We start from the raw sequence: 116,294 nt of genomic DNA on the forward strand, positions 1-116,294 counted from the left end.
TCACATCAGCAGGTCCATTGGGAGAGCTGCCATTTATGACTGCCCGAGTTAGCAGACCGACAGCCCCCAGTCTCTGGAAGCACTGTAGTGTCTCCCACTAGCCCTACCCCTCCTCTCTCCTATGCCTCCACCCCACTGGCCCTAGAGCCCACCAGCCAACATATGCTTCCAATGGCCCAGTTGGTTGGGGTAGTGTTTTGTGCACAAATCAGATTCGATTCCTGCATGAGCCACACATACAGAATAAATAGGTTGAAAGCATCATCGGAACGACCATTTTATATAAGGCATGAGTTCGAACACTCCAGTAAGAATCCAAGTTGGTTACCCTTAGGACTCTCAATGACTGGTCAAATTCTCAAATGGCCTAACCACATTCATTGGCTTCTTCACAGCCATAAAGACACGCCTAATTAGGGTTGTATCAGATTGCTTTCACCTATAAATACCTTTCTGATCACAGTCAGAGGTGAGCTGGCATGCAGTCAAGGTAGACATCGCAGCAGGGGCCTCTCTTCTTCCCTCCTGTAGGGTAGGTTGATGGTGTGATTGCTCTAGTGTTCGGCCAAATTATTATGCTTATTGCGCAATGAAATATTTCTAAAATGTGATTAATTGTAGTGGATTTTATTGAATTGTTAGTAGATATCACATTTGGCAAAAATATGTCCATCTGCACTTAAAAAGCCTTTATTTTCCTATTCTGGGGGTAATAACTTCACCACCATGAATCAACCAAGGTCATTTAACACTCAAAATAGACATGTACATTTAACATCCAATTAAAAAAAAAAAAAAACTAAAAAAAAAAAAAAAAAACTGGTCAACAAGCACTCCGGGTTTGGTTTCCTAGGCGAATATCATGATTCACTTTTATTAAAAGCATCATAACTACAGTTCATCATACATGATGTAAAAAAGAAAAAAAAAGAAAGACAAAAAAGAAAACATTTACAACTTATGTCTGTAAACTTCAAGGCTAGTTAGAATTGAGGTAATGCATTTCAGCTTGGTGGCTAAAAGTAACAAAAAGCCCATTCAATAGTTCTAATAAAGGTACCTGATTATTTTACTCTTACACCAGTGCATCAACAGGGATAGTGTGAGACAAATTGATTGCAGTACTTTTTCATGTCATCGTTTATATGCGATTTAGTTTCTCTTTTTCACCGACACTTGTGGTTGTGTTTTAATGGGAGAGCGATGTTTGAGACATTCAAAAGCTGCCTTAGGTTATTGCTGTCTCCTTCCGCGTTGTGGAAGAGAGGTCTCTCCCCTGCTTGGCTTTGTCAGTGTGTCAGACTAAAAACAGTCAGGAGAGTCAGGGCCATCAGTGTGTGAGACTGGAAAACAGTTTCTATAACGAGTGTGACTTGGAAGAGTCAGACAATATGGGTGTTAGTAGTAGTAGTAGGCGGCAGAAAACTGGAACTGGGAAGAATTTGACTGAGAAGGGTAACGGGGTCGTTTCATAGACTGGGAGAGGAACGGTGGGTGAGGGTAAGACCGTCCGATTGAGACGGGGAAGAGTCAGAGATTGGATTGTTAGTGTGTAAGATTACAGGAAGAAACAGTCAGGTGTGTGTAGACTTGTGTGGGAGATCATCAGTGTGAGAGACTGGGAACAGTCAGATTATTAGGCCATCTGATATGTGAGGACTTCATCCTGCTCTTCAAGGCAGAACAGTAAAACAGCAAAAAAAAGAGATCCTTTTCATCAGCAGCATATAGACGCTTAATGCCGTTAAATTGTACGCCAATGGAGAGTTACGAGATGCTACTTAATTTCACAATATCAAGAGAGTAAAAAAAAAATAAAAAAAATACAGAAACAGAAAAGCAGCATAGCACTATTGGAACGATTCATTCCTATAATAATATTTCGGAGGAAATGTTCCATCTCATCTAGTATGCACTGTTCAGAGAGCACAAAGACCAAAAATAACACCCTTTTGACATCTGCAAAACTCTAGTTCAGTTTGCTTTTTCCCTGACTACGCTATTAACGCTACAGTGAGAGCCTTTTAGTTACGTATACTCTCCCTGATTTTCATTTTTACCTGTAAAAGAAACAAAGACAAATAAAACAAAAAAACTAATTTGGATATCAAGTTGGTGTGTAAACGTGTCATGAGAGCACTGGGGGGTGGGGGGGTCAAAGGCCAGTTTAGTTTCAGTCACTCTTCTCAGGGGCATCCTCTCCTTCCTCCCCATCCTCGGCCGCTAGGTCTTGCGGCGAGTCAGCTTCCTCAGCCAATGCGGAGGCCTCGTCTTCTAGGGCAGACGACTCGGCCGTCTTCTCCAGGCTCTCTGCTGAGTCACTGTCGTCGGCTGTCTCTGGGTCTGCGGTAGATGCAGCAGGGCGGTCCGGGGCGGGGCCAGCTTGGCTGGGTTCCTTCTCCTGGCCCTGAGCTCCAGAAGCAGCCCCCATGGCTCCAGCCATGGCGCTCTGCAGGTCAGCCAGGGTGGTGGGGGGAAAGCCAGGCATAGTGAGACCTCCCAGGCCAGGGGGCAGGAACATGTAGGGGGAAAAGAGCCCAGGGGCCATGGTGGACAGCAGGAAGGGGTTGAAGGCAAGGGAGCTGGCCGACATGCCGGAGGCGGCCATTGCGGCAGCGGCTGCGTTCAGAGCCGCGGCGTCCCTGTTAGCCTCACTCGACTCCGCCTCCAACCCAGTGTCCTTCTCCTTGTCCTCATCCCCCTCTTCTCCTCCCTCCCCGTCATCTCTCTTTGACGTCTCGTCCGAATCGCCCTCGTCATTGGTGCCGTTGGAGGCTGTAGCGGGCATGGCTGCAGCCGAGGCAGCTGCGGCGGCCAGGTTATTTCCGAACAGGCCTCCCAGGCCAAACATGTTTGGCAGGCCGCCCATACCAGCCATACCAGGCAGCATGAGAGGCAGCATGGCTGAGGCGTGTTTAGAGTCAGCCCCCCCCATGCCGGGGAAGCCCATGAGCTGCAGCTGAAGACTCTGGAAGCTCTGTAGGCCCTGCAGGCTGGTGAGGTCCATGCCTCCAAACAGGCCATTCATCAGCAGAGGGTTTAGGCCCCCGGATGATGCAGCCTGGGCCTGAGCTGCCGCAGCAGCCGCCGTCGCTTTGGCGATCTCCGATTTGGGGCGTCTCCCCCGACGACGGACGCCCTCCTCGCGCACCACGGGCCCAGTCAGGAGACGGTCGAACATGGCCTCAGGGAGGAAGCCCTGTGGAATAGGGGAAGAGACCGTGGTTAGTTAGTCAAACGACTTTTGCCATTCGGCATTCATTTCTCCTCAAACATCAGTTTCCAACCGATAAGGTTAAAATCTAAAACAAGTGCTGATTGGAATCATTTGAGCGATAACCGGGAGAATGACAAGAGACTCACCGATTGCTTGACAATGTCGGTCCAGTCAGGAGCGATGGCAAACTCTGGGTTCTCCAGGAGCCATCGGGGCAGTTCCTTCATGGGCGGCGCCATGGCTCCACCCATCTGGGGAAAAAAAGAGGAACAAATTGTTTGACAAGATAGCAATACCTTCAGTTTTGCTATGAAAGGCCAAATTGAAACTGTTGCCAAATGGTGACCAATGTATTTGTGACAAAGCTAATTTGTACTGTACTGAAAAGAACCATACCTTTCTGCCGTTTCTCCGGTTGACCACGGGAACCCTCTCTTCTCCGGTGAGAGTGTTGATGTCGATCTTGTTGGGGTTTCGGCAGCGGTGCCGCTTCTGCTTGGGTTTGGGGAACTGGGAGGAGAGGAGCAATTCCTCACTCTTCTACAGAGAGACAGACAGTAGTGTGGACAGGGATTAGGAATCACGAAAGGACCAGACATGAAATTCTTGAATGCTTCATGATAGACACTATAACCGTTACGAATTAGAATAGCTAAATGTTATATTTTGTAACCATATTTTAAATCACTGAAAGGGATGGTGTAAGATCTGATTTAGGAAAGGGAACAGGGGGTTGAAGGTAGGGGATATGCTCATATTCCACACTGATGGGATAGTTCTACTGTATAGGGACATCTGGTAAACAACTAGACTGTATTCCAGTTTATTGAAGTACATACTGGTGTGTATGCAGTTGGCATGTCCATTGTGTACGTGGGGTGCTGTCTGAGCCAGTCCCTCAGGTCCTTGTCAGAGGGGGTACCAGGGTCTCCGTCCTCCATAGCGCTGACAGAGGGGACGCGGGCGGAGGCGCTGGGACTGGGAATGTTGTGGCGGTAGGAACGCGGGGGCATCTGCACCCCCTCCACTGACGCTTTGGTCCCCTCGGAATCCTCCTATAGAGGGGGACGGGGGGGATGAAGACCAGGAAAGGTTAACTCATCATTCATTACCATGTAAAGTTGAGCTACTCAAATTGTAATCTAAAATGTTTGATTTTGTATGAAATTTGATTAAAGTCCTATCAAACTTGTATTTAAATGTATGTTAGTCTAATTGAGATATCCCAGGCATACCAGTGTTCATTTAACAATTTCTAAAACCGAATTCAGACTTTTTCACGTTGAACCTGTTTTCTATCAGGTTCTTTATAACCATTTATTAAAAGGTCCAATGCTGTCCGAAACATGATTTCCTGTGTTTTATATACATTTTCGCACTAAGGTTGGAATAATACTGAAATTGTTGAAAATTATGATAATGCCCTTTAAGTATAAGACAACGTTTCCCAAACGTCATCCTAGGGACCACAAAGGGTGCACATTTTGGTTTTTGCTCTAGCACTACACAACAGATTCAAAAGAATCAAAGCTTGATGATTAGTCGAGTCAGCTGTGTAGTTCTAGAAAAAAAAGGGAGATCCCGAGAACAGAGTTTGGGAAGCTCAGTAAAAGCTGCTTGAGTGGAGCTGAAGGGAGGGACTAAAAATAAAATCACTAACGTAAAATATACTGTGTATGTAAAATGTATATAAGGTTCAGAACGTTTGTGAAACACAATAGTTGAAAAATATATGGCAAATAGAAATCAAAACTGGTTGGTCTTCAGATAGATGGGAGGGGTTGAGGGTAACTGAAGGTGGGACTAAACACAAACAAAAAGATGAACATTGTAAAATGTATATAAGCTGGAAGTAGAAGCCTAAGTGTTGCTGTCCATTAGTTTACTGCAATTAACACATATGGAATCATGCATTAACCAAAAACATGTTAAACAAATCAAACATTATATTTGAGATAATCCTCTAAGTAAACCACCCTTTGACTTGATGACAGCTTTGCACACTCTTGGCATTCTCTCAACCAGCTTCATGAGGTAGTCACCTGGAACGCATTTCAATTAACAGGTGTGCCTTGTTAAAAGTTAATTTGTGGAATTTTTCCTTCTTAATGCCTTTGGAGCCAATCAGTTGTGTTGTGACAAGGTACGGGTGGTATACAGAAGATAACCCTATTTGGTAAAAGACCAATTCCATATTATGGCAAGAACAGCTCAAACAAGGAAAGAGAAATAGTCCATTACTTTAAGACATGGTCAGCCAATCAGGAATATTTCAAGAACGATGAAAGTTTCTTCAAGTGTAGTCTCAGAAACCATCAAGTGCTATGATGAAACTGGCTCGCATGAGTACCACCACAGGAAAGGAAGCCCCAGAGTAAACTGAGGAAATCAGCAATTAACTGCACTTCAGATAACTGCTTCACAGAGTTCAAGTAACAGACATTTCAACATCAAATTGGTCAAATTGCTGCAAAGAAACCACTAAAGGACACCAATAAGAAGACTTGCTTGGGCCAAGAAACACAAGCAATGGACATTAGACCGGTAGACATCTGTAATTTGGTCTGATGAGTCCAAATTTGAGATTAGTGGTTCCAAACTCTGTCTTTGAGACAGCAGTTGAACAGATGATCGCCGCATGTGTGGTTCCGACCGTTAAGCATGGAGGAGGTGGTGTGATGGTGCTTTGCTGGTGACACTTATTTAGAATTCAAGGCACACTTAACCAGCAAGGCTACCACAGCATTCTGCAGCAATATGCCATCTTATCTGGTTTGCACTTAGTGGGACTATCATTTGTTTTTCAACAGGACAATGAACCAACACAACGCCAGGCTGTGTAAGTGCTGCATCAGATGACTTGGCCTCCACAATCACCCAACCTCAAGCCAATTGAGATGGTTTGGGATGATTTGGACTGCAAAGTGAAGGAAAAGCAGCCAACAAGTGCTCAGCATATGTGGGAACTCCAAGACTGTTGGAAAAGCATTCCAGGTGAAGCTGGTTGAGAGAATGCCAAGAGTGAAAAGCTATCAAGGCAAACGGTGACTACTTTAAAGAATCTCAAATATAATATACATTTTGATTTGTTTAACACTTTTTTGGTTACTACATGATTCCATGTGTTATTTCATAGTTTTGACATCTTCACTATTATTCTACAATGTAGAAAATAGTCAAAATAAAGAAAAACCCTTGAATGAGTACTGCATATATACATACACATCTCAATTTTTTTAAAAGAGCTGTTTTGATGGATGGAGTTTTGGCTGGTAAATTAGTAAGACCAATAACAGTTCAAAACCGCTCTGCCAATAAGAGCTACTTTTCAGTTCCCCCTTCCAACTCAGAACTCTCTCAGACAGGTCTAGCAAAATTGCTCTTTGCTAAGAAGCGGTTTGTTTCTTTTTGACCATTTTAATTTAACACAATCACAGCAACTTAATTGTTACCCAGAACCCATTTGATATTGCAATTTAAAAAACTCTGCATGGACCTTTAATAAATGAATAAAATGTGACTGTTAGTGACCATGCTGTGTACCGTGGCTCCTCTCTTGTTGTTGATAAACAGCAGCTCTAGCCCCTCCACATTTTTCCTGCGGCCTCGTCTCCTCCGGGTGGGCAGGTCAGCATCGGCCAATGAGCCATTGGCCCTATGTCTGGAAGGCGTGGCCGCCTGTAGCAGCTCCATCTGAGCCTTGAGGGTAGCAGAAGGCACCATGCTGCTGCTGGAGTAGCCCGCCAGGGACGACGCTGCCTTGTGGTGATGCATGCCCTGGAGCAGAATAAGTCCCAATGATAAGCAATATGGAAACTTAAAGTCAATGTATAGACTAAAATGCAATGCCTGTAACAAAGAGGTTAATTTACATGGCAACTAATATGACCATAGTGCTTTACATACTTGATTCCTTTATATAAATAGATGTGATAAATATTAAAATGCTTTATTTCAGTGGGATCAATTTTACTCATACATATCAGGGAGACCAGAGGGGTATTCTACGAAGCAAGCTAGATCTACTCAGGGTTTTCTAAAGCGAACCAGCTTCAATTCCCTTCACATTCCAGCTCAGGCTTCATCCGTACTACAATGGTGGGTATTGCTTGTCCGCCTGCCGATAATTCGCGCAGTCTCGTAACTGTGACGCATTTAGATTTGTCGAAATCATAATCAAGGAAAAGTTATCTTGCGAATTCAGCAGGGTATGGTATGATGAGAAATATGCTTTTAGAAGTGACGCCTTTATTTTATTACGTATCATTAACACCCCTAACACCCTAACCCTAATTATCATTAACGCGCTTATCAATGAATGAGCAACCCCCACCACCCACTGCTATCAATAAAATAATTTTACAGAAATAACACTTGTCATATAAAAGTCACTGTCCCTGTAAAATACCAAATGCCTTTTGTCATTACTAAATAATGTGATAATCACTTTTTTTTTTTTAAATATTTTTTTTTAAATATTTTTTTTAAAACATTTAAATACCAACAAAACATTTGATAATTAACAAAAAAAATCTGTCTTCTTTCTCAAATGAAGAGGATGGCACAATCTTTTTGAGAGGGAGGGAATCCGTATTTAATTGGTCCTCAACTCACTGCTCACTTTATTCAGGATAAATGAGTTAGTCATGAGTTACCCAGCCCTGGAATAGGTTAGTTCTGTAGGATTCATTGCCATAGAAATTTACCTGACTGAAAGGTGAGCCACATACATTGGTACGACTGGTTATCCTGAGTTGAACTCAAGAGTTGACCAGGGTTACCTCGCTAACTCGTCAAACCTGATTCGTAGGACACCACTCTGACCAAAAAGTGTAATTAAAAAAATACAATGCAGTTGTAAAAAGTGATAGATAATTCTAAATTTAGAATTAATTCATAAAATTCTAAAGACCCTACCTTGGTGAGGTCCATGGCCTGGCTCTGGGACTCAGGTTGGTGAGACTCTCTGAGCTGAGCCACCATATCCATCAGGTTCCTTCGTTTGGCGGCGCGCTCCGCCTCAATCTCCACCTTCCTCCGCCTGCGACGACGCTGCTTTGGCAACGACATGCTCAGAGCATCCTCCTTTACAGAGCGAGAGGGAAATATAGGGTTGAGAATTCAAAGTTTTACTGCTATCCTACAAAGCATCACATGGGTTTGCACCTTCCCATTTCTCCGATTTGGTCCTGCCGTACATACCTACACGTATGGTCAAAGTGCAGGCCTCCTAATTGTCCCTAGAATTTCTAAGCAAACAGCAGGAGGCAGGGCTTTCTCCTATAGCGCTCCATTTTTATGGAATGGTCTGCCTTTCCATGTGAGAGACACAGTCTCAACCTTTAAGTCTTTATTGAAGACTCATCTCTTCAGTAGGTCCTATGATTGAGTGTAGTCTGGCCCAGGGGTGACAAGGTGAAAGACAAGGCACTGGAGCGACGAACCGCCCTTGATGTCTCTACCTGACCGGCTTCCCCTCCACTGGGATTCTCTGCTTCAGACCCTATTACAGGGGCTGAGTCACTGGCTTACTAGTGCTCTTCCATGCCGTCCCTAGGAGGGGAGCGACACTTGAGTGGGTTGAGTCACAGACGTGATCTTCCTGTCCGGTTTTGCGCCCCCCTCAGGCTTGTGTGGAGGAGACCTTTGTGGTTTATACTCAGCCTTGTCTCAGTGTAGTAAATGGGTAGTCTGTTGATATCCCTCTAGTGGTGTGGGGGCTGTGCTTTGGCAAAGTGGGTGGGGTTATATCTTGCCTGGTTGGCCCCGTCTCAGTCACCAGTAGCTATGCGGCATTAGTCTATGTGCCCAGCGGGGGGCTAGGGTCAGTTTTATATCTGATTTTATATCTATATCTATATCTGATCACCTTGTCTGATGACTCTTTGCTGTCCCCAGTCCACTTGGTCGTGCTGCTGCAACAGTTTCAACTGTTCTGCCTGCGGCTAGGACCCCTGACCTGTTCACCGGCTATGAAAAGCCAACTGACATTTACTCCTGAGGTACTGACCTGTTGCACCCTCTACAACCACTGATTATTATTTGACCCCGCAGGTCATCTATGAACATCTTGAAGAACAACCTGGCCTTAATGGCCATGTACTCTTATAAATCTCCACCTGGCACAGCCAGAAAAGAAACTTGCCACCCCTTGGAACCTGGTTCCTCTAGGTTCCTTCCTAGGGAGTTATTCCTAGACACTGTGCTTCTACATCTGCATTGCTTGCTGTTTGGGGTTTTAGGCTGAGTTTCTATTGAGCACTTTACATCTTCTGATGTAAAAAGGGCTTTATAAATACACTGCTCAAAAAAATAAAGTGAACACTTAAACACAATGTAACTCCAAGTCAATCACACTTCTGTGAAATCAAACTGTCCACTTAGGAAGCGACACTGATTGACAATAAATTTCACATGCTGTTGTGCAAATGGTATAGACAACAGGTGGAAATTATAGGCAATTAGCAAGACACCCCCAATAAAGGAGTGGTTCTGCAGGTGGTGACCACAGACCACTTCTCAGTTCCTATGCTTCCTCGCTGATGTTTTGGTCACTTTTGAATGCTGGCGGTGCTTTCACTCTAGTGGTAGCATGAGACGGAGTCTACAACCCACACAAGTGGCTCAGGTACTGCAGCTCATCCAGGATGGCACATCAATGCGAGCTGTGGCAAGAAGGTTTGCTGTGTCTGTCAGCGTAGTGTCCAGAGCATGGAGGCGCTACCAGGAGACAGGCCAGTACATCAGGAGACGTGGAGGAGGCCAACAACCCAGCAGCAGGACCGCTACCTCCGCCTTTGTGCAAGGAGGAGCACTGCCAGAGCCCTGCAAAATGACCTCCAGCAGGCCACAAATGTGCATGTGTCTGCTCAAACGGTCAGAAACAGACTCCATGAGGGCCTGACGTCCACAGGTGGGGGTTGTGCTTACAGCCCAGGACGTTTGGCATTTGCCAGAGAACACCAAGATTGGCAAATTCGCCACTGGCGCCCTGTGCTCTTCACAGATGAAAGCAGGTTCACACTGAGCACGTGACAGACGTGACAGTCTGGAGACGCCGTGGAGAACGTTCTGCTGCCTGCAACATCCTCAAGCATGACCGGTTTGGCTGTGGGTCAGTCATGGTGTGGGGTGGCATTTCTTTGGGGGGGCTGCACAGCCCTCCATGTGCTCGCCAGAGGTAGCCTGACTGCCATTAGGTACCGAGATGAGATCCTCAGACCCCTTGTGAGACCATATGCTGGTGCGGTTGGCCCTGGGTTCCTCCTAATGCAAGACAATGCTAGACCTCATGTGGCTGGAGTGTGTCAGCAGTTCCTGCAAGAGGAAGGCATTGATGCTATGGACTGGCCCACCCGTTCCCCAGACCTGAATCCAATTGAGCACATCTGGGACATCATGTCTTGCTCCATCCACCAACGCCACGTTGCACCACAGACTGTCCAGGAGTTGGCGGATGCTTTAGTCCAGGTCTGGGAGGAGATCCCTCAGGAGACCTTCCGCCACCTCATCAGGAGCATGCCCAGGCGTTGTAGGGAGGTCATACAGGCACGTGGAGGCCACACACACTACTGAGCCTCATTTTGGCTTGTTTTAAGGACATTACATCAAAGTTGGATCAGCCTGTAGTGTGGTTTTCCACTTTAATTTTGAGTGTGACTCCAAATCCAGACCTCCATGGGTTGATAAATTTGATTTCCATTGATAATGTGTGATTTTGTTGTTAGCACATTCAACTATGTAAAGAAAAAAGTATTTAATAAGAATATTTCATTCACTCAGATCTAGGATGTGTCATTTTAGTTCCCTTTATTTTTTTGAGCAGTGTACATTAGATTGAAAATCAATGTAGAAAATTGGGACACCGGTTTGAAAGTAAAATTAAGTTATTGAAGTAAATTATGTAGTAATAAGGGAATATTCATTTTCAGACCTCACCTTATATAAATGTATGAATACATTTCATTTTCCAAGACCAATCATCTGAGAAGCATGTTATGTTAACCGGTATGTACAAACTAAATCTGTTGAGTGGGCGTTTTAATTATTATTATTATTTTTACTACTTACGTTAACCTGTGGCGAGAGGGTGAGGTCCTCACTGCCGCTGAAGCTCGTCTGAGCAGCCGCCACCATTGACAGCTCGGCCAGGCCCCGCCTCTGCAGGGGGCTTTCTGACGCCACGGGGCCAGGGTATCCAGGCAACAGGCCCGGGATGTCGAAGAACTGACGACGGTTGGCGGGCCACTTGCCCTTGATGACCGCCTCGCAGATGTTGTCCATGCGGTTGATCATTACGCGATCCTGGAAAGTAAAAATGGCACACAGAGGAATGGATTAATACAACTAGAGAAGTACTTTGATGATAGAGTGGGGTCCAACTTGAACAGGGCTTATCACTCCAGTTCTCCATTTTATTTCTTTACGTAATCTGATGTGTTATTTCTTTAATACTGAACTGTTCAAGTACCTTATGTTCATAGTGTGTGCCTAGCAAAAGTATTCACCCCCCTCTGCGTTTTTCATATTTTGTTGCAACCTGTAATTTAAATGTATTTTCATGTAATGGACACACAAAATAGTCCAATTTGGTGAAGTGGGAAAAAAATTACTTGTTTAAAAATATATTATAAAAAAACAGAAAAGTGGTGAATACATATGTAATTCACCCCCTTTGCTATGAAGCCCCTAAATAAGATATGGTGCAACCAATTACCTTCAGACGTCCCATAATTTGTTAAATAAAGTCCACGTGTGCACATGATCTGTCACATGATCTATGTATGGGCGGCAGTGTAGCCTAGTGGTTAGAGCATTGGACTAGTAACCGAAAGGTTGCAAGTTCAAATCCCCGAGCTGACAAGGTACAAAATCTGTCGTTCTGCCCTTGAACAGGCAGTTAACCCACTGTTCCTAGGCAGTCATTGAAAATAAGAATTTGTTCTTAACTGACTTGCCTAGTAAAATAAAGGTTAAAATTAAAAATAAAAAAAAAGTATATATATACACGTTCCTAAAGGCCCCAGAGTCTGCAACACCACTAAGCGAGGGGCACCACCAAGCAAGCGGCACCATTAAGACCAAGGAGGTCTCCAAACAGGTCAGGGACAAAGTTGTGGAGAAGTACAGATCAGAGTTGGGTCATAGAAAAATATCTGAAACTGAACATCCCACAGAGCACTATTAAATCCATTATTTAAAAAATGGAAAGAATATGGCACCACAACAAACCTGCCAAAGGAGGGCCACCCACCAAAACTCACAGATCAGGCAAGGAGGGCATTAATCAGAGGCACCAAAGATAACCCTGAAAGAGCTGCAAAACTCCACAGAGGAGATAGGAGTATCTGTCCATAGGACCACTAAGCCGTACGCTACACAGAGCTGGGCTTTATGGAAGAGTGGTCAGAGAAAAGCTGTCTGGCACACAGCCAACAACTCACCCCAAGAACACCATCCACACAGTGAAGCATGGTGGTGGCAGCATCATGCTGTGGGGATAATTTTCATCAGCAGGGACTGGGAAACTGCAGGAATGATGGACAGTGCTAAATACTTGGAAATTCTTGAAGGGTTAAACTATTTTAGACTTCCAGAGATTTGAGACTGGGACAGAGGTTCACCTTTCAGCAAGGCAATGACCCTAAGCATACTGCTAAAGCAACACTTGAGTGGTTTAAGGTGAAACAGTTAAATGTCTTGGAATGGCCTAGTCAAAGCCGAGACCTCAATCCAATTGAGAATCTGTGGTGTGACTTAAAGATTATTGTACACCAGCAGAACCTATCCAACTTGAAGGAGCTGGAGCAGTTTTGCCCTGAAGAATGGGCAAAAATACCAGTGGCAAGATGTGCCAAGCTTATAGCGACATAGCCCAAGAGACTTACAGCTGTAATTTCTGCATTTCTTATTTGTTTCACAATAAAAATATTTTGCATCTTCAAAGTGGTAGGCATGTTGTGTAAATCAAATGATAAGAACCCCCCTCCATTTTAATTCCAGGGTGTAAGGCAATAAAATAGGAAAAATGCCAAGGGGGGTGAATACTCGCACAAACCACTGTATAGTGTGTGCCTATTATGGGGTATTGTGTGTCGATTGCGGAGAAAAAATATTTATTTAATCCATTTTAGAATGAGGCTGTAACGTAACAAAATGTGGAAAAAGTAAAAGGGTCAGAATGAATACTTTCCAAATGCACTGTACCTTTCATAATATTTCCCTTAAAGTTATTTTGCCTACCTAATCTATTGTTGCTTCATTCTTACCTCATTTTCAACATTTGAATGAAATAAGTTTTGTTTTCCTTATCTTCATAATTCTAATGTTATCCTTGAATAATATATGACTAGATTCAGAAGGCTTTCACTTCTCTTCACGAAGATTGAATGTTACGGGTCTGAATAAATGCAAAAGAAAAGTCAAGCAAGTTATTCTAGATGAGCTTTTCCTGGGATTCCAAGAGCTAAGGAGTGTTTTTTTTAAGTAGAGGCCAGTGGCGCACAGGTGCTTGCGTGTTGCGCAAGAAACAGAAGATTATTATGCATAACCCAACATTAATTAGCTAAGGCTAAAACGGCATTGAATTTATTACCTGAAAGAGGTTGGCTACGACATCTAGATTGATATATAGCCCTACATATATATAGCACAAATTTCTATTTTGGATGCAATTTGAATGGAGTCAAAGCAACAATATTCGAGTGATAAACTGTTTTAACTCTTAAAATAAAATAAAAAGTAATCTTTACAATTAAAAAACAAGCCAGATGGAGATAGGCAACTTCAACGCACATTCAGTCTTTATATTACTGTGGCATAGGTCACAAGAAGAAAAGTTACCATGAGATGAAAGGTCTACATCAGGGGTGTCAAACTCAAATACCCAGTGGGCCAAAATGTAAAACCTGAACAAAGTCACGGGCCAACATTGAACAAATTAACCTTTTAATATGGACCCAAACAAGTTTTGCTTTAACATTGAATATGGAACAAGCATCGCTTATTACCATACAATATATAATTTAATAGTGGAGACATGCAAAATCGAATTTCAAATGAAAAAACACATCAATGGCATTCATTTATTAAATAAATAAAATTTAAATAAAAATTGTATGCCTCTTTTCTATTTGCAGCCTTCTGATTTAAATACCAAAATAAACTTTTTCCACTGGCTAATAATTTTACAAATAAAATGATAATAAATCAACCATTCAAGCCCATGCCTTGTAGCAAGAAAAAGTGCATAAAGAAAACGTTAATTATTGCACACTGGTCTAATCTGATGTGCCCAAGCCAGATACCTGGCATCTCTTCTTGGATGCTAGTTCATCAATGTCTGGGCTCAAGCTCTGAGCTGAAGAAATCCTCAGTATCGAGCGAAGATGTTCATCAGTCAGACGTCTCCTGTGAGTTGTTTTGGTCATCTTCATCGAGGAGAAAAGTTGCTCGCATAGATAAGTGCTGCCGAACATGGAAAGCATCTGAGCAGCTTGGGTGCGGAGCTGAGGCATTGTGTCAGGGATGAACCGTGGAAACTGTGCGGCACGGCACCCACAGCATCATACTTTGACTTCAGCGTGTCGTTGCACTGGAGTTCAATCAGCTCCATTTGGATGTTGGTTGGTGCATTTTCCACATCAATTGCGAAGGGATTACTAAGCAGTTCAAACTTGCATTTCTGGGCATCGAAGTCGGCAAATCGCCGGCTAAACTCAGCGGCGAGAACACTGAGTTTTTCAGCAAACTGTGCGCATGGGAACACGGCGGTAGAGATCTGCGCTTTTATGGATTGGCAGCAGGGAAAATGGCAAGGGTTTCCTTGCAGCATCTGATTCTCCCACAGGCACAGTTTAGTTTTGAAGGCCCTCACTGCAGCGTACATGTCTGTGATGATGCGCCCCCGCCCCTGAAGCTGCAGGTTCAGCGCATCGAGATGGCTCGAGATGTCACAGAGAAAGGCCAGCTCACACAGGAACTTTTGCTCCCGGAGCTCTGCTGTATCCTTCCCTTTGGTTTCCAGGAATTGACATATTTCCTCACGCAGCTCGAAACATCTGTTCAGTACTTTTCCTCTGCTTAGCCATCTCACCTCTGTGTGATACGGCACGTCTGCGTAATCCGAACCACACTCCTCCAGAAAAGATTTAAACTGGCGGTGATTTAGACCTTTGGCTCTTATAAAGTTAACTACCTGTGTTACTGTGGTCATAACATGTTCCATCTTTAGGGCTTTGGCACACAGTGCTTCCTGATGTATGATGCAGTGGTAAACAGTTAGCTCACGCACAGTTCTCTTCCCGCATCTTCTCCCGAACCATGCCCACCAGTCCACTCTTTTTACCGCACATCGCTGGCGCACCATCTGTCGTTAATCCAACGAGTTTATCCCACGGCAGCTTTATTTCAGTTACACATTTGGAAACCTCCTCAAAGATTTCCTTTCCTGTGGTTGTGCCATGCATTGATTTGAATCCTAATAGCTCCTCCGTAACACACAGATTTGAGTCCACTCCACGGATGAAGACTGACAGCTGAGCAGTATCAGATGCGTCGCAGCTCTCATCCACAGCGAGGAGAACGCAACAAAATCTTTTCCCTTTTCCATCAGCTGGTCATACAGATTGGTGGCAAGATCACATGTGCGATCAGCTACTGTGTTCCTGCTCAGGCTCACGTTTGAAAATGCTTGTTTTTCTCTGGGCATACGAGGTCACAAACCATCATGCACTTTTTCATGAACTCTCCCTCATTAAAGGGCCGGGCTGATTTTGCGATCTCTGCTGCCACTATATAACTAGCCTTTACAGCAGCCTCGCTTTGTGATGTGGCTTTTTAAACATATTCTGTTGTGAAACCAAACTTCTTTTCATCTCCTCTACTTTCTGGCTCCTTTGAGTCATGTCCAGGTCCTTGTATTTGTCATGGTGTTTCGTTTCATAGTGTCGTCTAATGTTGTACTCCTTACTTACAGCCACGTTGACTCCACAAACAAGACAAACAGGTTTGTCTTTTACATATGTAAACAGATATTCTGCCTCCCACTTGTCCAGAAAGCTCCTGTTTTCTGCCTTTCTTTTCGCCATTTTTGGGAAGGGTTAGCTCGCTGACAGTTGTAGCGTCTATGTTGCTATGACTACTGTCACAGAGGAGAGAGCGTTTCTGGGTCCTGTCCTGATTGGCGCGCGAAAACAGCAGAGCATTATGGGATTCGTGGTGAATGCGCTGTATAATACCGGTGGGCCAGCTCTAGTAGTAATTTGGTATTGTCTCGCGGGCCAAATATAATTACCCCGTGGGCCACCAGAGTTTGACACCCATGGTCTACATGCATTGTGAACTGCCGCTCCATACTGAGATGAGTCATCATGCAGAGGCTGTAGAGATGCCAGATTTGGACCACACAATTTAACAGTTCCAATTAATGCCATGCTGTTCATATAAATCATTTATTACAATTGACCAGTTTCACAGTTATTTATACCAGTGAAAGGGAGTGGTAACCGGGTTCTTGTCATTCAACCCTAATCAGGTGTGACCGCCTGATGCAGAGCGGCATCTCCTTCGCATAGAGTTGACCACTTCTCTTCAATGGCTGTGCGAAGTTGCTGAATATTGGCGGGAAATGGAACAAGCTGTCGTACACTTTCATCCAGAGCATCCCAAACAGCTCAATGGGAGACATGTCTGGTGAGCATATGCAGGCCGTGACAGAAGTGGGACATTTTCAGCCTCCAGGAATTGTGTACAGATCCTTGTGTCATACATTACCATGCTGAAACATGAGGTGATGTGGCAGATGAATGGCACGACAACGGGCCTCAAGATCTCATTAAGGTAAATCTGGGTATTCAAATTGCCATCGATAATATATTGCATTGATTGTACGTAGCTTATGCCTGCCCATACCATAACCCCACCACCACCATTTGTTATTTACCCCTTATTTTTTTATTTAACTAGGCAAGTCCGTTAACACATTCTTATTTACAATGACGCCAAACCCAAACGACGCTGGGCCAATTGTGCGCCGCCCTATGGCACTCCCAATCACGGCTGGTTGTGAAACAGCCTGGAATTGAACCAGGGTCTGTAGTGATGTCTCTAGATGCTGAGCAGCATCTGGTCTCCCATCCAGGGACCAAACCTGCTTTAACTTAAGTGGTAACCCAGCAGTGGGATGCTGGATGGTATGAAGCAGGCTTCATGGGACACACTGTTCACAAAGTTGACATCAGCAAACCGCTTGCCCACACAACACCAAACTCAATGTCTGCCATCTGCCTGGCACAGTTAAAACGAGGATTAATACGTGAAGAGCACACTTCTCCAGTGTACTAGCGTCGATCGAAGGTGAGAATTTTTGCCCACTGAATTAAGTTATGACGCCGAACTGGAGTCAAGTCAAGACACTGGTGAGGATGACGAGCACACAGATGAGATTCCCCGAGACTGTTTTTGACAGTTTGTGCAGAAATTCTTTGTTGAGCAAACCCAGTTTCATCAGCTGTCAGGGTGGCTTGTCTCAGACGATCCCGCAAGTGAAGAAGCCGGATGTGGAAGTCCTGGGCTGGCATGGTTACACGTGGTCTTGGGTTGAGAGACCAGGTGTAGGTACTGCCAAATTCTCTAAAATGACACTGGAGGCAGCTTATGGTAGAGAAATGAACATTAATTTCTCTGGCAACAGTGCTGGTTGAGATTCCTGCAGCCAGCAGGCCAATTACACACTCCCTCAAAACTTGCGACATCTGTGACAGTGTGTTTTGTTACAAAACTGCACATTTTATAGTGGCCTTGTCCCCAGCACAAGGGTGCACCTGTGTATTGATCATGCTGTTTAATGAGCATTTTGATATGCTACACCTGTCAGGTGGATGGATTATTTTAGCAAAGGAGAAAATGCTCACTAACAGGAATATAAACAAATTTGTGCACAACATTTTAGAGGAATAAGCTTTTTGTGAGTATGGAACATTTCTGGGATATTTTATTTCAGCTCGTGAAACATGGGACCAACACTTTACATGTTGCATTTATATAATTATTTATTCAGTATATATTTCACCACTAAATGAATATGAGCATGTATCTGTGAATTAATGTACATCTTTGTTCTACAAACCTTTGGCCAGAAAGAGAAGGAGAAGGTTCTCTGGATGGCTGAGGGTTCTCCATCCTCGGGACAGAACCCATCGCGGGTCTCGTCTCTGGCCGTGGTGCTCAGTGAGGCATTGCTCTCCTCGTCAAAGTTCTTCTGCTCAGAGGTGGCACCAACTGAAAAATGACAACAACGCTTGGTCAATTGCAGCCACAAGAGAATCTAGAAATGGCTTCATGTAGTGCTTTCTCAAAATTAGCAACAGCAGTATACGAGAAGGGTCATACAGTGAATCTTCAATTCAACACTAAGCAGCAAGCTTAAATAGACTACATACAGACATATGGTAGTTTCTAAATGCCAGCTAAAGCAGACCAACTACACACAGCCACTTACTGTGTTGGGGCTGGCTTCAACAGAGTAGTTATGAGTCATGCACTTGCATGGCCCAATGGTCTATAGTATAGACCCCTACACAGACCCACGGTTGATAGTTTGCATGAATTCACACCCTAAAATTGAATTTATCCTTGAGAAAAGCTATATTTTTAGCAATGGAGTTGGGAGTAAGAGATACCTTCAGCTTGAGACGACTTCTCAGACTTGTCGTCTTCCTCCATCTTCTCCTCATCCTCCTCTTCGAGGCCTTTCTCAGCCACTGGATTGGGAGATTTGGGAGACTTGGCTGGACTCCCTTCTTTCTCCTTCTTGGTTTTCTGGTCTTCCGATGCTTTGGAAGACTCCGGTTTTTCCTGGAATTCTGGATTCTTGTCCTGGTCCCCGACGTCCTCATTGGGAGTGTCTTCTTTCTCAGGTCCGGCCTCCTTGGAAGACTCTCCGTCAGAATCACCGTTGACCTCCATTTTCTCCTCCTTCAGTTCTTGGTCTTCCTCGTCTTTTAGGTCATCTCCCTCCTCCTTAGCTTTCTCGTCCTTCAACTCCTTCTTGGGAGACGCAGCCTTCTCTTCCTTCTCTCCCTCCATCTCGTCTTCCTTGCCTTCCTGCTCGTCTGGTTTCTCAGCTTTAGTACATGGAAGGTCGTTGTCACCTTCCTCTTTCACCTCCTTGCCTTCCACATCCTCCTCTTTGACATGAGAGGGTTTCTCAGCAGCAGCCTGCTCAGAGGCAGTAGAGGGAGCTCCATCGCGGGGCGGCTGAGGCGCCCCAGCCGATCCCCCCTTAGTGAACTTCCTGTGGGCCTCAAGGAAGCCCAAGGCTGGGTCGTTGAGGATGTGGTAGTCGGTGCGGCTCACGCCGTGCTTGGAGGCGCCCAGGAGGAGGTCGCGGTCATGACGGCCGCAGTCCCACCACTCCGGCAGGTCAGAGCTGGGCTGGCAGAGGCGCAAGCGCTCACCCAGCAGGGGGTGGGGTAACACCTGCTCGCGGATGCGGCGCAGCAGCTCGATGCGGTAAAGGGTGCGTGATGCCCGCTCCTCCGTGATGGGGTCAATGATCAGGGTGGGGTCTGGGAGCTCTGCCAGAGAGACAGAGGGAGGGGGGGTGAGGAGAGAGGAAAATAGTTGTTAATCTAGTCAGTCTTTCCAGGGAATGATCCTTTGCTTTAGCTTAAGTAAATGTAGGTATGGCTGAAGTTGTGTTCAAGAGCTCTCTGTAATTAAATGTGTGAGGGCATTTACCTGTGTCGGTCTTGACCTGCATGCGACACACCCGTTTGCACATGGCCACAAAGGAGAAGTAGTATTTCTCTAGGCTCTCGTCAGTCTTCTTGTCCAGACGGGCGAAGGCCCTGAACTGGGTCCAGTCAAAGCGCTGACGGGCCGTGTCATAGATCACGCCAAACGTGGACACCACGCGGTAAAAGTCTGCTTCCTCACGCCTGGTCCACCTGATGACGAGACACGGAAGGGTTAATCCAACAACCAATGGGATGGAAAGCAATGTATGAGTAGTGTATTGATTAGGAGACTGGAGCATTATGGGTACTGTAGTACATACATCATGTTACAAGTAGCGCTTCTCAAACAAGCACCAAACAATAATACAGGAAGTTGATAGAACTTCAAGAAACTCTTGACTGTACTGCCTTCCATACAGCTGGGTAACAAATTGAAATGTTTATTATATACATAGTGTTTATGGTGTATAACATATCCTAAGAAATCTGAATGGAAGTGTGCCTCGAAAACATCTAATCAACCAATCAAACTATTACTGTTTCTATACCTTTGACGCCTCTCTTTGAAGAAGGCCCCTCCTTCCGCCAGGAGAGCCGTCGCCTCGGGAATGAACGCTCCGCCCTTGGCCATATAAGGACTGCCCTCTGCCATGAAGGCTCCTCCCTCATGCACGTAGGCCCCTCCACCATCTGTGACCATGGAGAGTAGCTGTTCTCGGGGCCGCCGGCGGCGGCGGCCGTCGGGCCGGGCCATGGCCTCCTGGCGGAGCTGCTCACGTTTGTGCGTCCGCTGGTAGGCAGTGATGAGGCGGCGGAGTCTAGCGGTGAGGGCCGAAGCTGCCGGCCAGTACAGACGACCCGCCCCTCTGCTGCCTGCTCCATTCTCACCTGGTTTAGCTGTGAAGGAGAGGAGAAAAGGGTGGAATATTAGGACTAGGACAAATAAATGTGACTGCATACTGTTGAGATGGTTCTGAAAAGCAACTTTGGTTTCTTTGGGTGTGTACATTGGTGGTTTGATATAAAAATAAATATATACATATTTTGAACTAAGGATTGATGGATGGTGAATCATCGTCAGACAGATTGCTAGTAAATAATACACTGTCAAGCTTTTTATTGAATTTATCCCAAAATTGTGGTCAACAGTGCTACATCATGTGAACGCAGAGATGGCCGCTCCACTTACATTCACCACTCTCAACGTCCATAGCTTCCTCTTTGTCATCAAGGGGAGAGTTAGTGAAGTCATCCATCTCATCTTTAAAGGGCATGCGGAGAGGCTTGTACTCTGGGTCCTCATCCTCTCTGTACACACAAAGAACCAGGGATGGAGGGATGAAGAGAGAGAAGAGAAATTAGTTTTAAACTTAAACAGAATCAAACAAAGGAGCAAGGGAAAAAGTGGTAGACAGCCAGGAAGAGAATATTGAGGGAAATTGGAGATGGGAGGTCTGGGAGGGAAAGGAAGATCGAGTGGAGAGAGGGAGACCAAGACAGGTCGAAAAACAAACAAATAGGAGGGAGAGACAGGAAGGAAGATGAGTTGGAGGGTGACGGGGACAGGAGGTTGATAAGAAAAAGAGGAGGAGGAAGAGGGGAAAGAGGTGGTGGTGAATTTTGGCTGAGTGTCTTACCCCTCCGGACCATCTGCCATCATGTCCGCCCCCCTCTGCTCTGCAGCGATGGCCTTGGCGTCAGGCATGCCCACCCGCTCCAAGAAACACAGTGCAGGGTCGGCGCGCACCGAGTTATACTTCTCATAGCCTGGGATGGAGAGGGAGAGCGAGAGAGCACGATTGAGAAAGAAGGAGAGGGGTTGAATTAGAGTTCTACTTTCTACATCTGGTGAAGAGAGAGGGAGTGGGTGAGAGATGATTGCATTGTGACTGGGAAACGACACGCACCAGGCCTAGAACACAGCAGACGTTGACTGACAATTTACAGTGGAAATACATATACACCTAGGCATTAATCATGATACACAGTAGCATCAATCCTGAAAGACTGAACAAAAAGCAAGAGAAGCCTAATTGAGTTTAAAACAAAACCCATCATGAAGTTCAGAATCACATCCTAAAAACGAACTGCCATCCATATATAGAGATGAGAAAAACAAAAACAGAAGGACAGACCCCAGGGTCCAGATGCAGACAGGGGGGCAGTGCCTGTTGGAGCGTGTGTGAGCGCGCGTCTGACTGTGTTTGTGTGTTAATGTGTATAAGAAAATCTGTGTGCCTATGTCAGTATGTGTGTGTATTTGCCCAAGTGTGTGTAGCAGAGAGAAAAGTGCCCGTTGGAGCTTTCCAAGCAGAACAGATTAGAGCCTGCAGATCCCACTGAGCACGGCGGGTGGGAGGAGGGGGAGACAGAGGGGGCGGGGGAAGAGGCACAGGCTGGAGCCCCCTCAACCGTGCCAGTTTGCAGACCAGACTATCCCCCTTCTCCTCCACCTCTCAGCCTGCCCCCCCCACTCCCCAAAGCCCCCACCAGAACATCACATTTCAATTAGGATTTATGCGGTGACACATTGTTCCTAACCGCTGTTGCGCCCCGAGCCAAGCGCTAATCATGAGGGGGTTTATAGGCCATCACTCTTCCTTCTCACAGCCCTGGAGAGTGTGTGTGCCTGTACAGTGTGTACAGTGTGTGTACGGTGTGTGTACCAGACATGTGTGAGGGTTTGGTCTGTGTGCGCATGCTGGTGTATGTGTGTGACAGAGGCAGAGAGTAGCTTCCTCCCCCGGCCTCCCAAGTGAATGAGGATTATGATAAACTATAGGCTAGCTCTATTGTTTCCATGTGTGTTTGAGAGAGCACCCGTGTGTGTGCGCGCGTCAGGGCTGAGGCACAGCTCAGATCCATAATTGAATCAGAGAGGCTGGCAATTATGGAGAATAATGACAATTATCCCAAATTAATATGAATATTTATCACCATCAATACAATTGACACTTAAAATCGTTACAATTCTGGCTTACCTTGTTTTGCACTGTAACACAAAAAAAGGTGGTTAAATCTAAACCAGCTAGCCCATAGCTAAAAGAGAACTAACCTCATGATAAAGTGCATCAACCAACTGTGGTTGATAGAACACTGGATAACCAGGGACTAGATGGAAGCTGCAACAAGTCTGTGCTCACACACACACCTACCTACACAGCCCATCTTCTCGGGCTGCTGGACATAGCCATCAATCAATCTCATGACGTCTCACTGAGCCAGCTGTGCTCCGCGGTCGCTATGGGAACACCAATCAAGCCGAAGCAGCCAGAACTCGGGCGGTGTGCGTATGTGTGTGCGAGTACCGGACGGGTGGGGCTTACCGTGTTTGAAGACGCCGATGAGGAGCGATTTGTCCGACTCGCTGTCCCACCAATCGGCAGGGACCTCGGCGTGGAAAGGCTGAGGGATCCAGATATCCATTTCACTGTGGGCCCAGACCAAGGGGAGAGGAAGAGAGAACGAGGGGAAAATGAATTAACAGTGTCTAAAAATCGGCGCGTGTCCGTATTAGGCCCCATCTCCAGGCATCTGGGAGGAAATATGGTCATTAGCCACGCTGCTGGAACATCTCCACTGTGGCCCAAATGGAACCGTATTTCCTACATCGTGCCTCGACCAGAGCCAAAAGTAGTGCACTATATAGGAAATAGGGTGCCATTTAGAAAGCAGCCCTCATCACTAAGGAGACCTAGGCAGAGCAGGCCTAACCTTATCACCACTAGCAGCCTGCCCTGATGCCTGCAACGCTATCACCACTAGCAGCCTGCCTGGCCTAATCCAATACAGACACACACACAGGCAAGCTGGCACTTATACACAGGCACACACATACACAATAACTGGCACATATATGCACACACACACACACAATAACAGCATTGTAGCTATTCAGCGAAGAGCCTCAGACGCCATTGACATGGTGTGCACGTTTTCAGCATTATATATGCATGCACATCTGGGTGATGGGGTGAAACGAGGGGAGAGGGAGGGAGTGTGAAGATAAAGCAGGCAGGGGCTTGGGAGTGTTGGAGTGAGAGATAAAGGGATGGAGGGAGGAGACGGAAGGGAGTGGATGCCAACCTTGAGTCTGTTCCCTCTAGGATCCGGTCGGCTTGGTCACCGATGACTTCCTGTCGCAGATAGTAGAGCATACGGACCCTCAGGAGAACTCTGTGTGTGTGGGGGGGAGACAGAAATAGGAAAGAAAGAAAAGGGAAGAGAGGGGGAGGGTAATAAAAGTGAAACTCTGGTCCCGTGCGCCAGCAGCAGTAGCTGGCTAGAGCGGCTAGCTGCGGCGGCGGATCTTTGGCACTGGCCGTTACCCATCCATCACGCTGCCAGGCCTGATTAGCCACGCCGCGCGCCAGCCCCTGCGCCTGACAGATGGCACCACATAATCGCCCCTGTGTGTGCCGCCTTTCACCCGCTTCCAACAGGTCTGCCTGGCACCTGGCCTGGCGCGGCGCCAGCCTCAACCCCAAAAAACCTGGCCGCCACAAAATCTCCCCGACAACAACAGAGTAGAAAGAAGAGTTGCGGCCAAGGAAGGAGGGAAAGTAAATAGGACACTGGCTAGAACTAAACAAAAGGAGTGTGTGTGTGTGGGGCTAGTTGGAGTGGAGCTATGGAACTCATGTGAAATAGGATTACCGGGGACTAATGGGTGTTCGCTTTTTTGGGAATTATTAAGAAACCACCAACTATCAACGGTGTGTTGGCCTGCTTATCTATGACAATATGGTGGTGTGTGAGTAGGGGTTGTGTTTCCGTTAGGTTAAAGGTCAGAGGTTAGGGTAGACCAGTGTGTTCGAGACCACGTAAAGTGAGACCGGTTCAAGACCGGAGCAAATCGAGTCCAAGTCAAGACCAAGACCGTAGGGTGGCAAGAGAGTCAAAACCAGCAAAATAGGAGTCCAATTTAAGACAATGACTAAAAGAAATATCTAAAAATTCAAGTATTTCTGTGCTATAGATCCTATAGGTAACAATGTAGGCCTATCTAATATTAGTTTAAATATATATATTTCAAAAGAAAAGCCAATTGGATTGGATTGTAAACTATTAGAGAAGAACTAGGCAAGTCAGTTAAGAACAAATTTTTATTTACAATGACTGCCTACCCCGGCCAAACCGGACGACGCTGGGCCAATTGTGTGCCGCCCTATGGAACTCCCAATCATAGCCAGATGTGATACAGCCTGGAATCGAACCAGGGACTGTAGCGATGCCTCTTGCACTGAGATGCAGCGTCTTAGACCGCGGCGCCACTCGGGAGCCTTCAGAAATTGAGAATGGTGAAAAATGCATGCCGAGGGAAAATAGTCACTCTACAAGTTGTTACTAACCCAAACACAGTAGGGAACAATGACGGCCTTCAGAGAATTTGTAATAATAAATGTTCTGATTTTATCTCTTCAGTTGTTGTTGGAAAGGAAAGCGTGAACACTGAAGATGAGAAAAAGATCCAATAAGGATTTTTCTTTGGTGGTTTTTGGGGAGATAAATCTGGCTGGCTAAACTCTATTAGGGAATCATTTTGGAGTGACAGTGGACATTCAACCAATCACATGTTGATTTTTAATGGGTTGGACGTTTAACCAAAACGACTTCCTTCAAAGGCCAACAGGTCACTGCGAATAGCGAGCAGTAGTTTTCCCACGATCTAGCTAGCTTTCGTTGTAGACTAGTTTGCAGCAGGTGCTATCGAAGAGGATGGTAATTTGTTGGTGAGTGGAACTGTGTTTTTATTTATTGCAGCTCGCAGCAATTTCTTTGAATAGAACTTCAGCGAGAAACGCTGTTGCATCTAAACTTAAGTTCACCGGTCACTTTGTGTGCTGTTTGTGAAAAAGACATTTGCAATGGGAAGTAATTGTTAACACTTAATGGTTGTGTTTTTGTATTCTTATGATTGGGACCTACTGGCGTATTATGTCAGTGAATGTGCGCCACGTCCTTTAACATCATGCTGTGTGTGACTGCTGTCTATCGGCCCTATGCAGTTTATGTTAAACACACTCTCCTACATAGTGCACTCTGGTATTACAGCCGCTGTCCATCCGGCATCACGAGCTTGTCTCGCACATCCTTTGATGTGTCACTGTTCTTGCTTTTGGTGATGTGTGATCGTGATGGCGTAAGGCTAGGTTGTTTAAGCAGTGTGGTTGTGGGTAGCATTATCCGTGTGGGTGCTATCTGTGTGAGTGGCAGCCACACAGTTCTGTTTTATTCAGTTGGGTGCATTAAGTGATGGTATGATTTTTGAGTTCAGTACATGTTGGAAGTTGCCACGTTTCACCACTGAGCAAACATGTCTATAATAGATATTAAGACTGTTACAATTCCCCCCCTCCCCATTACTAATAGTGAGCGCACAACTTGCAAATAATTCCCCTAACTCTTCCCTACTAGTGAATCAAGGAAATTCTGATGAGCGCAACGAGGTTTGAGGATATTTGTCAATGAAAGTAAAGAACAGTAATGTTACGAGTCAAGTAGGAGGCCCAGGTTTTAATAGGTGATAAGATCGTTTAATGAAAGGTGGGTATGTATATTTCACCTGGCGAAGCAGTTTAACGCGCTGACTAAATGGAAGCTGATAACTACTGAGTTTCTTACGCCACTAGTCTCGGGAAGAAATGACGAGTCCTCACTGTCCGACACAGTCAAAATGTATCAGACAAACATGGGGTCTCGAGACCGGACTCGAGCACAACGACACTGAGCTTGATCAATGGCTAATTTGTTCCTTTGGTGTTTGAAAAACGACAGCGTTGAGGTTAGGATTTAGGGGTGACTTACTTATTACAGTGGTGTTTGAGGTGTCTTTTGTAGCTGTCCTCCTGCAGTAGCAGGTCAGGGTTACAGCTGGCCAGCCACTCTGCCCTGGGGAGCTGGGGAGGGGCAGGCGGGGCTGGTTTCCCTTTCTTGCCTTTACGACCCCGTGGTACTGGAGTAGACAGACCTGCAGGAGAGGGGGGGAATCACAACAACAGTCAGAGACATTACAATTTAGGGTAATAGATTCATTAGTTCTCATTGAGATCCCTTTATAAAGAGAGACCTGGGTTTGACAAGTCTAGTACCAGCAAGGATTTGATCAATCATGACAATTATTTATTTTAAATGGCCATCTGCAAACTAATTGATAACATTGAAATAGCAAGGAATTGGGCTAACTATGGTTTGTGTAACCAAATCAGATTCCAGTTTGCTTAGGCGGGAAACCAATGAGGATCAAGGTCAAATAAGTTATGTAAAGTCAGACTGAACCAGTTTGAGCCGGTTCTAGTCCAGCGCTAAACCAGACAGAGCATAAGGTTAAAGCAAGGTCATGTCAGGAGTTGTTGTGGAGGGAATAAGTGGGGGAGGGGTTGAGTGAGCGAGCAAGGGACGTTGGTGGTGGTACTGTGAAATATCCTATGGAATTCAACGCATGTTTATTCACTACTCCTACTGGAGGCTATTGGGCAGGTCTTAAAGAGCAGCTGGTGAAGTTGCTACTGTGAGACAGTGGAAAGGTGGTGGTGTGTTCGTTACGTTTTTGGTTAAGCTACGGTAATGCTGCAGTAAGGGTGCGTAGGGATACGTACCGGAATGGTTAGTGAGCGTGCGGCTCTGTCCGTCCTCGGTGGGCGTGATGAGGTCCCAGATGAAGCTCTTGATGTTCTCGTCGCCACGGTAGTGCAGCAGGCAGTAGGCCAGCAGGGCGCGGCAGATGGTCTCCACATCTTGCTCGCGCAGGGGCCGCTTGAAACGCCCGTGGGACAGGATGTCTCCCCAGCGACCCCACCTAGCAGGGAGGGGGAGATCATCACAGAGAGAGGGGAAGAAAAAGGGAGGGGAGAGACGGAGGGATAGAAAGTGATAACGGAGAGGGGGGGAAAGAAAAAAGGAGAGCGGGAAAGAGAAAACAAGATGAAGGAAATTATAAGAAAAGAAGAATAGACGAACGAAGCAAGGAGAGAGAGGAGAAAGAGATGAGAATTATTTAGTCAGTGTCTCAAGTATTATCATTTATCCCGATGACTCACATTTACAATCTGGAGTTGGAAGGTTTTTTATTTCCATATTCCTCCCCCCACCCAAACTACTACAGTAAGGTTGAGGGGCGGGTATGAATGGGGCAGTGTTATGTCTGGCTCTCTGCCTTTCAACCAGGTTCCAATGTCACACCACGATCTGATTCCGTGACCCTGTTCGCTCATGACCGCACATGCAACCGACAGCACATCTCATTACCGCGGGTGACCCAGAGTAGATTTCTACTTGTGACAACCGAGCGAAGACTCTTGTCTCGCCCTAAAACGTTTCTACACGGCAGTGAGATAACCCCACTGACACCCAGACGATAGGAGTGCGTTTGTGGGTCGAGGGAGGCTGGGGCTGATCTATGGAGGGAGATAGAGAGGGAGGGAGTCAATGGCAGCAGCGTCAGTTGAAATGAGTCCTCTCAGACGTGATGGCTCTAATTTGCCCTACAGCCCTGGGGTCTAGACAGTACAGTTGACTCGGTCGCATGTGAAAAACAAACCCCACTGCTGGTCAGACGTGGTGAGTGCATGCAGCCAGCCGTGATCTCTCCCTGCGGAGGGCAGCCGGGCACGGCGACTAATGAGTGTGTGTGTTTATAAGTGCTGGGCCATTGTGTGTGATGTAGGTGCTGGTTGGTTGGTTCACTGTGTGGTTGTGTGTTGGGTCATTATAGGAGTGCACGCAAGATCGATCTGGGCTCGTGTTTGTGTAAGTATACAGGCATGTTTAATGGCCCCTTGCGTGTGGGAGCCTCAGATGGCTAAGTGTTAAATTACTCTACATGGGAGTGTGCAAGCAATAGCGCTCCGTGGGCGTCATTTCCCCCCAGACCACCGCAGCATGACCAGACCAGTCGCTTGTGACTGGTGTTTAGGCAAGCACACATCCTCAACCTCCTGAGCCTACAAAGGAGGGAAAGGAAAGATGAGATCGGTACCCTGGAAGCCAGACAAGATATGACATCTCTCAGGAATCAGGTGGACTTCCTGAACGAGAAGATGTAGAGTTGAAAGGATTGGATGAGTGATAATCAAGGGCTGTGGTAATATCCCTCTGGTGTGTTTGAGTAATTTCTTACATCCATCTAACAGTCTGTAGTGTCTAGCTGTAGATATTGACCACTATGGTGAAAATCTTTCACCGAATTCCCCACAGAAAAAACAGAAAAAAATCCTGATTACATTCTTTCAGATCTATCAGGGTTAGCCTTCCAAAGGGACTTGAGGCTTGGAGAACAGTCATCCCTTCCCTAACAAATGTCTAAGTCTTTCAGATGTCCACTCACCCATAAACCAGGAGGTTCTTCTCCACCCTAAAGCACTCGCTGCGGGGGTACCCTTGGGCTCGGTCCTGTGGCCGCCTGGGTTTAGTCAAGGGCTTCTCGTTCTCGCCGTCACTCTCCAGCTCGGAGAACTCCGCCAACTCGTCCTCCTTCATTGAGCTGTAGTGGCGTGTCTGCTTCCGTACCCTCGGCGTGTCAATCACCAGGGTGTTCTAAGAAAATTGTTATTTAAATCACACAAAATTAAATTGTGTCAAACCCCCCTCAACCACATTTCCCTCCCTGTTAAAACGCTGAAAACAGGTAGCATGTTATTATTGACCTAATTACCAGTTTCCCTGCGGATAGAGATCGATATATTAGGTACAGTACAAGTCAAAGGTTTGGACACCTACTCATTCAAGGGGTTTTCCTTATTCTTACTATAATAACAGAAGACATCAAAACACACATGGAATCATGTATTATCCCCCCACCTGGAATGCTTTTCCATCAGTCTTGAAGGAGTTTCCACATATGCTGAGCACTTGTTAGCTAAACTCCAAGCGGGCTGTCGTGCCTTTAACTGAGGAGTGGCTTCCGTTTGGACACACTACCATAAAGGCCTGATTGGTGGAGTGCTGCAGAGATGGTTGTCCGACTGGAAGGTTCTCCCATCTCCACAGAGGAACTCTGTCAAAGTGACCATCGGGTTCTTGGTCACCTCCCTGAACAAGGCCCATCTCCTCCGATTCCCCAGTTTGGCCGGGGGGCCAGCTCTAGAAAGAGTCTTGGTGGTTCCAAATTTCTTTATTTGAGAATAATGGAGGCCACTGTGTCTTGGGGACATTTTTTTGTTTCCCTGCCGCAGATTTGTGCCTCGACACAATCCTGTCTCGGAGCTCTACAGACAATTCCTTCGACCTCATGGCTTGGATGTTGCTCTGACATGATTGGATTTTGCTCTGACATGCCCGGTCAACTGTGGGACATTAGACAGGTGTGCACCTTTCCAAATCATGTTCAATTAATTGAATTTACCACAGGTGGACTCTAATCAATCATCTCACGGATGATACATGGAAATGGGATGCACCTGAGCTCCATTTTGAGTCTCATAGCAACGCATCTGAATGCAAGTAACGCAAGTAAATAAGGTATGTTTGACATTATTTATAAATTTGCAACACTTTCTAAAAACCTGTTTTCGCTTCGTCATTATGGGGTATTGCGTGTAGATTGATGAGGATTTTTATTGATTTAATCCATTCAAGAACAAGGCTGTAATGTAACAACATTTGGAGTCAAGGGGTCTGAATAGTTTCCGAAAGCATTGTATATATACACACACACACACATATATATAAAAACTCATCCAGGGTGACTTGCAGAGATGACACGTCTGTTTATGCGGCTGGATTAAGTGCTATACTCTAGGGCCCTTGAGAGGGAGGAAAGAGCAAGAGCGGTGTGGGGTAGAGGCAGCGAGGAGAGGAAAAGGACTTGCTCTCTAGACTGACTAAGTGATGTCTCTGTTCCCCTCCGGCAGCAGCATAAGCTGCTTACTGCCTCTGGGTCCACCGAAGAGGGGAATGCGGGGTAATTAAGGAATAGAAAGAGATTCCCACAGCCACCGTTTTAAATGAGCTTGACTTAGCCCAGTTATGACTGGGGTGCCACGCATGGCTAGCCCGGGGGTAATAAGCCATATTAATTAACGCTTTAGATTAGTGTATGTATGAGGGAGATAATACTATTGAGCGCCGATACTTTAGCATGTGGTGTCTAAAGGGAGGGGAAACGCTGGTGTGACCACCCCGGGCTGGGTTTCTCCCATTCCCATAGTAAATACTGCAACTGAGAATTCAGCCCCAGAAGCCAAACTGTCAGCACAAATCGGTAGCCTTACTGTCCTCAAGTAGCCAGTTACTGTACAGTCCTCGAGACTGAAATACTGACCAAGCCAAGTCTCTGCCCTCCTAGGTCACCCGTCACACTACATTTCCCACAATTCAATTTCCTGAGGCTCACCCGTCCATTGATAGCATCCATGTCGAGCTCCGCCTTCTTGGCCCACTTCTGCCAGAAGTCTGGGTCCTCCAGGGAAATGTCCGTCCTGTTCCCAGCGGCCACGAAGCTCGCCTGGGGAGAAAGGGAGAAGGAGAAATGGTACCAACAGCGAATCTCCTGAATGCGTTTTCTCCACCTTCTTTTAATCAAATGACAATTTTGATCTCAAAGAAGTGCTGCTGGGTTAGCTCCCACTGACACTGCACAGCTTGGTTCTGAACAAGCCTGGCTCTCTAGTGTTAATGACCATAGAAATAGAATTACTAATAGAATGGGGCGACGGTCCACCCAGGCCCATAGACTTGAAAGGGTAAATCTGTTCTAGTAATTCAATTCCTATGGTAATGACTACTGGATTGAATGAGGGAGCTAAGAATACATAGGAAACAGCGTATTGAAGCTACCTTGGCGAAGGTGGACCCCTTGCCCTCGGACTCAATGGTGATGGTCTGGGTTCGTCTCTGGAGGATCTGGTCAATGTCTTCCTCGCAAAACTTCGAGCCCTCATCCTCCTCGTCCATCAGAGCTCCGTAAGCTCCTTTGCGGAGGAGGTCCTCTACTTCCTTCTTAGACAGCTGTTGCACCTGAGGTGGTAGAGTACATTTGAGGGTTTAGATCACGGAGCTCGGCACATCAACAGAAGTTTACCTTTATTAAGGTAATGAAGTACAGTTGAGAAGACCATCTTTCCAAAAAGACAGATGAGCAACCTTCACAGGTGACCAACCTTCTATTGCTGCATATATAACTTAGACTATAACAAGATGTCCTCAAGCCTGGTCTTGCTATTTGACTGTGTGAGAACTGTGTGTGTGTCGTACCCCGTTGGCTGCGTTCTCTCGGCCACTCATGGATTGCAGCACAGCCTTGTCAAGGCCCAGCTTGAGGCTGGCCTTGTCAAACATCTCCCTCTCATAGGAGTTCCTAGTGATCAGTCTGTAGATCTTCACCGCCTTGCTCTGGCCAATCCTGTGGCATCTGGCTTGGGCCTGAGAGAGAGGAAAAGAGAAAGAGGTATGGAGAAAAAAAAAAAACATGCTTAGATTCCAAAAAGCATAGATCAACTGATAATAAACGAAGTCATGGAGCTGTGTACCAGTGTGATAACATCTCGTCTGCCCTGTTTTGGAATGTTCACTCGTCTGTGCCCTGTGTTTTGTTTAATTTGCAAACCTGTGTACTGCATTTTGACTAGTGTCTGTCTACTGTATTGACCTGTGCAGTTATTTGAGTTGTGACCACAGTATTCTCAAAGATAGAAAAAAATTGCATCTTCAACTATCAAACTTAGTAGTGAGACTATTTCCAAGTCCAGCCCAGTCTTCATACCTGTAAGTCATTCTGGGGGTTCCAGTCAGAGTCAAAAATGATGCAGGTGTCTGCAGCAGTCAGGTTGATGCCCAGGCCCCCGGCCCGGGTACACAGCAGGAAGACAAAGCGGTCGGAGTCCGGTCGAGAGAAGCGGTCGATCGCAGCCTGCCGGAGGTTACCCCTCACGCGGCCATCGATACGCTCGTACGGGTACCTAGTCGGATGGAAACGGTCACGGTGAGTGTCAACAACACAGTCATACTAAAACAACCCACGTTTCTGACTGTCATCGTTGTGCTCCTACAGACTACTAGTAATGTGTGTGTGTATCTATATACACACACACAGCATGAATTATGATGTTCAAATGCATCAACTATTCAAAGATAAAACATGGCCAACATTAAAAATAAATAAAAGCGGGCTGCATCTGGCACATGGGCAACCAGTTTCAGACCCCTGGGTTAGGGGACTGAAGAGAACATCTAAAACAGTCAGATTCGCACCGTTTCTGGATGAGGTAGTCCTCCAAGATGTCCAGGCAGCGCACCATCTGGGAGAAGACGAGGACCCTGTGTCCCCCGGCCTTCAGCTTGGGCAGTAGCTTGTCGATCAGCACCAGCTTGCCCGCCGCCTGGATCATGGCCTGCAGGTGGAACTGGGCCATCTCAGCGTGGTGGTTCTCGCGGAAGTCCTCCAGGATCTTCTCCTCTGCACCTAGAACATAAGAGGCATCAGAATCATTCAAAGCAGCATGACTAAACCCAGTCAGTTCACAAACAAACCCAAGCCAAGTAGGTGGGGCACAGGACACCAAATTAACATCCAGAGGGTCCAAAATACACACATTCTAAGCCAAACGATTTTAGAATGAGTGTGATCTGCGTTAGTGTGTTCAGTACCATTGATGAGGTAGGGGTGGTTGCAGCACTTCCTCAGCTCCATCATGGTGTTGAGCAGGTTGGGGACCTGAGCCCCTCCGCCTCCCCATGCACCACCACCACCTCCCGGTCCTCCTTTAGACAGAAAGGAGAAGTTTTTCTCCAGGATGGCCCGGTAGTACTTCTTCTGGATGTTGGTCAGCTCCACCTGAGAACAGGGGATAGGAACGAAATCAGTCAGCAAGACCTCATAATACAGCAGTAGTAATCTAACAGAGTAGGTAAGATGGCTTGCACGTTGAAAGAATTGACATTAAGATAATTCCATTCAAGTACAAGGAAATCTCACTATTTGACCATGAGAAACGCACTCAAACACACACCTCGATGATGGTCTCCTCCTTGGGGGCCAGGTTCTTCTCCACATCCTCCTTGAGACGTCGCAGCATCATGGGCTTCAGGATGGCCTGCAGCTTCTGGACCTGCTCCTCAGTCTTGAGGTCGCCAAACTCCTGCATGAAGGTGTTCTCTGAGGGGAAGCGTTCAGGCTCCAGGAAGTTGAGCAGACTGAAGAGCTCCTCCACAGTGTTCTGCAAGGGCGTTCCAGTCAGCAGCACCTTGTGCTCCTTCCCAGGGGGAGAGGGGGGGGGAGTATTTAGTCATTACTGTACTTAGTTCCTTCCAGTAGGTCTTTATATACGTTTTGTTTTATTACTCCTGTGATAGGAGAGGAGGAAAGCGGAAACATATTGTCCCATTAATGTCCATGAAATATTAGCATTTCATCAATAAATTGCATATTTTCCAACATGTCCAATGGCAAGTAGTCTTTGTATCCACATGTGGTTGTATTGTGCATTTTTTATTTTTTTTGAATTGTCAAATAAATCATACACTTCTCTCTGTTTCAACTCACCATGTCCATCATCTTGAGTCCCTCGAGCAGTTTGCAGTTCCTGTTTTTGAGGCGGTGAGCTTCGTCGATGACCACACAGCGCCACGGGACGCTGCGCAGCTCCGGGCAGTCCGTCAGGATCATTTCAAACGTGGTGATGACTGCATGAAATTTGTATGCTCCCTTTATTACACGACCCTGAGGACGGAGGGACAAGAGAGCGAGGGAGAGGAAGGAGTGTTATGGTGAACATTAGATTTTCCTGCCCACGCGACTCAATCAGGGAAAACTCAGGACCCTGGTTATAGGATTACAATGTCTGCCGAGGTACCCGTGGTACTGCAGATAGTCAGCAAATTTTATTATGATTTTATCTTTTTTTTGTTGCCAAAAATAAAAGTTGGGAGTATTAAAGGTATTGTAATTAATTTTACATTACTTTTCACAATGCTAATAGTAATAATAATAATAATAGGCCTTTAATCTGTTACATTTACAGATAAAATTGACTCAATTTGGCTGGCAAGATATTTTGGTACAAATTCCATAACTCTGCGAACTTTCAACAGTGATGTGGTGTTCACCGGATCAGAAAAGACGGTGAACCGCTGGGTTAACACATTTAAAATAGTTATTGGAGTAGGTTACGGTCACATTTCGGTCACTGTAGTCTTTATTCGGTCTGGTAAGGTCAGTGTGGCTCTCTGGTTAATGAGGTTAAGTACCTGACCGTCTATCTAAAAGTGCTTACTGTGGGATTATTCTTAGATTAGGGTGAAGAACCTAGTGTACTGTACTATAGTCTCACTTAGGCCTAAGCGTGTTGTGAGGTCATGTTTGTTATGCAATGCTAAAGTTGTGATAGAATAAGGTCATGTTGTGCTTGGGATTATCGTTACATTAAGGTCTCGTTACCTGTGCGTCTAGCCTTAATGGTCATGTTACGGTCAGGTTAAATTACGGTATGGTCACGCATATGCGCCGCAGGAGTTCATCTCGTAGGCCTGGATGGTCTTATAGTTGTGCTGTGGTTAGGTCATGGTTAAAGTACGGCCACGTTACGGTCAAGACGTACCTGCGCGTCACGGTAGTTCATCTCGTAGGCCTGGATGGTCTTGCGGCTGGCCTGGCTGCCATGGTAGACGATCACGTTGAGTTCGGTCCAGGTGCGGAACTCCCTCTCCCAGTTTGGAATGGTGGAGAGGGGGGCGATGACCAGGAAGGGCCCGTGGATCCCCTTCAGGTAGATCTCATAGAGGAATGTGATTGACTGGATGGTCTTACCCAGGCCCATTTCATCTGCTAGGATGCAGTTCCGTCTGGGAGGGGGAGAAACATTATGAACATGATGACAGGGAGTCCTCAGCGACTATTAGCGGTAGTGGGTCCTCAGCGACTATTAGCGGTAGTGGGTCCTCCGCGACTATTAGCGGTAGTGGGTCCTCCGCGACTATTAGCGGTAGTGGGTCCTCCGCGACTATTAGCGGTAGTGGGTCCTCCGCGACTATTAGCGGTAGTGGGTCCTCCGCGACTATTAGCGGTAGTGGGTCCTCCGCGACTATTAGCGGTAGTGGGTCCTCCGCGACTATTAGCGGTAGTGGGTCCTCCGCGACTATTAGCGGTAGTGGGTCCTCCGCGACTATTTAGCGGTAGTGGGTCCTCCGCGACTATTAGCGGTAGTGGGTCCTCAGCGACTATTAGCGGTAGTGGGTCCTCAGCGACTATTAGCGGTAGTGGGTCCTCAGCGACTATTAGCGGTAGTGGGTCCTCAGCGACTATTAGCGGTAGTGGGTCCTCAGCGACTATTAGCGGTAGTGGGTCCTCAGCGACTATTAGCGCCTCAGGTAGTGGGTCCTCAGCGACTATTAGCGGTAGTGGGTCCTCAGCGACTATTAGCGGTAGTGGGTCCTCAGCGACTATTAGCGGTAGTGGGTCCTCAGCGACTATTAGCGGTAGTGGGTCCTCAGCGACTATTAGCGGTAGTGGGTCCTCAGCCTCAGACTATTAGCGTAGTGGGTCCTCAGCGGGTCCTCAGCGACTATTAGCGGTAGTGGGTCCTCAGCGACTATTAGCGGTAGTGGGTCCTCAGCGACTATTAGCGGTAGTGGGTCCTCAGCGACTATTAGCGGTAGTGGGTCCTCAGCGACTATTAGCGGTAGTGGGTCCTCAGCGACTATTAGCGGTAGTGGGTCCTCAGCGACTATTAGCGGTAGTGGGTCCTCAGCGACTATTAGCGGTAGTGGGTCCTCAGCGACTATTAGCGGTAGTGGGTCCTCAGCGACTATTAGCGGTAGTGGGTCCTCAGCGACTATTAGCGGTAGTGGGTCCTCAGCGACTATTAGCGGTAGTGGGTCCTCAGCGACTATTAGCGGTAGTGGGTCCTCAGCGACTATTAGCGGTAGTGGGTCCTCAGCGACTATTAGCGGTAGTGGGTCCTCAGCGACTATTAGCGGTAGTGGGTCCTCAGCGACTATTAGCGGTAGTGGGTCCTCAGCGACTATTAGCGGTAGTGGGTCCTCAGCGACTATTAGCGGTAGTGGGTCCTCAGCGACTATTAGCGGTAGTGGGGTCCTCAGCGACTCCTCAGCGACTATTAGCGGTAGTGGGTCCTCAGCGACTATTAGCGGTAGTGGGTCCTCAGCGACTATTAGCGGTAGTGGGTCCTCAGCGACTATTAGCGGTAGTGGGTCCTCAGCGACTATTAGCGGTAGTGGGTCCTCAGCGACTATGGGTCCTCAGCGGTAGTGGGTCCTCAGCGACTATTAGCGGTAGTGGGTCCTCAGCGACTATTAGCGGTAGTGGGTCCTCAGCGACTATTAGCGGTAGTGGGTCCTCAGCGACTATTAGCGGTAGTGGGTCCTCAGCGACTATTAGCGGTAGTGGGTCCTCAGCGACTATTAGCGGTAGTGGGTCCTCAGCGACTATTAGCGGTAGTGGGTCCTCAGCGACTATTAGCGGTAGTGGGTCCTCAGCGACTATTAGCGGTAGTGGGTCCTCAGCGACTATTAGCGGTAGTGGGTCCTCAGCGACTATTAGCGGTAGTGGGTCCTCAGCGACTATTAGCGGTAGTGGGTCCTCAGCGACTATTAGCGGTAGTGGGTCCTCAGCGACTATTAGCGGTAGTGGGTCCTCAGCGACTATTAGCGGTAGTGGGTCCTCAGCGACTATTAGCGGTAGTGGGTCCTCAGCGACTATTAGCGGTAGTGGGTCCTCAGCGACTATTAGCGGTAGTGGGTCCTCAGCGACTATTAGCGGTAGTGGGTCCTCAGCGACTATTAGCGGTAGTGGGTCCTCAGCGACTATTAGCGGTAGTGGGTCCTCAGCGACTATTAGCGGTAGTGGGTCCTCAGCGACTATTAGGGTAGTGGGTCCTCAGCGACTATTAGCGGTAGTGGGTCCTCAGCGACTATTAGCGGTAGTGGGTCCTCAGCGACTATTAGCGGTAGTGGGTCCTCAGCGACTATTAGCGGTAGTGGGTCCTCAGCGACTATTAGCGGTAGTGGGTCCTCAGCGACTATTAGCGTAGTGGGTCCTCAGCGACTATTAGCGGTAGTGGGTCCTCAGCGACTATTAGCGGTAGTGGGTCCTCAGCGACTATTAGCGGTAGTGGGTCCTCAGCGACTATTAGCGGTAGTGGGTCCTCAGCGACTATTAGCGGTAGTGGGTCCTCAGCGACTATTAGCGGTAGTGGGTCCTCAGCGACTATTAGCGGTAGTGGGTCCTCAGCGACTATTAGCGGTAGTGGGTCCTCAGCGACTATTAGCGGTAGTGGGTCCTCAGCGACTATTAGCGGTAGTGGGTCCTCAGCGACTATTAGCGGTAGTGGGTCCTCAGCGACTATTAGCGGTAGTGGGTCCTCAGCGACTATTAGCGGTAGTGGGTCCTCAGCGACTATTAGCGGTAGTGGGTCCTCAGCGACTATTAGCGGTAGTGGGTCCTCAGCGACTATTAGCGGTAGTGGGTCCTCAGCGACTATTAGCGGTAGTGGGTCCTCAGCGACTATTAGCGGTAGTGGGTCCTCAGCGACTATTAGCGGTAGTGGGTCCTCAGCGACTATTAGCGGTAGTGGGTCCTCAGCGACTATTAGCGGTAGTGGGTCCTCAGCGACTATTAGCGGTAGTGGGTCCTCAGCGACTATTAGCGGTAGTGGGTCCTCAGCGACTATTAGCGGTAGTGGGTCCTCAGCGACTATTAGCGGTAGTGGGTCCTCAGCGACTATTAGCGGTAGTGGGTCCTCAGCGCGGTAGTGGGTCCTCACTATTAGCGGTAGTGGGTCCTCAGCGACTATTAGCGGTAGTGGGTCCTCAGCGACTATTAGCGCCTCAGCGTAGTGGGTCCTCAGCGACTATTAGCGGTAGTGGGTCCTCAGCGACTATTAGCGGTAGTGGGTCCTCAGCGACTATTAGCGGTAGTGGGTCCTCAGCGACTATTAGCGGTAGTGGGTCCTCAGCGACTATTAGCGGTAGTGGGTCCTCAGCGACTATTAGCGGTAGTGGGTCCTCAGCGACTATTAGCGGTAGTGGGTCCTCAGCGACTATTAGCGGTAGTGGGTCCTCAGCGACTATTAGCGGTAGTGGGTCCTCAGCGACTATTAGCGGTAGTGGGTCCTCAGCGACTATTAGCGGTAGTGGGTCCTCAGCGACTATTAGCGGTAGTGGGTCCTCAGCGACTATTAGCGGTAGTGGGTCCTCAGCGACTATTAGCGGTAGTGGGTCCTCAGCGACTATTAGCGGTAGTGGGTCCTCAGCGACTATTAGGTCCTCAGCGACTATTAGCGGTAGTGGGTCCTCAGCGACTATTAGCGGTAGTGGGTCCTCAGCGACTATTAGCGGTAGTGGGTCCTCAGCGACTATTAGCGGTAGTGGGTCCTCAGCGACTATTAGCGGTAGTGGGTCCTCAGCGACTATTAGCGGTAGTGGGTCCTCAGCGACTATTAGCGGTAGTGGGTCCTCAGCGACTATTAGCGGTAGTGGGTCCTCAGCGACTATTAGCGGTAGTGGGTCCTCAGCGACTATTAGCGGTAGTGGGTCCTCAGCGACTATTAGCGGTAGTGGGTCCTCAGCGACTATTAGCGGTATGGGTCCTCAGCGACTATTAGCGGTAGTGGGTCCTCAGCGACTATTAGCGGTAGTGGGTCCTCAGCGACTATTAGCGGTAGTGGGTCCTCAGCGACTATTAGCGGTAGTGGGTCCTCAGCGACTATTAGCGGTAGTGGGTCCTCAGTGGGTCCTCAGCGACTATTAGCGGTAGTGGGTCCTCAGCGACTATTAGCGGTAGTGGGTCCTCAGCGACTATTAGCGGTAGTGGGTCCTCAGCGACTATTAGCGGTAGTGAGTTAAGAGGAAAGAAAACAATGCAATGAATGAGATGTAACCGGGATAGTGTCTCAAATGACACACTATTGACTATATAGTGCCCTGCCTTTGGCCAAGTAGTCCACTATATGGGCAATAGTGTGTCCTTGACTGTTCACTCCATTAGTGAGCGAGTAATCTAATGAACAGTTAAGCTAACCCGGTTAGGGCAGATCAATGACATTCAAATTAAGAAGTGAGTGTGTGTGGAAGCTTTTCTATAGTGTTATACTGATATATTGGGGTAGGCAGGCTACACTGGTGACGGGTTTGTGTGTGTGTGTGTGTGGTGAAGGGGTGTCAGTGTGTGCGTGCAGTAGTGTGTTGTGTGCAGCAGCGGTAGATCACACATTAATGATTAGTGTGAGAAAAGCACAGCTTGGGTACACACATGTCCCTATAACACATGGGTTGGAGGACACCCTACGGGGAATGGATGTGTTGATTGTATTCACGCATGTTCGGTGACATGTTTAAGTATTATCCATGCGAATGTGTTGGATAAACATAGCATCTACACTACATGACCAAAAGTATGTGGACACCTGTTCATCAAAAATCTCATTCCAATATGGAGTTGGTCCCCCCTTTGCTGCTATAACAGCCTTCACTCTTCTGGGAAGGCTTTCAACTAGATGTTGGAACATTGCTGTGGGGACTTGCTTCCATTCAGCCACAAGAGCATTGGTGAGGTCGGGCACTGATGTTGAGCGATAAGGCCCTTGCACGCATCCACCAAACCCAGATTCATCCGTCGAATTGCCAGATGAGGAAGCGTGATTCATCATTCCAGAGAATGCGTGTCTGGTGCTCCAGAATCCAATGGCAGCGAGCTTTACACCACTCCAGCTGACGTTTGGCATTGCGCATGGTGATCTTAGGCTTGTGTGAGGCTGCTGAGCCATGGAAACTCTGTAGCGAGTTTTGCAACCAAGGACAGACAATTTTTACGTTTTACGCGCTTCAGCACTCGGCAGTTCCGTTCTGTGAGCTTATGTGGCCTACCACTTCACGACTGAGCCGATGTTGCTCCTAGATGTTTCCACTTCACAATAACATCACTTACAGTTGACTGGGGCAGCTCTAGCAGGGCAGAAATTTGACGAACTGCATTGTTGTAAAAGTGGCATCCTATGACGATGCCACATTGAAAGTCACTGAGCTCTTCAGTAAGGTAATTCTATTGCCAATGTTTATCTATGGAGATTGCATGGCTGTGTCCACTCATCCACTCATTTGAAGGGATGTCCACATACTCAATTACAAACAAAGTATTTTTTATTGAGTACCTGTGGGGTTTTTTAAAATCACATTTTAGAATATCATGTATATTATACTATTGTTAAATAATAAACGTTGTATAATAGGCGGTCATACAGATACATCATACAGCTTAGCACACACAGAGAGCGTTATAGTACTTCTCCTTACGTATTGTACCAGTTGAAGAGCAGCCAGTTCACTCCCTCCAGCTGGTATTCCCTGAGTGCGTTGTCGTTTTTATAATCCCTGGAACTCTCGGATTTCTGCCAGCCGTCAGTGGGAGGTCGCTCCTGTTTCAAATAAAAGCCTGCCGTTAGTGGTTTCCGTGCGACTGCAGGAGCGTGGCCTTGCTGGCTCCAAATTAAAGGGCCGGGACCATAAAAAAATGTAAGAAAAAGGTAGCAGGAGAGTCTAGAGTGGAAGCGTGTGTGGAGGTTTTTAATACTCACCACGCGCTGTGTCTCGGGCTGGCGGGCCGAGACGGCCTCGTACTCCTCGATCTTGGCCAGGTCGATGTCGGCCTTCAGCTCCCACGTGCTGTCCTCATAGGGCAGGGAGCACCACTTCACCAGGTACAGGTTGACAGGCTGGGGAAAGAGGAGAGTTAGAGAGAGGGTTAGTGTGTCTTTCTGTGACTCCAACATGAAAGGAAAGGGCAACCAACGTTTGGTCTGAACTTAAAAGGAATGTTCAGCCAATGAACTTCAAAACAAGGATAAGTCAAGGACATAACCAAACCTATCCAACTTTGGAGGCCATTAAAGGCCATAGAGAACAGGTAGTAAAGAAAGAACAAACCTCGCCGTTCTCATCTGTGCTCTCCGACTCGTCCAGGACCCGGTCCACCTCAACATAGTCCGGGTTGAAAGGCTCGTCATCCATCTGCAGGAGGGAGGGAATGAGAGAAGGTTATCTTGACCATTATGATGGCAGATGAAGATGGGAGGAAGAGCAGAGAAAGTCTAACATTCACCCAACCAAATAATCGTATGTTATTGAATCCTCTGAAGTTGAAAGTAGGAGGAAAGAAACCGATCGTACAACGCATGTTAAAACGGATACAAAATGGCTGCCAAGCAGTGGGGAAGATAAAGGTGCGGGACTGACCTCTGTTACGAAGGTGGCGAGGGCCTGCTTGGCCCTGAACCGCTTGACCTTCTGGTGGATCCTTTTGTCCTTCTCCAGCTCCTCCAGATCTGCCCAGCGACAGTGCAGGTAGGAGCTACACAGAGAGGGAGAAATACAGTTACACACACGCCATAAACCATGACACAAACACCATAACAGACATGCCATGATACACACCATATATCAGACACACACACTACCAAAAATGAGCTAATCTAGAGAATTAGAGCATTATATTATAATCTTAATCCAAACAGTAGTCCGGTGGTTTACAGAGCGTGTATTAGATAAATTTTATTACGATGCCATTTATCCTCCATTTCCTCCCCCAAAAGCTTGAGGTAATCAAATGACACGGTGAACTAAGGCCCCTGTATCGTAGTGTGTCGGTACTTTGTTCACTCACAAACTCTTGAACTTCACATAGAATTCTTCCACTTCCATTTCCTCTCCCGATTCCACCTGTGAAAAAACAACCAAGACGTAAATATCTGTGTCAGCTGTTGTGGATTACAGTTGGGAGATAGGAGTGTGAGTTTTGGGTTAAGATGCAAAGTTTGTCCTTGAGCGTGAAATCCAGGCCCCGTTTTCTCTAACATATTAGTAAAGTCTAACAATTGTATCTCTGTACTGTACTGTAGTGGAGAAGAGAACTGACAATAGCCCACCACCCCCATTAAAGACCAACCATCTCTACTGTGTGGTGCTGAGGATGACTCATGAATCACTTCTATGCAGACACAGCCACACTACACGCACACGGTTCCATTCACAGAGAGCTGACCCGAGGCCTGGCTTCCTGCCAAAACCACAGCGCTACGACAGACGCCAAACTAGCATTTCCTCAGGCAGAGTGTGTGCGTGCTTGCAAGGTGGGGGGGTAACCCATTCGCAGCTGCCTTACTTCGAGTCCCAGCCGCCAGCCAGCCTGCACGAGTGTTCGTATTGTTTTTGGCAGAGGTGAACTAAGCTTTGTTTTGGAGCAGCTTTTGAAATGGAATGAAGAAACACACACCCCGAAGACAGACGGACACACACAACTCCCTCACACACACACCCTGTCTGGAGTGTAATGTACCACATAAAACCAGCCGGTCTTGGGGGAACACAAAGCGCTAGACAGCCTTATACTTCAATTCCCTACACTGCCACTACACTGCAGGAGTACAGCGTAGCCCCTTCACTGCCAGCAAGGGATACAGTCACAAAGGAAGTATCTAGACTTTAATGCAAAAGAGACTCAAGGCTCATGTCAACTCCAGGGTTGCTAACATCTGGTCTAATCAAATTACTAGTCCAACCCACAAGTCCAGAGACCCAAGTCCACACAACTCTAACCGGCTTCATTCCACACCCCCGCTAGACTGGTCTATGAAACGGCTGTCTAGGAGGGAGGATGAGCGCGAGTATAATCTGTTTAGAGCTGGTCGAGCAGCGGTTGTTAAGATGACACCTGTGCAGGGGAGCCGGTACCCATTTTCTCTCCAGAGACACAGCTGTGAGTGTTGTGTGCGCGCGCACGAGCCTCACCTCTTTCTTCCCCATGCGCATGGCCATGATCTTCTCCACCACAGGCCCCTCTGTCTCCACCACCTCCTACAGTTACACAGATGGAACAACGTTAGCAGGCCTAAGTAATGGAGGGCAGGGAGCACAAAGCTATCCGCAGACGAAACAGAGAGATGATCTGACACACAAGCTCCTTCTGACATACACACGCCAGAGCACCTCGCTCTGCTTCTCCGTTGGTGCTGACCTGCTGTTCAGAGTTGTTGGAGGGGGACTTGGGAGCCGGGGAGTCTCCATCATGGTCCTCATCCGAGATCCTGAATTCCAGTTCCTCGGTGTAGCGCTTTCTCTTCACCTGACGACTGGAGCGACGCTTCTATAGAGACGGGAGAGGTCAGAGAGAAGGACGAGGGAGAGAGGAAGGTGATAAGTGAACAATTGTACTTTACAGTACCGCACTAGCCTGACAATCCCAAAAACAGAATAACCATAACAGAAACAAGATTGACAAAATAAAACCAGGGTGGAAATTGAGGTGAATTCTATGAGTGTTTTTTAAAACATTTGTATTCTATTGCGGATATGATCAATCAAGTAAAAAAATATATTTAAAAAAAAATTCTAGCTTCCACAATCCGCAAGCCCAGTCGAACCGAGGTACCCAGCCACACAACCACACTCTAGCGCAGGGCAGGCCCTCTCTTCAGCGCTCCTAACGGGCTAAATCGTGCCGGCTGCAATCATGGTATTACATCTGTCAGGCCGTGCCTACTGTTTAAGAGTGGTGTAAATTGGACAGCCTCAGTGTCAGATGGCTGGGTCACCTGGATGTTTGGGTTGGTGAAGTCCTTTGCAGCTAACAGCTCCCATTTGCCTGGCTCAGAGCAGGGTAGTGTGTTTATGTTTGAGTGAGCATCTCGCATTAAGATATTTTTTTTATTGTATTCACTCCTGAAAAACACCGGGACCAGATGAAGTTAATAATTTAACACCAGGGCCTGTGGCTGAACGCCCGGTAGATCAGGGCCCATCTAGGAAATAGGGTCCCACTTGGGATGCATACAAAAGACTTAATCTGGCCCCTTTAGTTCAACCATCATCCATACGGCTGTATTATTAAATCCATATTAAGACCAGAATGAAGTCAATAAATTAGCATGGGGGTTATTTGGTAGCTTCTAACAGGGTTGACATTGTTGGAAAGTGTGCGTTTGTCTGTCTGTACCTATGATGTTACTCTGTATGTACAACTGACGTTACTGTGTGTGTGTGTGTGTGTGTGTACCTGGACACCGTCGTCATCCTCCTCATCAGAGGGAGGTGGGGGTGACTTCTCCACATCGGAGTTGACCGAGACTGACGGTTCTCTCTTCCTCTTGGTCTCCTTCACACTGCTGCCACTGCCCTCTGCTGCCTCCACCTTCTTAGTGCTGGAGGAAGAAGGGATGAAGAGGGATGAAACAGAGCGACAGGAGAGGAAGGGGGGATAATGAGAATAATTAAATGAAGAGATGAGTGTGAGAGGAGATGGATAATAAAGAGAAAGATGAGTGAGTCTGAACCCCATCTCCTATCACCACCACTGTGTATTGCACATAAGACATTGCCGCCAGCTTTCGGTCATCTGGGTCTCTGATAGTCTAAAGTCAACAATGGCAAAAGTATAATTACCTTCACAACATGAGGGACAACCTCTTATCATAATCTGCTCCCAATATAAAGGCTGTTACCATAGCATAAGAACCTTAGGAGACCATTTTCATGACCGTTGGAACAATCAACAAATCACCCTGTACACAACAAGGAGAACTCAGCAGATGAACCGGTGGTTTCAAAGTTGATGTTCAATACACAAGAAGATGGATGTCAACTGGGATTTCTAGTAAGTAACCATCTTGGAGAGGCCATGTTTTGAATTAACAGTTTCCTCGAGGCTGGAGGACAGAGGGTTAAAACATGAAAGAGAAGAGGGGGAGAGAAGGGAGGGAGGGAGAGAAGGGGTGTTGTCTCCTCTTTCCACTGTGTGTACTACACACACACACACACACAGCTCCGCGGCTGCCACAGATTACACAAAGCCCAGGGGGTGGGCAGTCAACCCCCCCCTTGCCTTTCTCTCCCTCCCTCCCCTCTAGGGCCCCCCTCTCCTTTCATTTGCACGCCAAGAGCAATCACATCGCCCTGGTAACCGGCGGTCACATGACCCGCACCTGTTCCTTTGGCTGGACGCCACCGGCTGGAGCCATCTGCTCTACTCAGTCAGTCTCCCTCTCTCTTCTCCTTTTCTTCTTTCCCTCGATCACGCCTCTCCTCTAAAGCTTCTCCTTGCTTTCTCTTCCCCTCCCCGGCCTCTCCATCTCCTACCTTGGCCTCCCCGGCCTCTCCTCCTCTGTGGCCTCCCCTCCACCGTGGCCTCCCCTCCCTTGCTTCTCCCGCTTTCTCTCATCTTGTTTAGAAGGGTAATTGTTTAGAAGGGTAATTATACTGAGACTCCAATTTTTCTATTTAAAATGTATGCCAAACAAAACCATTTGATTTCAAAGTTGAACAAACTATCCAACTCTATGACGAAATACAACTTAAGAATTTACACAGAAAATGTAGCAAGAACACATTTACTTGACCGGCGCAGATGCAAAATTTGTTAACAGAATGCTGTCATTCTGTTACCAAATTTTGCATCTGCACTGTTCAAGTAAATGTGTTCCTGTGTAAATTGTAGTCCTTGTGCATAGAGTTGTATGCTTCGCTAAACTACATTTTAAAAGTGAAAAATCTGAGTGTCATACATCCATAACTGTTGAATTGCCCATAAGCTTCCCCATCGCTTTCCCCCTCCCAACCGTCCAGATTTACTCTATTTTCCGTCTGTCCATTCTCCACTCATTCTTCTGGGCCAGCTCCTCCAATGTCCATCATTTACCCTCGCACGCCATCTTCCTTTCTCATTCTACCGGGCCATCTTAGTGACCAGTTTCATCATCCCTTCTTTCAATCTCTTTTCCCCTTCCTTCTCCTTCTCTTCTCTTCTCTCTTTGGTCGGCCTTTCAATCTCTTCTCCTGCCTCCGTCTTTCTACCCCTCTGTCAAGTCTCCATTCCTTCCCTCACCACTCAGTCTCATTCACTCAATTTTCACGACCATCTCCCCATCTTCTTCACCCCCCCCCCCCAATCGGTCTCCTACTCCATCTCATCCTCCAGTCACAAGGTATTGTGGGCAGGGTTCAAGGAAAGACTCTGGGGCTGTGTGTGTATGCACCCAGGGGAGGAGGGAGGTAGTGAGGCAGAAACACAGAGGGCTAACACCGCTAACCAACGCTGTTATAGATACAGCACAAGGGCAACAAAACATGACGTTTCATAAGATGGCGTGTGTAGTACCAAAATACCAGTCGGCCATGATGGTGTTGTAACTGCATTAACAAGCAGGATTTGTTCCAACTGCACCACTGAAATGAATCTGGTCTCTGGGGTGTACTGAATGGCATTTAGGCATGTGGTCCTCCAGCAGTGGTGTGTGTGTGACTTTGCTCAGTGTGTGTGCGTGTGATGGTCCATGCTGACAGCGAGGAGACGGGAGGAGGAGAGGGAATAGAGTGAGGAGAAGGTCGGAGGAGGGAGGGAGGGAGAGTTATAGGACACCTGCCGTCCGCTGGTGAGATGAGTCATACACAGCTGGACCCCCTGACACTTTCTCCCCGGGCCCACACACACACAGCTTTAGCATACTTGCAAAGGCCAATGAATGCACACAGGAGTACCCACACACGGCTTCAGCAGAGCGCTGGCAATAACTCTATGGAGACATTAATAAGGGAAGGTTCTCAGTCATGTGACTGGCTTGGAAGGGGAGGTGCCTCGATGCAGAGCAAGTAGGCAGCAGATTAAGATAAATGGTCCGGTGTGTTGAGAGTGAGGAAGGCCCTTCTATCTTTTCAGTATGAAGGAGACGTTGTGGTATCACACGTTTCGAGGGTTAACACAGTCTGTTTGTATTAAGGGAGAGCCACAAACACACTCAATGTGATGTGCTGCACGTGCGCTTCCCTCTTCCTGACGGCTGTGTGTACAGCAAACAAATCTGCCAGCACACACACCCCATGTTGCACACACACGGGTGTGGCAGCGAGAGGAGCAACGACGCAGGAGAGGGTGTAGCTATTAATAGCGCCGCTCTCTACCAGGATGACCGAGCACAGAAACACAAGGTCAAAAGACAGCCTTCTGCCTGCCAGCCACTGGCTCACTCTCTCCTGAAGCCCCTCACTCCATCCATGTCAGTGATGCTGGCTAGGGAAGCAGGGGACAGAAAATGAGCACATGCACTCGAGCCAAACTGAGTATCTTTACACAGTGCAAAAGGAGAGGTCTGCTCCGTTTCAGCTGTACTCATGACTTATTCAGATATGGCTTCCACCATATTGCTTTCGCCTATCCTATCATGAAAGGTACTTTAACCTAACCAGTGTATCAAAACACATAGGATTTTTAGGGTGTTTATCTAAAATCAAAAAGTAACAAAAGGAGACCGGGTTGAGAAAGCCACTTTAGACCAGAGACATTCAGACATGGAGGTTCCCTTTGTGTGCTCAGAGAGCAACCCTCTGTGGACATATGAAATGGCCATTGGCCAAGACCAAGTTAAACAGTGTAGGTCTGGGCAGGCAGATCTAGGATCAGTTCTATTGCTCCCACCTCATGGTTGAGGCCAGGGTTGGGGTGGAGGACGTCTGATCTCTGATCTGGACAGAGTAGAAAACTTCTGCCTGAAGACCGGGAGAATGTTTAGTCCACCATTACAGGGTGGAGGTTGAGTGAATGGGCTGCCACCATTATCATGCTAAATTAACCCATTGGCCTAGCCATCACAAAATGGAGGAAGGTTATGAAGAATGGTGCTCTCACAATACCAGACTGACTGATACAAGGTTTAGTATGAAGATAGTCAATAAAATGATAACACCAAAACCATACCACAGCAAAAAAAAACTAATGAGTATTAGCTAAAGTTACTGAATAACCACTGGGCTTTTTAACTATGTTGATAACTAGTATAACAAAAACAAAGAACATTTCTATTCTATTTTCAATTATTGAAAAAAATTAAACGCCATATTAAATAAGAAACTTAACATACCATATGAGAATAATTGTACAATTACGTCAAGTGTTTTAAAATGTTATTTGATACATGGCGGGGTTAATTTGCTCATCTATGACCATAATATTAGGTCAAATGACATTCATTACACTTAAGATAACATTATGTGACGGCTAAATCATTTAATGTATTAAATGAACAGTTTAATTCCAAAACGACAAACACTTACGTTAATTTCTGAAGCATCTATATTGTTGTAGTCTAGACGTCACACAAATACAATGGACTTTACATGGCACACTACGAATCCCAGGGTGTATTTCAACTCCCAGGGTGCAATGCCCCACCCAGTGCAGTTGGCTGTCTAATGGTAGAAAGCCCAGACAAACACGAAGTCGGACTAACGTTAACTATGACAGCAATATATGTAAGGTGTGAGTGCATTTCACATGACTTTTGGGATGTAATCATATTGTAATTTTTGTTGTCGTTTTGCAACTAAACCTCCCTTGCACTGCACTGCTTTTAACACCTTTCGCAGTTGTTTCGGGAGGCTTGCCCTCATCGGTTGTGTAAGCAAAGTATTCCCACAACAGGGTGTGGAGGTATGTTCGTTAGAAGCCAATGCTGGCGGCATTTGCCCTCTCGTTTGCTTCTCAAAAGTGGCTTGCACTGTGTCGGCTGCATGCGCAAGTAGCCTGGCTAGCTTGCTACTAGCCCCATGAGAAGATCGACAAATTACTAGACATATGGCTTGACAGGATTGAGTCTATGACGTGAGACATTTGAAAGAAGTACCTTTGAAAGAACAAATTCTAGTACCAACCTGTTTTTCATGTTCTAGTATCGAAAACATCTGTACATTTAGGTATACCGTGCAACACTAGTGGAGAAGGGAGTTGGCCCCAATTGATTGGAGCTCATTTAGCTCCCAGAGACAAGAGCCTTTTTGCAGGGCTTCCTTCCGGTGCTGGAGTCAGGCTTGGTGGCTAAATGAGGCCGCATGGCCTTGATTACCATTAGCGGCCATTTTACGCCACAAGATTACCTCCTCCCCCTCTAGGCGCACACACAAACAGAAACACACTCACTTCCCTCTACCACACAGCCAGACATGAATCTTTTTTCCTTCCCCCCACCGCTCGCTTCCTCTCACACGCACACACACCTCCCCCTCTGCTGACCCCTGCTCCGGTGCTGGGCCACAGATGCGGGGGCTGACTGGCGGCTCTAGCCCCTCCCTCTTCCTCTGGATGAAAGAGGCCAAGCGGCAGGAGGAGTGACAGTACTGCGGAGTAGGGGAAGAGAGGGGGATGAGGGCAGCGGGATAGAGGAAGGAGGGGTGGGGGGGCTCTGCTGACACATTCCTCAGGCAGCTCATGTTACTACCTCCACAATGAAAAGGCCAGATCGCTCACTGGCTCTGCCCACCTGCTTTGCATTTCTACCCAAGGAGGCAGAGAGCGAGAGGAGAGAGAGAGAGGAGGTAGACCGAGACACGGGGTCTTTAGCATGCTAAGGGCTCCTGAAGCCGTGTGATAGACGAGAGACGAGAGAGAAGCCAACAGCGTCTGAGACATGGTGTTGAGATGGACAGACCAGGTAACATGAAGTAACTCCTCCATCCATCTCCAGCCCTAGATGAATCACTCAGGTTCACGCAATTTCTACCTCATAGGTTAAGTTGACTGGAGATTTTGTTAGGTCATGACTGAATGCTAAAGGCCAACCAACATGTTCCCACTAAAGCATGAGGATGGAAGGTTCCCATCACTGTGTAAGCCAACGCTCCAAAGCTCTCAGCTTGGTTTGGCAGCTACTTGGTGTGCTACTACTGCTGCCGCTAACGTCAATAGATGGCTGCTTCACAATTCACAATGTACACTCACAAACCCATGGACACTCCACCACACCTGCGGCATAGCTAGTTCACGGAGTCGAATGATCACATAACCAACCAGTGCCCCTGCCGACATGTGCCAAGACACCGAACATCACTCCTCGTCCACCTGGGTGTTCACAAACTCAGGGTCGTGACCGGTGTTTCCCACTGACTGGTCCCGTGATTGAAGAGCAAGGTTTATCCAACTAAGTACTAAAAGCATAAATACTGACCTGAACACAGACTGAAATCAGCAAGGCGTTCAATAACAGTAGTTAGAGAGCAGCTTATGTAGAGGTATGTGCCTTGCCTAGATGTAGCCCATCAAGTAAATGTAGTGCTGCTATTAATAGTTAAGCCTCTACTAGAGTGATGTAGCCTACATTCAGGTCAGGTAATGCAGATGTAACCTACCTGTGCTTCTTGGGCATCTTGGCCTTAGGGGTGGTGCTCCTAGCCTTCTTCTCCTTGGGCTCTTTGGGGGTCTTGGGCATTTTCGGAGTCTTGGGTGGCTTGGGTTCTTTAGGCTCCTTGTCCTTTGGTTTCTTCTTGGTCTTCTTATCCGCCGATTCCTCCAGGGCGCCTGTCAGAGGGTCAACCTCAGCCCCGCAGCTGTCCCCGACGACTGGCTTCCTCTCCTCGTCACCTTCCTCCATAACTCCTTTCTTCTTCTTCTTCTTCTTCTTCTGCTGCTTCTTCTCCCCCTCTCCACCCTTCTCCCCCTCTCCACCCTTCTCAATCACATTGGCTTTCTTCTTCTTCTTCTTTTTTGGCTTCTGCTCTGTGTCCGTGGGCTGCTGGTCACGGTAGGCTGGCTGGAGGTTCGCCCCCGAGGCAGATGTCCTGTCGGAAGCTGTCGTCACGGATGATGGATCTGAAGGGGAATGCTGCCAGGAGAAGAGATGGAATAAGATCAATAAATATTTTCAGCAGCAGCGGAAAACAAAAATGCCGATCACATAACGACTCTTTAGGGTTGAAACAGTTTTTGTAAAAGATGTGAACAAAAAGATGTCTTCCACAAGTTGCCCCAACCATTACACCTGCCGTTCCCCACCGTAGTCATTACCTCTATCCCAGTACGGCTATTGCTAGCTTAATACTTTTCTTAAAGCTTCTACCCCCAAGCCATAAGACTGCTAAATAGTTAGCCCAACAGCTAGCTACCTCTTTGCATACTAACATATGCTGCTGCTACTATTTATTATCTATCCTCTTGTTTAGTCACTTGATCCCCAATAGTGCTGAGCGATTAGCTTTTTGAGGTTGGTTCAGTTAGATTATTTGGGTTGAATGCATTAACACAAAACATTAATAAAAGTCCCATGATGCTAGTGACTGCTTACCAATTTTTAATTCACATGACTTTAATAAAATATTCCAGTTGTGTATATTACATGTTTTATTTGATGACTATTATTTCATTCCAAGACAACTCATCAAGCTGCTGCCTATGTGGCCTGACAACATCACTACTTTCTAGTTCTTCAAAGGCAGGCAGGCATACTTTGACAGCTTAATACAAATCGATCGCAATACCCTCATGATCATGCATTCTTCCCTCTTCCGTAGGAGGAGTAAAATAAAAACAGACCGGACAAGTAGATGCGCAATGGATTATGGTCATTGTAGTTAATTACCACATTCAATGCACTAAACTAGGTAGAACATTGGCTTGTTGGAAACTACGTCGCACAGTTCAGGCGGGATGTGATGCATCTCAAAATAAATTGTGCAATGTGCACATTGAGATCACAGTAAATAAAATAAAAATATACCGAACAAAAATAAAAATGCAACAATGTCAAGGATCTGACTGAGTTAGTTCATTTAAGGAAGCAGTCATTTGAAATAAGTTCATTAGGCCCTAATCAATGGATTTCACGACTGGGTATACAGATACGTGCCCATACCATAACCGCACCAAGGGGCCCTCTGTTCACAACGTTGACATCAGCAAATCGCTCGTCCACACGACACCATACAAGTGGTCTGCGGGTGTGAGGCCGGTTGGACATACTGCCAAATTCCCTAAAATGACTTGAGGCGGCTTATGGAACATTCAATTCTCTGGCAACAGCTCTGGTGGACATTCCTGTAGTCAGAATGCCAATTGCACGCTCCCTCAAAACTTGAGACATCTGTGGCATTGTGTTGTATGACAAAACTGCACATGTTAGAGTGGCCTTTTATTGTCCACAGCACAAGGTGCACAAAGTGTATAATGATCATGCTGTTTAATCAGCTTCTTGATATAGGTGGATGGATTATCTTGGCAAAGGAGAAATGCTCATTAACAGGGATGTGAACAAATTTGTCCACAACCTTTGAAAGAAACAAGCTATTTGTGCTTATGGAACATTTCTGGGAACTTTTTTCCAGCAACACTTTACATGTTGCGTTTATGCCTTTGTTCAGTGTAATTGAACCGACGTTGACCAATTAGTTTAATTTCGGCTAAATCGCTCAGCACTAACCCCCACTATATGTACACATCTATTTCAATTACCTCATACCCCAGCACATCGACTCCGTACTGGTACCCTGTGTATGTATATAGCCTAGTTATCGTTACTCATTGTGTAATTATTCCTTGTCTTATTTTCCCATTTTTACCCCTCTGCATTTTGGGAAGGGCCCGTAATAAAGAGTCGCACTGTTAGTTTACACCCGTTGCTTATGTGACAAATACAAATTGTATTTATTCTTTAGTTCAGCATGGAGACAATCGACTAAATCTAAACCTATAGGTCTATAGAGAAAGAGCACATCTACAACTTAGCCTTAGAGACAATATATGCAATTTATCCAGGCTGTTGGCTCTAATCTGAATTCTATTGCTAAAGAGTCTGGGGCTAGGTCTAATCTAGCCTCTATTCCTAAAGAGAGAGGGACTTGGTAATTCTAGTCTAGCCTCTATTCCTGTAGAGACAGAAGTAGCTCTCCTCTCCCCTGCTCTCTATCCCCAGTAGAGCTGGGCTGACAGGAAACACGTTGGCAGCTGTTTGGGGCTTCCAGCTGCCCGCAGTCCCAGTAGCAGATGGGGCGAAGGCATTATGACACGAATAAATTATATCCATACTTCAAAAAAATGGGGGGGAGGGGGGGGTGCATTTATGGACATAAGCAAATTTACTGCAATATGCCACAGCTCTTGCCGAAGGAGTCTTCGAAAACATCCCCCTTGTCTGAGCTGGTTGGAGTGTGCGCAAGTATTTTCACGAAAGAGAGTAGAGAAAGAAAGGAAGGAAATTCAGACGAATGAAAGATGAGGTCCCGTTTGTACCGTGCTCGTTTTATCTGGGAGGCCTGCAGATCGCTCAGAGACCAAAAAAACAAAAAAACTTTAGGGAACCACAACTGCGGCAGTCAAATGCAAATTTCCTGTAAACAAGCGAAGAGACAGATTGGGTGCATGGTGCATGCCAAACATCACCAAGGTCACAGAGAATGCGTTTATGCCCATCCCCAAACAGAGGTGTGCAGAAGACAGGCTGGCCATAGAAATAGAGAGAGGCGAGAGAGGGCTTGGACTGCTGCTTTAATGGATAAACGTCTCCTCTTGCCCAGCTTCCCCGATAATCAATCACATGAATGACAATGGGCCTGGTGCACGCACACACTCACCGCATTGCTAATGTGACAGCAGCAGTGCAGAATACGATACGGACGGTATTGGGTTTCATCTCTCGGAGGGGAAGAGTGATGTGCCGGTTATTCTGGCAGCCAAAGTGCTCTCTCTCTGAGCTAAATACTCCCTGAAGGAGCAGAGCAGAGGGCGGCCACTGCTGCCGAGTGGCTGTGGTCCTTCACCACAACACCTCCAGGGTGAACGACGCCATCGCGATGCTACAAATATGGTCCTTCATTTTTCATATTCCTTGAAGGAAGCATAAAATATGGACAACGATGGCATTAGAAACAGTCAACTGTATCGTCACAGGTGATGGAGAACCACCATCTGGGGTTTGTCAATTCCTTGCGACTAGCAGACCACTGCTCACAGGCTACGGTTAGAAAACCCTGGGACCACCTGTCTTTCAGCCCTGTGCAAATCAGTGTTAGGGTCAGTTTCATTTCAATCCAGAATATTTCTTTACCATGTCGGTTGTTCAATTCATTTTGCGGAATTGAAATTGTTCCCGACTGATGCCAATTCGACACTTAAAACAAAAATGGCAGGCCTGTGGCCTAAGGGTGTAAAAGACCCAAGATGCCAATCAACCAATGTTTTGTTGTGGTTTCGAGAGAGGGTGGAGTTCAAGCACTTGAGGGACAGGGCTGGATATCCTAAAATGGGCCTTACCATCACTGGAGGATAAGTTGGTGATCCAACAGCCCCAAAGAATAAGGCCTTTGACCAAGTTATTATTATTTTATTTTTTTACAGTTTGTTGATGCCAACTAAAAATAACATCCACTGTGTTAGCCAGGAGGTAACCAGGTGCAGAATTCCCACAACAGCTGAAATTGAAAAGGCAGAATGACTCCAAGGACACCTTTTCTTATTCAAAAGTACTCTTGAATTCGTCTTTCAGTCTATCCCCTTGAAAACAAAACGGACTAGAGGGAGCTGAAGTGAAGTGATAAACGTGCCAGCTCCAGCAGTCATGGGAGAAGCCCACATTTGTAAACATTAACTCTGTCAAACGGGTCCAGTTAGCTAGCATCTGCTGATTAAATCTATGGGCTTTTTAAACTCGTCCATTCTCCGAATGGGATCATAATGGACGAAATGCTACTGAAGAATGGAATCCATACTTGTAGCCTTCAACATGTGCAGGTACCCCTTATGGCCTTCCTAATGCACTTTTATAACAAAATAAATATATCTGGCACCGCCAAAATGCAATGCAATATTTTCCAACTCTGTAGGCACAAGGCAGGCAGATACATTCATAATATTCCAGGTAGCTTGGTAATCCAATGTTTCCCACATCATTGCTTTGGCAGATGGGGAAATGATGAATCAGAGTAGTCTCCACAGACTTGCTCTGCTGCCTCCTTGACTGATGAAAAAAAAAGGCCTTGTGTCGTTTGGTTGGAAAAGTTGATGCCGCCTGCTCTGGATGTCGCTAGGAGCGGGAGACACAGAACACTGATACCGTCAGACCAAGCAGCAATAGTTTTTGCTCAGGCCTATAGTGATATTTACGTGTGGGACTCTATCTTTAGAGCATGATTGGTTCTGCTTGCTATATAGAAGAAAGTTCATGGAGCCAGTATCCATCAGCTCAGCAACTGTGGCCGACTTAAAGAATAGGTAACCCGCGTGGACTAGACATGGATTGGGCCGATTTACGATTAAATCAAATAGTGATATTTGACAGTGACAATATATTGTGCATGACTATCAATTTGAACTTTACAAATCCAAACTGCAGTTTTAGCAGTTAGGCTGTATTAATATGTTGAAAATGACTTTAAATTAATCAACTAATACCCTGACTACACCGCTCGCAATCTTGCAATTATTGTACCCACACTGCTGGCGCGCCCCAATGAGCATCTGCGTTGCCAAGGGCTAAAATAGAAGTCATTCCTATTTCTGACGCAGATCGCGCTGCAAGTCCTGCCTCTCCCATCTCCTCATTGGTTTACAGAAGCAGGTACCATCTCCTCATTGGTTATACCCAAATGGGTGATTGAAAGCCTAACTTTTGCCGGTTGTTGTGGCAATACTATGAAAGTGTAGATGCCAATCACCATATAAGTTCAAAGATGAAAAAGCCTGGGAGGAGAGATGACTAGAAAGGAGTCGGTTGACATTTTTATGTGTGGATTAATTGTCTGAGTAGAGGACCTTGTGCATTTCAGGTCAGATAACAACTCAATGTTTATATCCCAGGACAAATTAGCTAGCAACAGCAAGCTAGCTAAATAGGACAAATTAGCTAGCAAGTGCAAGCTAACTAGCTAAATTGCCATACGTGTTTAATGCTTTGACCTGTCCCCAAATTAATGTCATTGGTTCAGTTTGTTTTGATATTTTAAACCCGAGTATCATGATTGCGTTTGGTGTAGGGGGACAATAAACTTATGCACGATAGCGCAGCCTGTTTGGGTTCCGTATAAGCCTTATTTTTTCAAAATACTAAGATTATTTCATGAGAATGCAACTATTTTAAATTAGGACAGCAATTTTACAGTCTGGAATTACCTAGTTATTAACAGTACAAAATAATTATCAGATTGAGGTCTCCCCAAATATCTCCCACCCCTACTAGTGACCCATATAAGGGTTCTACACTAACTTGTTCCACTGGTGCTTTGAGTTGAACAGGAAGAAAACAGCACAACAATCCCAACCCCTTACTACTCCACCCACCAAGGCATCATACAAAGATATCATAGAAAATTAAAGACAAAAAATGTAAAATGGAGAAGAAAAAAACCTGTATCACAATATGGCCAATATGACTTTTGTAGGGCGCCCAAGCAAAGTGCACCAAACCTTTTCTAGAGGCAGAGATGACATCACCTCCTTAACCCACTGCATAAAGGAAGTTGTCATTTCAGACTACCAGAAAAAGACGACAAGGCAGAGAGCTAGCAGTGAGGCAACTGCTGTTGCATTTGCCTGATGTGTGGTAACATTCTGATCTAGGGGAAGTACTCCAAAATTAGTTGAACAGGTTGGGGTTAATAGTTACACATACAGTAGCAGTCAAAAGTTTGGACACCTACACAAGGGTTTCTCCTTATTTTTACTATATTGTAGAATAGTGAAGACATCAAAACCATGAAATAACCCATGGAATAACCAAAAAAAAGGGTTCAACAAATCAAAATATATTTTATATTTGAGATTCGAAGTAGCCACCCCTGGCCTTGATGGAAGCATTGCACATTCTTGGCATTCTCTCAACCAGCTTTATGAGGAATACTTTTCCAACAGTCTTGAAGTTCCCACATATGCTGAGCACTGGTTGGCTGCTTTTCCTTCACTCTGCGGTCCAAACCATCTTAACTCACTCTCCTTGGTCAAATAGCCCTTACACAGCATGAAGGTGTATTTTGGTTCATTGTCTTGTTGAAAAACAAAATGATTGTCCAACTAAGCCCAAACCAGATGGGATGGCGTATCACTGCAGAATGCCGTGGTAACTATGCTGGTTAAGCGTGGCTTGAATTCTAAATCAATCAATCACAGACAGAGTCACCAGCAAAGCACCCCCACACTACCTCACCTCCTCCTCCATGCTTCATGGTGAGAACCACACATGAGATCATCTGTTCACATACTCTGCATCTCACAAAGACATGTTGGAACCAAAAATCTCAAATTTGGACTTTGACCAAAAGGACAGATTTCTACCGGTCTCATGTCCATTGCTCGTGTTTCTTCGACCAAGCAAGTGTCTTCTTAGTGTCCTTTAGTAGTGGTTTCTTTGCAGCAATTCAACCTGATTCATGCAGTGTCCTTTGACCAGCTGATGTTGAGATGTGTCTGTTACTTGAACTCTGAAGCATTTTGGGGGGCTGTAATTTCTGAGGCAGGTAACGCGAATGAACATATCCTCTGCAGCAGAGGTAACTCTGGGTCTTCCATTCCTGTGGCGGTCCTCATGAGAGCCAGTTTCATTATAGCACTTGATGGTTTTTGCGACTGTACTTGAAGTTCTTGAAATTTTCCGTATTGACTGACCTTCATGTCTTAAAGTAATGGACTGTCGTTTCTCTTTGCTTATTTGAGCTGTTCTTGCCATAATATGGACTTGTGGTTAACAAATAGGGCTACCTTCGGTATACCACCACTACCTTTTCACAACTGAATGCCTCAAACTAAGGAAAGAAATTCCACAAATGAACAAGGCACACCTGTTAATTGAAATGCATTCCAGGTGACTATGGAGAATGCCAAGAGTGTGCAAACCTGTCATCAAGGCAAAGGGTGGCTATTTGAAGAATCTAATATAAAATATATATTTTTAATTGTTTCAACTTTTTGGGATAGGGGGCAGCATTTTCACTTTTGGATGAATAGCGTGCCCAGAGTGAACTGCCTCCTACTCTGTCCCAGATGCTAATATATGCATATTATTATTGGATAGAAAACACTTAAGTTTCTAAAACTGTTTGAATGATGTCTGTGCGTATAACAGAACTCATATGGCAGGCGAAAATCTGAGAAAAATCCAACCAGGAAGTGGGAAATCTGAGGTTTGCAGTTTTTCCAATTCAGCCCCCATTGAAGATACAGGGTGATATTAGTTATGTTTCACTTCCCAAGGCTTCCACTAGACGTCAACAGTATTTAGAACCTGTTGAGGATTCTACTCTAAAGGAGGGGCTCATAAGAGCTCTTTGAGTGAGTGGTCTGGCGCGCTCACGTGAAAAGGTTGCTACTTTCCACTTCATTTGTACAGACAAAGGAATTGTCTGGTTGGAACATTAATGAAGTTATGTTAAATACATCCTAAAGATTGATTCCATACTTAGGTTGGCATGTTTCTACGGACTGTAACGGAACTTTTTGAACGTTTTGTCCCGACGTTCGGCGCGACCCGGGCGTGCTTTTGGATTGGTTTACCAAATGCCCTAACAAAAGAAGATTTGGACATAACTGATGGACATTATCGAACAAATCAAACATTTATGGTGGAACTGGGATTCCTGGGAGTGCATTCTGATGAAGATCAAAAGGTAAGTGAATATTTAAAATGAGTATTTCTGAGTAATGTTGACTACCCACTATGGCGGGTATCTTTTGGGCTGCTTTGTTGTCTAAAGGCTGTACTCAGATTATTATTGCACGGTTTGATTTGTTCGATTTCTCAGTAAAGTTTTTGAAATCTGACACAGCGGTTGCATTAACTTCTTATGGCTGGGGGGCAGTATTGAGTAGCTTGGATGAATAAGGTGCCTAAAGTAAACGGCCTGCTCCTCAGTCTCAGTTGCTAATATATGCATTTTATTATTAGTATTAGATAGAAAACACAAAAGTTTCTAAAACTGTTTGAATGATTTTTGAGTATAACAGAACTCATATGGCAGGCAAAATCCTGAGTTGAAATCAAAACAGGAAGTCAGAAATCTGAGCTTTGTGTGTATTCACCAGAGTCCCCAATGAAATCCCTTTGAGGTATTAATGATGTTGCACAATATAAATTATAATGAGACTTCTATGGTGTTGTGGGAGTGAATGATAGCAAAATCAGTCAGGTGTCTGGCAGTCAGCCATTTTCTGATCATGCTTATTCCTCATGGTAGTCACTTACGTTCCATTGCTCACGAAGACAAGGAGTACTCCGGTTGGAACTTTATTGAAGCTATATGTTAAAAACATCCTAATGATTTTTTCTGTAATCAGTTTGAAATGTTTCTTCGACAGGTAATATAACTTTTTGTCCGATATAACGCTGACCAGAGAATGAGAGTTTGGATATGTATACCAAACGCACTAACATAAATAACAGACATTTTCAAACAAAAAGTATTTGAAGAGTTTCTCCCATTCTTCTCTGCAGATCCTCTCAAGCTCTGTTGGATGGGGAGCTTCGCTGCACAGCTATTTTCAGGTCTCTCCAGAGATGTTCGATCGGGTTCAAGTCCGGGCTCTGGCTTAGCCACACAAGGACATTCAGAGACATCCCGAAGCCACTCCTACGTTGTCTTGGCTGTGTGCTTAGGGTCGTTGTCCTGTTCTGCCTGCGGCTATGGAACCCTGACCTGTTCGCCGGACGTGCTACCTGTCCCAGACCTGCTGTTTTCAACTCTCTAGAGACAGCAGGAGCAGTAGAGATACTCTCAATGATCGGCTATGAAAAGCCAACTGACATTTACTCCTGAGGTGCTGACTTGCTGCACCCTCGAGAACTACTGTGATTATTATTATTTGACCATGCTGGTCATTTATGAACATTTGAACATCTTGGCCATGTTCTGTTATAATCTCCACCCGGCACAGCCAGAAGAGGACTGGCCACCCCACATAGCCTGGTTCCTCTAGGTTTCTTCCTAGGTTTTGGCCTTTCTAGGGAGTTTTTCCTAGCCACCGTGCTTCTACACCTGCATTGCTTGCTGTTTGGGGTTTTAGGCTGGGTTTCTGTACAGCACTTTGAGATATTAGCTGATGTAAGAAGGGCTATGTAAATACATTTGATTTGTTGGAAGGTGAACCTTCATCACATCCTGAGGTCCTGAGCGCTCTGGAGTAGGTTTTTAATCAATCTAGGATCTCTGTACTCTGCAACATTCATCTTTCCCTTGATTCTGACAAGTCCCCCAGTCCCTGCCTCTGAAAAACATTCTGACAGCATGATGATGCCGCCACGCTTCGCCTTAGGGATGGTGCCAGGTTCCCTCCAGACATGACGCTTGGCATTCAGGCCAAAAAACTTGGGTTTCATCAGACCAGAGAATCTTGATTATCACCACTACCATAAAGGCCTGATTGGTGGAGTGCTGCAGAGAAGGTTGTCCTTCTAAAAGTTTCTCCAATCTCGACAGAGGAACTCTGGAGCTCTGTTAGGGTAACCATCGGGTTCTTGGTCACCTCCCTGACCAAGGCCCTTCTCCCCCGATTGCTCAGTTTGGCCAGGCGGCCAGGTCTAGGAATAGTCTTGGTGGTTCCAAATCATGTCCAATCAATTGAATTTACCACAGGTGGAGTCCAATCAAGTTGTAGAAACATCAAGGATTATCAATGGAAAGAGGATGCACCCGAGCTCAATTTCAAGTCTCACAGAAAAGGGTCTGAGTACTTAAGTCTTAAAAAAAAAAAAAATATTAGCCAAAATGACCAAAAAACTATTATCGTTGTGTCATTTTGGGGCGGCAGCATAGCCTAGTGGTTAAATCCCCGAGCTGACAAGGTACAAATCTGTTGTTCTGCCCCTGAACAGGCAGTTAACCCACTGTTCCTAGGCCGTCATTGAAAATAAGAATTTGTTCTTAACTGACTTGCCTAGTTAAATAAAGGTAAAATAAAATAAAAATGATGGGGTAGTGTGTAGTGTGAAGATCCATTTAATAATAAGACTAACGTAAGACAGAGGCGGAAAGGGTCTGAATACTTTCTGAATTAACTGTATACGAGTAGGCTAATTAGGCTATATCATTTTGACAATTTAATTACGCACCGCCTTTGTCTGTAGCGCACTTAAAGGGGTTTAAAACAAAATGGTCACCGGATTGCTTCTTTAAAAAAGTTTCTTGTTTTTGTTTTAAATTGCATTTCCATCCACACAGACTGTCAGCAATGCTAACGAATGCCTAACGGCTACACAAAGTGGTAGACCTACAGGACCATATGCGCACTTCAGAAAGTTGGTTTATGTTTGGTCAATTGCACATTACTGATTGATTAAATCATAATAAAAAAAATCATGAAGGTACAAAAATATTTTAAAAACACCCTTTATGACCAATTAAAAATGTGTGTCGCACTGCCAAGTCAAACGTCCGCAAACACGACTGTTCTGGTCGCGATATCGGACCCTGCATAACCATATTACAGCAGCCAGGGCAGACACGGCTGGGAGCTAAAGGAGCTGCTGACTGTCAGGCACCCTATTACCATATTAGAGAGTAGTGATGCAGAGTTGAGAGCTGAAGCGCCAGACACTGCTACCGCGAACGGGGGGGGGAATCAGATCCACCACAGGAACAATAACGCCATCATGGTCTTGACGTCCTCGGGCGCATTTCCCTCAGCCAGCCTAACATAACGGGGTTACGTTCTTGTAGCCAGGGACTGAAGCAATGCTATGAGGCTTAACTGTGTGCCTAACATCTAGGTCATTCGCGTTGGGCAAATTAACTCTGACATCTTAAATGTCAACCACAAAACTCCCTAATAGGAGTCCCCGGTACCAGGGGGATGAGGCGAGGGGGCCACTGCTGATAAAGGGGAAGAGGAGGAGTGGAGAGTGGTGATGGTGTGAATGAGGAAGAGGACTAATAGAGATGCTAAGTGTTGGATGTGTGTGCTGCCACAGGGCGGCCATTGTATGTGAATGGGTTAGCAGGGAAAGAGGCTTTGAGCACAAAACAAGCTAATGGAAGCCAGGACACACACACAGCAAACTATTGAGAGCTGGTAACCTCCACTCCCCACTGGCTCCCCCTATCCCCCAACCCCCTTTCCCCTCTTCTCTCTCTCCCGACAGGGCACATCCTGCTGTACACCATTAACTCACGCATGAGTCCTTCGAGACAGACAAGGCAAACACACACAGAGAGCAGAGAGAGAAAAGAGCGAGACATGGAAAACAACAGGATAGGGTGCAGGGATAGAGGGGGAAAGAGTAAAAGATAGAGGGGCAGACAACGAGAGAGAGAATTAAACAAACAAGAGAGGGAAGTGAGGATGGAATAGAGAGCAGAGCGGGCGGAAAGAGAGCAGACGGGGAGGAGAGAGATGCTTAGAGAGCAGGAAGGGAGTATTCCCCCTCAGAGAGAGGGGGTGGGGATGGGAGGGGGTTAGGAGATTAGTACTGTGGCGCCTGGGTCTTGGGGAGGGCCAGGATATGCAGTGGAGAGGAAACAAACCGCTGTAAAAATCCATTTCCCACACACACCTCAAAACTCCCATTCAACCTCCACCCAGAGCACCACTGAGTTTTTAAATGTCACAGACCCCCCCCCACACACACACACACACACAAACACAAATACCCCACACACATGAAAACAAACCCACAAAAAAAACCACATCAGAGGGAACTCACCTGAATATGAGGCACTTTCTGGGGGGTTGGAGTCGACTGGTGTGGCGGTGGCGCCCAGGGTGGCTGGTTGGGTGGAGAGTTCTGGTGGTGGGGGCCAGCCAGGTGCGTCTGGGCCTGCGACGGGGGCAAAGCAGCCTGGGCGGGGTGCACCTGCTGCAGCTGCTGGAAGGCTATGGGAGGAGGCTGCAGCTGCTGCCCAGGTCTGGGAGCCTGTTGCTGGAGAGGGAGCAGCCGCTGATCCTGGGGTCCGGTAGGCTCACCGTGGGCCATGGGACCTGGAGGTCTCACCTGGCTGAGTGGTACTCGCTGGTTAGGGGGCATGCCGGGGTAGAGCTGCTGGCCCGGGGGCATGTGGGGGTGCTGCTGCGGGTGGGAAGGGTGCTGAGTGTGGTGTTGCAGGTGGGGGTGTGGCTGCTGAGCACCCATGGGAGTGGGGTTTCTCTGAGGGGGGGGCCATGGGGTTAGGGGCTGGAGTGGGACTCCTGGGTAGCCCCCTACCTCTGGAGCCAGGCCGGCACTCGGGGGGCGGCCCTGTTGAGGCGGAGGTGTGCCCCCAGGGGTTCCCATGCCCCTCATTGGGGACATGGAGGGGGGAGAGCCGTAGGATCCCTGAGGCGGTGTGGGGAGGTGGGGCTGCTGTTGGGGGGTGGCCTGGGCCTGAGAGGGGTGCATGGGCTGGGAAGGGTGCATGGGCTGTCCAGTGATTTGGTTGGGGTGGACAGGCTGCTGGTGTACCTGGGGGCCCGTGTAGCGCTGTGGGGGTCCACCTACGTTGGGGTAGCGCTGGACCTGGGCTGGCCCCATGGCGTTACTGTTGTTGCTGGTGCTGCTGAGGCTCATGACGGGACTCATCCCTGCATTGCCGGCTAATCCCTGATTAAGGTTGCCGTACTGGGAGTAGGGGGGGTATTGCCCTGAGCTGGTTACAGCACTAGGGGGGGCTGCCTGGCCGTGCATGTTGAACCCCATGTTCTGGTGGGGCCTCCCGGCCAGGACCTGCTGCTGGCGAGAGGGGCTGTGGGGGAAGCGAGGGGTGTGGGAGGCCATGGGTTCCTGGCTGGGCCGGTGGAGAAACTGCTGGGCAGGCGGTTGTGGGTGCTGCTGTGGAGGCTGCTGTTGCTGGGCTGGGTGGCGCATGGGGGGACCTGTCATGCTAGGGTTCTGCTGGAGCCCCACGTGGCCCATGTAGTGGCTGGGCTCCTGGCCCATACCTTGGGGAAAGTGGTTGATCCTAGGGGGCGTCTGGGTCTGACCAGAGTGGCCCTGCATGGTCGCATAGTCGGCTCGGCCCATGTAGGGGCCCATCTGGTGGCCGTGGCCCTGGGGCCCTGAGGGGCCGTGTTGTTGGTGGGAGGGGGCCTGGGTGGCGGCCTGTTGCTGCTGGAATGGAGGCAGTCCCTGCCCGGGGCCAGCCTGGGGGCCCCACACGGCTCCTCCGTCAGGGAATGGCTGGCCGCGCCCGTCACCCTGCGCCCCGGAATAGACGTGGTGCCCCCCTCCAGGTTGTTGGGGATTGTTGTGGTAGCGCGAATGTGGGGACGCCATGCCGTTTACGGCGGGCCCGTTGCCCAACATCCGGCCCTGCTGCTGCTCGTAGCCCGCGAAGGGGTCGTATGGGTGGCCCATCTTGGGCTGTCCGGGAACGGCCTGCGAGGGATGGTGGAGGGAGTTGGAGGAGAGCGAACCGTAGCCCTGGTGCTCGTGGGGCATCTGCTGCCCCATGGGGTTGGGCTGGCCCTGGGGGAAGCCACAGTCCCCCAGGCCCTCCAGCCCGTCCGAGAACAGGTTGGCATCGTCCCCGAACAGGCTCAACATCCCTGGGTCGGCCATGGCTGCTGGGGACCTGGCGGCTGGGGGGAGCGGAGCTCCAGGGAATCTGCGCTCACACAGAGGTGGATGTCCTCAAAGCCGCTAATCCGCTAACTAATCTGCAGCATGTCACTCCATATTTCCCTAATTCTCTCAGAGAATGAGAACGCAGTGTCAGGCAAAGCCAGGTTATGGGACCTGGAGGGAGGGAGAGAGGAGAGCGGTAGGAAGAGGACAGAAGGGGAAGAGAGAGATAGGAACATTAGAATCAGCTATATCAGGTCAATTGTGCAACGCCACTCCTGTTCTTTAACCTCCTAACTGAAATAGATTTCTTAAGTGGTACATGTTTAGCAGTTTAATCAGTTGTAAACGCCCCCCCCCAACCTTTCATCCCCATCCCCATCCCCCACCCCACCTCTGCTTCCATTTACTTTCAAACAAAAGATTTTCTTCCAACACACACACACCAAGCCTAAACTCATTCATTCTTTAGAATGGGTTGTTGGTTGGAAAAGAACAAAGGCCTGGGCAGAAGCAGGGGTGTTTAAACAGCAGCAGCTGCCAGATCAGCCCAGCAGATGTGAGAATACAAGGAGGGGAGCCACCTGCTCAAGCGTGTGTGTGTTTTGTTGGGCAGAGGAGAGAGAGAGGCAGAGCTCAAGTGTGAGTGTGTAAGAGTGCGTGCACACATGTATATTTTGAGTGTGTTTCTGGGTGCATCGCAAGTGAGTGGGGCTGCACAAATAAATAAAAACTGTTTAATACAAATCGCAATACTGACATGTGCAACATCCATACCGCCAGAAGCAGCAACATTTTGAAATTCCACAGCCGTCTCACGCCTTTTCTAAACTTTAGATTTATTGCTCAAGTTGACGGAGTTCTCGCTCAAAACTGCCCAATCCCATACACACAAGACCCGCCCCCCGTCACTCCAGCAGGCAGTTCCTGGTGCTCGAGCTGCACTCTGCATGCACTGACTAAACAGTGAGAAGTCATCTGATTTTGAAACAATAACTCAGTTTTCGACTTTGCTTCTTTATATAAATCCACGTTTCTATTTTATACTATTTGTTTGTTTAACTTTCTCTCTGCAAAACTCTAGTTGGTTGGTCTTAGCAAGCTGCAAATGTGCCTAGAAAACATGTTAGACCCTTAAGGTAATCACTAGCTAGCTAGCTAAATCCACTTATCTTGCTGGCAAACCTTTGCTCTTATACAGGATGGTACCAGTGGTGAAATACATCAGCACTGCTTGTGCAGCTTGTTCTTAAATGAGAGGGGGAAAGGCAAAAAAAAATGTTTGACATCTTTGAATGTACCCATCTATTTAATCGCAATTAGGGTCCCCTGAGAAACACTGAAAAACAATTTGGTTCCCTACTTCGTCACAACCATCTCCCTTACTTCCATTGTCATGCCAAACAACTGTATTCCCACTGTATTCTAACCATAAAACTAGAATGATCATTCCAATTTTATGGTTCCAAAAGTTTAGCAAAGTATAAAATAGCAATATTTTGTAATTATTATATTTTACGCCTATCCCCTAATCATGCGTGTCCTCAACCTGCGCGTCCGCTGAGCTCTAATCAGATGAGCTGGCGGTATTATGGAGGTGTGAGATAAACCAGGCTGAAAGGAGAGCTAGCAAAGGGATTGGGTGTCCAACTCAACACGTGACGTGTGTTTATGTGTGGGTTAGGCTTGAGGCGGAGTAGAGCCCTATGAAAGCAGCGTTACGGAGTCCAGACATTAAAACGGAATTCAACAATATTACATTTATTGATTTTAGTAGGAAATAAACTGAATCTACTGGACTTATTAGAAAAAGCATTAATTTACCGAAGTAAATCACAAGAAAATGAGTCAGTGATTAATATTTTCATGCAACTTTCTGAAAAGTTTGTGATGATGCTAATGATAACCTTCTTCTGGTAGAGATGGAAAAGGCTTTCCCGAAAACCTCACTTAAAATGTTAACACCAAAGTAGCCTATGCCTACCTGGCAGAATGCCATTATGATTTGCGTCAATCCAGTGGCCATTTGTTTTGCAAACTCTGCAATCACATGAGCGTTACAGCAACACCGCTTAACCAAACAATGGCTCTTCCTGGTGTGCACTTGCATTAAATTTCCCAGACCTCTGAAATAGTCCGATGTAGTTTAAAAAATGTTGTGGACTTAGAAAAACATTAACCTTGAATGTTCTATTTTTTTATTTTTTTATGTGATTTTGAGCCCTAAGAAAAAAAGTGGAAAACAGACCTGGAAAAATGAAAGAGAACTAAATCAGGCAAAAAAATTGGGTCCTAGTGTAAGCTTGAGTATGTGAAGAGGATAGTGTAGGCTTGTGTGTGTGTGTGTGTGTCACAGTACTTATTATGTAGCTTGGGTGCACGAGTGGGGAGGAGGAATGTGTCCCCGAAACTTCAACACTTCACTTCCCCCACTAGAGAATCCCCTCCTCCTCCCCCTGCCCCACCCCCAACTTTCCTCTTTCTTTCAAGCCTCTCCACATGGTTGCTAGCATCAGCCCCACGCACTACTACCACTGACCTTTCTAGTCAATGAGCAGAGAGGAAGCAATTTCCTGCTAAACAGCAACTCTTCAAAAAGGCTACATTAGCATACTGGTAAGCCTTCGCAAAACAATTCAGAAACTGAATTTCACCTTCTCAAACTCAAAAAGGAAAGACATCGCAAAGGGAAGGAAGAGAATGATGCTCGCAAATTGCAACACAACAAACTTGCTTTAGCAACAACCGCAAAGGGAATTCAAATAACTTGCTGGGCGACTCACTAGATGAAGAAAGAACAAACTGTAACAGATCTCTAAAGACAAACCACAACACAGCAGGGAGTGTTGACACAGAGAGCGCGTGCACACGAGAGAGAGAGAAAGAGTGAGTGACGAAACATGATTGAGTAGGAAGTGTGCGTAATGTCACATCCGTAGTTAGCCACCAATGTGGCGGAGAGTGGAGTGGCGTGACATGCCTGGAGCTGTCAGACTTCCTGTTTATTGTGGTGAATAGACTCACACTCCACGGCCGCCATGTAGGCCTATGCAGTAACAAAGATATAGTAACAGATATTAGGGCTGTGAAGGTCGTGGAATTTTGGATAAATAATTGAGCAGACAAAATTACAGCAGGCACCATAATAACTGCCAGAATAGCAAAACTTTAATTTTTTATTACGCATCGTTTCTCGTCTCCTGACTGCACGTGCTGCCACAGTAGTAGAATGAATCAAACGGTCAATGATGGCATATTGCGAGTGTACCATAGGAGCAAAGCAGGAAGTAACATTTACTAAAACGTCCTGTGATATACTGATTCAACTCAACTGACGTTACAAAAAACACATTACAGTGAATGAGCTATATCAGTTAACATAACCTGAATGACAAGTCTACATTACCATAGACATTGCTTCACAATACCAGGCAGCCATTGCGGGTGTCCTAAGCATGTGACAAATGGACAATGTTTCTTTATAACGCCATTTTGTTATTGGTTCTCTGTTAAATGATAAAATGCAAAATTCCATGTGAATTCACAATTCAGCTGCCAGCAACTGTTAGGTTGTCACATTGCGTCCCTTTCAGATGGTCAAGCATTGCACCTGTACTACCATTACTGTACCTCAATTCCACCTCGCAAAGTTTGCATTTCTTTCTCATTTAACTTCTCATAGTAATGCCATAAAGGACTTCGCTGCTGTTGCTTGTCTTGCTCTGCCATTTTCCCAACTGGTGGAGAGAAGACTCCAAAATAATTGATTACTCGACTCACATTTCTGAGTCTCTAGAAATCAACTCCTATAATTCAGTATTTTTGGAACGGAGGAGACTGATCAGTTGCCATACTTCCGAGAACACAAACACTTACATCTTTCATAGACGAGGGACTGAGAAAGAGGGGAGAAGCACAGTATAGGCAGGTCGGCCACTAGGCAGACAGAGTCGGAACCATGAACAAGGCCCATTTAACCTGTTTGGGGTAGGGGGCAGTATTTTCACGTCCGGATGAAAAGTGCACCCAAAGTAAACTGCCTGCTACTCAGGCCTAGAAGATAGGATATGCATATAATTTGAATAGAAAACTCTAAAGTTTCTAAAACTGTTAAAATGTATGTCTGAGTATAACATAACCTATTTGGCAGGCGAAACACAGAGGACAAACCATCCAGGATTTTTTGTTGTTGAGGTGACCATGTTTTCAATTGGTTTTCCATGGGAATCTAGATTTCTGAGGCATCTGGTTGCAGTTCCTAGGGCTTCCACTAGATGTCAACAGTCTTTAGAAATTGGTTGATGTTATTCTTTTGAGTAATGAAGAAGTATGCCTATTCATAACTAGGATCGAGTGTAGTGTACTGTTGTGTTTGGGGCGCACGACCTAGCACTTGCGCCACTAATTTTATCCGCTGTTGAACACAGTTTATTCCGTCTGAAATCTTATCGATAATTTACGTTATAAAATACCTAAAGTTGTATTAGGAAAGTTGTTTGAAATGTTTGGACCAAGATTGCAGGTAACTTATTAGATAATGTTTAGTCATGTTGGGCGAGTTGGAATCATTGTTTTTCTGAATCAAAGCACCAAATAAATGGACATTCTGGAGATTTAATGACAGAAATAATTGAACAAAAGGGATTGTGATGTTTATGGGACATATTGGAGTGCCAACAGAAGATCTTCAAAGGCATAAATTATATCGTTATTTCTGAGTTGTGTGTCGCGCCTGGTGGGTTGAAATATGATTGTCATGTGTTTGATGGGCCGTTGTTCTCAGATAATAGCATGGTTTGCTTTCGAAGTAAAGCATTTTTGAAATCTGACACTGTGGCTGGATTAACAATAAATTAAGCTTTAATTTGGTGCATTGCACTTGTGATTGTATGAAAGTAAAATTTTTAAAAAGAATTGTACTCCACAATTTCACTGGATGTTCGAAACGTTCCGCTAGCGGAACACCCATCCGTAACAGGCTAACAGCAATCAAGAGATGTATATCACAATGAAATGCTGTATCTTGCAATGGTTCACAACATCAGTAAAGCAGGGCCTGTCATCAATGAATTGGCTACGATATTCTACACACAACAGACTGAACACACACCCGCATCATTAGCCAAAAGAAAGAGCAGGCGAGGCAGTGTGAGGGACAGCAAGAAGGGGGCAAGTAGTAAGAAATGTGCACATAGGTCTGGGTAATCTGTATCTCGCAAGGTCTTGTATGCCTCGCAGATTCACCAAAGTAGCCTAAAGTTAAGACATTTTTATTTAAATAATAGGAGAGGAATAGGCTAGGTTACAACACAGAAAATAATCTGTTTTGTGATAACTGCACTGTGATCTAAGCTGATATATATTTACGGTTATTTTCCAGTCTAACTGCATAACCGTCAGTTATAAGGTACTTGAGCCAGCCCTATGAGCTAAAATACAACTTAAACTAGTAATCTTACATTTGAATTATAGGCTACCCATAGTTTTTTCTTAAATCTACGCAAGTGATTGAACATTGCTTCTAAACCGTCATATAGGCCTACAGCAGACTACGACATTTTACACCAGTCTTCATCTACAGAGTTAACTACAATTATACTCCCACCATCATGCTCTTTAACTTGCCCTGTGTTGTTTATTTCAGCCACACAGTAGAAGCACAGCGAAAATGAAGCAGTAGGTAAATGGCCATAGCAATCAACTACACTCACAAATTCATTTAATAAGTCACTTGGGCCCGCGAGGGAAACACTCAAAAACGAGAGAGAAAGAGGACGTTCAAAATAAAATGATTGGGAAACTATTCCGTGCTTTGGCCTACATTTCACCAGATTGAGCCTTATGATTTAAACGTCCCAGAATGAGAGCTGAGGGCTCCATGTGGCGAGCCTGTGGGCCCTGTGTCGCCGTGACAGCACTAGCCACTTTTATCACCTCACAGCTACGGCTAAGAGCAGGAAGAAGAGTTGCCCTGCTTCCTCTCCTCCTGGCCCATAAATCACCTCTCCTCCCATTAAGCAGCTCAGCTCCTCCAGCACAGAGAGCTCCCACAGCACAGAGAGAGCTCCCACAGCCTCCCTATGACATTGCACTGTGGGGGAGGAGATGACAGTGTGTGTGCATGGGGAGGAGTGTGTGCGTCCATGTGCGTGTGTGCAGGGTGGTGAGAAGGGTTGGTGTGTGAGTGTGTAGGGAAGTAGGATAGTGGGGGGAGCGAGGTGCACAGCGGGGCCATGCCAAAAGCTGCAAATTTGAATCCCTGTGATCAGATTTGGCGTCTAAGCCAGAGGGCTGACCGTTCACCTAATTCCCCCTAGAGTGACAGATGTGGCTCGGTGCCAGGGCCTTCTCTACGTCTCTCCCTTCCTCTGGCTCTCTCTGGTAGGAGGGCTACGCCCGGGTGTTTGCGTGTCACAGGGAGGGGCTTAGGTGTGTTAGTGAGCGGGAGAGAGAACAAGCTATAGGAAGAGTAGAAGACGGAGCAAGTGAGAGGTGGAGCGGGAGACAGTTCAATCCGCAGGCTGGGTGCCGACCAATGTGTATTTGGTGACGTGCGAGTGTGCGGTCAGGCATGCCCTGATGCAGGAGAGACGACGAGTTACCAGCCCGTACAAACACAGAGCCAGACCATCACAGCCATCCTTCAATATCAGACCTGCACATTCCCACCACCACTTGCTCTCTCTTGGGGTTAGACTACGTGTTGTTGACTCATCACTAGGGATGTGAAGAAAAAATGTCTTACCGTTAAAACACTTTTTTGCGGTTTTCTGTTAAACGATAAAAAAAATGCATAGAATTCCACGTGAATTCACAATGCAGCTGCGCTAATGTCAGTGACAATTTGGGCCTCACAGTGTGTCCCTTTCAGATGGTTAACATGCAGACTAGACCGGGCACGCGCCTGCATGTTGATTTTGTCCATCCATACCAGACGCGATCAGCACACATTGGTTGAAATATCAAAACAAACTATTAAATTTGGGGACAGGTATATACAGTGCCTTGCGAAAGTATTCGCCCCCCTTGAACTTTGCGACCTTTTGCCACATTTCAGGCTTCAAACATAAAGATATAAAACTGTATTTTTTGAAGAATCAACAAAAGTGGGACACCATCATGAAGTGGAACGACATTTATTGGATATTTCAAACTTTTTTAACAAATCAAAAACTGAAAAATTGGGCGTGCAAAATTATTCAGCCCCCTTAAGTTAATACTTTGTAGCGCCACCTTTTGCTGCGATTACAGCTGTAAGTCGCTTGGGGTACGTCTCTATCAGTTTTGCACATCGAGAGACTGACATTTTTTCCCATTCCTCCTTGCAAAACAGCTCGAGCTCAGTGAGGTTGGATGGAGAGCATTTGTGAACAGCAGCGATTGGATTCAGGTCTGGACATTGACTTGGCCATTCTAACACCTGGATATGTTTATTTTTGAACCATTCCATTGTAGATGTTGCTTTATGTTTTGGATCATTGTCTTGTTGGAAGACAAATCTCCATCCCAGTCTCAGGTCTTTTGCAGACTCCATCAGGTTCTTCCAGAATGGTCCTGTATTTGGCTCCATCCATCTTCCCATCAATTTGAACCATCTTCCCTGTCCCTGCTGAAGAAAAGCAGGCCCAAACCATGATGCCGCCACCACCATGTTTGATAGTGGGGATGGTGTGTTCAGGGTGATGAGCTGTGTTGCTTTTACGCCAAACATAACGTTTTGCATTGTTGCCAAAAAGTTCAATATTGGTTTCATCTGACCAGAGCACCTTCTTCCACATGTTTGGTGTGTCTCCCAGGTGGCTTGTGGCAAACTTTAAACGACACTTTTTATGGATATCTTTAAGAAATGGCTTTCTTCTTGCCACTCTTCCATAAAGGCCAGATTTGTGCAATATACGACTGATTGTTGTCCTTTGGACAGAGTCTCCCACCTCAGCTGTAGATCTCTGCAGTTCATCCAGAGTGATCATGGGCCTCTTGGCTGCATCTCTGATCAGTCTTCTCCTTGTATGAGCTGAAAGTTTAGAGGGACGGCCAGGTCTTGGTAGATTTGCAGTGGTCTGATACTCCTTCCATTTCAATATTATCGCTTGCACAGTGCTCCTTGGGATGTTTAAAGCTTGGGAAATCTTTTTGTATCCAAATCCGGCTTTAAACTTCTTCACAACAGTATCTCGGACCTGCCTGGTGTGTTCCTTGTTCTTCATGATGCTCTCTGCGCTTTTAACGGACCTCTGAGACTATCACAGTGCAGGTGCATTTATACAGAGACTTGATTACACACAGGTGGATTGTATTTATCATCATTAGTCATTTAGGTCAACATTGGATCATTCAGAGATCCTCACTGAACTTCTGGAGAGACTTTGCTGCACTGAAAGGGGCTGAATAATTTTGCACGCCCAATTTTTCAGTTTTTGATTTGTTAAAAAAGTTTGAAATATCCAATAAATGTCGTTTCACTTCATGATTGTGTCCCACTTGTTGATTCTTCACAAAAAAATACAGTTTTATATCTTTATGTTTGAAGCCTGAAATGTGGCAAAAGGTCGCAAAGTTCAAGGGGGCCGAATACTTTCGCAAGGCACTGTATATAAAAAAAAAATATTTTTTTAAAAATACATTTTCATAGACATTAAGCTAGCTTGCTTTTGCTAGCTAATTTGTCCTGGGATATAAACATTGGGTTGTTTTACCTGAAATGCAAAATGTTTTTTTTCTCTGAATCTTTGTAGAATTTTGACCCATTTTGAGTCACAAAATCAGGTGTACTCTAATCCAACAATTAATACACAGATAAAAGGGGAAACCTAGTTAGTTTCTAGTAACCTCTCCTCCATAGAAAAATAGTAAAAATAAAGAAAAGCCCTGGAATGGGTAGGTGTCCAAACTTTTGATTTGGTACTCTCATTTTTGGTTTGGACATCCACAAGCAAAGAGACACATTGTGCAAATGTACAAAGTTAAAACGCATGCTTGTCTGAAGGCAGAACAGTACAGGCTTTGGAGCAGCATGTGTACACGCTGTGTCTGTGTGGAGTCGAGTCGGTAGGGCAACGGTCTGCATGCACTGCGCGGAGAAGATGGGGAAGGAGCAGACGGGTCAAGAACTGAGAGGAGAAAAGACACAAGGAAATCAAAAGATCAATGGCAACTGTACAGAAAACTCATCCAAAAGGGCTATGACTTTTCAAACAAAGCAGGAAAAATGTAAAAAAAACTCAAAGAAGACCTAAAATGCTTCTTATTGTAATTTCTGCTCGGCTTCAGACGAATTCTGTGCTTCAGTTGCACTTCACTTGGAGGACAATTGACAAACGGGCATTCTGTCAGCAGGCAACACTCGGACTGGTGTGTACCCACTTTTTTCCCCCCAGGTACTTCTCCTCGGAGTAGCCAGTCCACTTTTCTCCAGTATGATGCAAGATTAACTTCAAGCAAAACATAAGGAAATGTAGCCAGTTACATTCTTTCTATGAAAAACATTACAAATGATGTCCATGCATCGTTATGCAAAAATACCTTGCTTTTTCATTGTAAGCTATTTTACTTGTGTGGCTGCCAGACAAATAGCGTTGCACTTCTGTTGTCATCTGATGAAAATGAATCAATTTTCTGCACTAATGTATTGTCTGTGAATGGAAACTATTGTTGCATGTCCCTGATTACTACTGAAAAAAAATACTTGACTTTCAATAAACTGCACACCCCTTCTCAATACACATCTGGAATCACCTTCTCCCGCTTTGTCCTATTGTTCTAATTACTAAACACAACTGGTTCAACTTTTTGGGGGATCTACAGTAAGCCTCATAATGTAAAATAATGTGACAGGTGAAATGAAGAATGCAATCTGCTTTATCTTCTAACGTATTTCACAAGTTGACTGCTGGTATTTACTTAAGTAGCTACAAATACATTTTTAACTAGTTACCGGTATTGAAAAAACAACCTGTGGCTATTTCCAAATACCCCGTATACGGTATACCACCCAAGCCTTCGACAAAACACTTGCATCTTTCATAGCGAGCTAGTGAGAAACGAAAGGGATGGGCACAGTATAGTAGGCGGTTGGCCACAAAGACATAAGCTTAGTGCACGGTTCTATCGGCAATCAAAAGCATTCTCTCGCAATGGAATGATGTATCTTGCAATTTTCTGGGCTTGCGAGGTCTCGCAAATTCAGTAATCATCAACGAATAGGCTAAGATAGAGATGAGCAAGATGCAACACTTTGCTCTCACATAGTGCAAGTGCACAAGTTCACTTCACGCTGTAAACAGTGTGGTGGCAGCCAGGGCACCAAAACAGTGGAGAATTTTTGCCTCGAGCTTCACTCTTAGGGTCTTTACAGTTAAACTTTTTTGTAAAAATAGCCTCGGCTACACATATACTTTAATGTAAACTTATCGCATTTCGACCGCACACACTTGCCCGACTGTTGCTAGCTAGCCTCTAAGCGGGGCAGTGTAAACAGAATGGTCTCATTTAACCACACAAAGAAAAGTATGAAAAAGGTAGAATTGAGTACCTTGAAATAGTAACCTCCTGTTACATTCTGCAAATGTTGCCACACTTTTAAATCTCAAGTCAGGTTTTTTGCTTGACTGCACTGAGCACCAATTTTCTTTTACCTCAATGACTTCGTTGATATAGAAAAAAACAGGCTTAGTTTGATCTAAGTTAAGCGCTCTAAGGCTACCGCATTAAAGTTATCTAGCTATGGTTCAACTAAAGATTAGAATTTGGCTATAGCCAGCACATATTTGATGCAGAAATTAAATTTTGTTTAGCTAGCTAGTTAGCTTGCTAACGTTAAATAGCTGTGTAGCCTATATTATAATAATAATGACACTGATAACATTACTGTACTTTTAGATTTGTATATCATTATTGATATGCTAACGTTACTTGATCATGAAGCATGTTCGTTAGCTAGCTGGAGTTAACTGTATTGTCAGCTCATTTAATTTGTACAGAAGAAAAAAATAAACTAATTGACTGCACATGGTTGTGGATTGTTGCATTATTGAAGAGTTTGGTTGCATTACTCCATATTGTAAGGAAGAAAGGTTGCTTAGATTGTTAAATCATTTGTGCTTACTTGCTAGTGTCTACTGTGATATTTAAGGTCAATTTGAGCGGTGGACAAAGAATTTAGCGTTACCCGCCGCAACGAAAGGTAAGGCAATGACGTAATGTGAATTGAAAAGTAGAAATCTCTTTGGCCACTCTGCTCCTCAGACGCTGTCTCTCGTAGTGGGAATAGGGAGGAAATTGACCCACTATGCCGTTTACTTTGCACCTACTTCCCATGGCTGAGTCAATATTTAAATTACACTATTTTCCCAGGCCTTTATATCCTATCTTCTAGTAATGCTATAACACAGAAAATATTTCGTGATAACTGCACAGTGATTCATTTTGTGGAAAAATAATAAAATTGACTTTCGATTTTCCCTTGTGGTTGAGAGCCCAATTTCGTTTAATGCTCACACCCATTCTCAGGCCTACCTTTTTTTTTTTTTTTTTTTACACTAGAACATCCAAACCATAACTGCTAGTCGACAGCTCTGTGTCAGTAACTACCATTACACGCAAAACTAGTTACAAAATGGACTGTAAGCAAGCTTAAAATGCAACAGAATAGAGGGACTAGTTATTTCTCCCTCTACTCTCTTGATGGTTGGAAATGACACTTTTGTTCCAGGAAATCCCCAAAACATAAACAGGAGGCATTTCCTGTGGGCCACATCCTAGGCCTGGTTGGGAGGCCATGTCACATACAACAATACCATTTTTACTTTATCACCAACAGTCAATGCATCATAATAATTGCCTTTTATTAGAAATACTATCAGAACATGGCCTGGCATGTGGATGGTAGGCAGACCGTGTGGGGGAGGGAAGTTGTAAAGTTGATTGCGTGACCATAGGTCTTTCATAAGAGGTACTCTACTGTTCTGGTTTGAAGGCTGGCTCTCCCAACTGCTCTGCTGCTATTGACAAGAGCACCAGAGTGAAACACACAGACAAGCTTACGGGGGGAGGACTTCAATTCAAATCAGAAAAAACAAACACCACAAGTATCAATCTGCACCGTGTCATGGTTGGAAACTTCCTGAATTATTGTTTGTTTCATATGCAAAATGTCTGATTAAAGTCGTCACAGATTAGTGAAGACAGAAGTTTCCAAAAATGATCTTGTCCACGCCTTTCAACCAAGCCAAAATAAACTAATCGGAGCACTCAAGAAGTTCTTTCGACACGGGAGCAAATTTCTGCCACTCAATCTCACAAGACTACAGAAGCACGGGAATACTTTACAAACATCCTAAGTTAATAACGGCGTATGTTCTTTATCTTTAATGATAACACAAATTAGGTCAAATGTGAGAGTAGTTAGCAAGCTTAACTAAGAGAAAAGTTTCACTTCAGGGTGTCTGAACTAGTTAAGAGGGGCTGTGTCCTCAAGAAATCACCATGCTACAAGAACGCCTGGTCCAAGTTTGTTGGCTACTGGCTGGACCTCTGCTTGGCTAGACGTATGCTTATCGAATGACACTAAGTCAATTTCACTTGACACTTGGTATGTTGAAAAGATAACCTGCAGAAACTATTTGAAGACAAGTGTAACCTCACGGATCAGTTAGAAGACAAATTACTTCTGAAGTGTCCTAACCAAACGGTAAACATTTCTAGAGGAATTGTCGTAATCAACCGTCTGCTTTGAATCTACAAAGAAAAGCGCAGAGTGAAGTTCAATTGAATAAACACTGCCAGTCTAACCACACTTACTCAAAAACCAAAAGTTATGGTCACAGAGGTCTTATAATATGAATAAAGGGCCCTACAGAGCTCTTAATGTCTGGGTCCCTCCAATCCAAGGCTATGTGATTCAGCAGTGGCCTTAAGAGGCTTGTGGACTGCCATGGTATGGTAGAACCACCTGTGGTGTCTCCCTCCCTGAACCCTAGCCCCAGAGTACAGGCAGTGCACCAGGTCCCAGCAAGGGGCTAGCTCTCCAGAGGCACACCACCAGCATTCCTTTTATCTACCCCACCCCCTCCCAGGGCCCCCTCCTTACCTACCCCACAAGAGGCATGCGCCTGAGCATAATTTATACCTCTGCTCCACTGGGGGAGAGGGGGGGGTGAGCATGCTGATGTGCAGATGGGGAAGAGGGTATGGGATGTGTCTGTTGTGGGTAGCTAACTGCACAAAGAGTGTTTGAATGTGACTGGATGTGAGCAGTGGGGCGATCGAGTAGGGAGGCAGGGGGGGCCTGAGGGGCGAGCAATATGCTTGGGCTGGGATTTGAGTGAGGGGGCAGGAGGGGCTATGGGAATCTGGTTGTTTTACGCACGGCTGCCTTGTTAATGGACTTTATTTTTTCTTTACAGTAGGGAGGGGGAAACAGGAAGGAGTTCTGTTTATGCAATCTGCTCTCTGCTTTAAATATGTGGGCTTAATATCTCCCCCCAAAAAAATATCACTGTCCAAATCAGGGGCCTTTTGTGGTCAAACATGGGGCAAACGAGGAGTAAGAGCAGTTGTATGTGTGTACACGTGAAAGGTAGAAACAGTCGGCATGGGGAATAGAAGAGTCTGTCAGTGATATATTCAGCAGAACTTTGACCTTGACTCCAAGGAAACAGCACCACAACGCCTTCCTCTTTGGCACTCCTCGTCTGACTGGCTACCCAACAGCTGAGGTACCTGCTGCAGGGTCAGCCCCTTTGTGTCAGCCCGTTGCAGGCCTGGGGCAGGAGGGGGAGAAAGAGGAGTTTTAACTTCCTGTCAATGATGTCTGCCCCAGGAGAAGAAAAACATAGAAAGATGGGGAAGAGAAAAGTAGGGTTGGGTGGAATGCAGGTTCATATACAGTCATAACCTGACGTCAAAACGTAACTTCTGCAGATGATATCCTTCTCCTACCCGTGGTGTTAGAAGAGGCTGTACTGGGAGGAGGATGCATCAACACCCTGGAAAGATGGTGGTGCACTCCCTCATAACACTTTGAGTGATAAATAGCTATACTTTAGCTGAGTTTTGTTTGCAAACCTAGGATCATGTGCAATTACAGGTTATTCGTATCTAACAAAATAGGCCAGATCATACTAAGTTGGTTCCAATAAAAATGTTATAGTTATGTTGAGATGACATTTGAGCAATTAACTGGTGCCACAAATAACATGTGCAATGCTAGTCTTAATATGGTACATTTGGCGGTTTACAAGACAAACAGTTAAAAAACCCAGAACCTCCATTTATCCCTCCGTTTTCCAAGAATCAATTGCAGGAATCCCGGGGCCTCCCAGTGGAGCTAAATCATTTCCCATGCTGAAAAGTATTCAGACAGTCAGCGGCTGGGTGGGAGGTGGTGGGCTAGACTTACCCATGCGCAGGAGAAGGCTGGAAGGCCGGAGCCTCCAGCCAGGGTTACTGGTTTTAACACACTCCCTCGGGGAAGATGATTTCTGTCAGTGTCTGTCCTGATGCACTTCTGACTGAACGAAGGCCTACACATTGTTCCCAACACCCTGATTAACAGTCAGGTATTTTCATCATGTATAATGGTTACGGTTGGGATCAGGGTTCAAGGTAAACTGACCCCAGATCTTCTGGTTAAGGGCGTGAGGGACAGGAAGAGGATTACCCTGGGTCAGGATGGGAGGGGGGCGGGGGACTGTGTGCCTCACTTCCTCTTCCACTGCTACTCTGTGTACACTGTAGAGGCTGCATTCACTTCCCACTCCAGTGGTGGGACTCAATTGTCATGAACTGTGCATCCTTTTCTGCTGCTGCACTGATATCACTGGACAGGTGAAAGCGATCCCTTGTTGGTCTTCTGCTGTATTGCTTTCACCCATCATTTCAAATTGATGAAGGAAGGACCTACTTAGACGGTCTATAAAAGGTCTGTAAATCTCCTCTAGGCTATATTGAGATTCATTATCTCTCAGATCTTAACACTTAACCACTATACTGAATCTCGGCTGTGACTGTGCCGTTGTTTGAATGAGGGGATAGTATTGTTGCCTGGCTACCCAAGCGCCTTGCTCCGGCCAAATGCTATGCTACGTCACACACACACACACACACACACATTACTTTTTCTCCACAATTGGTCTGGATCCGAGTCCCTTCGACAATTTCTAGAACACAAGTGCATTCTAACCATTCTGATTGGTCCCAGAGCCAGAACACAGGTGGGTAAAGCTGCTTTTGGAAAATGGGTCATTGGCTTTGATACTCTGGTTAGAGATGATCCAATCACGTATGACTGTTTTGTACAACACCCCTAATTTTAACATCGCCACACAGATGACAACGATGGCAGTCTCTGACTGAAGTATGTTGTGAACAGAGCAGCAGAAGAATTCCAGTTGATTAGTCAGGCAAATAGCACTGAGGGAAATGGCAATTCAATGAATGAATGGGATAGACAGAGGGGAAAAAGCCTCTACTTCAGCCATAATAACTAGATGGAGCGACTGCTGTATGAAAATGAGCCATCTAGAAATACATGGTCGACAAAGCTTCCTCGCATGAGCCATACAATGATGATTAGAGTGAATAACAATGCATCTTATCAGCTGTGGCCAATCTATAATATGTTCTGTTTAGAAGAAAGGAACTGTGACACAGAAACAAGGCTTAGGGGCTGGCTAGTCTACACTTCAGATAGAAGCAGCATCTCAAATATTCCCTTCAAGAAGTGTGGTCCATAAGGCCCGGACTATGGGAGGTAGAAAGGTAGTGCAAGAGGGGGGGGCAGCGGGGGCTGCTTTTACAGGCACAACGGGCCACCACAACACTTCTGCAAACCCCGGACCTGGAGAGGAGTGGCAGAGAGGAGCAGAGCGGCGGGGCATGACAGAACTATGCTCAACTTCTTCCACTGAGGAGCAACTGCCGCCACATAACTTAACAAAATGGCAGCCATAACAATAAGTGGTCAGATCAGATCCACAAAGACAGTGCCCATTGTATTCATACAAGGGCTCAGTTGGGATTGAGAGTACCTCTGACACTGGGGATCAGATGAGAATGCCGAGACATGATGAGGACTGCAGTTCCAGGTCAAGGTGTTAGCCAATAGGAGCAAGGCAGGAAAGAAAGATGGGCCTACACAGCAGGTGTGTTTCTGACACACATTACTGTAACTCAATAAATCCTGGTTTGAATTCGAATGAAACTACATTAGGTCTACATTTAGAGATTTGTGTGCCACTCAAACTGCTGTGGCAACAATCTGACTGATTTAGTAGATATGGAGGAGAATGAAGTACCTTTCCTTTTACACATGGGCTTATATATTAAATGATAACCATTTATTTCCCTACAAATCTGCCAAAATATCATTATTGACTCCTTTCAAGTGAGAACTTTTCTAAGGATAGCGAGCCAGCTAACTGCCTCTTCAAATGGTGCCCCTGAGCAACTTAAATTGTCATAACAATACTTTACCAATTAAGTCCCAGTAGTAGTTTGAATAATATATAATAACATATGCCAGGGATCATCAACTAGATTTAGCAGTGGGTCCTTTTTTTCTTGAGCGGATGGTTGGAACATAATTACAAATAATTTGTTGACAGCAAACTAACTGCAAGAAGCTCAAACAGATATATTTGACTAAAACCATTTCTAACCTTGATTAGATTTGTATAAGATCACATGCGAATATATTATGCACTGGAAAACTTGGGAACAGATGTCCTAAATTAAAATTGATTTTATGGTGTTTACAGTCCAACAATGAAATTTAAAAACAAACGTGTTTTTTGGGACTCAGAAAACTTTGGCCCACGTGCCACCAGTTGAGGAACCCTGATCTATGCCATTTAACAAACGTTTATACAAAGTGAATTACAGTGCATACATCGATTCCCAGATGGTTCTGGGAATCGAACCTACTAAACTGGCTTTACCAGCACCATGCTCTACCAACTGAGCAACAAAGTGACCACTGTGCAACTGAAACCAGAAGCTAATGTAACGGTATTGCTTCCATCCCTCTCCTTGTCCCCGCCTGGGCTCGAACCAGTTACCCTCTGAACACAACTGCCTCCCATTAAGCATTTTACCCATACCTCCACAACTGCCACGAACCTAGATTGAAAACGCAACCAGTGCGCAACAATAATTAGCTAGCCTTTTCACACCGGTTACATAAAGACGCCTTGGACGGGCCACAGCTTCCTAGCATGCATTGCCCTACTCAAAGCGAGTTGACGGAAAATAAGCTAATTTTTACAGCAGAAAAAAAATAGGTCACCGTACACAAGGCCACCCCAGTGTTCATTGTCAATGGGGCAACTGTCTTAAATTGTCAAAATGACTACATTGAATTTGTATTTTTCTCAACTATCTCCCACCTTACATTTTAAGTTTAGTTTCTCAGGGCTGGTCTTTAGGGATCCACAGTGTATGCTGGTTAGGGTCCTGTAGTTACATATGCGGCTAAGATCGGTGACTGGGTTTTGCATCTTAAAATAACAAAAACATGATTGGGATTTAAGAGCATTGTTTATACGCAATGCACGACACTTCTAGGCTTCAAATATGATCTGAATACTTCTGGTCAAACCACAAGGTTCCAGACAAAAGATAGAGATGAACCTGCATAATATCATTCAAATGTTCTCACAGGGAGAAGAGATAACTTTCGAAGTACACTTGTGGCAGGATGGAGCAGAAATTCCAAGTTCATCATCCTACGAATGAGCTTGAACTAATACATGGCCCTGAAAGAAAATTAACCATCTTGTTTTCGGTATACATTTAAAATAAATGTTGAGCTAATAAACTGCTTTACGATAAAGACTTGTCAAAAACAGTTAACCAGTAGTGGGGTATAAAGAACGCCATAGCACTGGTGCCACTGCCAAAACTTTTGTTCAACAGAACCCAACCGCACTACACCCGGTCCCTTCATAAAGTCAACGCAGCTATATAAGTCGGAAAGCAGTACCTCAACAACCACAAGAAAATGCAGACTATGGGAGAAGCCACAATACTGAATAACATCTGTCCCGCCCGCCATACCCTGGGCCTCTTATCTGTTGGCGGAGTGGGCCGACATACATTAGAAGCTGCCATCTTAGGTTAGAGACTCCGCAAAAGGTGGGGGTAGTACGTCGGTGATATTTCATGGGATTCTCGATTATCAATTAACGTAGCTTGTTCGTAAAACAAAACATCGTTATTTACTATGCGAATAGTTTTCGTTAAATATCTATTCGTTCTTGTTCTATTATAAAGGGTTGAAAGTAGACACTGGCAACACGCATTATGCGAACTCTGACTGATTACAACATAATGGAGAGGGTGAGCAACACCGTCGGGAAAATGTTGGAAAATAATGCCAGCTTGTATTTAGAAATTCAGCCACCCCACAATACAGCAGCAGGTGTTTTAAAGTCGAAAAACGCTGGATGAACAGAGGGTAACAAGTTAAGAAAGTTCTCCATAATACTGTAGCTACACATCTCTTGATAAACAAGCCCTCTTATCAAACTTTAAAACGCGGAAACGCAAGAAACAAACTGCAACCGGTTTACTTGCTGTTGAACAAAGTGGCATTCGCCATCAAAGTAGCCCATTAGCACATGATTAGCCTCTGGGCTAGCAGCAAGACAATGAGGGCTATGATACAGTGGTCAAATGTTGGCTACAAGCACAACTTCACTATAAGCAAATGGGCCAACTCCAACTAGCTAGCAGCAGGCTAATTAAGCTACATTATTAAGCACGTTTTGGACGGAAACGCATCTCTAACCTCGGGTTATTCCCTTCAAAATACGAAATTCTCTCTCACCATCGAAGCCGAAACTCAGTGTTTTGATTAAAGCCCATGTACTTTAACAACTATATGGATATATCAGGGCGAAAATGTATAAGGCTAACTAAACAGGGATGACCGTCTGGCCTCAAGCAACCCCCTGTCCATCGTCCTATAAAACACTGCGGACAGGCTACTTTTCACCCCGTCATTATCAAGTTAAATCCCATGTGAATACTCAATTTAGGAAGTACAAGTTTAACTATAGTCAAAATCCGATTGTGTGGTTTGCAATAACAAATTGCCTGTTTGTCACAGTGCATCCAGGGAATCTCCCCCGCGCTAGCAATCTATACTAAGGTTACTCACTCATTCATCTCGGCCACTGACTCACCTCTACGTTCGAGCCACCTCGTGTCTCACTAGCTAGCGCAACACACAATTAGCTAACCCAAGCTAACGAACACTCACTCTTGCCTATTGGATTACAAAGGAAAAAGTCACAATTCAACATTTCTAAACTCAAGTTATTCACATTTGTCTGTGCTTACTGAGAGAGCTCACCGTGTTGGCTAATATTCTTCACTTGGTGAAAAAACTCAGGACTCACTCCGCTCAGTGCAGCGGGTTACGAGCTAAACTTGCTAACTGTAGTTAGCATTTTAACATGGTAATTTACGGACGTTCAATGACTTGTTCTAAATGAGAGAGGGGGAACACAATTCCCTTTTCAGAATAAGTTTTCCACAAAGTTGTTTACTAAATAGACGTCCCAACTACCAAACCAACTTCCATGGTAGATTAAAAGTCGATTGTAAGTGGGATCTAGTTTTCAAACATTACTATAAAATGGTTATTTACAGGTAAGAGTAACACACAACTAGCTCATTTACCATGTGAACAAACTGAATTGAGGGAGTACGGAATCCAACCTTTTAAAAAGAGCATTGCTCGCTTACCCAACTAGCTTGGTCAGTTCAGGGTTTCGCAAATTAACTCCCGTAGTAGCTATCTCCAGTAAATTCCTTTCTGGTCCGTTTATAAATAAATTCAAGTTATTTTATAAATTTTCGGCGTGTCGTTATCCCTTCCTCACCGACTCTGCCTCTCTCCTTTGTGTTAATTTCCCTCAAATCGAGTTTAATCCGATCGATCCCGGCGGTCGCGTTCTCGAGTCCTCTCCTCCAGACATTCGCTCACCTTCTACGGGTAGGGGGCGCGTTCATGGCTCCAATGGATAAACATGCGTGCGCGTGATGACCCTACTGGGCTGTGACGAATGTGCACTTTATTATTCATTTATTGTAGACGCTATTAAATATATACATTTTCATTTATTATTTCGTCGTAGGGTTGTAGGAGTTATTCATACATTTAGTGGTAATTTTGTAAATAATTTCCCGTGTACAGATGCTAATAAAAGCGTGGCAGAGCAGAGTTGTGTAACGGAGTAAGAAAACATGTGTCGTGGACTCAAGTTGCTTCTCAAATGATAAACCCTATCACTTTTCAGGGGATAATAATATATATATATATATATATATATATATATATTAAATCTGTTTCAACCTGAAATGATGGACCTTTAAAAGCTCAACACGAGTTTAAGACAAGCGTTCTCAAATGAAATGGATCTGTAACACCTGCAATGAGTGGACGTTTTTGTTTTGTGCATGGTGCATCAGTTCGACCCCCGAGAATTGAGTTACCTTATTCCATGTCAACTGCAGATTAATAATTATGATAATTAGAGATGGACATCATACACATTTACGATTCATATTTACATATTTGCTCTTCTACCGAGGGAGCATATTATTCTACTTGGTCCCTTGGGCACGCGCAAGGCCAACCCGAGGCCCTGTGGTTTTCAGAGTAGTTTCAGACCTTTTACCACAGTAAAAAGCTAAACATGTGCAACCAATTGCGATAGAAATATATCAAGGTGAAGAAATACGCCTTTCACACAATCACACTTTTGTGAAGGTCTCTTCCTTGATGCATTGCACACTACCTTACATACGAATCATCAGGCAAGTAACCCGGATGTCCCTTGCGCGGCCATTCATTTGCTTATCATAACAATCTGCCCCACAAGACTTGTGTATTTGAAGGCGCACGCACTCCCTTTCTGTATGCCCAATGTCCTCTCAAAACCACTGTTTATTTGACCTATGCTTGTAAATATTCCAATGGATCAGTTAAACATTAAGTTTTTTTACACAGCATTTAATAGTTTGTCTTTAAAAATACATGTAGTTTGTGCTTGTGGGTATAATTTGCCTGTGAGAAGGCCATCTTGATTTCACATCTGTGAAGGTCACTACTCTAATTGCATTCACTAAAATCAAACTTTCATTTTCAAAATAGTTCATAAAATTAAATGCAGGCATACTACCGACAGTTCACTAATCTGTTCAACACAAGCTTTTCACATTTCATTCCTTTACTGCTTTGAAAAGTAGGTCATGAGATGTGTTCACCTTTAACATAAACTGTCACTGTGCATGACCACCAACAAAAGCCCATTTCAAGTTACATCCAAATGTTGGGCGATATAATGGGGATGAATAAAACAAATATCTCATGAACTGTCTACAATCCATTTCCACCTGAAACTAATTTGCTGTACTGTAAGCCTATTTGAGAAATGGCAGGGTAGCCTAGTGGTTAAAGCATTGGACTAGTAACCGGAAGGATGCAAGTTCAAATCCCCGAGCTGACAAGGCACAAATCTGTTGTTCTGCCCCTAAGCAGTCATTGAAAATTGTATTTGTTCTTAACTGACTTGCCTAGTTAAATAAAAGGCATGTGGCCCCCCTTTAGTTCATGTTGATATTAGGGAGAGGGCACGGTGATCATTTGGGAACCAAGCCTGCAATTCCAAAACTCCACACAGCTCTGAGGACATGCATTCTTTGTGTTTCACTTTATATATATTGAGAAATCAAAGCTACAATACAGTATGGATCCATATATAATTGTTTCATTCATATACCAACACAGAAAATAACTATAGGGGATCAGAGGCAAAATATCAATTCTAAAAAGGAAATTACAAAATGTACATTAGACATAGCATTTTTTTGCATCCACATGACAATCAAATGATATTTAAGCTTAGAATGTTTTATTATAGTTTATTGTGATAGCATTTTTTCATTTTTAAGAAGAACCAACACAGCAAATAAATGTCAAGGAGGTCACATAGATACTCCAGGTTTGGCTTTTCCCGCGCCCCTCTGACGACAGACGAGATGTTCACCATAATATCTAACAGAACGCACAGCCAAAGAAAGCAAGGCTGTACACAGCCACTCACACACACCTACAGGAAAACGCTGCTCTGCACCGACGCTCCACAGCAGACTGCATGAAAAACAAATTCCCGAAGAGAAAAATATATATATATGCAGGCTTGTGTGTATAGACATACGCAGGTTGTTTGTGTGTAAGGAACACATGTATGCATTTAAGCATGCATGTACTGTCTAAATCTGTGTATGTATACATTTAGAGTATGCAATGTGTGTTTTAATGTAAGAATGTGTCTGAGCAAAATTAAGTTACTGGAATGATTCCGCCGCAACCTGGTTATGTTTCTCATTTTCTTCTGCTTTCCCAATCTTTCAATTAAGGCAAACAGCTGAGATCTCTTATCCGAGCAGAGGTGATCAAATTCTGGTATTTGTGGTTATTGAACACAGGTAAACACAAAATGTTGGCATTAAAATAGATGCAGAATATTGAGCCAAAGTTTCTATACACAGTCATAGCAGATCTAGGGCACAGAGATAGAGGGGAGGGGCAAGGCAGGTGGCAGGACAAAAAGTAAATTAAGTAAAATATGATCTTAAAATGGTGTCAAAGCAGGTTTTTTTTTTTTTGCAATACTGTTGCAGTTTCAAGCTCTATTCGTACAGTATAGATGTTCCCAGCAAATTCAAAGAATTCTAGCTTGGTCAACATACACTAAAGCAAGAAAGGATAACTGTAACTATATATACACACAGAATGTGACTGATAAATAGATATTTAAAAAGAGTCCTGCTTTTTTTTCCTTTTCTTCTTTTAAACTTCACTTTAGACATGGCCGCTACTTCCGACACAGCTGTTTCTTTTATTTCAAACTTCGAGTACACCCCACTTCCCCAAAGCTTTCTTTCTCCCACATGAAACCGATTAAAATACTATCGATGACCAACATTGTAGTGTTAAATACAATTAAGCTTTTAAGTCAAAAGGGCACAAAAAAATCCTTACTTGGGAGTGAAAAAAAAAGACATTATCCACAACTGTCTGACAGATGTTCAGAGATATGATGAGTCCCAATCCTAAAGCACCCTGCCTGTTTTAACACAACAGTAACAACCTATCAATCTACAACCAAGACAGGCTCCAATGCTCTTATACAGGGGCATGTTTTGCACCAGGACCAGGGTACTTTAATGTGTTTTGCTTGGTATTTTTGACTGACAGACACCTAGTACACGATTAGACTCTCCATTGGCAAGGCTGTGGGGAGGGGTTAAGAAAATGTTAGTGAGCCCGACCAGTCCAGTAGAAACACAAGGGGCGGGCCAAGGTGGGGTGGTATGGGACAGAGGGGCGAGGGGTGTTCAGCAGCATCCCCCTCCGGCCTGTTGACCCCCCTGGCTACCGGAGAGAGTGGAGTTGGTGGTAGCGTGCTGGGGCCCGATCTTAATACCGTTAGCCTGCCGAGACAAAACCACAACACAATGCAACCGGTTAGTGGATTCAGGCAGTCAGGAAAATGGATCGTGATGGTCAGGTGTGATTTTATGATTCAAGTTTGAGTGTGTGTGTTTTTATGGGGTGGATGAATTGGACATCATAACAAGCAATATCAATGGTGACAAATTCTCTTTGGCTCACAGTCACAGTCCTTTGTGTGGGAGAGGTGTACACACACACACACACTCAGCAGCAGCCAGCGGCACTTTCATCCATCGCACTGCTTTCATCTCCCCAGCCCTTCAGTGGCTGAAGAGAGCGCAGAGCGGCGGAAAGGCAGCACTCCACTGTGAGCCTAGGCTGCTGTGGTTTTCAGCAGTAGTAGTAGTAGTAGCTCTTAAGGAAACTCTGCATCGCTCTAAATCAGATTTATAGTGTTAAGGGAGGAGGTGGAGGGGGTTTCTCACTACGTTTGCCAGTGAGCGTCAGGGATTCTAGCCAGGGCTTCCCCCTTCGTCAGTCAGCTGATGCGGTTTGGACCGTGTGCCTGGCCTCGTTTTTTCTCTCTCCCCCCCTTTCTTTTTTTTACTCTTTCCTACTACTCTAATAAAAAGCATACCCAATGGCTGCTCAGGGGCTCGCCTCCTTCAGGCTGGCTGTAACCTTGTGGGATGTGAGGAATTTATGCGCTGGCCAGTAGCCAGGGCTAGCGGAGTGAGGCAAGGAGGGAGAGAGGGAGGGGAGAAGGGAGAAACGGAAGAACACACGGTGGAAGTTTTGCTTGGCAGACTGGAACCTGCTCGGCTTCATCTTTCTCTGAAGGAGGGAGAGAAGGAGTGTGGACTGCTGCAAATAAGCCTCTGCCTCGAAAATTTGAAGTGCCGAGAAGGACGCATCGTATCGCAGAACTATGTGGCTACGTAATAGGTTTAGCTAGCTAACACAATGGCTTTCTGGCCTTCAAAATGACCTTTGTTAGATAGGACAATATCCAACGGCTGTTCTGTAAATGTGTTCTCCTTATTTACGGCCTCTTCACTCGGTTTACGACGTGGACTTAGGGCACTACAAAAGGAGCAAGGGTGTTTGACCACTTGCCCATACCTCAGTTGATTACTTATAATGGAAAAGATAAGCTATGTCAAGAAGATGGTATTTGTCAAAGTAGCAGTGTACAAAATGGACACAACGCATTTCTCGATCATGTCAAATTACCTCATTGTTGATGTCGAAGACACCCTCCTGAATCTTCTCGTATATCTCCTTCGCTGTGTTGATGAATGCCTGAAAAGGACACACAGCCAAATTAGTACAGGATCAGAGCTTACATCCACACAACAAACTAGACGTGACACTTAGACTAAAGAAACCAAGCCTCACCCCAATCAAACCATATAAACTCAGCAAAAAAAAAAAGAAACTGCCCTTTTTCAGGACAGTCTTTGAAAGATTAATAAAAATCCAAATAACTTCACAGATCTTCATTGTAAAGGGTTTAAACACCGTTTTCCATGCTTGTTCAATGACTCAAACAATTAATGAACATTCACCAGTGGAACGGTCATTAAGACACTAACAGCTTACAGACGGTAGGCAATTAAGGTCAGAGTTATAGAAACTTAGGATACTAAGAGGCCTTTCTACAGACTCTGAAAAACACCAAAAGAAAGATGCCCAGGGTCCCTTGCTCATCTGTGTGAATGTGCCTTAGGCATGCTGCAAGGAGGCATGAGGACTACATGTGTGGCCAGGGCAATAAATTGCAATGTTCGTACTGTGAGAAGCCAAAAGACAGCGCTACAGGGAAACTGGACGGAGAGCTTGTAGGCCTATTGCAAGGCAAATCCTCACCAGACATCACCGGCAACAACGTCGCCTACGGGCACAAACCCACCGTTGCTGGACCAGATAGGACTGGCAAAATGTGCTCTTCACTGACGAGTTGCGGTTTTGTCTCACCAGGGGTGATGGTCGAATTCACATTTATCGTCGAAGGAAAGAGCGTTACACCGAGGCCTGTACTCTGGAGCGGGATCGATTTGGAGGTGGAGGGTCCGTCATGGTCTGGGGCAGTATGTCACAGCATCATCGGACTGAGCTTGTTGTCATTGCAGGCAATCTCAACACTGTGCGTTACAAGGAAGACATCCTCCTCCCTCACGTGGTACCCTTCCTGCAGGTTCACCCTGACAGGACCCTCCAGCATGACAATGCCACCAGCCATACTGCTCGTTCTGTGCGTGATTTCCTGCAAGACAGGAATGTCAGTGTTCTGCCATGGCCAGAGAAGAGCCTGGATCTCAATCCCATTGAGCACGTCTGGGACCTGTTGGATTGGAGGGTGAGGGCTAGGGCCATTCCCCCCAGAAATGTCTGGGAACTTGCAGGTGCCTTGGTGGAAGAGCGGGGTGACATCTCTGGCAAATCTGGTGAAGTCCATGAGGAGGAGATTCACTGCAGCACTTAATGCAGCTGGTGGCCACACCAGATTGACTCTTACCTTTGTTCAGGGACACATTACTCCATTTCTGTTAGTCACAGGCCTGTGGAACTTGTTCAGTTTATGTCTCAGTTGTTGAATCTTATGTTCATATAAAACGCAGTTGACAGTGAGAGGACCTTTCTTTCTTTGCTGAGATATACGGGCCTCGTTGACTGAATAAGCTCTAAAGAGTGGGATATACAGGAGTTTAGGATGAGAGGCATTAGCACATGAGGCTCTGGCTTGTTGCCACAGAAAATCAATCTACAGCACTCCACTGTAAGAACAACGCGAGCACACGTATAAACAGAAAAATCATCAACTGTAATGACGGATTGGGCCTGTACGATCGGTTTCTTTCAGTTGTACAGTACAAACATTCAAAGACCATTGAATTGGGAGTTCTAGCCTGAATTTACACCCTAGTTTAGGCCGTATAATCATAACCTTACGTACACCTCAAAAACGAGCCGAGGGCAGGGCCCCCCCTCTACAGTAAATTCTGACTGAAATTCATATTTTTAGCACGGAGTGAGTGAGGCCTGCTACGGAATCTGAAAACAAATGTCCACCTCAGCTCAGGAGGCCCGGCCTGGTCCCATCTCTACCCTCCCTGCCTCTTCATGCATTAACATATTAAACAGCAACAGATGTTTCCCTCCGCCTGAGGCAGAGCGCCCCCACCTGGCCATAGAGACCCAGGGCATAACCCAGGGACCCAGCATTAGCCTCAGCACAGGCAGAGAGCACATCTCTCTTCACATAGTGCTTACCGTAGGGTCAATGGAATATAAAAGAAAGTCCACCCACCCACCATGCCTTCTAAAAGATGAGGCGTGATTGGCTTTCAGCTGTCGCGGCAGACAGGGGAGCAGAGGAGGGGGGAGGGGGGGTTATGAATATGGATGAGCTATAAGTGGGCGATGTACACGTCACGTCGCGGAGAGGGAGATGGAGGAGGAGAGGTATCGGGAGGATTCAGGGGACACTAATGAGACAAATTAATCATACCAGGGGTTTCTGCAGCAGGGAAGGGGGAAAGGCGGCAGGGGGGTTCTATAAACCAGTCTCTCCATTCCTTAACTCCTCAGAAAGAGAGTCTGGCTACCCAGCACACTGGAGAACAGACGTGCATGTGTGCGTTGGTGTGTGTGTGTATTTGTCTGAGCAAGAAAGGGGGGGGGTATATTAATGGGCAAACGTGTGAGTGTGAGAAAATGTTGACAACACACACAATAAATAGCAGTGAGCAGGAGGTACCTCTTCTACGTTGGATGCAGTCTTGGCGGAGGTCTCCATGAAGATGAGGCCGTGCTCTCTGGCGAAGGCCTCTCCCTCCTCCTTCTTCACCTCTCTCCTGGACTCCAGGTCACTATGGGGACAACAAAAACACTTGATATATACAGTACCATAGACCTGCGTTACGCTAGTACGGTCTTGTGTTTTGCACCAAATGATCTGCTAATTCATTCTGTCACTTTTGCCAGTTAGGAGATATGTCATCTAACTAGAGGAGACAAGAGCACACACAGGGAGCAGGGGCTGTGAAACTGGGTGGGCGCATTTCAATTGTCAAAAACAACTACTTCTCCCTTTCCTTCATCAGCAATTGTATCATAAAATTGACCCGGTGAAAGCAAATTCCACAGTCAAGCATCCACCATTTTGATTTGACATCATCAATAGATCTGAAAGTGTAGGTTAAGAGGAAATTAGGAAAGGGTGACATTTCAGACTTTTGAGGCGCACCCAGTTTAGCCATGACAACCATGACAGGGTTGTTCGGTAACCATGAGTGACAGGGAGATGAATCTGACCTCTTGTTCCCAATGAGCATGATGACCATGTTGGAGTTGGAATGTTGGCGAGCATCCTCTAACCAGGTTGTTAAGTGGTTGAAGGTGTCCCTTCTGTAATAAAAGGAACATTGGAGCAACACTGAGCATAACACAATACATGGTCCTTTCCTAGTAAACTAATACATACAAATGTAATTCATTAGGTGAATGTAGGTCCCTTTTGGAACAACTAAAGTGGATCTACATGAGCAAAATAAAAAGGACATTGGCGGGAGAAAATGCATTCAATTAAACCCCCAATGTATTATACAAACAGCAATCTCAGTCGCTCTAACTACGGTTAAACTGTATTAGCTGGATAAGATATTACTTTTCCTTTCCTCCTAAACAAATGCATTAAAAATACATAATTCTCCTTGTTTTTTTATCGGTCAAGAGCAACAGTCATGACCTGAATCCTAAGGGAGGACCTTGGGTGAGGAAAGTTGACTTAGTTACCACAGTGGTCCTAGTGTTTATATAGAATGATAAGGCCTGGGGAGAAAATGGCCACAAGACTGACCTTGTGATGTCGTACACTAGCAGGGCGCCGGCTGCCCCTCTGTAGTAGGACCGAGTGATTGAGCGGAAGGATTCTTGGCCGGCCTGAGAAAAACATTTTTTTAAATATTTTTTTTTAAACATGCACACAAACAGATATAGTACACACACAGAGACGCTCAGTTAAAGTTAAGACAGAGTTCGGCACTGAAGCATAGTAACCTATAGTTAAAAGGGTACAAAGAAGAGCCAGCAGTAGCACCAAACAGTGGAAGCAGTAGTAGCAGGGTTAGGCTATTTTACGTTTGCGTTGTCTAGCGATGATTGTTTGACAGCCATTGTCGATGGTGATAACATCATGATGTCACAAACGATGGTTTAGCATATTTGAATTTGACTGCATCTCCAGAGTACGCCAGCGCACAACAGCGCAGCGAACACACAGCAGGGCAAAACAGCAGTAGTAAGTATAAATATGAATATAGTATCAACTCTTAAAAGGAGTCTTACTCCAAGTGCTCAAGGCTGTGTTAGGACAGACAAAATGCTACGGTGTCTGGTACCCTATATTACTAGGGTCATGGGCTCTTCTGAGCCAAGGTTCTGAAAAACTCCTAGCTCTAGAAATGTTTTACTCCCTACCCCACTCCTCCACTCCAGGCTTCCTAGTCCCTACCCCACTAGGCTTCCCTACCCCACTCCAGGCTTCCTAGTCCCTACCCCACTCCAGGCTTCCTAGTCCCTACCCCACTCCAGGCTTCCTAGTCCCTACCCCACTCCAGGCTTCCTAGTCCCTACCCCACTCCAGGCTTCCTAGTCCCTACCCCACTCCAGGCTTCCTAGTCCCTACCCCACTCCAGGCTTCCCCTAGGCTTCCTAGTCCCTACCCCACTCCAGGCTTCCTAGTCCCTACCCCACTCCAGGCTTCCTAGTCCCTACCCCAGGCTTCCTAGTCCCTACCCCACTCCAGGCTTCCTAGTCCCTACCCCACTCCTCCAGTCCAGGCGTCCTAGTCCCTACCCAACCCTTCCGGTCCAGGCTTCCCAGTGTCTTTCCCTAATCCATACACATTCCTAACACAATAGAAATTCTCAACTGGAGCGCCATTATTCCAAAACCAAGCTTCCTGGTTTTCCCTCTGCAGCTAGGCAGAGCACAGGCAAGCCCCTGTCACAGTGTACAAAAGGCTCCTGTCTTTCTCTACGTCCCATCCCTGACTGACTGACTCCTCACAAACAAGGGGCCCACTGTGTCCCACACAGCCCATAACATAACATGCTACAACTTTGGCCAATCACAACTCCCTGTTCTCTCACCACAGTCAGTGGTTGGTTTGTACAGCAGGCAGGCAGACAAGACCTGTCTGTAGATACCATTGTCAGTGTTTGATAAGGTGGCTTCCCTCTTCCCTGGATAGCTGCTGAAGACTGAGTCTGGATCTTCTCTACCTCTTCTGTTCTGTTTCCTTCTGGCCTGGCAGCAGGTGAGTGCGAGCCAGGCAGCCAATGCCACAGCACATTTGAATTCAATAAGGCCCAGTCAGTCCCTCCGTTAGTCCGTGGCAACAGTCCCCCGAGGCAGCTGCTAACATTGGAGCTAATGGAGGCCATTGTGAATAAATGATGAATGACACTTTTATGCCTGCCATCTGCCAGAGCTCAAAGGTTACAGGAAGGCCAGAAATGCAGATTTTGTCTATTACATCACCCCCAGGGCAGGCAGTGCCTCCCGGCTCCTCCTCCTGTGCACACACACACACACAGAGGGACACCCACACACTGATAAGGCTACACGGCCAGTACACACACCCTGTGTTTGATTGTGACTCTGTCTTGGCAGGGTGGACATGTGGTGGTCTGGGATGTAGGCTAAACCACAAAGAATTCTAATGGAAGGGATAGTCATAGTGGTGTGTTGAAAATACCCATAAGCCTTTGTTATGTTTGAACCCAGGTCTCCAGATATTTACGTCATTTAGCAGACGCTCTTATCCTGTGCGACTTACAAGAGCAATTAGGGTATGTGCCTTGCTCAAGGGCACATTTTTCACCTGGTCGGCTCGGGGATTCGAACCAGCGACCTTTTGGTTAGTGACTGGTCCAACGCTCTTGAATTTCTGCTGAATTACAGCCTTACCCTTTTCATCAACCAAAAAGTTACCATGTGGCCTAGAAAGTGCAGCAGCAGGCACTACATCGGTGGCACAGAAGGCCTCTCTAGGGCCTAGGACTCTACTACCACCACCCCCACCATCCATCAGCATTACTGCTGTGGGATTCTATTCTTATTAGTAGCGCTGTGTCTCCCCCTACAGGCCAACATACATACAACACCAGATCATCTCCTGCAGCGTTCATATTTTCTCAGCACTGCACAGGGACTCACCAGAAGGGCACAAAGGAAACCTTAATTATCACTTCACACGTCAACCTTCAAGTCTAAAACACCATTCAAAAACTCTAAATAGTAAATGTCACAAGGACATAGCTGAGAGAGTCTATTTGAAAAGAGGGTGAAACGTGTCAACAGCCAACTGACATAACGCTGTTGTGTAGGCGCAGTCATTCTTTCCTTTGCAACATGTCCATGCTGACACATGCATATCAGAGGGGACAGGGGGGGAAGAGCTAGTCCTGCTGTACAAGAGTCCATTAGGGAGATACCCCATAATTGATCTAATAATTAAGACTATTTTAATGCTGTATGTGTTGGAGTTCAGAGAAAAAAAACAGACTTGTCTTGTTAGACTTGGTGGGTTATATTGGGTGAATTACACACTGAGTGGGTGCCACTCATCATTTGACATGGATGTGATCGTCACTAGGTGGAAAATCTTCACTTTTGATAAGATACTGTTTTTGTGCTAATGTATTCATACATCAATGATTACAGTTCACTCCATAAGTTCAATTCAGATGAAGTTCAAATTCCATTTAATTGAAACGGACAGTATAATACTGGCTACATTTAGGGAGTCAAATAAATAACAAAACACTGACCAATTTGTAAAATACTAATAATCCTTTCAACATTTTTTTTTTCAACAGGGTGACAAAAAAAAGGTTAAAAAAAAAGGAAAATAGCATTGCGTCATCTAGGCTGGACGCGGTGCGAGAATTAAGGCTAACTAACAGGCTCACCGCTGAACTCGCCATCGTTCTTCTCGAACACGGAGGACATAAAACAATAGAGTTAAGACTGATATCGATTGAGACATTACATATTTTACTATACGCTTTTCATTAATGCGAAATTCCTGTTATTTTTCGAAAATGTCTCACAAAAACAAGAGTATGTCTGAAATGTCAACGGAACGCTGAGCGTAGCGCAAGTTTTTCTATTTTCAAAGCCTTTTACAATTAATTCCACTCATGTCATGTTATTTTTGCGACACGCGGAAACAACTTTGCAGACGACCACCACATGTAAAAATCATCAAAAGTTGCTGCGAGAAAGCGGCACCGCTCTGTCAACAGACAGTGTACTTATTATCGGACGCATTAGGTTACAAAATCAAACTTTTTGGATATAATGTTAATGAATCATATTTGTCTTGGTAAATGTGTTTATAACATACGTGAAATGACCAAAGCGTTTGTTAAGCCACTCTGGGCAGACATCAATACATTCTTCTTTATCGTTCCTGACAACTGGATGCTATCAAACAGTCCCAAGGCGTTACATAACGTCAATTTCAGTTGCACAACGTTTTGAAATATAGTGCTACACTGTGCCCTAATGAATACCACTAAGGAGTCAACTGTATTCAGGTAAAATCACATCTGTTAATGTGGTACGGGGCGGGTATCTTACCGTGTCCCAGATCTGCAGCTTGATCTGTTTACCATCTATAGTGATCATCCGCGCCCCAAACTCCACACCTGGGAAAGACAATCACCAGGTTACACAGTCAGTCTACAACTCTGTTGGTCCAGGAGTTTTTCCACGGCCACGTGATCGGAGCAGAAAAAAAATTAATGAACGGGCCCTTAGTTCTAGGCTAGTATTTCATGGTCAGGAAAAAGTCCTGGTCTTAACCATAAGCTAGATATCAGCCTCCACCACAAATACACCCTGGCTAAAAGCCTATGGTGTATCGAGGTTACAGTAGAGATTGTCTGATCTACTACACTAGCAGACACTGGTCAAACTAGTACACATTAAATCATTAAAATGCTAATACATCTCGCTCTCTCCTAATGCCAACACATCATCCCTCATCTTTACAGGTTAGACCAGAGGCGAGGGATGAAAATCCTTAAGAAATGAATTAATACGCTGAGGGGATCGGAGCGGAATGCTCAGATGATTTAATTGTGGTCCCTCCAGTGCATCTAGGCGGTGCAGAAGCAGGATACATTTTAAAATCGCAGTCGGTCATTAAAACGTTATAATGACATGTGATATAAAGGAGTCTTACCGATAGTGAGGTCATGCACCGGCTGAAACCGCTTGTCTGTGAACTGTAATAATAGGCATGATTTCCCAACACCTGCAAAACAAACATGCACGGTTAAACAGAGGCACACATATATGAACAAATAGGGGCTCTGTCAGCATAGGGGATATTCTACAGTAAGGAAATTACACAGAGACTCATGTTTTTCAGTTAAAAATGTCAAAGTTTAACAAAAACCATACAACTACGCACAATTATTCGTTTTTTGTACTTAACCCCTATTTCTCCTTAATATCCAACTGGTAGTTACAGTCTTGTCCCGTCGATGCAACTCCCCTACCGACTCGGGAGAGGCGAAGGTCGAGGGCCTTGCGTCCTCAGAAACACGACCCAGCCATGCCCCACTGCTTCCTGACACACTGCTTGCTCAATCCGGGAGCCAGCCGCACCAATGTGTTGGAGGAAACACCATACAACCGGAGACCGGATGCGCGTGCATGCGCCCAGCCCGCTACAAGGAGTCGCTAGAGTGCGATGGGACAAGGACATCCTGGCCGGCCAAACCCCCCCCCTAACGAAGCTTGGCCAATTGTGCCTTATGGGTCTACCGGTTGCAGACGGCTGCAACAGCCCGGGATCGAACCCGGGTCTGTAGTGATGCAGTGATAATTCCTGTGGTTCCTTTACTGTGGAATTCCTGTAATTCCTTTACTGTGGATTTTCCCACGACTAACATTAGCTAGTCACACACACACACACACTCTGTAAAACCAGCCAGCTAGTCAGCTGTACCTGTGCCAAAAAAAAAAAGTGTCCTTTTTAAATAGTGAAATAACATGTTTTCAGCACTTTTATTTCCACGAATGATCAAAACTCTTTCTCAGGCTCTCGTCCCTCTGCAGCAGACACAGTGAGCATTATCTTTGGAACATCAAATTGCAAAACATATAGCATTGTGAGAAATTTTATTTTACCTTTATTTAACCAGGTAGGCCAGTGAAAGAGGTGTTGGCTTTGGGGATGACCAGTGAAATATACCTGCTGGAGCACGTGCTAGTGTTGGGTGTTGCTATGGTGACCGGTGAGCGGAGATAAGGCGGAGTTTTACCTAGCAAAGACTTAGATGACCTGAAGCCAGTGGGTTTGGTGAGAAATATGTAGCGAGGACCAGCCAACGAGAGCATACAGGTCGCAGTGGTGGGTAGTATATGGGGCTTTGGTGACAAAACGGATGGCACTGTGATTGACTGCATCCAATTTGCTGAGTAGAGAGTTGGAGGCTAATTTGTAAATGACGTCGCCGAAGTCAAGGATCGGTAGGATAGTCAGTTTTACAAGGATATGTTTGGCAGCATGAGTGAAGGAGGCTTTGTTGTGAAATAGAAAGCCGATTCTAGATTTAATGTTGGATTGAAGATGCTTAATGTGAGTCTGGAAGGAGAGTTTACAGTCTAACCAGACACCTAGGTATTTATAGTTCTCCACATATTTTAAGTCAGAACTGTCCAGAGTAGTGACGCTAGTCGGGCGGGTACGAGCAGCGATCGGTTGAAGAGCACGCATTTCTTTTTACTAGCATTTAAGAGCAGTAGGAGGCCACAGGAGTGTTGTATGGCGTTTATGCTCTTTTGGAGGTTTGTTAGCACAGTGTCCAAAGAAGGGCCAGATGTATATGGTGTCGTCTGCGTAGAGGTGGATCAAAGAATCACCCGCAGCAAGAGCGACATCGTTGATATATTCAGAGAAAAGAGTCGGCCCGAGAATTGAATCCTGTGCCACCCCCATGGAGACTGCCAGAGGTCTGGACAACAGGCCCTCCGATTTGACACACTGAACTCTGTCTGAGAAGTAGTTTGTGAACCAGGCGAGACAGTCATTAGAGAAACCAAGACTGTTGTGTCTGCCGATAAGGACACGGTGATTGACAGAGTCGAAAGCCTTGGCCAGGTCGGTGAAGAAGGCTGCACAGTACTGTCTTTCATCGATGGCGGTTATGATATCGTTTAGTACCTTGAGTGTGGCTGAGAAAGGCAGGGTAGGATGGATATAGGTCTAACAGTTTGGTCTAGAGTGTCAACCCCTTTGAAGAGGGGGATGACCACAGCCGCTTTCCAATCAATTGCAATACATATCGTGTCGGCACCTAAGTATCGTGATTTCATATTGAGTCCCTGAATCTCTTTAATTTGACGTTAGACATCAGAGTAATAGAAAGAGTAAATGCCCTACAGCCCTCTGACTACACCCACACAACCATAGAGAAGCTCAGTCAGACCGGCTGGAGCCTCGCTCTAGTTAGCATATCAAGGCTTCTGGAACGTGGCTGGTCAAACAAGTAGAATTCTGTCATGCATTTCTGGAATTGATAGTGGATGATTTAAACCACTGATTCAGGGTCAGATATTATTTCATGCCCTGAATGGTTCAGTTTGGGAGTGGGATAGTGTTATCTGTTCTTAGATCTGGGGTTAAGAAAAGCGATCTATTCCAAGATTTCTTCAGAAGGATCTATATCAGAGGCCATGTCAACATGATGACGCTCTTGATATGGATAAAATGGCCGGCCCTAATGTCAACCCACAAAATGTCAAATGCCACGACTCATGAGGTTGTTTGGTGTGACGAAACCAAGATATTCCTAGGTAGCAATGACCATAATGAATGCAAAAAACTTTTCACAAATTAGACTCAAGGCCTAAATATAACGTGTGATGTGCTCCTGTGAGAGAAAATAAAACGTGACCGTGAAACACACTGCCACACAGTGGAGGGGGGACCTGTGAAAACCTGTGTGCTGCACCACATGGTTACAACGCAAACAGGTAGGGCCGGGACGATACCAGTATCGTGATACTCGTTAGTATTGTGGATTTAACTTCTTTAGGAAAACATACCTAATGTTGGAAACAAATGTCATTATGTTGTCATCCAGAGTCACATTAATTTATTTTCCAAGCTATAGCACACAATATTTTACACACAGCAGGTTTTTGAGACCAAAGAGTTGTCTGGTACGTATTTTCATTTTTTGCAATGGAAAACATTACGATGATACTGGACACCAGAGAAGGCTTTCATTAGTGTTTTTATGAGTTACCACTGCCATTGCTAAGCAGGGGAGCCAGGGTGATGGAAGACACCATGAGAAGGATGTACAGAAACAAAGCAAAGTCACTACAACATTACCATGCACCTGCTAGCCAATCAGCCTCTAGCTCTGAATAGATGTGTGCATGTGGTTCTTTAGTGGTCAGGTCATTATCATTTAAAAAAAACTGCAAGTTCAATTAGACTGGCCTGCCAAATCAAAGATTAGCCTAAGCAAGCTGTAGGCTAATTACTATGTTGGAAATAATGAGAGGAGCGTATCATACTTTGAGGTGTGATTCTATCTAGTGTTCTGTGGTGCATATGGTTCTTTGAAAACAGCTGTTGCTTTTTCATGATAGGCCTATATTTTATTTAACCTTTAACTAGTCATTGTAAACTATTTATTATTTACAATGACGGCCTACCCTGGCCAAACCCTAACGACGCTGGACCAATTGTGCACCGCCCTATGGGACTACCAGTCACGGCTGGTTGTGATACAGCCTGGAATCGAACCAGGGTGTATAGTGACCCCTCTAGCACTGAGATGCAGTGCCTTATACCGCTGCGCCACTTGGGAGCCCCCTATATGCTAAGAAGCATTTAATTGTACTGTGTACCATGTGTATTCTGTGCATATGACAAATAAAATGTCACTCATTGAAATACAGCAATTGATTTGGCACTGATGTGAATATAAACTGTTTCCATTTCATCCAGGTGAAAACACTAGGTTCTGCAGGCTGAGAAAAACATTCATCTTTTTGGACAGAAGGGGATTCTCCACCGTCACCTCATCTAGCCTAGTAAACAACAACAGGTTATATCTAACAGCTCCAACAGCTGGGATAGCCATCCCTAAACTGCAGTCATGTAGAATGGGAATGAGCAATTTGATAGCTTGGGATGGCCCACAGTGAAGCTAGCGGATGACAGGTCTGTGGCGTAAAATGACTTTTGCACAGAAAGGGACATGGGCCTAGGCTACTTAAGGTGGACGGAACATAAAGCTGGGACCAAATTTTTTTGGGCACCATCCATACCCATCACTTATCGCAGACATTTTAATACTAGAGAAATGTGAAGTTTGAAATGAAATAAGTTCGCTAATATGGATGATTGTTAATGGGAAAATTGACAGCTACAACCATCAAACCAATAGTAATAGTTTAAAGGATGTGGTGCACATTGTTATAAAAGTATTGTTCTATTTATCGTTATCGTATTAATCAAGGCAATTTACACATGACCAAAAGTATGTGGACACCTGTATGTCAATCTCATTCCAAAATCATGGGCATTAATATGGAGTTGGTCCCCCCTTTGCTGGTATAACAGCCTCCACTCTTCTGGAAAGGCTTTCCACTAGATGTTGGAACATTGCTGCGCGCGACTTGCTTCCATTCAGCCACAAGCATTAGTGAGGTCAGGCACTGATGTTGGGTGATTAGGCCTGGCTTGCAGTCGACGTTCCAATTCATCTCAAAGGTGTTTGATGGGGTTTATAGTCAGGGGTCTGTGCAGGCAAGTTCTTCCACACCGACTGAATGGATCTCGCTTTGTTCACAGGGGCATTGTTGGAAGCGCAGAATAATCTAGAATGTCATTGTAGGCTGTGGCGTTAAGATTTCCCTTTACTGGAACTAAGCGGCCAAGCCCGAACCATGAAAAACAGCCCCAGACCATTATTCCTCATCCACCAAACTTTACAGCTGCACTTTGCAATCGGGCAGGTAGCATTCTCCTGGCATCCAGCAAACCCTGCGACTGCTCGGCCATGGAAATCCATTTCACGAAGCTCCCGACGAACAGTTACTGTCCTGCCGTTGCTTCCAGGAGTAGTTTGGAATCCTGTAGTGAGTGTTGCAACCGAGGACGTACAATTTTTACGTGCTACGGGCTTCAGTACTCGGCGGGCCAATTCTGTGAGCTTGGGAGGCCTACCACTTTGCGGCTGAACTGTTGTTGCTCCTAGATATTTCCACTTCACAATAACACTTACAGTTGACCGGGCAGCTCTAGCAGGGTAGACAATTGACAACACGATTTATTGGAAAGGTGGCATCCTATGACATTACCACGTTGAAAGTCACTGTGCTCTTCAGTAAGGCCATTCTACTGCCAATGTTTGTCTACGGAAATTGCATGGCTGTGTGCTATATTTTATACACCTGTCAGCATAAGGTGTGACTGAAGAAGAATCCACGAATTTGAAGGTGTGTCCACATACTTTTGTATCTATAGCATATCGCAATATGGATTTTTGTCCATATCGCCCAGCTCTTACAGAACATTCTTATATAGTCTTCCCCAATAGTAACACACGTGCCTAAATTATAACTATACCACCCAACTAATCTCACGTTCCATGACAGGCATTACTGATTCTGATCAACTTCTTCATTACACAAATGGGGAATGTGAATTCTTAGTCCATGACAGCAATAGTATTTCGAAGTTGGGCTTGGAGTTTTTTTCTGTGAACTAAAAACTCATAGCCCTAGTTTCTGGTCAGGAAACTCTAGTAATGAGTAATTACACTAATAAACATAAGGAGTTGGCCTAACTCTCCTAGATGTAGTCGAGTCTGGAAAATAATAAACAGAAAGATTTGTACTACCCCTAAATGCTAACCACTGAGTTGTGTGTTGGTAATGGCATCTCATGTTTTGAAACAACCATCATATGATATGCTGTCAGCAAATACTTCAGGGGCTCAAGCTGGTAAATCTGTTATTGGCTTCCCTGGGGGCAGGATAGACTTCCCCTATACTTTTAAACCGAGTAAAACAGTAGGTTGTTACTTTTAAAGGCCTCATACACCCTTGAATGTACAGGCCTTAGTGATAAATCAGTAAAGAGACGGAAGTCATTGCATCACTCCCTGTGGACTTAAGACACCAAAATGGTTACAGGTACACTTAACGTCAGGTGGACCAGCTACATGTGTTTATTTCTCAGCATCATCATAGACTGACATTCTCTCTAGCCAGAGGTTACCTTTAACTATCTCAGTATATCTTCTGCCCTGGGCAAAATGCTGAGCTATTAGGCTATTTCAGCAAGGATTAGGGTTGAGCTGTTAAGCAACATATTCAAAATAACACTGATCTAACCAAATAAGACGAAGACGCACATAGCGAAAGTTAGTAGCACTGTTATTGATAAACAAGTACCTACGTTGCCTGCGATATCAACCTACGGGAAGATTATATATGCTTGCTTTGGCAGCTTCCACGATATTCCTTCGGTTACAGTTCTAAACCTCGTCTAACAACAACAAATGACAACAAACGGTGTAACATTATTGACACAATACCCGTGTAGGAGTACACTAAGTCAGTTAAACACGACCATGAAAGCCTAGACCGCTACTGTAAAACCCTAGCCATGGAGGCGGCCGTAGGAAACCGTATCAAAACTCTGTAAAACGCCATTTCGAGGGAGAGAGGACTTGTGGCCTTGTTTTGTGGCTCAGAGATATACGTTACAAGCTCGCAAAAAAAACCAGAAAGCCCAAACCATTGATGTGAATGAGTCCAAAGGGGCTGACATGGTCTGTGCAAGCACCCATGTCGTTTAAGTGCTGTCAAATTAGATAACGTTAACTGTTGTTGATGTCGCTGTAAACAGCTAACGTTAGATACAGCTAGCTAACCAACGACATTAGCCTAGGCTAGTTAGCATTGCTAGCTTAGCACCCCACTCTCACAATGCACAGCGGAAAGACAATAGGCCGTCAGCTTGTTGGTGTTTTCAACAGTTGCTAAATTAGCACACTAGCTGACCACAAATTGTACGATGTGGTGGAAAATAATGTTTTCTATTTCACGTTAAAGACAAGTTAATGACATACTATTAACGCTGTTAGCAAGCGAGAAATAGATATGTCATCCCACCCCTTGCGTCTCCGCTTTTACCACGTCACTGGACTCTCCACCACTGCGGAAATAAAAGATAGCGGTTAACGTTAGCTGTCGTTAGCAATCTTTGCTACCAGTGAATACTTACCCGTGTCTCCGATAATGATGTATTTGAAGAGGTACGCATATGCCATGGCCACTGGGTCCTGTGTCAACCTGCCTCGGCCGTTTACTGTGGCTTCGCTACTTGAAACTATGAAAATTGTCTATGTAACCGTCTCGGTAATCGTTATTGCTTTGCCTTACTAGCCTTCTTTCTCTCTTCAAAGGGAAGGAACAATAAACACTTCCAAGCTTCTACTGACGACGTCATATGTTCCGCCCTCGCCACGCACGCAAGAAAAGGAAAAAAAATATTATTCTGCCCCCGGAAGTCCGTCATCTTGCCCTCACCACCCAGTTCTTCTTTTTCTTCTTCTTCTTTGGTATAATGGCGTTACCATAACCATTTGCCAATAACAGTTTTTTATTAAATAGTATGTCACTTAGAAGACTCTTCTTTTTATCACATTTTAAAATGTGTATCTTCAAAGTGGTAGGCATATTGTGTAAATCAAATGATACAAACCCCCCAAAAATCTATTTTAATTCCAGGTTGTAAGGCAATAAAATAGGAAAAATGCCAAGTGGGGTGAATTAATTAGATTAATGCACATTGACTCTGTACCGGTGCCCCCTGTATAAAGCCTTGTAACTTCATTTTATTGTTGCTCTTTAGTTATTTGCTATTTTCTTTTTTTAATGTTTATTTATTATTTATTTCTTGTTTACTTCAGTTTATTTAGTAAATACTTTCTGAACACTTATTTTAATGATGATGAAGTCCAGGTGTGCGTAATGATGGGCAGCAGGTGTGCGTAATGATGGGGAGCTGGTGTGCGTAATGAAGATTGTGGTTAGTAGACTGGTGACGTCGAGCGCCGGAGAGGGAGTAGGCGTGACAATAGGAAGTTGATGGAATATTCTCCTAACCCACAGAAAACTGGACAAATGAATGTTCTTGCAACGTTCTCATTTAACGTGATTTGAACATGGCAACCATGTTCTGTGTATTTTTGGTGGATGTTGATGGAATCTTCTTCTAACCCACAGAAAACTGGACAGAGTCAGAACGTCACCTGATGGTCCCAAAGAAACGTTCTCGACCCAAAAAACTATTGTTTCATCATTACACATCACCCCTTGTTACTCTGGTCGAGCCAATCAAGGCTCTAATTGGTGAACCACGGATCCATTCACAGTTCCTTATTTGTTGGCAAGGTTGTGGACACTCATACACACACATACAATGCTTTAACATGCAATGTTTTCAACTTACATATTTGGCACACATGATTACCTTGTGCATGTTCATTTTTACAGTAATTATTATTCAACATGTCCTCTTCTGGGACTTTAACTCACAACCTCTTGGTTCATGGCATTCCGATCTTCCTGCTATGCCACATAGTACATCAAGGACAGTTTAAATCACAGAGTAAAATATTTTGGGGGCTAAATTGACTCTACTGAGAGTTGTCTTATCCCTAAAGAGAGTGATACGCTACCTGGAGTTAGCGTTGAACTGGAGTTCATTGGGACTGTAAAAAAGGCATTTCTGCTCCTCTCCTCTCTACACTTTCAAAATCCTAAAATTGCTGAGCCTTTCACATTAAACAACCATCATTCCTGTAGTTTTTTTTTGTCTTGCCAAACGTAGAGTTGCTCACACTGAACGATGTGGCACAGACAGGGGTCACACTGGAATATTCTTCACTTGGTCGTGAGGATTGTCAATACCACACTGTCTCGCAAAAAAAATAGAGGATGTGATTACATTTAATGTAGCTAGAACAAGCTGTGGCTCAAAGCAGCCTCGTAAAAGTTTTCAGTCAGACATGCGCATTTGCCATACAGAGTTGAAATATCTAGGGAAATTTTGAATTGAATAACATTGCTTGTGAATGTCAGAGCTGTAATGAATTCACGCTTAGGCAGGTAGAAACACAAAGTAGTAGTTGTCATCCCTACTGTTCGAGTCTACACATTCTGGGTGATGCAAAATCACTTAATCATCTCACTGGCTTCTGTTCTGGTGATCTAGCTCTCATTGGCTATTGCTGATCACAGTTCTTAAAACTTGTCGTTGCACATCTCACACCTCAAGAGCATTGCAGTTTTTGTGCCGATAAAATCAAAAATGTGAAATTATCGGGACGCCAGGGACTGCTCAAAGAAGGGTAGGCAACGACATTGGGATTTTGTCTCCGATCTCAAAAACGTGTCGGGACAGCTAAATCAGGGCCAAAATCGTGTAGTGTACAACTGGCTTTGCTGAGAGAACTTTTCTCATACAGGAGAATTAAAGGCGCAGTGCACAAATTTTGTGTAATACATTTTTTAAATAATAATAAAGACCTGATATATCAGGGGGTGCTGCAACACCCTCAGCACCCCTACTTCCCATGTCTATACTAAGTGCCATTATTGTATTGGTTGCACAAGTGTTTATGCAGAAGTTGTTATGTGCTCGTATTTATAAACAGTCTGTTGTATGAGCACGCTAGAGTGTCTTTTTGCGCTTGTATAGTATAGTATAATGCTTGTATGGATGTCAACCCCAATACGTTTACAGTGCATTCGGAAAGTATTCAGACCCCTTGACTTTTTCCACATTTTGTTACTTTACAGCCTTATTCTACAATGGATTAAAAAATCATTTTCCCTCATCAATCTACACACAATACCCCATAATGACAAAGGGAAAAAGTTTTTTTTAGAAATGTGTGTTTCCATTGATCATCCTTGAGATGTTTCTACAACTTGAATGGAGTCCACCGGTGGTAAATTCAATTGATTGGACATGATTTGGAAAGGCATACACCTGTCTATATAAGGTCCCACAGTTGACAGTATATTCAGAGAAAAAAAAAAAGACATGACGTCGAAGGAATTGTCCGTAGACCTCCGAGGCAGGATTGTGTCGAGGCACAGATCTGGGGAAGGGTACCAAAACATTTCTGCAGCAATGAAGGTCCCCAAGAACACAGTGGCCTCCAACATTCTTAAATGGAAGAAGTTTGGAACCACCAAGACGCTTCTTAGAGCTGGCCGCCCGGCCAAACTGAGCAATAGGGGAAGAAGGGCCTTGGTCAGGGATGTGACCAAGAACCCGGTGTTCACTCTGACAGAGCTCCAGAGTTTCTCTGTGGAGATGGGAGAACCTTCCAGAAGGACAACCATCTCTGGACCACTTCAACTATCAGGCCTTTATCGTAAAGTGGCCAGACAGAAGCCACTCCTCAGTAAAAGGCACATGACAGGTTCAGCTTTCAAAAGGATAACGACCCTAAGCCAATACAACGCAGGAGTATTCTTCGCAGGATTGGCTTCGGGACAAGTGGCCCAGCCAGAGCCCGGACTTGAACCCAATCAAACATCTATTGATGCGCCGCTCTCCATCCAACTTGACAGAGCTTGAGAGGATCTGCAGAGAAGAATAGGAGAAACTCCCCAAATACAGGTATGTCAAGTTGTAGTGTCATACCCAAGAAGACTCGAGGCTGTAATTGCTGCCAAAGGTGCTTCAACAAAGTACTGACTAAAGGGTCTGAATACTTATGTAAATATGATATTTAAGTTTAGTTTTAATACATTTGCAAAATAATTTAAAAACCGGTGTTTGCTTTGTCATTATGTGGTATTGTGTGCTGATTGATGAGAATTTTAAAAAACAATACATTTTAGAATAAGGCTGTAATGTAACAAAATGTGGAAAAAGTCAAGGGGTTTGAATACTTTCCCAAATGTACTGTATGTCATCATTACCAATCAACTGAATTACAGTAAAAAATCACTTTGGCTACCACTACAGATTTCTGTGTGCTAGCTATGCTTGCCAGCTTATAATAAAATAGTTTTTCATGTGTACTTTTAACAGACCTTAGATTTATTTCAAAGTGCATTCACCCTATCGCTTAGACCTATCCAGTTGTTTCAAATCTACAGAAGTGCCTAGGGAGAAGGGGTTAGGGGTTGCTTCTCGACAGAGCCTATATAGTATGATAACATTTTGTAACGTTTTGGTGTTCGGCTGTTTGACATTGCACCTTGCATCATAAATAACTTCTCATGATTATTTGTAAGTCAGTCAGTCACCCATAAGTCACCCATAAGTCAATCAGTCACCCAGTTACCCATAATACATCATGGATTTGATGCTCTGGAACACAGCCTTTTTCTTGAGGCAAGCCAAAGTTCGGTAGCCGAAGTCCACGTCACTTCATTGGTGATTGGTCAACAGTAGGGATTCTACAACGAAGTGTTTGTCATTCAACGATAGACGACTAATTTCTTAGCGAGATGCAAAATTGTGCAACTAAGACCTCGGCAAAAACATTCAAATTAATAACAGATTTCTTCAGTTATCTTAGATTAATTCTCACTATTCTGAGGAAGTGTACTGGCTATCAAAGGTATTTGTATATTTTAAGGGAGTATGCAAGCACAGACGTTCACTTTGCCTAGCCGAGTTCTGGTAGGAGCAAACCAAACCTATGTATGTGTACAACTTTAATGGGCAGGGCGGATTGGCCATCTGGCAATTCAGGCAAATGCCAGATTGGCTGTACCATTTTATTTGTTGGGGGCTGTGGTTGAAAATTAACAATTGTTTTGGTTTTTAAACATAAAAAAATAAAACAATGAAAAATATGACATAGCCGGCATCCCATGAGCCTGTTAATATAGTGGCCCAGTTTTCTGATTGGCTGAGCTAAGGTCATGCAAACTCACATTCATCCTCTGTTATCAGTTAGACAGCCAAGATCATGGATTGTAAAAAAAAAAGTGCCTGTAAACTTAGAAAGAGCACATTCTACGTTGTCACCTCACTCAACTTCCTATGATTCGGTCAAACAGTAAAGTGCATTATCCTCATAATCCCTGTAAATAAAGTGCCTTCCCTGCCGTTGTGCATGTGCACTCGCTGAGGCCTGTTACTGTGATGAATGAGCCCCCCCCCCCATGCGTTCGGGAGAAAAATGTGTTCTGATCATATAACATTTCAAAATGCAACTGCGGGGTAAACACAGCTTTGGAAGCTTCTTGTCCTTGTCCTTGTCGAAGAGAGGTGAGTCTCAGCTTTCTGTAGGCGACATGTGTGAAAGAGCAAAGCCTATTAGGTGTCATGGGAAGTAGCATACAACTGCAAAGTTTTTTGGATGAATACATGGCTACTAGCAGTGGGTATTGTATTTATAGTTAGCAATCTAGATAATGCTTTTTGAGTTTCCACTACCTCAGGTGTTGAACCCCAAATGAATTAGCCTACGATATTAGTTAGTGCACATAAAGATGTATGCAATTTATCGTTATTGATCCCTCCCCCAAAAATCTGGAAAATCTGGAGCCCTATTTTGACAGTAGAATATAGCAACTGTAGTCTAATTGTCAACCCAATATTCAAGACAATCCCTGGATTAGGTTGTGCGTTAACACATGCTTGGACGTGTTAGATGAAACAACGTATTTATTGAATACCCCGGTAGTCTATTTATTACACTTTTAAATAAAGCCCTATGAAATACTCTCCAAGATGATTACTCATGATTTGGGTCTGACCAAATCACAGGCTGCTGCCACCACGGGAAACTGTTAGCCTGCAGCCCTGTTAAAAGTAATTAACACATATGACAGGCATGCATTTGCAATATAGCCTAAGTAGTTATCTTGGTGTTTATAACGCAGACAGACAGAACAAGAAGAATCACCGAGTGACCGCAGAGAAGATACGGAGACAGATAGACAGCACAACAGGTCGGCAAACAAAATGACTAGAGCAGAAGCACCATTATAGAGGTGAGTTTTATCTCCAGTGGTGTTTTTACATATTGTATTGGTTTTAAACAGCTGGTTAAAAGGAGGACCATGTTTTGCCAGTCACTAGTATAGAACTGGTTGAGAAACGCTGTACTGACAATGTTATGTGTCAGCATTATTGCATGTGTATAAGTATGGTGTGTAGGGTCAGGGTGTGTGTTTGGGAATGGGGTGTGTGTGTGTGTGTGTGTATGACTGGGGGTGAGTTGGTGGCGGGTGCAGTGATGTGGGATGGCGTGGATAAAATGCTCGGGCCGAATTATTGTCCCAGTCCACCCCTGTTAATGGGACAGTGGTTAGGGCATTTGTAATCGGTGCTGGTGGCCTACGTTCGAGACCCACTATGGGAGTGTGATGAAGAGGCTTTGCGCCGACATCGCACTGTGACTAGTTCCCTGTTTTGTTAAAGTTTATAGCCAAAGTATTTCTGTATAACAAACACCTGCGCTTACACTTCTGGGTAGCCTCCACTGCGAATAGTTTCTGCAGTCAAAACAACTGGGAACTCAGAAAAATACGAGCTCCGACTTGGATAATCGATTTGAACTGTCATCCAACTCGGAATTTCAACTCAGGAACTCTGACCTCTTTCTAGAGCTCCGACCTGAAGATCACTGACGTCATGATTTGACCTTGTATTTTTCAGAGCTCTCAGTTGTTTTGAATGCGGCAAGTAAACAGATGGCTGCCGGTCAAATGCAGTGGTTATAGGAAAGGTGAAGTCAATACGTTCTGTGTAAACGTCATCACGTTTACACGTCTTACTCTGACATTTAAGAAGTCTGTTGCAGACCTTGAGGAGGAAGGGGCTGTCCCAACAATGACTGTTTTGAGCTAGATTTGTACATACTGAGTGACCTTTGATACATACTGAGTGACCTTTGAAATAATTATCTTTTTTTTGGTGGCGATTTTCACTGTAAATAGTTGTTATTGGAGATGGACTCCTTCGCTTGGTGCAAAAAAATGTAAATATATAACTAATGTGATGGAAAATGTTATGTTGTAGCTTTTCTTCTTACCAATTTCTGTGTTCTATGTTTGTGCTTTTCTGATAACCATTTTCTGTGTTCATGCAAGTGACTGATTGAATGAACCCTCACTATCAGTATCTGCAATTTGTGATGAAAGATATCTCAGTTTCAAGGTCTCAGCTTAGAGAGAAGATGCCTCGTGAGGTGTTGGTCTGGCACATGCATGACCCAGTATTGGGTGAAGCAAACGTTAATGATGAATTAATTATGAATGAATAAGCTAAATAATGCAAATACAAGTTGTCTGTATATAAGGGATCTAACGGGACTGCCCCAGGGGGAGCTCATGACAGACGTTCACTATGGTGCATCAGGTTTGTTGGAACCTCTCCAGTTTACTATTAATAAATTATGATTAATTTCAGATTGACTTTGAGTGTCCCATGCGTGGAAATTCCATGACACCAAGAACTTTGTTGTCATGCGCTTCCCTGACATCTCCCCAGGCCCTCAACATTCTACTTTTCTACATTTGGTGGCAGCAGTGGTCCCAGGCCAGCAGGGGGCCACCTAGAATGAGAAGAAGGTTAGCACCAGGAGCACGCTGACGGAGTCGGCTGAATCAGGAGAACAGCCGGAGCAGGAGTTCCGTGAGGTTGAAGAAGAGTATGGGAATCCAGAGGGAGAAAAGGAGAATGATTGTGGCGCCAGGAACGGGGCAGGGCCAGGCACGGAGCCTAGGCCACCAGAAATTGCTGATCTGGGTCAGTCTCTACGGGCCTTCATGTGGAACCAGCATGAGAGGAAGCACCAAGTGAAGGAGTCCATTTCCAAAAACAACTATTTATAGTTGTTTGTAACTTTTTTTGTACATATTGTTTCTGCCACCATTGTCTTATGACCGAAAATAGCTTTTTGACAGCAGAACAGCGAATGCTCACCTCCGACTGGACAAAGATTTTTTCCTTAATGATTCGGAGGTGAAAGATTTACACCTCCTCCCGGACCAGGCCCAAATCCCCATCATTCGCATGAAGAGGAGATGCCGATACAGAGGCCGAGGATTTGGGTGCTTGATGAGAATTTGTTGGTGAGTGGATAATCCGCCGTTACCATCCGTCCTACTAGTGAACGTGCGATCATTGGAGATTAAACTGGATGAGCTCAATTTGAGACTATCCTTCCAATGGGACATAAAACTGTAATATCTTATGTTTCACCGAGTTGTGGCTGAACGAGGACTTGGAAAATATAGAGTTGGCTGAGTTTCCATGCATCAGCAAGACAGAACAGCAACCACCGGGGGGTGGTGGTCTGTGTCTATTTGTCAATAACAGCTGGTGCGCTAAGGAAGTCTTGAGGTTTCGCTCGCCTGAGGTAGAGTACCTCATGATAAGCTCTAGACCACACTATTTACCAAGAGAGTTTTCATCTATATTTCTCGTACCTGTCTATTTACCATCACAAACCGATGCAGGCACTAAGACCGCACTCAACGAGCTGTAAGGCCATAAGAAAACAAGCGAATGCTCACCCAGAAGCGGATTCATCTGATGGCATTGAGGAGAATATGACATCAGTCACCTTAATCAATAATCGCATTGACGACATCGTCCCCACAGTGACACTACGCACGTACGTACACATCCTAACCAGAAGCCATGGATTACAGGCAACATCTGCACTGAGCTAAAGGCTAGAGCTGCTGCTTTCCAGGAGCGGAACACTAAATCCAGACACTCTATAAGAAATTGCTCTATGCCCTCTGACAAACCATCAGACAAGCGTCCAAACAGGACTAAGATTGAATCCTACTACACCGTCTCTGCTCATCGGATGTAGCAGGGCTTTGAAACTATTGCGGATTACAAAGGGAAACCCAGCAGCAAACTGCCCAGTGACACAAGCCTACCAGACAGAAGAAGGCTAAATGCCTTCCATGCTTGCTTCGAGCCAAATAACACTGAACCATGCATGAGAGCACCAGCTGTTCTGGACGACTGTTTGATCACGCTCTCCATAGCTTATGTGGGTAAGACCTTTAAACAGGTCAATATTCACAAGGCCGCAGGGCCAAACAGATTACCAGGACGCTTGCGCAGAGCATGCGCTGATCAACTGGCAAGTGTCTTCACTGGTATTTTCAACCTGTCCCTGACGGAGTCTGTAATACCTACATGTTTCAAGCATCAACACCATAATCCCAGAAACCCTAGACACACTACAATTCACATACCTCCCCAACAGATCCCCAGATGACACAATCTCTATTGCACTCCATACTGCCCCTTCCCACCTGGACAAAATGAACACCTACATGAGAATGTTGTTTGTTGACTACAGTTCCACACCATAGCGCCCTCAAAGCTCATCACTAAGCTATGGACCCTGGGACTAAACACCTCCCTCTAGAACTGGATCCTGGATTTCTGGACGGGCCGCCCCCAGATGGTAAAGATTCGCAACAACACATCTGCCACGCTGATCGTCAACACGGGGCCCCTCAGGGGTACGTGTTTAGTCCCTTCCTGTACTCCCTGTCCACCCACGACAGCGTGGCCACGCACAACTCCAACACCATCAAGTTTGCCAATGACACAACGGTGGTTGGCCTGATCACTGACAACAATGAGACAGCCTACAGGGAGGAGGTCAGAGACCTTGCAGTGTGGTACCAGGACAACAACCTCTCCCTCAATGTGAGCAAGACAAAATAGCTGATTGTGGACTACAGGAAAAGGAGGGCTGAGCACGCCCCAATTCACATCGACAGGGCTGTAGTGGAGCAAGTTCCTTGGTGTTCACATCACTAACAAAGTATCATGGTCCAAACACACCAAGACAGTTGTGAAGAGGGCATGACAATGCCTATTCCCCCTCAGGAGACTGAAACGATATGGCATGGGTCCTCAGATCCTCAAAAGGTTCTGCAGTTGGAATCAAGAGCATCCTTACTGGTTGCATCACCGCTTCGTATGGCAACTTCTCGGCATCCGACCACTAGGCACTATAGAGGGTAGTGCGCACGGCCCTATACATCACTGGGGCCAAGCTTCCTGCCATCCAGGACCTCTATACAAGGCGGTGTCAGAGGAAGGCCTTACAAATTGTCTAAGACTCCAGCCACCCTAGTCAAAGACTGTTCACTCAGCCACCGCACGTCAAGCGGTACCTTCAGCAGCCTCCTCTTGCTACTCTAGATATTTCACTCTTATTCTACACCTGTTGTCTACAAAACATGTGACAAATAAAATTGGATTTGATATGATTTGATGTCACTGTACAGAACAATCCCTAGCTGATGGTAGGAGCATCTCACTCTGATACTCTGTAACAACCCAAACTACCCCAAAAGGTATACTAGCCTTACACTCACATTCAAGCTATCACAACTCATTCTATCAACATAGTAATGTTTATTTTGACATCATGTATTGTTACCACTACCATTTAGCATAAGGTTGAAACTTTCTTTTAATTTTATACTCATTCTCCTAAAACATAGGCTGTCTGAAATGCATTTCCCAGAATGCAATGCATCAAACACTACAGTATGGAAGAGGACAATATCACAATATAACAATCTCATGACAAAGAAAAATAATGTTTGAGTTATCTTTGAGTTATAATCAAACACATTTTTTAAACGATCTGTGTATTCTATGCATAAATGGTCTGTGTATTCCTTTCATATTTCACTTCTCAGTTGAAAAGATTTGAAATGGTTTTAATTAAATTACACTTCCTTTCATTCAAATTCAATTCAAATTATGCTTCCTTTGAGATGTGGCCAATTCAAATTCATTTTTTGGGGTCAATTCCGAATTAATAAAATTCAAACAATCAATTTCAATTGAATTTGAGTTGGCCTCACCCCACAGGTGTGTCAATTGGCCCCCGATGATATCAAAGCAGGACAGAACTTACAGTGTGCATTGTCCCATGAAACGTCATAACCATATATAATCAGTGAACAGAGGCATAGAAAACATTGACCTAATGAAACACTGAGTGTGTGTATATTATAATATTTACTGTAACAAACTAAAATGACCAATTGAAAATGATTGAACTAATTTCATACAACATTACAAATAAAGAGATACAAAAGAGTTAAATATTTTTTCTAAAGAATGTAACTCAGGTTTTCCCAAACTCGGACCTGGGGACCCCAAGGTGAATCAGCTGAATCAAGCGTCAAGCTTCGATAATTTGAATCAGCTGTGTAGTGTTTGGTCAAAAACCTAACCGCTGGTGGAACTCATCATTTATAGTCAATCATACTCAGCAAGATAAGTGTTCTGCAAGATCCTTTAGTGTCCACTAGAGGGCAGTGTCGTTATTGATTTGCGATCCAAATTGAAAAATGAGCCTTAGACAGGAGTTGGACCTGGCATATTCCACCGGCTGGAAAATAATAAATAATACCTGCAGCAATAATGGAATTCTAACAGAATTCTTAGCTATAATAATACTATACTATAATACTAATAGACATAGTGAGTATATATGAATGACCAATAATGACTTAAGAAATTGTAGACAAATTATGAGAAAAATATGCAATAATATAAAACTTTATGA

At 45.2% G+C, this 116,294-nt stretch overlaps 2 protein-coding genes across 5 annotated transcripts; both read right to left on the minus strand.

The window, feature by feature from the left end:
• Nucleotides 1-674: 674 nt before the first annotated feature.
• On the minus strand, nt 675-85,162 carry chd7 (chromodomain helicase DNA binding protein 7). 4 transcript variants are annotated; one of them, XM_042328671.1, is made up of 39 exons: nt 84,909-85,162; nt 78,799-78,919; nt 63,327-65,333; nt 51,067-51,539; nt 44,954-45,098; nt 43,916-44,044; nt 43,690-43,755; nt 42,566-42,621; nt 42,139-42,253; nt 41,830-41,913; nt 41,481-41,618; nt 41,200-41,321; nt 35,490-35,733; nt 34,436-34,612; nt 33,903-34,145; nt 33,541-33,727; nt 33,145-33,355; nt 32,657-32,852; nt 32,149-32,316; nt 31,732-31,911; nt 31,289-31,399; nt 29,282-29,490; nt 27,555-27,754; nt 26,764-26,926; nt 24,043-24,132; nt 23,283-23,386; nt 21,594-21,723; nt 21,146-21,264; nt 20,505-20,853; nt 19,958-20,166; nt 18,898-19,794; nt 18,345-18,496; nt 11,288-11,521; nt 8,135-8,302; nt 6,761-6,994; nt 4,057-4,272; nt 3,614-3,757; nt 3,364-3,468; nt 675-3,199 (listed from the first exon to the last, which is right to left on the minus strand). In XM_042328671.1, exons 3-39 carry the CDS (start codon nt 65,154-65,156, stop codon nt 2,174-2,176), a joined length of 9,624 nt encoding a protein of 3,207 aa, XP_042184605.1. In that variant the 5' UTR covers nt 65,157-65,333; nt 78,799-78,919; nt 84,909-85,162; the 3' UTR covers nt 675-2,173. The 4 variants fall into 4 exon arrangements, with proteins under 4 accessions (XP_042184605.1, XP_042184604.1, XP_042184607.1 ...); XM_042328670.1 differs by lacking the exon at nt 78,799-78,919; XM_042328673.1 differs by lacking the exon at nt 78,799-78,919 and having other exon boundaries at nt 84,882-85,162.
• Nucleotides 85,163-87,073: 1,911 nt separating this feature from the next.
• On the minus strand, nt 87,074-105,206 carry LOC112260388 (ras-related protein Rab-2A). Its single transcript, XM_024435442.2, has 8 exons — nt 104,966-105,206; nt 97,886-97,957; nt 97,279-97,346; nt 93,488-93,570; nt 92,944-93,036; nt 92,387-92,498; nt 89,860-89,928; nt 87,074-88,664 (listed from the first exon to the last, which is right to left on the minus strand). Exons 1-8 carry the CDS (start codon nt 105,009-105,011, stop codon nt 88,569-88,571), a joined length of 639 nt encoding a protein of 212 aa, XP_024291210.1. The 5' UTR covers nt 105,012-105,206; the 3' UTR covers nt 87,074-88,568.
• Between the last annotated feature and the right edge of the window lie 11,088 nt (nt 105,207-116,294).

The sequence above is a fragment of the Oncorhynchus tshawytscha genome, linkage group LG10 (genome assembly GCF_018296145.1).
Source record: "Oncorhynchus tshawytscha isolate Ot180627B linkage group LG10, Otsh_v2.0, whole genome shotgun sequence".
NCBI classification, from domain to species: Eukaryota; Metazoa; Chordata; class Actinopteri; order Salmoniformes; family Salmonidae; genus Oncorhynchus; species Oncorhynchus tshawytscha.

Excerpts from the sequence above, each read along its gene's own strand:
- chd7 (XM_042328670.1), bottom strand. The coding sequence starts at position 65,156 with ATGGCCGACCCAGGGATGTTGAGCCTGTTCGGGGACGATGCCAACCTG. Across the intron at positions 42,622-43,689 it reads TGCGCATGGGGAAGAAAGAG|GTGGAATCGGGAGAGGAAAT; the intron begins GTGAGGCTCGTG and ends GTTTTTTCACAG. Across the intron at positions 41,619-41,829 it reads GCACAGATGAGAACGGCGAG|CCTGTCAACCTGTACCTGGT; the intron begins GTTTGTTCTTTC and ends CTCTTTCCCCAG.
- LOC112260388 (XM_024435442.2), bottom strand. The coding sequence starts at position 105,011 with ATGGCATATGCGTACCTCTTCAAATACATCATTATCGGAGACACGG. Across the intron at positions 93,571-97,278 it reads AGCTGCAGATCTGGGACACG|GCCGGCCAAGAATCCTTCCG; the intron begins GTAAGATACCCG and ends TGTTTTTCTCAG. Across the intron at positions 92,499-92,943 it reads ATGCTCATTGGGAACAAGAG|TGACCTGGAGTCCAGGAGAG; the intron begins GTCAGATTCATC and ends TTGTCCCCATAG.